We start from the raw sequence: 113,730 nt of genomic DNA, 5'->3' as shown, positions 1-113,730 counted from the left end.
ACACACACACACACACACACACACACACACACACACACACACACACACATATATATATAAATACACATATATATACACATGCATACATACCCATATAATTATAATTAGCTGCCCATTTCTGAACATAAATATAAGCAAATCCACCCATTCACCCAATAGTGTTTATATCAGGCCTCTAAAGGCTGCTAAACCCCTTCCTCTTTGTACCTTGTGAAAATCCTGTTTTTATATTTGTTTTTAAACCGGTTAATGTTTGGATGTTGATGTGGTTAACTGAAACAGAATCTCAAACACGGGATATATGTCCATATGAAAGAAGTATAGACCCTTATTCAGACCCGGATTAACTCAGGGTTAACCCAGGGTGACCACACTTGAAGTGCCCCCTCCTCCCACATTTTACAGTAAAAAAAAGGGGAATTTACTATGATTATAAAGACCGTAGATTTACATGAAAGTATTGCTGAAGTACATGCTCAACAACACTCACCACAGATAGACATGAGTCTACAAACGCCATCCTACACTGATGCTCCAATCAGAATGAAACTCACATGCCAATGTAACACCACATGTTAATTATCATCATTTCCATCATTTATGGCCTGTCTGAGGACGACATGCAAAACTATTACAGCATATGACTAAACAATCAAACAGGCCTACTGAATGAGCTGATGTGAAGGTAGGGAACAGCAGCACATTGATAAAATAGCAATGTGTAGGCTGTTAGATGCAAGGTTGTTAAAGGGGACCTATTATGGCATTTAATGTCTATTTTAATAAGGCCTTGAATGTCTTAAAAACAAGCTTTTGATTTTTTTTCTACATAAATTAGAAATTCAGCCTCTGGGCCATGTCTTTATCTTTACCGTTTCTAACCTCATTCTCTATGAGGGATTCTGAGAGGGCGGGGCTATGATAATGAGGCTCTGTGCTTATTGGCTGCCTGAATGACGTGTAGCAGGGGAGGGAACAAAGCCTCGCTCCGGCAGAAGAGCAGCCGGCTGCGTACACTATTAAGGCTGATTTATGGTTCCGCGTTACACCAACGCGGAGCCTACGGCGTAGGGTACACGGCAACGCACACCGTACGTTGCGCGTCGCTGCGTACCCTACGCCGTAGGCTCTGCGTCGATTTAACGCGGAACCATAAATCAGGCTTTGAACCGTGTCCCATGCGATGCGAGCGAGCGTCAGCGACAAAATCAATTCCATTGCTTTATTTTCTATTGGACTGTCCTAACTGGCCGCAGCGACGCAGCGCAGTGTTTTGAGCTGAACATTTGTCGGACGCCCTGCTTCTATTTTCTTCCTGTCGCTCACGTTGAAAGCCGGTTGAAAGCGCTGTAGGAAACAGTCATGGACGAGGAACGGCTGATCCAGTTAGTTGAAATGAGAAGTTATCTCAATGATTCCTCCTCATTTCACTACCACAACCTCAAAGTGGCAGCTGCTGGAGGGAGATGGACAGAGAGCGTCCGATTACACGCAGTGCTACGCGATAGTTGGACGCTTGGATGCAGTTACACGGTTTTATAGTTGTGGGCGTGGTTTCACGCAGCGGAGGCCAAACCTCTGCTTCTGTCGTGACGTCACGACAGGAGCAGAATCTGAACAGCTCGTAGCACTGCAGAATTTGGTTGCTTTGCTCCTTCTCTGAGTTGGCGGACTGAGGGGAGACCACTTTATATATGTTAAAGCAAGAAAAAAACCTGTTTTTCATAATAGGTCCCCTTTAAGTAGTTAAGCACTCACTCAAACACAATTCTTTTTATTTTATTATTATTATTTTTATGTATTTTTATTATATCATTGGTTACTGCTGTACCTGTTTGCTCCTCTTCCAGCAAATATAGAGAGAAAATAACAAGATATGACATATTTGGTCCAGTTAGTCATTTGATTTGGTGCCCCCTCATTGGCTGGGGCCCCGGGGCGCTCGCCCGCTTCAGTAAATGGATAATCCGGCCTAGCCCTTATAGAAGTAAACTGATATTTTTAATACCCACAAAAGAACCAATTTCATTATCTATTCTAATGTATTATCTTATGCAAAATTCTGTATTCACAACCAGAAATTTGCTGGATCACCTCAATGTTTCTGTTCTGTGCAATGCAACTCTTTTTTTGCTGGATGATAAGAAAATAAGACCTTTTTTTTCTTGAAACCCTTAAAAATATTTTGAACTTTAGCTATGGCTCTTCTTCTGTGTAATGTTTTTATAAAGCTTCTGTCACACCTTTGTTTAATGTTTTTCATATTCCATGTATTTTTCCTTGCTATGCTGCTGTTTAACTACTATTTGCTTGTAAACTGCATAAGTTCATTAAAAATGCAATCAATTAAATGCCATAACATGCAATTCATACAGTCCCTATGTTCAAGCTGGCAACAAATATGTGTAAAATGTTAAATGATATGCCTAGACTGAATGTATTACCACATAAAAATAAATTCAAATTACATTTAAAAAATCCACTGTACTGCAAAAGGCAACAATGTCAGGAATAGAGGTGATGAAGGTGCAGAAGTTTAAATACTTGCAGTTCAGAAGAATGAGCATGGAAAAAGAGGTAAAGAAGAGAGTGCAGGCAGGGTGGAGTGGGTGGAGAAGAGCGGCTGTAGTGCTTGAAGACGAGAAGTAAGAATAAACAAAAAGATAGTGAGACCAGCACATCTAAATAGCTTGACATAGCAGGCCAAACCGAGCCAACTTTATTTATAAAGCACTTTAATAACAGCAGCCACTCATTGCTGAACACAGGAAAAAAAATGCATTATAATAAAATAAAAAATATATATATTAAGTAAATAAAAGTGCCAGAGAGAAATAAAAGCACAAGTAAAATAAAAACACAAATAAAACATGAAAAAAAATGTCTTTGGGTTTGACATGCATGGAAATGATTAAAATCATTCAAGCACATCAGAGGAAGAACCAGAGTTAAAGAGGCTGGATTGACGGGGTCTGGACATACATATAGAGGTGGAATAGGGAACACATTGAAAGAAAGCCAGAGATGGAGCTGCCTGGCAGGAAAAAGACGGGAAGGTCAAAAAGGATGTGGTGACAGAGGATCTGCAGTTGGCTGCCGTGACAGAGGACGACTTATAAGAGAGAGTGAGATTAAAATAGATTAAAACAGCCCCTGTGGCAACGCTTAAAGGAAAAAAACTTTAAAGGGAAAAAGACTACAAAACATCTGGCAAAACATCAACCAACTAATTAGGTTAATTGCCTTCGGGTCAGTGTAGGTCTGGGCATAAAAAGAGCAACCCAGGGACGTTTTTAAAAGTGAACTTTGAAGTTTTCTTCTTCCCACCCCCTTTCCAGTGTTAACAAATTAATTTGTATTTTGAACCTGCACCTGATAAACCTGATAAAGGTATTTGTTTAATTTTCTGTTGCACGCAGGTCACTTATTTTATGTTGTATTGCTCGAAATAAATAGGAATTGAATTGAAAAGTAAATATGACTGAGGTTTCATCACTGTGTGAGAGAACATTGTAGAAACAAACAAACAAAAAACACAGAAGATAATTATTTTTGCAGAACTTGCTGTGATATTCAGGTCCTCAGCTGGTTAGTTTTGTGGAAATAGCTGAAGCGGCTCCAGAGACACTTCTCGTCAGCCACCAGTCACACCCTGCAAAGGAACATAAAACTGTCCCTGTGTCTGCAAATGCAGAGTAAAACTCATTAAAGAAACACTACCACTGTTTCCAGGCAAATGTGTCTATAAAAAAGAAAAAACAGAGAACCTGATAAATCACAACCTGAAATGGTTGGTGGGGATTATTGCATTACTGCAACCGATGCTGCAGTTTAATGATGTTTTCCTGCAGGGAAGCCCACCGGGACCAAACCCACCACAGTGTGTGCAGACTGTAAAAGCATGGCTTAGTGGTGAAAGAGTCTGGGTACTAAAACCATCACGTCGCCAGTTTAGCAGCCAGGCGCAAATCTTCTTAGTTAACAGTCAAAAGGTGTGTCTTACCTCAAACATCATGAAACAAAAATGCAACAAAAGAGGGTGTAAAGTACTAAACAGCTGAAATACAAAGTCAAACAAGGAAGAAAAAATATTCAACATTCAAAACAACAGCAACTGGTCTCCGAACTGCGGACATCAAGCTAAAAATGAGAATCTATTTGATTTTTAATTCCTTTTTTATTTAGATATGGTTTAAATTACTTTCAAAACACATAATCACACTTTTCTGGAGACATGGTTGTGTAATTATTGCACAAATATCCTCTACAGATGTTATTGATATTTTTTTTTTACTCACTTCACTTTTCTTAACATAACCACAACATTATTTATCTGTCCTAACTTCAGCTGTGAACACATATCTGCACAGTGCAAAAAAAAGAGGCAACACAAAAAGGATGAAGTTTTCTTGTGTTTATTTATTTGATGTTATTGGCGTGGTAAGAAACAAGCAGCCACTTACAGATTCAACAGGTTCATCGTCTGACACAACAATAATCTACAAACACACACAACCACTGAGCAGTCACAGTGCCTTCAATAAAAGAAGAAAAAACTGTCCAACAATAAAATAACAATATTGTAAATAATCCTAAAAAAAAAAAAAGTACAGCACCAGTTTTTAATGAGCCTGTGGCTTTCAGGGGAGACGTTTCTTCTCTTCTCATCTCCATGTGGTGCTTTTCATGCATTGATGACAGTGCAGCGAGACTGATTCCCATTGGCACACTTACTCTTTCAACAAAAAAGACACAAAAACCAACATCCTCGGTATATAGAGTGCCTGGACACAAAGATGTGATCATTTATAAATACAATACTAGTAGGCAGGAATGAGACATCACTGGGAGGCGCGAGGATCAGTGGTTTTTCTTGAGCCTGTGCAGCTCAATCTTCCTGCTCAGCAGAGACACACTGATGTAACGACAATCCAACTTCACTTTCCTACAAATGAAAAGCTTCGCCTGCTTTCTCATGGTTGTTTTCAGTTTACTCTATCTGTAATCCAAGGGTTTGTTTGTCAAATATATGTACAGGCAGTTCATTTCGTGTTAAGTTAATCAGAGAATGAGCTGCCAGTTGTAGAAAAATGTAGTTTCAGGGACATTTATTCCCAGATGAAAGAGTTCCACTGCTGTCAGGCAGCTTTTTCATGAGATAATCCAATGTTTGTGTGTCATGAAATTCAGACTAGAAGCTTCTTTGCTCTAAAATGAAGAGTCTTGTCTGGAGGAGCAGGCTGTTTAAAGTTCCTGCTGAAACCTTCAGCTTGTGTCGAACTTTATTTATCTGATGTATCTGTCAACACTGATATTAATTGTATAATTTTACAAAAAGCCTGTTTGAGCAGAGAGAAAGGCTTAATAGGTGGGACTAAATGCATGTCAAGTTTATACTTTTCGTCCATGTTTCCTTACCCCTCCAGTAATATTCCCGCGTGTGCTCTTGAACTGTCTTGGTTTTGTATACTCGGCAAGATAAAGCCACTGGAATGACGACAACATCAACCCAGGCGGTGCACATTTCTACACCTCTACTCTCCCGTGGTGCTTTAGGTGAAGGTGACCGGGTGTTCCTTAGTGGACGTCAAAGGCAGTGAAAGTATGAGGATGAGCGGGATCTAGTGTGACTCTGTTTACGGAGTGGAATTGTAAGATTGCACAGTGTTGGGAGCAGTCGGATTTCATCACCACACGGCACGGTTGGTCCATCGGAAACAAAAACACTGTCAGAGAAACCCGCGGTGCAGCAGGAAGCCGGGCGGAGTGGACGGTTTCAATCACAAAACGAATCCACACACATCTTCATATAAGTCTAAAGCTATGGTGACTACAGTGAACGTTGGTGTGCGAGAGGTTTGAAATATACGTCACTAAATCCAATTTTACTGTTATTTTTTTTTTTTTAAGTCGATGTCACTTCAGTTAAAACCAGCAAAAACTGGACTGGTTTTGATTTTTCACAGGTTAAGTTTGTTTCTCTTCACAAGATGTAAGCAGGGTGATGATGAGCGCATTTTATTCATGTTAGCAAAATTATCTTGAATTTATTTTGAAATTTACAGATAGCCCTTCACTGTCATCATGTCATTGAAGACACCACTCCAATTAAACCACAAATTAGATTTGTAAAAGACACTTTGGCAAACCACTCATCAGACTCAGGTCATCACCAATCACAGCAACATATGATTTAATTTATTTTCCCCCTTTTAATCCTGTGGTTGAAAATCAGTGCAGTTTTCCTGGTTGCTCAGAAACATACAAAACAAAGAGGCCTGGACGGTTGGGGCTACAGCGCCGGTGATTACCAGATGCCACTGGAGCGGCCGCCGGGAGGGGCCAGGATCCGGGCGGAGGATCTCTTCGGGATGTGGTCGTCCACTTGAGACCCTGAGAGCAAAAACACAGTAAATCCAGTCAAATGCAGTTTAACTAGTGCTGTCAGGCGATTAAAAAAAACAACCTAATTAATTACATGATTTATAATTAATTAATCTAATCGCATTTTAATCTCATATCTGCTAAAGGTCCCCAAAGAAAGAAGTTGAATTCTAGGACATTGCAAAATTGCAGTGCATGACTAATCAATTGAATACACTAAGAAGAGATTTGAAATCCACATTTTTATTGGTGAAGTGTGTTTCATAAATGAAATTCAAAAGAAAAAGATGAAGCACATCAGCAAACCAATGAGGCCAGGTGCATTATTCAAAAATGCAATGCAAATACAGTTAAATAAAATTCATAAAATAAGGCTGAGTCTCAAATAGGCACTTAAGCAGACTCTCATATGGAGGTATTATGCACACACAAATAATATTGTAACAATAATACCCCATACTTTCAATTAAAAATTAAAACTAAAGCTGACTCAATACAGCGATTCAAGTACTAGTAGCTGTAACGTTTACAGTGGAACTTGTCCGGACATGTTTAGCGTTTAAATGGTAATTCAGGCTGGAGCAGCTCCGGTGATAGGAAAATTATTTTTTACAAAATGTACAAATCACCGCGTTCTTGTTGTTAGTCCCGTCTTCTTTCTTTTTACACATAAACTTGCCGTTCAAAGGCCCTAACAAAGATTTGCTGAGTCGCTCCCCTGAGTCGTCCAGGTCTGTCACTGCTTTGTTAGTCTGACTAGCAGCAGGAGGGAAGTGACCTGCCACTGCCCAGTGGCCTACGGGTCCCACAATGGGCCAAATTTAAAATACTTGCGCATTTTGACACTCATAATTAATTGCGTTAATTTTCATAACGCGTTAATTAGCAGTGTAATTAATTAATCTAATTAACGCGCTAAACTGACAGCCCTAATTTTAAGTAACAAAATCGTGGAGGTTAGGACTTCTCAAGGAGGATACCTGAGAGGCTGAAGGAGGACTCGTGCAGGTCTCGGATCCCCTGCTGCCGAGGGCAGGCTTTGGTCGGGGACTCCCCATCGATGGGGCCCAGACCGAGCTCCTTCTTCATCGTGTTGGTGACTTTGGCTACATCACCGGAGTAGGGATCCCTGTCAACCCCTTTGTAACCCTGAGTCTAAAACAGACAGAAGGGGACAAGAGCAGTAAAGAATTAAGACTTATTGACACAGTTGATTAAAATCTATTGACTTTTATAACAGTTTCTGAACCAATTTCATCCTAATTGCCAACAAATTTTCAAAGGAAGGAGGTCTGCTAGTCCGTCACAGCAGGTCTGAGAAATTATGTATCATAGTCTTGATGATTAAACATCAGCATTCAGGATGTACTGCATTTTTATATGCTCATGCAAATGTAATATTATTTTTCTACTGCTGCAATGTTTCACTGGTTTATCATTTCGAAAAATGTAATAAAATTAAAGACCAAACTGTCTGCAGTTCCTAGCTTGGGGCATTGAGTTATCTATACAATAGATAACATAAGCTGCAACTAGAGACAACGTCCCAGTTACACGAGTAGAAAATGGTTCAAATTATGTGATCTACTATCTACCACTATTATGTATTATTTTACTCTACCACCCTGCTAGTGGTGAAGGAGAATAATGCATTTTGGCTTCCATATATCCAATCTAAGTCCCATGCTGTCTTTGGTTATACTTCAAGATAGGATAAGAACATTTTACTTGTTTTACTTATTTACTTTACTACACTGAGTGGTCTCTCCAGTTCCCAAACTATTCAATTATTTGCAAACCCTTGAGCTTTTTCTTATTTACACATCAGAAAAGGTTTCAAAAATGTCTAGAATCTAGAGACAGGATTTCCTATTACAGTTTAATTAATCGAGTTTACAATAAACAATTTTATTCTGTGAATAGAAAATCTTAGTACTTTAACAGTTTGATTTAAGCCAAAAAAAAAAAAAAAAAAAAAAAAAACAACCCAAAAAACTCATACAATTAAAAATAGATGACTTGTGTGAAGTATACTGCGCAATCCTCTATGGAGGGTCCCAAAACCAAAACACGGCCGTGCAGAGGATGAAGCTGAAGCTTTTACAGTCAGCAGCAGCAGAAAAACCGTGTCAGCGTGCAAACAAAGCACAAGTATTAAATCCTTTATGCAGACTGTCAGAGCAGTGGAGGTGGACACAACATGATGGGTGTGTTTGCAGGAGCCGACTGCCAGCTGACTCAGCAAAGGACAGAACACGACTTGCTGTCCTACCAGACCCGGTGTTCTGTCCATCCATGCTACCCGTCGAGAACTGCTACTTTGTGGTTCTGCGCACGGCCGATTTTCAAGGTTTGATTGCCACGCCCATAATTTTATGCATCCCCTCAGTCCACGCTGCAGTTACCGGTGAGTAACATCCTTAAAATCCCTAAGAAGATATATATTTATACAAGCCAGCAGAAATCATTGTAGATGCTTCCCGTGCCCTGAAAGCATTAAGTGACGGGAGCATTATTTGATAGGATGTTACTGGACTATAAAATTATGCTACCTCTGAAATATTGATTTAAAATGGATAATATGGGATGCTGAGTATTTGATTCTTCAAAATACACTACCCATGACATGAATTGCATTACACTTTGTGAACATTATACGATAAAAAGAAAAGGTCATTAAGAACACATTCTTATTTACAATGACGGCCTGGCAAGCGACAAGGACCATTTTGGGGGAAAAGGACGTGGTGTAGGGAGTAAAAGTAAAACAGTAAAATTGTAGCTCTGCAAAAGTTAGAAACCCATTAGGTAGCATTTTTTGATAGGGTAGCAAAAATTGACAGATAGACGCTATCGGTTTACAGGACTGTCTCATAAAATTAGAATATTGTGATTTTCTGTAATGCAATTACAAAAACAAAAATGTCATACATTCTGGATTCATTACAAATCAACTGAAATATTGCAAGCCTTTTATTATTTTAATATTACTGATCATGGCTTACAGCTTAAAAAAACTCAAATATCCTATCTCAAAAAATTAGAATATTCTGTGAATCTTAATCTTAAACTGTAAGCCATAATCAGCAATATTAAAATAATAAAAGGCTTGCAATATTTCAGTTGATTTGTAATGAATCCAGAATGTATGACATTTTTTTTTTTTTTTTTTTTTAAATTGCATTACAGAAAATAAATAACTTTATCACAATATTCTAATTTTCTGAGACAGTCCTGGGCATGCGGCGGTAGCATTTTTCGACGGAGCAGCAGAAATCGACAGAACACCGGTTCAGTATAATTGTATTCAGTCTTTAAACACTGCTCAGAAGAAGGAAACACGTGAATTCACCTTCTCTCGCTGGACCATCTTCTTATAGAGGAAGTCTGGGAAAGTGCGCTGTGGGTAGAACTTCCCGGACCCTTCAGCACACATGAACACACCGTTCTCACACACCAAACGTCCTCGGCTGATGGTGACCAGGGGAACACCGTGACAGCGCATCCCCTCGTACAGGTTGAAGTCCCCACCCTGCACCTGAGTGCTCACAGAAATCGTCCTGCACACAGAAAAAAAAATAAAAAAATAAATCAATGCACCTTTTTGAACTTGATCTTGTGTGAATAAGCTTTAAGTTCAGACAGAGGTTTGTACTAAAGGGCTGCGTTGGGATTGTCCCACCGCAATTTTTCAAATTGTCTATTTGTATGTGCCATGTGGTGCAAAGTTTTTGATAAAACTAAGTAATATTTAAATGTATTGTGTTGTGTTGTTTATCTGTGATTTCATTATCATGTTTCTTATCCAGGTCTCTCTTAGAAAAGAGACCGTAACCTCAATCACATAATTGATGCGCGAAAGGCGAAAAAGCTTGTGCGATGATGACAATGATGGATTTGCTTCTAACTTTCTGTCAGGTGACTTATGAACTGTCAATTATCCATCAAGCTCTGCAATGATCATGTTAACATTAAATCAGATAGATTGGTCCAGGACATTTCTCTTGCGGGACGGGAGAATACACTAAATCAATGCATCTCTATTATTGTGCATGAATTCTCAGAGTTTTGCGGATGCGGGCGGGAGTGGTCAGAAATTCAGCGGGAGCGGGAAGAAGAAAACAGACCCGTGCAGGGCTCTACTGTGCACCTTGTTGCATCGGGGTCCCAGACCACCACATCAGCGTCAGCTCCGGGGATGATGCGGCCTTTGCGTGGATACAGATTGAAGATCTTTGCAGCATTGGAGCTGGTCACAGACACAAAACGGTTCTCATCCATTTTTCCTGTAACCTGCAAATGTGAGGTATAATGATGACTTTGACACTGGAATTTTGTCATTAGACAAATTGTAGCTGTTTGTTTTAGGAAATGTACATTTGAACATTTCTGAATCTGCAACAGAGTCTGAAGCGATCAATATAGTCGCTCCTATATTCACTGTCCCTACAATGAATGCTCAATGCAAACAAAGTTAGCTGCAGTTTTGTGTGAACATCGTGTGCACGTACCACTCCCCTCTCCCACATGACACTCATCCTGTCCTGGACTCCAGCCACTCCATGAGGAATCTTGGTGAAGTCCTCTTTGCCCAGAGCTCTCTGCTTGGTGCTAAACGGGCGGTGCTCTGACGCCACAACACTCAGAGTATCACTGGAAAAACAAGAATACATGTTCCCTTTAGCTTTAATCTGAAATACTCATCAGACTTTGACCAACTGTTTGATCTAAGTAGGTTATTCAAGGAGCACTGTTTAAGAACAAATAGTACAGGGTGCTGATGTGAGTACAGCACACATACTTTCCCAGCAGGCCCATAAGGTAGCTGGGTGTGTTTGGGTCCAGGCGGAGAGGAGGGACGACCACGTGGGCAGCAGCATGAGCCCAGTCCTGGTGGTAATATTGCATCCCAGTGAGCACTGCGTGGGCCACACTGGTCTCAGCATGGACCACCTTACCTGAGCAGACCAAAAGTGAAGGCAGTTATTATTATTCTTTGTGTCAACAATCACTCTAATTAGATTTTCTTTTACCCACCTTGCATCTTAGCAGCAGCGACCATGTCTCCAGCAGACATACTGGACACATTCACAAGGTAGATGGGGCAGTGGGCCTGCGCGCACATGGAAATTCAGTCATTCAATCATTAACAAGAACCACACAGAGACAAAGCATTAAAATGTGGTTGTTTTTTTGTTGTTTTTTTTACCCTGTTTGCGATGGTGATGGCCCTGTGAGTAGCTTCCGACTCAAGCTGCAGTCAACAAAATAATCACAAAATGGCAAGGTTGGTGATAGTCAGCTTCATCCTTACGGAAATTATACACACACACACACACACACACACATCACCTACTGCCACTTAATCAGGAATATTGGTAATTTTGGCATTAACATATCGAACATCTTCAATTAAGTTAACATAGCTCTTACACAGATATATATATATATAGATTTTTTTTAGTTTTTTTTCCTTCTTTCCCTTATAAATATAAAAAGTCACGTTCCATTACAGTCCTAAATGTGTACTAGTCTGTGCATATCGATAAAATATATGTGCATATCGATAAATATATGTGCAATGATGCGCTTGCTGATTGAAGCGCAGACACAAGGTGCTCTGATCCTGACGGTGGAGTTGGAACAAACTGTCACACAATGTCGAGAGAACGAGACAGATTCAGGAAATTTCCATCAGGGAATGAAAAAAGAAAAAAACTAAAGAAAATGGAAGAGTTTAATGTCTCTCTGAAAGGCTTGTTTGATAAATTTGTTACAAAAATCACCGATCCGACCGGGTCTCAAGCAGACGCGGGGCCCCGCGTCGAGGCAGGCCAGATGATGATGAGGCAGGGGAAGGTATTCAGTATTTTGCTAATTGGAGAGTTAAAATTGCGCATATAGACACCCGATCCGACCCGAAAAACACAAAAATTTCGAAAAACCCAGGCCATTTCGCACAGGGCCACGCAAATCTCCCAGACGGCTCTGTATATATATATATATATATATATGTATATATATATATATATATATATGTATATATATATATATATATATATATATATGTATATATATATATATATATATATATATATAAACAGTGGGGCAAAAAAGCATTTAGTCAGATGCCAGTTGTGCAAGTTCTCCCACTTAAAAAGATGATAGAGGCCTGTAATTTTCATCACACTTCAACTATGAGGGACAAAATGGGGGGAAAGAATCCAGAAAATCACAATGTAGGATTTTTACTGAATTAATTGGTAAATTCCTGGGTAAAATAACTATTTGTCACTTACAAACAAGCAAGATTTCTGTCTTTCAGTTTTAAGACCTGTAACTTCTTCTTTAAGAGGCTCCTCTGTCCTCCACTCGTTACCTGTATTAATGGCACCTGTTTTACCTCGTTATCAGTATAAAAGACACCTGTTTTAACTGGTTATCAGTATAAAAGACACCTGTCCACAACCTCAAACAGTCACACTCCAAACTCCACTATGGCCAAGACCAAAGAGCTGCCAAAGGACATGAGGAACTAAATTGTAGACCTGCACCAGGCTGGGAAGACTGCAATAGGTGAGCGGCTTGGTGTGAAGAAATCATCTGTATTTTATTGAGATTAACTTTTGTTATCGACCAAATACTTAGTTTGCAAATACATTCTTTAAAAATCAGACTGACGATGTGATTTTCTGGATTTGTTTTTTCATTTTGTCCCTCATAGTTGAAGTTACCTATGATGAAAATGACAGGCCTCTCTCATCTTTTTAAGTGTTGTCTGACTAAATACTTTTTTGCCGTGTGTGTGTGTGTGTGTGTGTGTGTGTGTGTATGTATATATATATATATATATATATATATATACCTGTACTATGATGATTTAGCATTAAATAAAGTAATTTCCTTTTCAGACATTTCCCCCTCTAATTATCCCTCTTCTGTTCATTCTTTCAACAGAATAATATCCACATTATGAATCAAGTGATCTGCTGTAAAATTACTTCTTCTGGTCGACTGATCTCTATTCCTTCAGGCCCACTGATGCCCAGATCCAGAGCCTCTTTGGCACCCTAAAACACAAACATATCTTGAGTTCAGTTTACATGTTTCTCAGCGACTTTACTTTTATTACAGTGGGAGGTTTTTAGGAGCATTTGTCATATTTTAACACAGCTGATTGTATCTTATTGAAGTGCACCTCAGCCACCAGCTCTCCGTTCTCAGCGTGGACACGTGCGATGGCTCCGATGTCCTTGCAGGTCTGCAGGGTCTGATACAGCTCTGAATCCCGCAGCATCATCATATCTTTGTAGGCCATGAACATCTGGAAGGAGTTGACACCGTGCTCCCTCACCAGGGTCTCCATCTCATTGTGTACCTGTTCAAAGGTAAGAAATCACACCAAGGGTCTGTGATATTATTTGGAACAAAGCCTTAAGTTAATATGGCAAAAGAAGCTATGGAAATGCATGTGTCAAAGAGAAGTTGTGTATATAAAGTATACACCATGTGTATGGATATAGTCAGTACTCGAGTTGAGGGAGGATGGCATCCCCCCTTGAAATAAAAACGGTCAAAATCATCCCCCCTATAAAACTGCCATCCCTCCTTTCCATCCCTTATGTCATTTCATCAATGAATGTGGTTTTACTGCTATTTCAACATTTAGAGTCATCACCAGAAAAATAACACCAGAAAAATAACTTATTTGACAATTTTCACCTGTTTCAAGTAAATTTTCACTTGAAATAAGTAGGAAAATCAGCCAGTGGGACAAGATTTATCTTCTTATTACAAGCAAAAAAATCTGGTTCCACTGGCAGATTTTTCTACTTATTTTAAGTGAAAATCTACTTGAAACAGGTGAAAATTGTTGTATTTTCCAGTGATGAGTGTTGTTTTAAGTGTAATGAGATTTTTTTTACTAAAATGAGACATTTTAACTAGAAATAAGACAAATATTCTTGTTAAGATTTTGAGTTTTTGCAGTGATCCATTTTGCTTATCCTGTGAAGGACAGAGGCATATTGATAAGTTCAGAAAACTGTTTTTTATTGTTGTGTTTTGATGTATTTGATGTAAGCCCAGTGGATATTTAAAGCTTACAGAAGGCTGCATTTAACTGCTGCTATGTCATTCCTGCAGTATTTCTGCAGGTGTTTTGGTCAGTGCTATTATTTGTAATATATTATATTATTTGTAATCAGCACAAATTATCTGTCCCCATATGATAAAATCCACCATCCCCCTGATTTTTTTTTTTTTTTACACAACTTGAGTACTGGGTATAAGTGAGCATATGTTTGATATATGGGCCATTTTTACTATCTTCATATTTTCTCTTATATATTTTAAAACTAATGTCAAATGGTTCTCTTATTAAGTGTCCTGTGTATAAAATATGTTTAATAGGGTAGATTTATCAGTGAAAGCAGGCAGATGCTGCACAGGTTTACTGACATTGTATAAAAAACACTAAATCCAGGCAAGGCTCTTAATCAGCATTAAAAGTTAATCACTGCTAAATTGGGCCGTGCTCCACCTCCGGTAAAATTGTCAGGCAATCTTTTTGAGTAATCCGGCTAAGAAACAGACGAGCAAACTGACACGTTCATAGAGATCCAGTTCCTTTGCAATGACGAATAGATAACATTAACGCAAAAAAAAAACCCTTTCTAATTTGTCATCCTTCACTGAATTATTATGAAATAAAAGAGTCAGTTGACACTTTGATTAGTCGGTTGACAAGAAATAAATTTACCACAATTTGGATAATTCAATTCAATACCTAAGAGGACTCCTTTCTTGAAATGTAAACTGATTATTTTTGAGTTTAGGAAATAGCATTTGTAAACATTAGCCTGGGGTGTAGCAACATGATGCAGGCATCATGTCATATCTAAAATTGACTAATAGGCTTTACACAGACTTAATGAGCGTTATATTCACTGTAATGAGATTTGTCAAAAGTGAAAAAAACTCTTAGATGCAGCTAAAGATACATCATATCATGGTATTCAGGGAATGTTAAGAGCTATTAGATTACAGCCATCCAGCATTTTGGCTTTAAGTATTTTACTTTGTGTAATAAGATGTGGCACACGCACACAGCGAGCAGATACAGCGCACACATTAAGGCCGAAAGGCTGAATAAGACACATGGACTCACAGAATCTGCCTAATGTGCCCACTGAGCATGTATATTAACCCAGTTCCTGTGAGGTGTAATCTAGGTCAATACACATTTCACCCATTTATGGAAAAGGTTTGGCTGCTTTACTGATTATTCTGCAAGAACAATGTTTCCACAGTTTCCATTCCCCCTACTGGGTCTTACCTTTGGTCCCCACCAGGTCACCCCGACATGCAGAGCGTAGTCGCAGCACGCCTTGGCGTCGGCCAGAGCCCGGCACTTCTCGTAGGCGTCCACCAGGGAGCAGTGCTGCTCCGGCAGGGCCAGAGCCATCACCATGGTGGTGCCACCCATCAGAGCAGCCTAGGTGGGTGGGAGGGCACAAGTGATGAGTTACAGGAAGGAAGAGGGAAGGAGGTAGAGAGAAGGGGGGATGCAGGGTAGCAGAAAGGCAGAATGATTGGAAAACAGGACAACGGTTCCCCTGTAAAGCACACAGACTGTATTTGTTTGGTGACAATGGACCTTCCTGATGTGCTGATCTCTCATCATCATCAAATGGTCTTTTATTCACTGACTGTACAGACATTTCACCCTGGTTAAAAATCACAGCTTGTAACTACAGCTTAATGCTGTTTTCAGTGTATATATTTTATATCACTGTAAACTATATATCAGAATTATTTTAAAATGAATGAGAAATGATGCATTATAACTTTCTATAATTACTTCCCAAGGAACTCCAGAACAACCTAACTTAATTACTTTTTTGTAGAGAGTCACCACAGAGGCAAAACTGTACGTGTTCAAGAGGAGACATAAAGAACAAGTGAAGGATATCAGGGATTAATCTCAATATTAAGTGAAAGGGTTGTTCTGAACGACAAGAAGAAAAGGAAAGCAAAAGACTAGAAAAATGAGAATGTGAAGGTAGCTGTGTATCCAACTTGCCTGACTGATTAATTTTGGGTAACCATAACAACAGCTACAACTCAGCCATGCCTGTCAGATGTCCCTCCCTTTTCTTCCTCCTCCTCATCTCTCTATCTGCAACTGACAGTCAACAATTTAATATCCTCTGCTATCGTCCAGCAGGGAGATTACAGTGAGGAACGATGAAAATATAGAAAGAATATCATATTTAGAAGCGGAAATGAACAGAGTTGGAAAACATCCTTCTGGTTATATGAATTGTTCATACACAACAGAGACGTACCCATTGTTCAGCCATTGGCAATTCAGATGAATTATAATGCTAATAATAATTTAAAACATGCAAATGTCACTAATGAAATCATATTAAATCGCATTTTTTCTTTTTTAGTCCGAACCTGGATGTTAATCTTACTAAAATGTGACTAAATGCAAACGTGTGTGGACGTGTGTGATGGATCCACCAGACTCCAGACGGGGGCGGGGACATCTGTTTTTAAGTGGCAGCTGTTTGACAGCGAACTACTAGGTTTCCATCACCATAGAAACAAGTGTGAATGATTTGCAGAGTCAGCTGTATCGGCCTATGCATATGTATGCACGAAGAGCGTCATCGATCACTGTCACTGCCTGTAAGTGTGTGTGTGAACACACGTTACCTTTTCACGAGATGTGTTGAAGTGAATGAGAAGAATGAAAATATGGTATCAACAAATATTTACAGCATCAGACATATTTTCAGATAATTAATTAATTTTTTGATTAATTTCCTGCTTCCTCGTGTAGGCTATTAAACTAATTTCCATATCATATCAAATCATTACTTTTCCTTGTCATATGATAAGGACGACAGAGATGAAATTACGCTGGATATTCTGGAGCTAAAACAGGAGTGATGGTTTTGTTAATATTTGGATTCTGAGAAGAACAAACTGTAATTGTTTAATTTATCAGGACAGTATAATAACAAAACACTTAATGAAATAATACATCATTAAACCCATATAGCACTAATTACTGAGAGCAAATCTGAATATGAAGCTAATTGTTGTATGTAAATCCCCCAAACTACAGGCCTTTATAGACATAGTGTAACATATGGTGCATTAATGGCCTTGTCAATCTTTTAAAGCAATGACATTTAGTCACTCAGACATTGTTACTTAATTAATATTCCTCTGGGCTATTCAGACATGTCTGGGAAAGTCACCCGGATCACATCATATTTGCCATTTACAACAGATTGATCAATCTGAAGACTTTATGAAGTCACATCTTTCTCACAATTAAATGTCAAGTCACCATAAAATTACAATTATTGTGCCAAAAGTGCAGTGGTTAAGAAAACATGTACCAGATGAAAATATCATTCCCTGTTAAAGCTTGATCAAAAGTCATGAAGGTGATGGTATTATTACGCTACACTAACAGTGTATTTGCTACCAACTTCAGGAAAATGTGAAGTCTGTTTCATCTGAGGACCCTATTTACACTGTTACTTTGTTTTTTTCAGATCATACACTTCAGACAAAACCTTATAAAAATCCTTCTGGAGTTACGGTTTCTCTCAGTATCACGTTGTCATGAAATATTCAGTCGAAGAATAAACTTAATTTGCTGCTCACAGTTTTTTCTGATGACTCTTTCTAGGACACTAAAAAAAAAACTAAACATATAAGATAAAACTTTATCCTGCACCAAACTATTGTCTTGCATGACAATCCTGCTGTTTGAAAAGCAGTGTTATTTACTAATTCAATAACACTATCAGTTGGATTAATCTGGACAGCTGCTCATCAGCTAGATCAACACAAATGCTAAATGTTTGCCTAGGAGGTGAAAGCCATGTTTAAATGCTACTAGGTCTGACCTCGTCAAATTATACCTGCAAAAATGTACAGAGCAGAACCAGAATGATTGATCGATCGGTTAAGACCTGCCTCTTAAAGACAGTGAAGCCAATGGTCCACAGGGACCTGAACTCGGACATCTGTACATTTCTGCTCCAATACTGGAGCTTAGAAACACTGGAAGATCCTGAACACTGATCTGTTTTATGGAGTTTATGCCCCCAATTTTTTTTAAAACCCTATGTCTAAGATAATATTGATTCCAGGTATCTTGAGAGGACGAGTAATTCAATTTCCTAAATCCAAACAATGTCTGCTCTGAATTAAGCTGCTTAACATCCAGGAGATCAACAAGGGTGTCTAAATTTGATCAAAGCAACAATGCTTTTAACTCTGCTAAATTTACCAAAAGTTATCAGGACATGGACTGAATCAGTCTACAAATGTCAAAAACCAAACCAAAGTTTATTTTCTAATTGTGATAACAGCTGGGTTTTTAAATTTCTAACTTATAAATCAAAGTAAAAAGAGAAATGAATGGAAGCACTTTGGCTTCTTTAAAACTGAAAGGAGAAATGACCCGTGCTTATCCAAGTGTTTTGGAAACAAAACACACGTGAGAAACCATATTTCATAAGCAAAAAACAACTAGTTTGGTTATTGCCGACCAGAGAAACATCAAGGCACGTCAACCCTTCTTACTAATTTAAAAAAGGCAAGACAATCAAAATTATTGCTACTTTTATTGCCAACAATCTGTGTCGGCATTTAGTCGTTCACACTATGCTGCTCACTTCTGAACCCAAGAGACAACATCTCACCTTGAAGATATTTTACTATCACTGAGACCCCCACAACATCAATGTCAGAATCATTGCAGGAAGCAGGTACAGATCTGCATTCTGCTGTAGTCACTATGATTTTGTATAAAAGTGGTTTATTTCTCTCTTTTTGGGTTTTTTCAATATCGAGGTAAATCTTAAAAAAAAAATTATGTTGCTGCTGCCAACTAAATTAATCTTGGATCGTTACATTTATCTTACCTTAAAAGTAAGAATACAATCCTATAGAAGAAGAAAAAAGTGTATGTGTGCGGCTGCATAGATAATCATCACATTGAAGTGTTCTGAACTGTAATCTAACCATACGGTGTGAGTTAATCCAGGTCCTTTTGACACATTGGCCATGTTCACTGGCACTAGAAGGACGCGCTGATGATCCCTGCCTCAACTCTCCTGCTGTGCATTCACAAAGATCTTAGGAAGACACAATAATCCTTCCCTAGTGTGGAAAAGCATCACAGCGTTCTGCTATCTAAAGACCTGCCTTCGCTCTACTTCACCATCAACTGTCAGTAAAATGGCCCTTGTATATCCACCCACTGGCTGCTTTGTTGAATTATTTTGCATTTTTTGTGCATGTGCTGGCATTTCAACAAAAAATAAAGCGGAAAAACTTGACTTAAATAGCAAAATGGAATTATTCACCATATATTCGATGACTTCACTGTATCAGAGGCATGTAAGGGGTGTGAAAACTCAGGTGTTGGGAGTGAGAGATGAGTGGTGTGAGAAGATGAAAGGGTCTCTGTTAGACCCTGGGAGAGGCCAGATTACCGCTGCAGCTCTCTGATCAGCCTCACTCACACGTGTCGTTACGACCAAACACCTCACCTTCTTTCATCCCCTCCTCCTTCTCTTTCTCCTCATCCCGTGTCTCTTCAGCCTCCAGAGATATTACATTGATCCCTGCAGGGTCTGTTGGGATGGATTATTCTTTGGACATGTCAGTCCTATATTGGTGCTTTATGAAAACAAATCAGATAAGACCCAGCCAGTCTGTCAGTTCCTATATGATGATGGATGTACATGATCAGAGGTTAGAGAGCAAGGACAGGAGGACAGGAAAGGATGACTGTTGAAGACAGCATTTAAAAAAAAATATGAAATCTATTTCCTGCATGAGACACGCTGGCATACATCAGAAGTTCAACATCCCCTGACAGTCACACTCACTCACAACTGTAAGACTCACTAACTTCACCAGGAACCGTCATCATGAAGATACATTAACCCAATTAAAACACAGCTCTCGGCCAGACTGTCAATTAACACATCCTCAACACGAGCTGCTGATGTACCAGGCAAACGATGCCCCAGTCCATGCAGCTTAAGGTGCTAATTTAATTGCAGCACTGTAATCGCCAAACTGGATATATATGAAATTATTCATTATTCTTTGAATTGTTTGAATTTATCGACACAGTACATTCAGCTGACATTAACACATGTCTGAAACGTACACACCAACACCAATATGCATCAACAAAACTGTTAATCTATTTTAATTATTTGAATTAACTACATCTCTTTGTATGTGTGTGTCTTCAGGAAAGTCCAAATGGTGTCCTGCTTTAACAGTTTGGACCGGCTGTAGTAAAGGACAGACTTCCAACCAAGTGACTTGGTATTGGCTGGGCCTTGACAATCAAAAATACAACCTTTATCATAGACGTATGTCTAAATTGAGGATATTTGCTTTGGAGAAAAAATATCTTTCAATTGGGTCAAATTTCAACAGATTCAACAGACATTTGCAATTTATACGTGATCATTATACACAGGGCTGCACATAATTATTTTGGTCTGGTGCTCAGAGGAGCCCCTGGATATGTGACTTGGGGCTCCAAAAACGCGGTGACCCGTCTCGCCGGATCGATAAAAGAGGGATGCAGGAATAAGTTATAGGCAAAACGATATTTATTCACTTATAAAGATGGATTAACAAATGATGGTGCGTGTTAATCTGTAGAGTCAGTATAAAAGTTACAGTTTTTATCGGCCAGATTGGGATGCTCATGGCATATTTTGCACCTAGGGTTGCCAACTTTCAGAAATAGAAATAAAGGACGCCCCGATTTCAGCAGCGCAGGAGCCAAAAAAAAGCCCCAAAACTTCTAAGCTGCATAAAAATGTGTTTATTTTATATGAAAAAACATGTTCTTTAATAGCATTGAACTTGCATGACTGTACAGACAGCCAACCATATAGCAGCTGAAATAGCCTCCTATGCTCTGTATGTCCACATCAGCCAAGGTGAAGAATATGGTGTAAAAGTTAACTTATTTCAATAATTCAACTAGAATTTGGTGTAAAAGTTAACTTATTTCATTAATTCAACTACAATATGGTGTAAAAGTTAATTTATTTCAATAATTCTACTAGAATATGGTGTAAAAGTTAATTTATTTCAATAATTCAACTTAAAAGGTGAAACTAATATATTACCTAGTCTTATTACATGCAAAGCAAGATATGTTGAACCTTTTATTTGTTATAATCTTGATGATGGAATTGTTTATTGATTTCATAAAATATTCTCTAATTTATTTTTTATTTGGGGTTTTCATAAACTGTGAGCCATAATCAGAGAGCAGCGTCTTGCTGGTGCAGGCACGCTGCTGCTGCACGCAGTGACGGACACTGGCTGATTTATGGTTCCGCGTTGCACCAACGCAGAGCTTACGGGGTAGGATACGCGGGAGAGCGAACGTATGGTCCGCGTCGCCGCGTAACATCATGCAGCCACTTCTCGGCGAACACATGTTTTCTGTTCGGGTAGTGGTTTAGTTTGGCATATCTTTGTAGTTGGTGGTGGTGGAACGCCAAAATAATTACTTAATGGCGCTTGCTTCTTGGACATTTTGACGAGACGTGACGGGGTTTGTTCAGTAAAGCTGATCCTTACCTCTTTTCCTCCCCATCCACCGCCGCAACGAGCATGGAGGGGGAGTAAGGACGCGCTGTGATTGGCCAGTACAAACTTTGAGTGGGAGTTCTGGGGAAAAGCTCTCCCAATAGATTTTTTAATATTAGTATTCTGGTCTGGCCACAACCAATAATATGAGCCCCAGCTGTTGGTACGCAAAAGCGCTTCGCAGCACAAGATTGACAGCGCACTGTGGATTTTGACGGCGCATGCAAACTTATGTTTGCATGCGCCGTCAAAATCCACTTATGTGCAGCCCTGATTATACGTGATGGTAAACAACACAAAGACGTGATTAACTAGAATTCCATGTTTAAATAGCTTGACAGGACTGGTTTTAGCGTTAAATAGTATTGACAACAATGCTTTATCAACTTATAGAGTGCATTTATTACTGAACCCAGCCCCGACTAAACCAACTTGGGTATTTTGGTGTTTATATCATTAAAAAAGTAAAAAGTAGACGAGCACGTATAGCTTTGACACAAGATGTTGAATGTTGTAACCCACTAATAGCTCGATCTCAAGAGCTTCAGTTCGGTTCGACTACAGCCCGGCTAAGGTGTATACATGGCTTTTAAAAATTCGATACCGGTCAGATTAAGGCAACAATTCGACTTTCTGTTAGTGCATGAAAATGTACTGAGTACAAAGAGATCATTTGCATCCACAAGCCTTGTTCCTACACAACCCACTACTCGACACAGTTATATAAATTGTCCTCCCACTGCAGGTCAGTGTTACAGGGATGAGGGGGGGGGGTGAAGCAGAGAAACAGTAGGGATGCAAGAGAGGAGGCTCGTGGGGAAACGGGAATAGGGGTCAGACTTTTATAAAGGAGTGGGTGCGAGGGGGAGGACGCAGGGAGAAATAGTTTTGCCGTTCATCAAGACTGCTGTTGCTATGGTAACACAGCCAGCATAGGGACAACACAATGCCACTATGGCTATGTGTGCACATGCTCTCCAGACAGGCAGAAATTTCATTCCAAGAGTGGGGGTTAGTTGCCATGACAGCAAAGGCATTGCATAGGACATGGCAACCGGGAGTGGGCGGTGGGAGGCTGGGGGGTGTTCTGGCATACAGATGATTCAATCTTCCTTTAATTCCTCCCAACACATTTCAATTGGCATGAATTGAACTTAAGCTTCATTTCACTAAGCTACAGTGCAGCAGTCCCTGCAGCTGCAATAACGTTGTGTTGCTATGTAATTTGCTACAAGGTCTGTTAGCGTACGTATTCCCAATGTGTCACTAAGAGAAGATGCTACAGGGCCTTCAGATCTCTGACTGCTGACTGCTTTGCCGAGCCAGAGGCTTAATATTTCACTAAACGGACAGAAAGAAAACATGTCAAACTGGGAGGAACATAAAATGACAAATGGTGCCTCCCTTATGCACTTAAGGGAATGAACAATGGGTCAAGCTACTTGTAAAGAGTCTCTTTTTTGTTTGTTTTAAGGATAATAAACACAATACCTCTTCTTTTATGGTGCTCATAAGTACAATTATTGTGACATTTTACTATAAAACTGTGCTTGAAGGACCTCCATTGACTAAAGAAACATAACACAAAGGGGATAAAAGCATCTTCCAAGAAAAAAAAATGCAGCAATCCAAATACATCTCCTGAATATAATGTGTCCTAATCATTGAATCACTCTCTCTTCTCAGTTTCAGAGAATGGGTGGAAAACTGCAGAGCATTAGCTGTAAATGGACTAACTGTAAATGTATATTTGTTGAAAGAGAAACTACTAACAGCTGTTTGCTCTGAAGGACCAGTGCAAGAACATGTGTGGACATACGTCTGGATGAAGCAATGAACTCAAAGCAGCGCTGAATACGTGCCTGTAGTCAACCCGGAGCGACTAAGAGGGAAAGTTTGAGTGTGACAGCTGTCTCCGGACTCTAAATATGTTTAATCTCAGGCATGCCGGATGAGCGCGCTCACAGCAAAGCCATGTGTGCATGAGTGTACCTTGGTCCCGCTGTAGAAGTCATCCTGGATGTTGGCGTTCATAAATGTGTCCTGCATGTGGACACTGGTGTCGATTCCACCTGGAATCACCAGCTTCCCAGAAGCATCGATCACCTTAGCCCCACCTGGGATCATCAGCTCCTTTCCAACCTGACACACAAGGCAAGAACAAATACATTAACCAAGTTTACTTAGAGGGACTACAGCACACAAACGATGCACACCAGTATTTGGGTCAACATTATTTTATCATAGTTATTGCATAAATAAAACAAACACGTTTTCTGAGACCTAATAAAGCAGCCAGAATCGTTGCTACAGTGAGTTTTAAGGCAACTTTTTGTAACAGCCTAAAATATCTCAGCAATCTGACTGTCGAGTCATTTTGTAGATGTTCATGGTCCTTGGAGGATGAATCCAATTACTTTGGTGAAACTGTAAGGTATATATTGTACCTCCCTCCTTTACTTTACTACTAATATCAGTCTGGGAGAGAAATGTTTCTCTTATTGCGCACTGCTACATCTTTGTTCTTCACTTCGTTCATTATTCACCTCCGGTGAATGACTGACAAATAAATAAAAATGACATGTGTAAAAATTTTATTTTTCCACCTCAATTGATTTGTGAAATAGAGCTAATTTTATTCAACAGAGCTTGTCATAATACATACACACATAAAACAAATAATCTATTTTATTCAAGCGTTCCCGTTTTTCATGACAGCTCGATAGTTTCAAACATATTTGCAGAGAAGATACTTATGAGGAGTTTACAAAAAAATATGTCAGGAAACGTTAGCGCAAAGGGGCTAAAAACATTTTCCAAGAATGCACGACTCACCACTTCCTGGTAACAGCATAATCCTTCTTATTTTTACGGACACCTATTTAGAGCGACGTATTACTTTTCTTTCTATTATAGTGTATTTAAAAACACAATAACACGTACATAGTCTAGAGCAGGGGTCGGCAACCCAAAATGTTGAAAGAGCCATATTGGACCAAAAACACAAAAAACAAATATGTCTGGAGCCGCAAAAAATGAAAAGTCTTGTATAAGCCTTAGAATGAAGACAACACGTGCTGCATGTTTCTATATTAGTTAGAACTGGGAGAAGATTTTTTTTTTCATTATGCACTTTGAGAAAAAAGTCGAAATGTCAAGAAAAAAGTCGAAGTGTCGAGAATAAAGTCGAAATGTCAAGATTAATGTTGAAGTACAATCTTGAGAAAAATGTCGAAATGTCGAGAAAAAAAGTTAAAATTTTGAGAAAAAAGGCAAAATGTCGAGATTAAGGAGGAAAGGAAAAGGGAAGCAAAAAAGAGAAAAAAAAGGAAAAAATTAAGAAAAAAAGGAAAAAAAGAGAAAAAAGGAAAAAAAGACCAAAAAAAGAGAAAAAAGGGAGAAAAAAAGGAAAAAAAGAAGAAAAAAAAGGAAAAAAAGGTCAAACATTGCCGACCCCCGGTCCAGAGCCACGCGGTGGTGATCAACAGTGCACACGCACATGTAAGCCTGCTCTACCTGCTGTATGATGCCGTTCTCGATGTAGACGTCGGCCTCCTGGGTGAAGTCATCGTTGACCACCTTCCCTCCCTTGATGAGGATACGCATGGATCCCGCGTTAGCAGCCATTTTCCTTCAAGAAAAAAAAAAAGGTTTTTAACAAATATTACCATACAACGCATTAATACAAAATTTGTGAGAAATGTTACATGGACATGTGTCACTTTACCAAGAGTCATCTTTGTCACCGAGACAAATCAAAACTAGTCAGAGAGAGAAAACTGTTGTAGCCTTGATCATCAGATGCAGTGAAGCCAAACATAACTGACAGAGAGTAAAACAGGAGAAAAACATGAGTTTGATCAAGAAAAAAAAAACAACCTCGATGCAGGAAACCACTGGATTGTCGTCCTACAACAAATCTAACACCACCGCCCAACAAGCTTCATGCAAGATGGTTATTGTCACCCAGATTTCAGACAAAACAAATTTTCCTCACTTACTGGTACAATCCTGTCCCTGCTGCTCAGAGCTCAAATTAATATAATTTCAACCCACGTTTGCATTTTGTGTTGAGTTAAATGCTGCAGTCTGCTCTCTATTTTTATTTTGGGAGACAGAAAATTTCCACCAAGCTTTAACTCTGCCAGCTTGTTCAATAAGCATTAAGCAGCAAAACTAGATTTGAACAAAAAAAACAGAGGTTATCTCAAATGTAAAGTGCACATTATCAATGAAAGACTATTGGAAAAGGAAGATAACTCAACTTTCTAGTAATTAAAAACTGCTTTTGTATCATGTAAAGCAACTGTATATCATAATGAATAAAAATGGTCAACTGTTGCCTAATAGTTGACCATTTTACATAACTAACTACATAACTATATAACCACAACATGTTGATTGCCATTAATAGAGCTGATTAAGAAACTGTGAGCAAATATGTAATAATCCTGTTTCAGATGTTCTTGTGAGAATCTGCTGCTTTTCTTCAGTTAACTTAATATTGTTGAGACAAAAGAACTGAACACACTGTTTTATTAGAAATGATTTATGTATGTATTGTTGTCATTACAATCTCTTTTTTAAGTGGATATATGCAGGTATGTGTATATGTGCTTATACATGCACATATACGTGTACATTGTTGCTTGTATCTATTTCTATATGCATGTGTGTATATTTTTATTTACACATATGCACTAATACTGCTAATAACATTAATATATGGACCACAAAGGTATGTTACACTATAATTATAATTTGTTTAGATGAAAACTTTATAGGTGTCTGTATATAAATCACATGAAATAGATATACACAAATAAAGGTATGTAGATGGTAAAATAAAAAGTTACGGTCATGAAAATATATACTAGTTTACTTGGGACTGCACAATATTTAACATTGATGTATACAGACAGTTGTTAAAAAAAGGCATCATTTATGTTTTTGTTTTTTTACTTTGATCATTTATAAACCTGCTAATTGAGTAAAAGGTATTACTCTTGGTTGCAGAGCTGCTTTCCAAATCAAAGTGAATTTTAATGATTTCACAAACACATTAATTAACATCAAATCCAGCTTTTCTGCTGTATGAGCAGTTTTCGGAGCGAAAGGCTGATGATCATTATGTGGATAACGATAACCTCTGGCTATGATAATCAGGGGTCACATACACATTAGCCGTTAGTTGTTTTGTACGTTCATTTTCAACATTATTCGTATTCTAGACTAAAGAAATGTTTTGTAGCAGCTATCACTGGTGGTCTGAAACATGTTAGCTCCACTTCCAGACTCCTATAGTATATAAAAGGCAGTTTAGGCATATGGTAAAGCGTTACGTGCTTTAACCTAAGAGGATCAACAAACTAAGAGGCTCCTCTGCAAACATTTCCCTGTGTGTACGTGTGTATTCTGCATGGATGGCTGTATGCAATGTGTTTGATGGAGGGACACAATGGCCTCTCAGTCACACAGAATCTGCTCACAGAGATGGAGGAGAATGGAAAGAGGAAGGAGAGGAGAAAAGACGGGAAGACAGGAGAAGAGTGCGTGGAGAGAATAATGAGGAGAGGAAATATTTGGAGCCAAAACTTTGTCACTCATTCACATGAGGCCAAATGTTATTCAAATAATTTAATAGATAAAGATAAAGAGAACAGAAAATTATTAAAAAAAAAAAGATATGGTGGGAAGATTTTGTGATTCAAATAAAAACATGACATTTTAGTCCTCCTGTTGGCAAACTTATTACATAAAAACAAAAAGCTACTCCTGTAAAGACTAAAAATATGTGACTATTAACTGCTGTGTGACTTGTGGCTCAGCCTCAATCACTGAAAATAAATAATTTCAAATGGGGTCAGACTCCAGTTGACCTTAGAGAAGACCGGGGACATAAAAAGGAATGGAAAACTGATAGAGAACTGAGGAAAGAGAGAGGGAAAGAAATGGAGATGCCCAACGAATGAAATGAATGTGTTGATGCAGAGATGGAGAATAAAGTGGTTGTGGTAAACATGGCGGTGGAGGGGTGCCTAATATGGAAAGCAGTGCCCTAGAGGCCTGGCAGCAGAATAAAAGATGGTTTCCCTGGAGATGTGAAGAGCTTTCAGTCTGCACACACACGCGCGCGCACACGCGCGCGCACACGCGCGCGCACACACGCGCGCGCACACACACACACACACACACACACACACACACACACACACACACACACACACACACACACACACACACACACACACACACACACACACACACACACACTAGAGAGCACCAAAAGTGACTTGCCATTTCACCTTTAGTGATTTAGAGTCATTTTCAAAAGCTCTTTTCACCAGCGGCCACTTTGAACCGGGGCAGAAAGACCAACATCCTCGACATCCTCTCCATCATCTACATCCTCAACATTCACCTTTGATAATCCACACAGACCCGACAGAAGCGTCCCAGTCCGTGCATAAACAGGATTGAATGGGGAAACACTAAGTGCTGCTGAACTGATAGTCGCGTCGGTCGCTGTAATAGTTTACAGTTAAAGGTTTAGTATAGTTGAGTTTTTCCAGTAGCGACTGGTTGTCACTACACCTCCAAACATCAGACACCGTCAGCTGTTAACACTTCAGCATGCCAGCGTCACATAGTCAATGATGTGACAGTCAGCTGATTAATAATAGAGGTTTAGTCCAGCTCGCCACCTGCCACAGACATGAACACCTCGTTGGCTTTGTGGCTCTTTTTGCTGGTGATGTTTCAACCATGACCCCCACACTTCCCCTCTGCTCTTAAACACAGGACACCAACAAGCACCAAAGGTCCCATCAGTCCTGACATTTTAAAAAGATGCTTTAGATGGGTGGCATACTTCTGCAAAAAAAGGGTATAAAAGTTTTAAAGATATGGGGCGTTGCCCCTCTGACTCCTTGAAGTGTTTCGGTCCACGCTGCCCAGCAGCAGTGACTTGGAAGATCGAGCCAATGTTCATCCACCAGTTCACAAGTTTAATTAATTAAAAGTTAAATCAATTAAAGCTGCAAGCAGCGATGAACGGGCCCTCGCGCGTGCAATTTTCACCAATAAAGGTCAAGGACTCAAAAATAAGTGCAATGGCACCACCCATGACTCTTTATGTCAAACCATTCAAAAGTTATGGCAGAAAATAGGGACCATCAAATATCGACCAATCAGAAGAAGGGGCGGGGCTAATTTGCACCAATTATGTTCAAGGACTCAAAACCGAGTCCGATGACACCACCCACAAGTCTTTATGTCAAACCATTCAAAAGTTATGGCAGAAAGTAGGAACTATCAAATATGGACCAATCAGATGAAGGGGGGGGCACGCTTTTTGGCGTCTATCGTCGCCACGGTAACGCTTTTGAAAGAGAAAAGTAATGCGCATCGTTGCAGGATGGAGACGCACATTTTGATGTATAACACACCTGGGTGCACGTTACGGTTCGGGCCGCATTAGAGGCCGAAGAAATGGCATAAATTGCGCCAAAATTACACAATTAATTCAAAATGGCCGACTTCCTGTTCGGTTTCGGCCATGGCGCCAAGAGACTTTTCTTTAAGTTGCGACATGATACAGGTGTGTACCGCTTTTCGTTCATGTACGTCAAACCGTATTGTGGGGCTTGAGGCACGAAGTTTTCTAGGGGGCGCTGTTGAGCCGTTAGGCCACGCCCATTAATGCAAACCAATAAATATCAAATTTTTCGCCAGGCCTGGCTTGCGTGCAAACTTTGGTGACTTTTGGGGCAAGTTTAGGGGGGCAAAAAGGCCCTCATTTCGTCAGAAGAAAAACGAGGATAAAAACAAAAACAATTCCTACAGATACAATAGGGCCTTCGCACAGTGCTCGGGCCCTAATAACTTGTCACCAAGCAGCAGTTTCCTTCTGGGTGCATCATTCACTTCCAAAACAATCTCCCCTCACTTACCAATCTTGTGCAGGCTCGGTAAATGAGGGGAGATACGTGGTTATGAAACAAAAGGGAAACAGTGACATTGAAAAACAGAGTAAAGTGAACTGAAAGAAAATATGTCCACATCAAAGTCTGGTCCCTATAGCTCATATTTAAAGGCTGTTGTCACAGTTTTTCCAATCGGCTCCGGCCAAACCCACCCAGATGACTGACTGCATGTGTGTGGGACTGGGAACGCTGACTAAACAGACCGCTGTCACCGGACACTGCAGGCTTTGTACGCTTGTGAGGACTGTAAGCCCGAGAAAATTAAATTCAACTTATATAATTGACAATCCTGACAGCGACACCCATCAAGCTCACGAAGTCCCGCAGTCACAGAGCTGAGCTTTAGAAACTGGAGAAACATAAACTCTCCAAATACTGTTTTATTTCCCTTCAATATTTAAAATGAGAATATTATTGGATAAAATAACTACAGTATTTGTTTCACTTTACAAGCAGAGGATTAAACAAACAGACTCTCGCCCTTCATTTTCAGCAAGCTAATAACACATTTTGTATCAAATTATAATCTAATCAGCAACGACACAGTTCTCTCTCCACTAGTTCTCGTTAACCGTCTTCAGGCTCCATAATCAGTTACATTTCTTTAAATTATCTCCTATACAAACACAGCAGATCAGAGTAAAAAAATATTCATCTTTTCCCAAATTTATTGCAGATTTACAACATGAAATATTACCTGTCAAAGTTAGCATCTCTATGGTTTTACTGCACATTCACAGTTGCTGCAGTGACAGTCACAACAAACAGGCAGGGAGGACAGGGAGGGGTCCGCACACATGTCCACATGGACCCTCACATCATCTGAAGATGACATTACCATCCCTTTCACCCCGAGTGGACTCTAAGATTCTTGCTGATGCAGACGGAGGGGCATCACTGGCTTCGGGAGACGGTGCACAACATTCCCAAAGCTGTACTTTCTGTGAACAGCGAGCATTCATACCCAGTAGCTCCGATCCAGACATACAGACCATGCTTATCCTACACTACATTTAGATTTTTGCTTGATGGTCTGGGGGAAATGATTTGAGACAACATTTCAGCCTGAATGACTGTCGAGTGTAACAAACCCTAGAGAACAAAGAGATGCTGCGATGTGACATGATGCTCTGGGAGGGTTAAGATGCAGCCACTGGCCTGGATTAGCACATGTTTTTAAGAATGGCCTCATATGTCCCAAGCACCTACAGTACATTAACAAAATCCATTTTTCCTTCGTCACTCTAAAGCGTGGTACTTGTCCTTCCATGTTTATGTGGGTGAGAAAGGTCTATATTGCCAGACAGAGATGAGCTTTCACTCCCAGTAGTCTCACTACTTGCCTCAATATCAGACACATCTATTTCAGCCTTCATCAGAGCAATGGGTGTGTGTGTGTGTGTGTGTGTGTGTGTGTGTGTGTGTGTGTGTGTTTGCTTTCTGCTGAGTCATTGCAGGTATAACAGACAGAAACATACAGACACACAGTTACACACCATGCAGCATTTCTCATGCACCCATGGACCAGCTGCTTTATACACACACACACACAGTCTGTCAGTAGCACGCAAACCCCTCATAAACACAATTGAACATGCAAACACACACAGTGAGACACGCCCTAACTGTTCCCCCTGCAGTATTTTAAAGGGGTGTTAATCAATGATTAACGAGGAGCAGGAGGCAGAGTTAGTTCAGTGCCACGAAGTCGCATTAATGCAATCTTACAAAGATTCAGACCAACATGGTTAAACCAAGGAAAACTCTCACAGAATCCTACCAAAAAAAGCACACTAATACTGAAGAAAGCATTTTGAGAAAAATATGCTTATTAAAAATAGGAGCGAATGAAACTAATTAAATAAATGCACATATTTGCCCTCATCAACACTGTAAGAGCTGAGTTCCTACTAAGTGAGAGTTAATATTGCTCTAAAGGAGTCATTTTCACAAAACACACTAGTTTACTGTTTACTGATACCTAGTACATTTGAAATGGTCCACACATTGAAGGAATATGTAGTTAAAAAGAGAAAAAAAATCAAATTTAACATTAAAAAGAGTCGGATCTCAGATTAGTAGCTGAAGAGCATACTCCCAGGAAAAGTGTGCAGGTTTAGAAACAGTTCAAATTTGACATAGTAGCTGCTGACATCCTCAGATGTCCGCTTCTGGTGCAGGATACATGCGTGCAAATACTAGTCTGAGTGTGTGTGTGTGTGTGTGTGTGTGTGTGTGTGTGTGTGTGTGTGTGTGTGTGTGTGTGTGTGTGTGTGTGTGTGTGTGTGTGTGTGTGTGTGTGTGTGTGTGTGTGTATGCTGCAAGTGAGAAGTAAGGAGGAGACAGCTGCTGACTCCTGCTTGATCTGGATAGTAATCGTCGTGGTGATGCACGGTGTGCAGTATATTCGAGCGTGTGCGAGCCAGAGTGTGAACAGGAGATCTATTTAAAAAGCCAGAACAAACATGCATCAGACAAAATTTGCAGCCGCTTGAAGATAAGAATAGACATTAAAAACACACTGGTGCACGGAGAGGGCGAGGTTGTGGGTGCTGCTGGAGGTTCATGGATGAATAGGCCATCAGCGAATCACACTCACATAAGCAACATACATGAACAAATGCGACTGCACAACTAAGTAGGACATCAGTCTGAGGATTAGGGACATTTTCCCTCTTTACTCACACGTGAATCACATTGTAATTATATGATATTGTTACAGATGGGCACGTTCTCCTATATTTTTTTTATTATTAAGTACTATATTTTAATTGTCACTGCAATTTTTCAGTCTAACATTTCTAGTCTGACCTTTTTATGGCCTCCTATATAGAAACAGATGTTAATATCAACTTCTCATGATATGGGAGGGCATCTTGTGACAATATACACTGTCCTCAGAGGATAAACACTTTTAATTTCATTCACACCTGGATGCTTTCCTTATTGCATCAACATCTGGACAGGCATCACATGCTTCGCCTTCCAGCAGTAATAATCCTGATGTGCAACTATACTGAATGCTCCACTTCACATGTTAATAAAAAAATACACAGTTTTGTGAAAAATAACCCTTTAATTCTATTGTTTTATGATTATGACAGAATTTAAAACAATCAGCCAGGTTAAGGAACTGATTTGACTGCAGAGTACGCTGTCATACAGAGGAGTTGGAGAACGACTCATTGACTGCAAGGTACCCAGATCATCCTCCCTCCATCACCATGCTTGATAGTTGGTATGAGCTGTTTGTGCTGGTGTGGAGTATTTGGTTTCTCATGAGTGTATTATGGCCAAACATGTTTATTTTATTTGTCCACAGTCCCAGGAGTGATTTCTATAGAAGCAACTTTGCGAACCTTGGCTGTGGTGTCATGTTATTTTAAAACACGAGAAGATTCCTCCTGGCAGTTCTCCCAAATAAGCCATGCCTGCTCAGTTTTCTTTAAATTGTATTGTTGACTATTTTAAGATTTAACATGCTAACTCAGGGCTGTATTATATGAAATATAGCTCTGTAATTTATCAGAGCAATCTATGGTCTAATTTGAGGTGACAGTCTTCAATGTTTTCCACTTGTGAATAGTCTTTCTCACTGTAGAGCGATGAACTCTAAATTGTTTAGAAATGACATTATCACCTTTCTTCTACTGATGGGCAGCAATAATTGTTTTTTCTCTAAGATTATTGCTGGTGTTTACCCTTATGCATTAGCGCACCCACAAATGCTCCTGATCAGAAGACCAGATTGTCTCAGACTTGCTGATGATTAAAATTTCAAGCGTATTTGACAAGCAGCACTTGGCTGCTTGCGGTAAGGGTGCACTTAGTTTCTCAGACACTGCTTCTACATTTTGACAACTCAGTAATGGCACAATGCAATATTTTACTGAATTTGTTTGTACTCACCTGATGTTGTATGTATCTACTATGAAGACCAGATGAGGACCAGACAATTGTAATTATCCTGTGATATGTAAAACATTAGAGCTTCAAGAACATACTTTATTCACATTTCTAGATCTACTAATTTAGGACTGAGATCACACCAAGACTATACCCACGACAAAGATGCCCTCAATACCTTAAAAGCAATTGCAGACAAATGTAATTATATTGTCAGATAATTTATCAATAATCATTATTAAAACCTGTTTTTACGTGGGATAAACTCTCAGGAGGTTCTCAGACTATTTTAGTGGACAAACAAATTAGAGTCACAATTAAAGCAACCTTTCTGCATGTTTTGATGCTAACACAAGAAGAGCAGGCTGAAGTTGGTTTTCTCCAGACACTCCAGCCTCCTCCCAGAGTCCAAATACATGCATGTCAGGTCGATTTGTGATCCGGCGTTGTCCGTGGCAGTGAGTGTGAGCTGCATTGTCTTTCGTGGGCCTGTGATGGACCTGTTCACCTGAACAAAAGCCTGTCAAGGGCTACCTTGTTTCATCATGATCCTTTCAAATACATGCAATTCATTATGCTGCATCTGAAGGATCCCCTCAAAGCCCTCCTGGAGGCCCACAAACCAAGTGTGGGTATTTTTTTGAATCACAAAACCAGACAAAAAAGCCAAAACCTCAGGGATCTACGACTTGCTCACATTTAGAACAACAGCCATAAAAATCACCATGGACTGCACACACCCACCTGGACTGTAGTCTCGTTCAAATGAATGGGCTCAACCCAACCCATCATCATCATCATCATCATCATCATCATCGTGACACAATATATTTGTCAGAAAAGATAATAATCTGAAGACTTATATAACAGATAATGCGCAATCATTAAAAAAGGGGAAAAAAGCCCAATCACATCTCTTTCTTGTTGTGTCGCAGACAGGCCCACGAATCTATTTTAACACTGTCAACGTTGGTTTCTAAACATATTCACGTTAAATTAATTCATTTTTATGCGCTGTCAAGGAGATGGCTGGCAGAAATTAATTCCAAATTGAATATAATATATTAAAACCGCCATTATATAACTATTATTTGAAAAAATAAGCACCAGGAATCTAAAAATGTAATGTTTTATACCAAATGGAAGCTTAATGACAACAAATACCCTGACGTTATTGACCTTAAACCACGTTTAAAACACGATTTAATTGATATTAAGAATATTGAAGGTGAATTAAGTTGTTGTCCAAAACGGATAATGAATAAAACCAACGTAGCTGCGTTATTATGTGTGAGTTATGTGGCTCTCACCGTCAGTCGTGCAGATTCCGACAGCCTGCTCTGTCTGCGTCCCCGGCAGCACTGACGGCTAGACAGCTGGCGCAGCCCGAGCCGCAGATGCTCCTCGGCCGGCGCTGCCGCCGCAGCCAATCACAGCCCGCCCTGCCCGGGCATCGGAACAACACCGACCAATCACAGAGCAGATGTGTCTGTCAAAGGGGCTCTTGTCACAGACATATATATACGTAGAAGCCCCATGGAGCTGCTGCGATACGTCAACGACGCCGCCATATTGGATGTGGCAAGACTGCACTGTAAACTAATACAAGTAAATGGACATATTTTACATTTTTCAAGTAGCAAAATAACATATTGGAACCATTTTTCAGATTTTTTCAGTTATTTTATTGTCTGAAAAATGGTTCAAATGTTATTTTATTGTCTGAATAATTGTGCAAATATGTTATTTTGATGATAAAAATTATATTTCTCTATTTTGCTTATGTTTTTGAGGGGGCATATATATTGTTTTTCGGCACTACCTTGTTCTCTATAGTTCTATAGTTCTATAGTTCTCTATAACATGAATCCTATGTGGGATCAATAAAGTTCTTATTTTTGCCATCTGAGAAAATTAAATACATTATATTTGGTGCCTAACTGTTTCCCAAGTATAATAGTGCGTGTGTGAATGAATAAATGAGACATAAAACGTACATTTCTTTGTAGAAAGGCGCTTTATTAAAATAAGTCCATTTACTTGTATTAGTTTACAGCGCAGTCTTGCCACATCCAATATGGCGGCGGCGTTGCCGTATCGCAGCAGCGGGCAAAACCACTCGATGCGGCGTCTACGTATAGACGAATCCGGCGACCGGTTTGTGTGCGCTGCCATCTTGCGGCGGCGCCATTGCTGCGGTGGCAGGTGTCAATCGGCCACCGCAGCGCTGTTATTGTAACCTGACGCTCTACAGCATCATTATAGCTGGATTGATGATGTTAGACAGTGGCCTTCCATAAATAATGAAGGTATCTTAAATTAATGCTGATGTTAATTTATAAATAATGATTTGTTTGAGCGATAAGCAGGAAAGAATAGAGGAATAGGGAGATAAGGGAGTGTATGATTAAACACTGTAATATAGCTCTCTCCACCTCCTCTCCTTACGAGGCACGTCTGCACAATTAAATATTACCTGTTTATGTTTTGTTTTATTTTAGGTATCCAAGAATATTTTATTGATCGCCTGGCGTCCGATGACGAAAAAAAACGCAATTACAGGTCTCTAATTGAAGGGCAGAACTATCTCAGCTCCGGATGATACAGAATACATACATACATAACCCCAATCTGCAGATAAAACTAGTTTGTTGAGGAAAAAATATTAACTCTATTTGTAGCTGCAGAAGAAAAAAATAATATCACGAGGAAAACAAAAATATTGCTCATGTCTCGGAGCCTCTTCAGCATAAAAAAAAAGAAAAGAGAAGTAAGAGTAATAAAAAAGATGTACTGTATGTTGTACTATTATACTAATTTATTGAAACACATGGCGAGTCAAACATCTACCAAAGCAGCTGTCAAACACTAAACAAGGTAGTAAGACGTGGGTTGTGCAGAACTGCGGCAGTAAATCCTCATCGGAGCTCCACTAGTAGTGATTTCATATGGATCAAACCGTTAATAATCATTATTTTCTCCATATACCGCTCCCTGGCTTCCTTGTTTAAGGTATCCAGGTAAATTCCAGTTCCTTTCCAGCAGTTTAACATCTTTTTTTTGCGTTCCGTCTGTTCACTTGGTGAAACAGAAAAGTGGTTTTGACAGTCCGTCCCGTCTTCATTCACTATCAAAACAAATGCACGTGACGGGACAGGAGTTTTCCGATGATACAAATACATTAAGAGAGCCTGGCAGGGAGCGGAGTAATAGATCCATACGTATATATGTCTATGGGCTGGAGCGGAGGAGCGGAGCCGCCACCGCAGTAATGGCGGCCCGCTCGACTTCCGGGTTTCGCCGGATTCGTCTATAGATGTCTATGGGCTCTTGTTACTCAGAAGAAAGGGGCGTGTCTCTTCAGCCTCCCGGAGAAGTGCTGCATTCAAGACCGTTTGAAATACACACATTTAAGACAATCACGAAACAAATATTTTTGCACCAAGCACCAACCAACCAATTATTTATAGAGACAAATGAGCTTAAATTCAATGAACTGGTGGACTTCAAAACTGCACAGATTATGTTCAAAATCAACAATAACATGCTGCCAGACTGTATTCAAAATATGTTCAATTTAAGACAAAGCCATTACAACCTCAGAGGGGAGAGCAGGAAATCAACAATCAGAACCAACACCAAACTGAGATGCTACAGTGGCAGCGGTGGATGTTGGAATAAATTAGATAGGGATTTGAAATTATGTAGAACCTTAACCTTATTTAAAAAAAACATTGAAAAGAAGGATGATTTCTTTATATCAAATGAATGAGTGGTGATGCTTGCTATGTTGAGTTGAGTATTTATTTAATTAGTGATTTGATTTGATTTTTTAAGGATGAAGGTAACATGTAGACTGCACCTTTATTTTTAATTTAATTTTTTTTATTTCTTGAGGAATTTTTGTTATCCCCATGGAGGCAATTGGTTTTACTGTCAGTCTTTTCTCTTACTTCTTGCTTTCATCTCATTACTTTGATTAATCTTTTTGAGGGTAGGCAAATAATAAGCTTTGCTTCAGCCTACACCTTTTTCGGTCTAGATGGTATTTGTATATTGGAAATTTTTTGTAATGTTTTCTTTGAACAGTGTATTCGTTTTCTTGTTGTCATTTTTATTCTTTTTTTTTTTGTGATGTCAAGACCGAAATAAACTAAACTAAACTAAACTGAAATATAGGGATAAAAGCACTTGAACGCAACAATATGACTGCGTACACAGGGGTCTCCTCCTACGTCTCCTGCTGTGCTGCATATTTAGAAATAGTGTTTAACAGGAGTAGATCTAACTGGCAGCTATATTGAACTACTCATATTTAAAAAAAAAAAACAACAACATAAACGCTGTTTTTGCTGAAGCAAAATGGACATCATAATTATAATAATGTCCATGTCCATTATGTCCATTACCTTCTGGTATTGTTGTCCTTACCATTGCTGGTATTTATTATAAATATAAGTTAACGGTGTATTATAAATATAAGTTAATGGTTAACTGTCACCCGTGGTGACAATATACATTGTTCCTGGATTTGCACGCATTGTGGTTGTGAAATACATCTGCATTTCATGGCCACGATGTGTTTAAATTTAGGTGAGGTGAACTGTAGAATAATTTTTATTATAATTTGATATAGGTCTTTTGTTCATTGTTTTGGTTTAAATGTTGAGACAGGAGGAAACCTTAAAAAAAATCTGTCAAGTTGTTAATGAGAAACAGGGGTGGGATTAAATACGTTTTTTTCTTCCCACTCCCTTTCGAGTGTTAACGAATTAATTTGTATTTTGAACCTGCACCTGATAAACCAGATAAAGGTGTTTGTTTAATTTTTTGTTGCACGCAGGTCACTTATGTTTTGATGTATTGCTCAAAATAAATATTAATTGAATTGAATAATAATAATTATTTATTCTGTGATTTCATCTATCTTTAGACTTGTGTCACTGACACTTACACAGGATGAATGAAGACTCATCATTGTGGTGGCTAAGTTAAATATGGTGTGTATATGGCTGTATTTATGGTACAGTTTGGGAGTTTGTGAAAACAAACTTCATTAGGTTTCAATAAGCTGACAAACCGTGACTTTCAAAACTTTAATCTAACTACCTACTGAGTTTAACATCAGCAAAGGTTTTGCAAACATCAGTGGGGATGAACTGCTGAGGTTTGGACTGGCTGGGTCACATGGTCTGAAGGCTGTCAAAACAATCCATGGGTTTCATTCAGTTTGGACTTTGTTGATGGTCCCTAAATGACACCGGGGGATCTGAATGGCTGTCATATATCCATCTAAAAGTGACTTCACTGGAGGTTTGGCCCCTGAAGCTCCTCCTCTGAGCTCTGCTTGGATTTCTCCTCGACCCCTCCGGTAGAAACAGAAAGTGTGGATTTGTAGAATTCACCTGTGTTTCATTTCAGATGAGAAGGTGCAGCACGACCACGGCCCACAACGGTGCTCCTGTACATGGTGGATTGGATGTTTCTTAACATTTAACATATTGATGTGCAGAGATATCTGTCCCATCCTGAAAGACAGCTCTGACAGCTGAAGAACATGTGAGGAAGAAGCCGCTGCAGGTGGACCTGATCCTTGGTAAGAACACCAACCCAGCTCCACCAGGAGCTGATCACAGGATCAATCAGTTACTTGTTTTTCCTGCTTCACCTCCCATCTTTTCTAGGTTTAGATACCCTGGGTGTCGGCTTCGTCTAAGTAGTCAGAAAGAAAGGAAAGCTGCCTGGAGCCACCGTGTCTGTGACATACTGGGGACAAATGAGTCGCAACTACCGTAAAACAAATAAATAGGACATTAAAGAGAAACAAAAAAAGCACTAACTGAACTTGGAAAAGTTACCACACAGATATGTGACACAGAATCACAAGAAACAGTCCTTTTTTTATTCACGGTTCATTTCTTACATTGTTCAAGTACAAAGTTAAAATGCCTTTTTTAATTAGTTCATATTCATACAAGAGTAAAATAATAATAGTGTCTTTTCATTACTACGACAAACTTAAATACAGTCATTGTAAAGACAAACTTGATTTATGCTTCTAACAATATATTTTTCTTATTTTCAGATAAAGTTTTAGCACCTTTTGAAACACCACCAAGTCCTCCTTTTCCTAAAAGCTCCTCTTTCATTTAGTCCATGAGACGAGTGTTTGCGTGCGCCACAGCATCGTATGTGTAGGTGTTGCATGTGTCTCTGCGTGTGAGCGGTGTTCGCTCTGAGTGTCAACAGTAGTGTTTTGTGTTTGTCTGAAAGTGTATGTGTTGAGAACAGCGCGTCAAATCAGCCTAAAAGCTGTCGATAGGCAAACAGAAACATCATCACCGTGTCACCCATCATTTAGAAATATTGACTATTTTCCTCATGCTTTTGTGCTGCTGCACTCTCAGACCGATGCGAGTTGAAATAACACTGCTGGAAAATAAAAATCTGCTGCACACTACAGCATTTGTGCTGAAGCGCAGCCTGTTCTGCTTTTGCAGCTTCTCTCCGGGGCCTGACAGGAGTTCCCAACATATATAGTCTTATTATTCGGTTAAAATCAAATTGCTAAAAAAAAAACCCCACAGAGGATATTAAAAGTCTCTTTTAATCTTTCACACGTCAACCAGGATTCATATTTTTAATGTGTAATGTTGGCATGGTAACATTTACTAATTAGTACAAAAAAGAAATTAGTACAAGGGGAATATATTACAAGAATTACATCATGGATTTGAGTGTCTGACAAATTTGAAAGTGATGGTGGATCGCCAAAGGTATCTGAAACCCACAGAGTAAAGCATCCGAGTGATCATAAACCAAAATAAAAGTATTATTTTGGAGTCAAGTTTTACTAAATTGAGCACACAAGATACAACGAGTTTACATTTTAGTTGTTTCCTTTGCTGATTTTAAGGGAAACATACAGCATATAGTTTATATGTGACAGATATTCCCGAGCTTACAAATCATATATTCATGGGCGTTCATGTTTGATACAATTGAATTCAGTTTATTTGTATAGCAACAATTCATAATGAAATTTACTTTGGGGTACTTAAAAGGAGCTGATTGTTATATGAGAGTGTAGTCTTTTATCAGCGTAAACTGCTGATCTACTGCGTGGACTCAGTAAAAGAAATCAAATTTAATGTGCAAAAATGAATTAAAACATTGAAAAGAAATAATCAAAATGTGTGAACAACAACTGAAACATGCTAACAAACTGTGTATCCTGCATTCATTGATGTTTGGATACACACAATGCTTAAATTCTTGGGTTTTGTCAGTCATTTTGGTCAAATTAAAGGTGAAATGAATGCTTAATTTGAGTGGAAAAGAAAACAGACAAAAAATAAAACAAAGAAACACTCATGGTATTAGTCTTGCCACCTTTCTCTGACCTTTTCAGGATAAATTCAAATTCAGAGCCGAGCTATTTTTGGCAATGGTTTGAATATTCACGTTTAATTAGTTTTGTGGATCAGCTTTGCTGCACAAAACAATATTAGGTCTGAGCGATGATTTATTCACCCATGATTTGATGGCCTGGAGAGAACCAGATGAGAACCGTGAGGTTTTATTCATGAACACTGTTGTTTCTGGTTCTTATTGTCCATTAAGAAAGCTAAATAAATATCAACGTAGAGTGATGATAAATCTTGTAAATTTGCAGACCTTTAGTGACACATTTATTGTAGAGGTAGACTTAAATGCTTCGGTGGAGACTCTAACATAACAACCCTGCCAAATCCTCTGAAGCCAAAGTGTAAAACCTTTTCGCTCCACCCCCACCTACTTCTACACTATTAGTTGTGCAAGAAATAATATATAATGAAATAAAATTTTAAAAACAAAACAAAAAAACCCATAAAATGAAATGAATCAAAACTCATGGTGCTCCAGTGGTTATTGAGATGTTTAAGTCTAGATCAAAACTGTTATATCTTACATCTACAACATCTTATCACCCAGATTTTGTTTTGATGAGTTTCCATCCACGCAAATTTACGTCTGTGCTCTTTCTGAGATATGAGACGCAATTTGGGAACCATTTGGTTTGGGAACAGCAAAAAAAAATAGCAAATTCTGTCTCAGCTGTGGTTTATTCCAACTCATCTCTGGTCTGAGAACTTCATGCAGCTCATCATTTCCACGACTTCTTCTAGCATTCTTGGGCGCAATAGAACAAGTCACTATACTAACTGTAATATATGCTTTCTCTAGCCTCTCTTTCTCCCCTCTGTAGGCTGAGACTGAACTGAACTGAGCACCAACCTGTAACAGTACACACACACGATAACAGATTATTATTTTAATTATTATTACCATATTATTATTATCATTACTCCCTAATCTAACATGGAATCAGAGGTTACACTGACTGACTGACATGCAGCACCTGGGGGTGGTGATGGGGTTGTTTGAGGGGGATTCAGCTGGACAGGGGTGTTGGAGAGAGGAGAGGGGGGTTGGGAGCACCAAGCATCGCGGGGTGGTGATGTCACACCCAGCAGCGCCGTGGGAAGCCTGATGGCAACAGGCGGCCAGCAAAGAACACAGTGTGTGTGCGTGTGTGTGCTGATGGCATGTTCTGGAGTGGCGCAGTCGTTAGAATCAGAGAAGCGTGAAAGTCTGCGCTGCGTTTACAGCAGATGAGTGTGTCTGTATATGCGACCTGCGATAGCACTGTAAAAAAGAGCCGTTTAAAAAGCACCTGAAGGTTGGTTGTATAAACGGAGAGTAAACATGATGGAAAAAACACCTGGAACCTGCTGGTTTACTGTCGGCCTGAGAGGCCGTTTGTGTTTGTTTGTATTACAGAGGGTCTGTGTCGGCGTAGACCACGCGTGTCCAGTCGTTAGCTGGTATCTGAGGAAGGTTAAAGGATCGGAAGGCTTGCTGGAATAGATGGTCATCTGCGGACCACAAGCACCAGACTGAAATATTTTCTCAGAAGACAGCCCTGTGTAAATAACCCCCTCTTCACTACAGGGATACTACATCGTCACCTGGTTTGCTCGCTTTCTTCTTACTCAGAGACGAGCGGCGGCTGAGTTTATCCCAGCATGTGTTCAGCAGAACACGGGAGAAACACTCAGCACAGGTTGTTAAGTTGTACCTGTGTTATTTAAGAAGAGAGTTGTTATTTAGACTGGGCCGTTTCTGTAGGAAGCAGAAAACCAGCATAGTGTTTAGACTACAGGCCTGCTCAAGTTTCGGTGGACGTCACTGCAGCGTGATAACTGAAGCACAATCAGCCCCCTCCCGGAGAGGCGGCTGATTTGTATTTTATTTAATACCAGAGCACCGGAGCTTAGGCACAAGAGAACGTAGACCGTTAGAGGAGGATTCTTTAAATGCTGCCATGGTAAATATTGTGACCTCCTTTAAAGTTAAATGTTTCCCAGAGGCTGTGCTGCTCTGCAAGCAGGAATAAGACGCCGGATGAGTTAAACCCGACTGGTTGGGACCAATCATAAAACCCCTTTGCCTGCTAAATGCAGAGACGAGTATGTGTAAAGAAACAAGTGGTATAAACAAAAACATCATTGTTTATCGTCACAAAAGAAATATACTAATACCAATTCAATGTATATAGTGTAACATAAGAGTGCCCTCTAACAGTAGACCCATTATTAACAGCAGAATGAAATTAAACGTTAACATACTTTTGTATACTGTAGATACAGATCATTTATGTAAAAGCTATTTGCATATAAATAATGTGTAATAACTGTCATCTCATTGCCATATTTTATCTTAAATAGTTAAGTGGTAAAACATCTAAGTACTTCGTACTTAATTTATCTGAAAAATAACCATTATTTAAATGGCGTTAGTATGCAGTGTTTCCTCCGTATAGTTAGCATAGCAAAAGCCACCAAGAAATAATCAGAGCGCTATTATTTATCATTCAAATCTGTTTGGCAGTAACAGGTAACACTGAATGTGTGTTTTACTCCAGTAGGAGTGGGCGGCCTCACCTTGCAAAAACATTTCTCACTCAGTGGAGGGAGCTTTAAATGCTGAGAATGCAGAAGGCAGTAGATATAAGAAGTTTTCTTGTCCTTTTTGTTAGATTCTACACATATTCATCTTTGTCTAAAGCTATTTATATCGTCTTTAGATGCATATTTGCTTTCTTTCACCTTACTCTTATTCATTGTTCTTTACTAAGAACTACATGTACATTGGTGTGCATACTTACAAACTTGTAAAAAAACGGGAGTTGTCAATGTGTATAAATCAAAACCTGTGTTTTAGTAGTTTGGTTTAATCTCGCCTGCTAGAACCAGAGCAGCCCCTCCTTTAAGAAACAATATTAAAACCTGATTAAGTTACAGTTGCGCTAAAATGTTTTGTCTTTCTGGACACTCACAATGAAACACACATTATTTTAAGTTAAGAATTCACTTCTCTTGGCCGTTAACTGTTTGTTATTGTCTGGTTTAAATCTGTTAGGGGCCAAAAAAAAAAGAATAAAAACAACCAAAAAACTGCAGTGACTGAAACAACCGGAGACCAATGAGTCTCCAAGAGCACCTAAGACTGTAAAAGTGTTGTATTCAAGTGGCACCATTTGAACTTTAGCACAACCAACCAGCACCACAAGCATCAACTGGTAAATGTGTGTTTTTTTGGATGCATTCATGACCTTTGCACTGCTGTGCAGCAGTAGGACTGTCATATCAATACAGTTACAATTCAGACTGATTCACCGGTGTGTTGATGCTTTCAGAGACATATTAAAAACAGAAAATCAGGGCATCTATGTTACTCTAGCGCCCCCTGGAGGTTTGAACTCCAGCTGATACGACACAGTAAAGCCAGAAGACATCAATTTCAAGGTTGGACAGGAAGTGTGTGTATGAAGATTTATACAACAATAACCCTGCACCTGCGCATGTGTATAAATCAGCAAAGTAGCACCAGGGGACTAAGGTCAGCCAGTGGTCTACCGGGGATCTGGGAAAGCAGTCTTTTACAGTGTATGTGTGTCTGCGTCCGGTCTATGTCATACTATACCAGCCAACCTTCATGTACTAGCTGTATACTGTTTGTAGTCATCACTGGGTGTGTGTGTGTGTGTGTGTGTGAGAGAGAGAGAGAGTTGGTGTGTGACTAGTTGCAGGCGAAGTACTCCTTGAGCGGGGCGAAGAGGTGCCTGATGACTGGGACACTCCAAGACCGTCCCAGCAGCCTTTGCCTGGCCAGACGACTCATGTTGGACACGTCGGTGTAGTGGACGGGGAAACCAAACACCCTGAAACACACACATATGTCATTATTCTACACCTGCAGTGTAGTTAGTCGTGTTTCATGAAATATACATAGCACTTTTTTACCTCACATGAGTAAAAACACTGAAATTCACCAATATCTAGATCTGTGGGGATTGATTTTGTTGCTACTTACTGAAGGATAATGAGAGACACTGAACAAGATTCAAATATTTATTTGTTGTCAATTCATCACATGTGCAGAACATACAAAAAGATTCAAAATGCCGTTTCGCTCTCACCGAGTCTTCAATGCCATGCAAATATAACATAGAATGAATTAAACTTAAAATAAAAAAACAATCATAATAAAATTTTAATAAAATAAAACAGAAGCAAAAGAGAAGGTCTAGAAATTCATTCATTCATTCATTATCTTACCCGCTTTATCCCTTGCGGGGTCACGGGGGTCTGCTGGAGTCTATCCCAGCTCATTTTAGGTGAGAGGCAGGGGTTACACCCTGGACAGGTCACCAGTCCATCACAGGGCCACATATAGACACACAAACCATGCTCACAATCACACTCACGCTCACACCTACGGGCAATTTTAGAATCATCAATTAACCTAATATGCATGTTTTTGGACTGTGGGAGGAAGCCGGAGTACCCGGAGAAAACCCACGCAAGCACGGTCTAGAAATGATGAATAAAAAACTCTTGTATAGTCAGTGATGGTGGTACAGTACAATAAAAATGAGATGTACAGGACTATCTCAGAAAATTAGAATATTGTGATAAAGTCCTTTATTTTCTGTAATGCAAAAATGTCATACATTCTGGATTCATTACAAATCAACTGAAATATTGCAAGCCTTTTATTATTCTAATATTGCTAATCATGGCTTACAGCTTAAGAAAACTCAAATATCCTATCTCAAAAAATTTGAAAATATTCTGGGAATCTTAATCTTAAACTGTAAACCATAATCAACAATATTAAAATAATAAAAGGCTTGCAATATTTCAGTTGATTTGTAATGAATCCAGAATGTATGACATTTTTGTTTTTTTAATTGCATTACAGAAAATAAAGAACTTTATCACAATATTCTAATTTTCTGAGACAGTCCTGTACATGGACAGTAGTGCAGATGGTTACAGTAAATAAAGCTTAAAAAGATAGTCAGCAGCAGACGATGATGTAATATAACAGGGTGTGGATGCTATGAGTCTGTGTACAAAACAACAGAGGTGGAAAGAGGGGGACAGCATCCTGCCGGCCCGGTGTATAAAGCTGTTTATGATGATATTGTTGGCTGTATTCATTATGGGTTGCAGAGCTTTCAGCAGGAAGGGCTGCAGCCTCCGTGCTACACAGGGATGCAACCAGTGATGACACTTTCAATATTTTGCTGGCTAAAAGGAGGACACGACGGGAGTTGGGACTCGTGCTCTCCTCAGTTACAGAGGAAGTAGAGGTGTGTTTGGTCCAGTGTTGTTGTTGGTCCAGGAGAGGTCCTCAGAGATGTGGAACTGCACAGTGGTACCACTGACGGTCAGTGAGGGCTGATGTCAGGTCTCCTGCTGACATCCACGACCATTTCTTTGATCTTCACCACATTGAAGAAGAGATTGTTCTCTTTACACCACCGGACCAGTTGGCTCACATCACGCCTGTAATCGGCTTCATCATCGTTGACTATGAGGCAAACCATTGTTCATAAACGTGACAATGTAGTTGGTGTAGGCTGGGACTCAGTGGTGGGTCAGCGGTGTGAAGAACAGCGGGCTGAGCACACAGCTCTGCGGGGCCCCTGAGGTCGGTGCTGCTGCTGACCTGTACGTTTAGTGGCCTCCCTGTTAGAAAGTCCAGCCCCTGATTACAGAGAGTTTTGAGTCCCAAGCCAAACTTCACACACACACAGCCTGCTCCCCCAGGGGAGGGGTTGTCTTCCGTGTTGTTGTGTTGTTTTTTGCTTTAACACTCCAAAGAAGACTTTTAAAGGTGTTTAGCAGAGAATTGTCACTATTTCAAGTCCAGGATGGGTTTTTGTCGTTTGTGAGGGTTTAGATGCCCCGCCAAAGACTCTGTCCAGATGTCTTCTTGCTGTATTGAAGTGTTGCTTCCTTGATTCCACAGGGCGGGTTGGCTCTTGCCTGCTAGGCCTACGGTACATGGACAGCCCTAAAGTCTGCATCACAAGTGCTCAAGAGCCGGAGAACCTCTTCTGTCAGCCGTGGCTTCATCTCAAACACAGGTAGTCTTGCAATGAGCGACATCCCTGTAGTTAATTTCATGGAAAATTGATGATACGATGGTGGATAGAGATGCTTCAGTCTCAGGAAAAAATTTCTTGCTTAAAATCTTGTCAAAAATGCCACCATTTCACTATAGCAGTTTAGCCAGTTGTCCAAAAGTTAGAGGAATTCAACAAGGAGGGTAGAACATACATTTCCATTTATGCTGATGATATGCCGCTGTATATACATTGTATTCCTTTCCCAAGCCTTCTGCTTCAAATTTTAGCAGAATATCTGGATACAAGGACAACTTGGAGAGAGTGAACTTGAGCCTATCACTTATTCTGACAGACTTGGGTAAATCTTGGCAACCTGTCTTTTTCCATTTTAATTATTTTTTGCTCTCATCATTAAAATGATTATAAATATGCTTTTCATCCGCCTTGTGTGCACGTGTTAAACTGAAAGAAACACATTTCTGAATATATGAATATATTGGTGCTTTTCCACTAGTACCTACTCAGCCCAGCTCGGCTCGCATCGACTCCGTTTGGTTCTTTCCCACTAGGGGTCTAACGTGCTGAGTAGATACTTTTCTGTAGCTACTCTGTCGAGGTTCTAAGCAGCTGAGTTTAGCCGTATCTGACGTCATCACGCTACAGGCCACCGATTGGTCGGGGGGTTGGCCAGTCAGATGTCTGGGTCAGGATGTGGATCCACATCCACATGGATATCAGTTGAATAGCGACTCTGACAGCAGCTTTTATTAATTTTATTCGACAAGCAATAGCAGCGCAAAGGTTTGTCCTGTGGTCCAACTCTGAGGTGCAGATGTTCATAAACCTGGTAGCTGAGGAGAGAATTAAAAAGGGATCTAAACGGGTGATAAGGAACGACAAGATCCACCAGGAGCTCTGTCTCTTCATAGCTGCTCGCGGCTCCAGCTGACTTTTCAGCAGCGCTGAGACAAGCTAAAAAAAATAAAGCATCAGCGCTTGAAGCTTCTCGCACTCTCTTTTATTAACTTGATATCCAACACAAGTCACAGATCCAGCAGCACATCTATCATTTCCTCCATGTTCTACATCTTTAGTGTTGTTGTCTTCTTCGTTTGTGTCACACAATCAAATACGTCACAGCAGCTTCTCTACAACCTCCTACTTCTGCTCCAGGTGCTGGATTGTTATGGAAAAGAAACTAGGCCAAGTTGAGTGGAGCTGAGTTGGTACTAGTGGGAAAAGTGCCATATGTGTCCACAGTGATGTCTCTGTGGGTGCTAGTTTACGGAGTAACCTGTGTATGGATGAAGGGCTGGGCAGTCTATTTCCTTTTATGACTGTCCCTGTTTATGTTAATTGTGAAAACTAATAAAAGGAAACGTTGAACGCCTCAATTCCCACTTGCTGCCTCCACAGTTTCAGTGAGAAATGCACCAACAAGCCTCTCATGAGGTCAATGGCAGAATTGAGCATAATCATTTAAATGTATTTAGTTTGGCAGCCCACTCACATCCAGAAAGAAATGCTGGATTGTCGTTTGTCATCCTGCCATCTGAAGTATACACTTCTGATTGGTCCTTACCCAGTATAAAGTTCCAAGTACACCAGTTCAAACATAAGGCTCCAGAAACGTAGAAATGGCTAGTTTGTATGGTAGATTTTATGAGGGACAATATCCATCAATAATTAAACTTCTTCCAACTACTACGTTCAGAACCAACTAAATACTAAACCCAATAAAGTACCGCATTTTCTGGACTATAAGCTGCACCTGCATATAAGCCGCATCCGCTCTATTTAAAAAAAAAGATATGCAGGCCGCAGATATTTATGTTGTTAGATTAAATATTTACTACATTTACAGAATCATTTTGAACTGTAAATGATGTACATGTTTGTACCTAAATAGATCATTTCCTAACAGTGTCTTTTAACACGGCAGCAACTTTGATGATTAAAACGGGACAGAACCAAGAGAAAATAACCACTATTTATTTATCTGTTTGAAATCTGCTTCTACCTACTTCTATCTGCTAAAGAAGAAGTAGCGTATTCTTTTTTTATTTATTTTGTCTTAGTTTTGATCAGGGGTGGAAAGTAACGAATTACATTTACTCACGTTACTGTAATTGAGTACTTTTTATGAGTAATTTGTAATTTTCTAAGTAGTTTTTGAAATATGTAATTTTTACTTTTACTTGAGTACATTTTGAACCAAGTATTTTACTTCGCTACATTTGAATCCCCTCACGTTACTGAGTACAACATTTATGGTGAAAAAATTAAATGCGGGTGGAAACCCCTGTGTCCCAGAAATGAACGTGAAAGTGCGCCTTGCCTTCTGCGCGCTCTGTTGGATCTGTTGGATCTACGCGTTTGAAGATGGATGTTGCTGTGGAGGAGGAAGGGCCCGACGAAAATTCAAATTCTGGAGCGGAAAGCCACAAAAACCCTTGGCCAAATTTGGAAGACTTATTCGCGTTCAAACGCACAAAAGGCAACAACATTATAATGCAGTGTAAAATATGCCTGCCCGGCAGAACGGAGCTTTCAGCATTCAAGACATCAACATCTAATTTACGAAAGCATGTGGTGGTAAGTGAGCGCATGTGTTTTTGTTTCTTACATCCCAAACGGTTTATCTGTTGTTTGGTTTTAAAATCCCAGATAACACAGTGCTGCCAACTTTCCCAGAAACGTAGGTGTGAGATTTGGCGAGGGCGGGTGGGCTGTTTCATTAATTATTTATTAATTTCATTAAATTAATTTTTCGCACTCCATCAAAACATGACCAGAAGTCTTTTTCATCACCTGGTAACGTCACAACTTCGTTGATCATTGTGGCGCATAACGGGGCATATCACAGACGTCATGCTCATAAACCGCTGCTTCACCAGCTGACCGAGAGGTCCGACCGAGTTAATGAGAACCGAGCCGCGGCTTCACAAAGCTCAGCCAGCCGCTGTAGCATGACTGGTAGCTGTTAGCACAGAGCTTCTGTGAGCTAAGATGCTTTCACCACACGTGAAAATGATCCGTCGTTTGAGTTTTCACTCAGGTCCAAACAGTTGATCAGTGAGTGTCACGTTGTCATGGCAACTGACCGGAAAAGAGGCGTTTCTCAGATAAGGAGAGAGAGAGAGAGAGCCCTAATAAGGCTACACCAGAGAGCAAAAAACTTTGAAAATCAGCTGCTGCTGAAATTAAACAAGAGCTTTTCCAGTCCAAAGTTGTAGATTGTGGGCAGTATTGTGGGATCTTGTGGGCATTTTATTTTGGTTTATTGTGAATAGCAGGATCCTGCGGGCATTGGGCACTTTATTTTGTGTTTGAATACTTCGATTCTGGTTTTAGTGTTGTCGGTTGGACAATATGACGGAACATAGTTTGCACTTTACAGTACAGGTTGAGACTGTCCTTTTTGTCCTGTTCTGCAGAAGTAAGATAATCATGTTACTGAGCTCAGCTGAGCTTTTACAAGTGTGGATGTAATATGCCTCAAAGTTGATTAAAACAACTTGTGCTGGATTTGATTTGTGACTCATCCTTTTTTTGCATTAAATAACTGAAAGTAACTTTTACTCAAATTACATTTTAAATGAAGTACTTTTGTACTTTTACTCGAGTACATTTTTAGATGAGTACTTTTACTTTTACTTTGAGTAGAATTTAAGCAAAGTAAAGATACTTTTACTCAATTACAATTTTTCAGTACTTTTTCCACCTCTGGTTTTGATTTTAATTCCGGTTAGAGCACCCCGAGCGGTGGAAGAAAAATCCACAGAATAGCTGCACCTTTGTATAAGCGGCATGGTTGAAAACCTATGAAAAAAGTAGCGGCTTATGGTCCAGAAAATACAGTAGTTCTTAAATGTTTTAAGTCCCGTTTTAATGACAAAAAGGGAGTTTTTAAGTATGTTTACCTGCAGTCTTTGTGTTGTGAAAAATATTTCATTAATTGCAACATACAGGGAGTTAATAAAAACTTTCTAGAAAATAAAAAGCATAAATGTGTCAAGTGGTCTGAAAGGAAACTACAGCTCTTTACCATTCTCACCTCAGTTTAAAAGCTTCATCTATTTTGTGACCAACCAAATGGCAAAAAAGTGCAAAAAAGACATTGTGTGTTTTGGGACTAGTTTGTCCTTCATCTGTGGATAATTGAGTAATTCAGTGAAGGTAGTGTGCAGAAATGAAACCAGACATTAAAAACAACAACACCAATACACACATGCACAGAAACACCACTGTACCTTTCCATCTCAGTACACCAGAGGATGTCCTCCTTGTTGTCCATGTAGACTGGAAAATGCTCGTCTTTCCCCTGCTTCACAGAGTTGGAGCGTGTCGTTATCGTACGCAACTTCTCAAACTGGAATTATCATCCAGAACCAAACACACCCAAACACAAACAGATACAAACACATGCATTCTTTTTTAATCGCACAACTATTCTCCTTCAGTACAACAGTTTCCTATAAATCTAAAGAATTCACTAAAAGTAGTCGCAAGCAAAGTAAAAATTACACCTGCAGCAGCACAAAAATGGGATAAAAAAATCAAATGAGGTAGAAAAGTTTTAAAACAACAATCTATGAATGAAAAAAACAATTATATTACAGGATCCTTTATCTATTTATTCTTTATTCAACTGCTTGTAACAGAATAGGTCTCTAAACAACCATTGTAAACACATATGCACTCAGCCAAACACATGCACAAACAGGGAAATACCTTGGCTGTGCGGCCGTGCTCCAGACAGTCTTGTAGGTCCAACCTGTCATTTGTCATCGGTGTCAAAGGTCTGCAGTAAACAATGAGGTGAAGAAAGACGAGACACTTTATTTGAAGTTGCATTTCTAAACAGCTCAAATGAGAGCAGCACGCTGACCCTCCTATCCAGGCTTTTGGTTTGTATGCTTCACCTGGACATGCCTGGCAGGTTTCCCCAGAAATACCGAGCCCGGTGGGCAGCAGAGACCTCCTTAGCGTCGATCATTACTGGGTTGCACTGAGGAGGAAAAGGGAGGGTTATTTTAGCAGTAACCTGGATTCTCCAAAGACACAGCATCCTGTCGTGTCTACTACTCCAGAGGGATTGCACATTAGTAAACCATACATTTACCAATGTCTTCATAAACCTAACATCATGAGACACCTAACTTTAACATAATCTTTTTGGAAAGGATCAGTCTTCCAGACAGTAAGCAGATGCAATGTGTAGAGAAAAAAGGAAATGAGTATACATTAATTATGCTTTATGTCAGATTTCCTTCAACAACAATGCTGCACTTCCTCATAATGTGGTTACTAACTTTACACTGTTTACACTGTTGCATCTCCACGGTGAATATGGAGCCAAACACATCAAACTTCATGACTAAAGCTTTGTTCATACAAAGGCACAAAGAAGCTATAAACTTTGCAAGTTCAAAGAAAATGACCCTACAGATGTAAAAAAGGAAATAAAATAAATATTTGGATCATAAAAGGAACACCAAATGCATATTGGGCATATCACCAGCGATCATTTTGAGCCAGAAAATCAAAATGATCGTCATTATGTTAAATTCTATCATCAGTTTTCAGGCTTAAATTGCTCCAAGGATGTTAGTATGAATGTTTTATCAAAGCATGGTTCCTCAAGTCCAGTCCTGGAGGGTCAGTGCCCTGTAAGTGTGAGATGTTTCTCTGCTCTGAAGTCTGTTAAGGACCCATTCATTAGAAGGAGTACCAGACTTGAGGAAAACTGGTCTAAGGACAGTGTGAAATCTGCACGTTCTCACAGCAAATTCTTGAGATCAGGGGCATTGCAGTTGGATTTCTATAAACCCACTCAAACTGGACTGTGTAAACTTCACATCAGTCACACATTTTTACATCAGTTGGCAGGAAAACCCGAAATATTCTTAAAGAGTGTTTCTGTGTGTGTTTGAATGTCAGTGTGAGCTGTATCCTCTGAGTGAGATTACGGTACCTCTAAAAAGCGAGAAATGTCACGTTTGTCGCTGACTCCCATAGCGACCACGTTCTCAAACAGCCAGAAGAACGGCCGCTCGTCGCCGGGTTTTGGCCGGGCTTCATGCAGCAGACGATAAAATTCGAAAAATAACCGTCCAGTTCCCTCTGTGGGAAAATGGATAAAGTTTAGTCTCTGTATTTCATTTCACCCCGAGACTATTCTTAAAAAAAAAAAAAAAAATCTATTCATTAAACTTATTTGCAACAGAATTATAATCTTATAAGACCTTTTATAATCCTACCATAAAGGCCTTTCCTAGCAGGGTTCACTATGGAGAGGTCGTTGCAGGGGCTTCCTCCGATCACCAGGTCAAATGGTCCCCACTCGTCAATCTGACACAGGAAACAAAACACTAAGTAAAATCTGCAGGTAGGAAAAGTCTTGTGAAACATATTAAAGCCATTACTTGACATGTTGGTCACGGCAGATGGAGCCAACGGGAGAATCCTTCACTTACATGTTTGCGGGTTACGTTGCGTACGTCTCCCACGTACATGATGCGTCCCTGGTGTCGAACCATGCCGACGGTGATAGAGTCTTCGCAAACTTCAGATGCCACGTACTTGTCCACCTGGAGGCCCAGATCTTTCAGCACCAGCAGGCCTGAACAGAACACACACACAAACACTTAGATCCTTTTCTTAAACCTATGGTGTTTACAGCTTGATGTGAAGAACGCTTTCCTTCTGTTCTTAAGGCCAGAGACACTTCTTCAAATGTATTAGTTACTTCCATGCAGCCATGTGCATACGTACCTGTGGCAATGCCGTCAAATAAGGAGAGGACTCGGATCGGCTGCCTCTTCTCCGCTGAAACTGGAGAGTACAACTTAGCTGGCTCCTGAGTGACAAAAGAAAGAAAATATTAAACTTTACTGTGAAAAAATAGCAGATTAGTACAATAAACACAGTTTATTTATGAAGATGATCTATTCTTTCAGGGAAAAAGTTTCTAGAATAAGTTAATATGCCTTTTTTTGATGTGTATTAACCTCGTGGCTAATTAAGAGCTGACTACACTGCAAAAACTCATTTCCTAGAAAGTAAAAAAAAAGCCTTGTTCCAAGAAGACTAGAAGACTGTTTCAGATTAATTTGCTCATTTTAAGAATTCTAGCCAAGAAAATTTTTCTTGCTCCATAGGCAAAGATTTTGTTGCCTAAAATAAGACAATTTCAACTAAATGTAAGGAATATTAGGCTTAATTCTAGAGGGGCTGTTTTTGCACTGTATCTCTTAAACCAACGTGACCCGTCTGCAGATATTAATTCTTACTCTCTTCTTGAAACGATATCAGTATTTTAAAAAATTACGTCCATCTATCACCACGTAAACTTGATATGAATTTTTCTATGAATGTTGTTATGAGATAAATCTAACTCTCGAAGTATTAACAGTGTTTCAGTCCAGTTTGGTTCAAATCAATAATTGTATTTATTTAAATTAAATATAGTCATAAGTTGACTAAGTAATAAAATATGCAGGTGTTGACGCTCATCATCATGCAAACCATTAACAGTTGCATGTGTTTTTTCTAAGTGAAAAGAAGTAAAATTTCACTCCTTATTCCATTAAATCAAGACTGATAACAACAGAAGTTCTGGTTGACATTGACGTTTGTGCCGACCGTTGCGTGGAGCGCAGTTCTGAAGTTAAGTAAAGGCATCTGTCACTCTGGTGCCGTTTATGCGTCAGTTCGTTTTTTATTACAGAAAGACAACTTTACAACGCGTTTGGGATGGGACCTCAAAAGACCCAGCGATGGAGGATTTGGACGACATTAAAAAGTCACTGGACCTCCTGTCAGGGGAGGTTTCTGCTGTCAGGCTCCAGCAGAAAACCATCTTGACCTGGTTGAGAAGGTTAGATTACTGAAACTCCAGAAAGCCAAATAGGACGAGCGCCTGTAAAAAATTATCCACGGCAGATACACTAAACGGCCGTGAAATAAGAGAAACACAAACTGGAAAAATGGTGGCGAGATTTTGGCCAGCCGGCTACAAACTTTCCAAATGGAAAAATAAAGCTAGGACTAGAAAAATCATTTGAAAACCTCACCTCTGATGTATGAAAAAGAAAAGGTTAAGGTGCTGCTGATTTATCAGCTGTGAAACTCCTAATTACAATTCCTCACCCGCCTCCAAAGCTCTTTATTAAAGAGCAATATTTTTAGGAAGTAGTTATAAAAACAAATGTTCAATCTTTATCTATCTTATTTTATTTTAACTTAAACAGCTACACCTAAAGCTGTTAAAGCTCTATAATGAACTCTAAATGAACTTAAGGTAACTTAAGGTCATTTTAACTCTGATCATCTTCAACAGTTGAGGTGTTATTGTATTAGAGTTCAGGATTTACAAATTCTTGCTCGTGGTTATTGGCAAAGAAGTGCTGTAGTCTGCAGGGCCAGTCGTCTCGTCGCCGCAGTGATCCGTAGGTGTTCTTGGGTCCGCACATGTAGCAGTTCCAGGGATCTTCTTTGATGGCGATCGCCGCTGAGCCGGCTCCCACCAACAGGTCCACACACTCCACACAGAAGCACCTGCAGAAACACACACACACACACCAGTGTCTCCTGTAAACATCCCTTCACTCATTGACATGGATTTTTCACCTGTTGGGGTAATGATGTAAATAAAACAGTTGTCTGTGAGCTTTAGTCCAGTTTGTTTTCAAGCTGGAAACCTGCAGTTTGGAGCTTTTTTTTCCTGTTTTTTTTTCTGACCAGAAAGTTAGTTTGATGTTCCCCTTAACCAACTCCTGCTTGTTGCACCTGTGTCCAGGTTATTTCTGTGCCTTAAATGTTGCTGTTTCTTACCTCCAAGAGGTCAAGCCAGAGACTAAACCCCCTTACCATGCCACAGTGTCAGCACTCACTTGTCACTTCAGGCCGCAGTAATCCAATAAATTCAGTCCACTACACCAACCACAGCGAGGAATTTTCTTAGGTACCTTTGACAAGTATATCTGTTCCTCTCCTCATGCTGTTCTTCATCCTCTCTGTCTGTTCTCCCTTTTCCTGCTCTGCCCGGCTGGTCTTCAGCAGGAGCCCCCCCCCTCCCTTATGATCCAGGTCCTGGTCCAGGTTTCTTCCCTCTTTCAGGGAGTTTTTCCTGCCACTGTTTGGCTTAAGGTTTTTCTCCTGCTAGGGGAGTTTTTACCTGCCATTGTTTCTTTAATAATGGCTTGGGGGTCATGTACTGGGTCTCTGGAAAGATCCTAGAGATAACTTGTATTATAATAGACCCTAAATAAATGCTCTGTAATAACCTTACCTGCTAGAAAAATACTGAAAATAAACTTTTTTTATTGGCTGAAACTGCTTTAACACCACACAAGGTATTTTGTGATGCAAATTAATAATTTTCTGACTCATATATTCCTGTGATACTGGATTTTAGGGCCAACGTTAGTATTAGTATTCGTTTTTATGCAGAGAAGAAAATCAGATATGGATATATCAAGGAATATATTCATGTTGGTCATTTTTAATGTTTCCGCCTTAAGTTTATTGCCACATTTGATCTTTGCTGTGTTTGCATAAATCCACTGTGTACTCTGTATTTAGATAAGTAAATCTGTTCCACGTGAGCTGAATGACTCGGTAACCTGAAGTAGAAAACCAAAAATCTGTTTTTGACATTTATGGGTAAATTCGTTTTTTCACAGGAGAAATCCCAAACCCAAACCAAGAGCCAAGCGTGTACGCAGCACTGACCTGCAGCAGTTGTTGTTGCCACACATGAGCACTTCCCTCCCTCCACAGCAGATGGTGCAGTAGGACTGATAGCCATCGTCGTCGTACTGGTAGGCGCACTCCAGGAACGAGTTCTGTCAAGGAACAGCAGGAGTGAGAGTGTGTGTGTTTTTCCACCATTATGAAATCCAGGTTTGCGTTTACATGTCTGTGAAATATCTCACATCAACAGTTTTTATCTAAAATAACTAACGCAGTAGGTGTGGAATAAGTGAACTTCTTAAGGGAGCATGGATGAGGTTTTAACTGTCCCTTCATAGTGAGAACGTTCCCAGTGGGAATCCTGGCTCAGACCCGTCTCTGTGGAGTTTACAAATCATCTTGGTGCCTCAGTGGGTTTTCTGCAGGCACTTTAGCAGTTAAGTTGATTGTTAACTCTAACTTGTCCGTAGGTGTGAGAGTGCCTGTTCCTTGATCTCATTTGTACCTCTCTGGTCCTGTGATTATCTGGAGACCTGTCTGGGATTAACTCAGCCCCTCAGTGACAGCTCTGACATGCACCCGGCGCAGGAAAAGGTGGGTTTAGAAGATGGACAGATGGAAGTGATCACTACAGTAAATTTGAAAGTGTGAGAAGCTGAGACTCTGTTTAAGTATAAAAGAAGCCTGGGTCTGTTACTAGGCAGTAGGGAGTGTAAACCTACATTAGGGATCAAAACAACATTAATCAAAGCAGTTTTGAGTGAGAACAGAAGCATAATAGCAATTTATATTAGTACTTGGGGCAATCGACCTACTTAAAACGATGCCATTTTAAGCCTCTGACAAGACTCAAAAATGTAATTTCACTCATGTGATATTGGGATAGGGTTTCCACAGACAAGGGGAAGTCATTTTTATTTTGTAAGTGAATGGAAAGTGCATAAAAAAACGAATGTACAGCCAGTGCCGTGCCGCCACCCTGTTATCAGTCTGTACTTATCGGCTACTGAATGTCGTGCAAACTACTGTCAGTAGATGCGAAAGGAAGAGAGTTTATAGCCTCTGTGTTTATAGAACTAGATCAGTATTCAGATATGTACAACATCACAGGCAAACGTCAACATGCTCACAGTCCACTGCATTAATGAAGTCAAGTCTTGTGTGAAACGTTGCTGCCAGAGGAAGTTGCTGCAGCCATGAGGGAAGAAGTTACAGTGAAAGTGCAGCGTTGAGTGTAGCAGAAACGGCAGCCGGTTTTCCAGAGTGCCAGTATCCAGACAAGCCATCTGAATTTGATGCCCCCTTGTATGTATTTGAGCAAGGATACACAGACGCTTGGTAGTAGACTTGTACGGATTTATAACAAGGTGGTAGCGACCACAGATGTCAGATAAGGCACTGACTGTAAGAGCAGTAAATTCTTCTTGACTATATTTGACAGGAATCTATTTACCTTTATCCAATAACTGTGTAAAAGTAACAGGAAACTGATTTATCATCATGATACAGCTACTAAGAATACAAAAGCAATCAGTGATAAAAGGTTTCTTACTTTGCAGCCCTGGCACATTGCTCCTAGGAAGAGAGGATGCTCCAGAGAGACGTTGAGACTTCCACAGGAGATGCAAATATCTGAGCAAACAGACGGATAATGCAAACATGTTAAATCTGCAACATACATCAGTTTGTTTGACTCCTTTATTGTATTTAATTAGTAATTCCTGAAATGTTGCTGTTCATTGAATGAACACCTAACATATTTCTGAGATGTGCTGATTTTAAAACCTCTCTCTATATTTTACAACTCCAATCTACCGCAGCAGGAAATTACAGAATGCACAACAAACACATCGGTCAAAACAGCAGAAATCTGAATGACTGATTCAGTTCTACTTGAGGGGGAATGACTCACATTATTTGACAAACAATGTTTAGAACTGACACTTAATTGTAGCTCTGAATCTTTTAATTATACTCTATTGGTCACACTTACTTGTAATAACCCAATTATACAATAATAAAAGTGTCATAATAAAATAGACTTTAACATATTTGTTGAAGGAGGGAACACATTAACCAGATGATTGGTTTATAGTCAGACAATTCCTTTTTTAATGAAGGTTTAAATCTAATATTTTTAACCCTTTTGGAGGGATATTTTCTCATCCTTTGAGCAACAAACTCTTGGAAAAAAAAAGATTATTACCAGAATAAATAAAAACGAACTTTATTTTAAACTTAGCCTAGGAGATGATTAAACATTTTCAGATGATTTTACCTTCAATATTCTTGGTCTTCTTTTTGACCTCTTGTATAAGTCTCTCTGGAAAAAAACAAAACACGAGGAACGTTATTACTCAAAAAATGTCATTATTACCACATGTCACACAGGTTATCAGAATGTCTGTGAAAGATGTACACTGCTCCAAAAAATTAAAGGAATACTTTGAAAACACATCAGATTTCAATGGTGAAAAATAAAATGTTGGATGTCTATACTGATATGGACAGTTTAATGTCTCAGGAACAAAAGGATGCCACATCTTTTGACGGAAATAAAGGTTTTCAGCCTACAGAGGGCTCAGTATATAGACACCCCAAAACTCAAAGTGAAAAAATTATGTGGCAGGCTCGTCCATTTTGCTTAAATTCAATTTCTGCAACTCAAAATTCTTTTCAATATCTTGTGTGGCCCCCACGTGCTTGTCTGCATGCTTAACAACGTCGCGGCATGCTCCTAATGAGACGACGGATGGTGTCTTGTGGGAAGTCCTCCCAGATCTGTCTAAGGGCATCAGTGAGCTCCTGTAAAGTCTGAGGAGAAACCTGGCGGCGTCTGATGAACCGAAACATTATGTCCCAGAGGAGTTCTATCGGGTTTAGATCAGGTGATCGTGAGGGCTGTTCAATTGTGTCAATTCCTTCATCCTCCAGATTCTGTCTGCATACTCTTGCCACATGAGGCCGGGCATTGTCGTGGATCAGGAGGAACCAGGACCTCCTGCACCAGCATAGGGTCTGACCACGGGTGCAAGGATTTCATCCCGATACCTAATGGCAGTCAGACTGCCGTTCTCTAAACTGTAGAGGTCTGTTCATCCCTCCATGGAAACGCCTCCCCAGACCATCACTGACCCACCAACGAACCGGTCATGCTGAATGATGTTGCAGGCAGCATAGCGCTCTCCCTGGCTTCTCCAGACCCTTTCACGTCTGGTGCTCTCATCTGTGAAAAGCACAGGGCGCCAGTGGCCACTTGCCAAGTCTGGTGTTCTATGGCAAATGCCAAATCGAGCTCCACGGTGCTGAGCAGTGAGCACAGGGCACTACAGGACGTCGTGCCCTGAGGCCGCCCTCGTGAAGTCTGTTTCTGACGGTTTGGGCAGAGACATTCACACCAGTAGCTGCTGGAGGTCATTCTGTCGGCTCGGGCAGCTCAACCTGTTCTTCCTTGCACAAAGCAGCAGATATCGGTCCTGCTGATGGGATGAGGGCTGTCTACAGCCCTGTCCAGCTCTCCTAGAGTAACTGCCCATCTCCTGGAATCTCCTCCATGCTTTGGAGATACTGTACTGGGAGACACATCAAATCTTCTTGCAACAGCACGCATGGATGTGCCATCCTGAAGGAGTTGGACAATCAGTGCAACTTCAGGAGGGTTAAGAAATCGCCTCATGCTCCCAGTCGTGATAATGACTCTAGCTAAAGCCAACACTTGTGGAAAACAGTTAGAAAATATCAAGAGGGAGGAACTTGAAATGGCCTCCACCTGCAAAACCAGTCCTGTTTTGGAGGCCGTCTCGTTGTTGACCCTCTAGTGCAACTGTTGTTAATTCCATCAACACTAATGCAGCTGAAACTGATTAACAACCCGCTCTGCCACGTACCTGACCAAAACCTTATCAGAAAAGTGCAGTTGAATTCATGCCATACCCTGATAAAAAACTGTTCCTTTAATTTTTTGAGCAGTGTATTTATTTATGTATCCTTATTTTATTCAAGTGTGAATATTCTGGTGTTTGCATACTATGGTTTGCTTTAGTGTGAGGACACGGTCTAAAAAAACAGCAGCTTTTGCTGAAACGTCTGTTTACCTCTGGTCCCTTCATCGATCACCTCTCTTATCTTTCCTTTTTCTGCCGTGTTCTTGCGCGGTTTCTTTGCAGGTGGAGGTGTATACGCTGCCTCTGGCTCTGTCCACATCTCTCGGTACACCTCCTTGTATGGATTCTTTTCCCCTGTGGGGGGGAAAAAAAAGATCTTTTTTTTTTGCACATTTCCTTTTCCTTCAGAAGTTACTAATCATTGAGATGTTCCTTAAAACATTCAAACCAGTATACTGCTAAGTTTCTTCAAGTTTATATAAATCACCTTTCTCCTTGCTCTTTCTTACTCTGGATAGTCTTTTGAGTGAAAGAAATGCTAACGTGATCTATTCAAGGCCACCATTCTCTCTCATGATAAGTGATTTATTTGCTTCAAATTCTCTGCCAGAAATGCGTGCGTCTTCTTTGCAGTCACACGCTGGGCTATTTTGTGTCAAAATGTCAAATATAATTTCATAAAGTATGTCTAGTATTTTTGTGCAACTCTCAGCCTGAGAAGTCCTTTGAATTTGCAATAAAATGTATAATTTGACCTTTTTTATTTTTGTGCAGTCTCCAAATGCCATTTTTCAAACCAAAAGCACGTTTTTTAGAGAGAAAGTCTCTTGGTAATCTTCCCAAACAAAACGTCTCATCGCAGTCTCTCTCCCTTTTTTTTTTTTTTTTACATTCGCTCAGAGCATTGTATGGTTTGACTAAATGTTTTAAAAGCTAAGAGCCAAAATAATTCGTATAATTTAGAATGTGTAATATTAAGGTGATCTCTGTCATACACAGCAAAGAATCTAGTTAAAGTTCTTGTATCTCTTCGTTGTAATTAGCCATCCTGGTATCTCCAGACAACTTATCAGAGGAAACTGCTCATCTGTACGATCCTATCATATCAAAACTGCCTGGATGAAGCAGGCTACAAATCCTTTTTGGGCTATTTGGATTCTAAGACACGTGAACTATCAGAATCCTCCCGTTCCCAGCCTGATGAGCATCCCTAAGATGCACACGGCTGCTCACCCTCTGTGGGGTCCAGAGATTGTGGCCCGTTGGGCAGGAAGCCGGTCATGGCCCACTCGATCATCGGTGTGGTATCGCGTTCCATGGCCTCGGGATCCTCGCTCGCATTGCAGGGAGGAGCTGTCGTCCCTGCCCGTTTGCCGGCCGCCTTTCCATAAAATAAACAAAGAATTATAGTCCGTAACCAAGAAAGGCAACTTTGGCTTTATTGTTTCCCACATAAAAGTAAAAAGATTTGAAATAATAATATAAATATGGCCATTTTAGTAATACAATAGCTGTAACAAAAAGCAGTGTGTTTGTGTGTGTGTGTACTGCTGTTTTTTGTATCACTTAAAAAATCGTGCACATTTTAACTGGAAAAACACAACCCACAAATTATAGATTTCACTGTGTGACTGACATGTTACCACTCACTAAATGTGGGCAGAGTTTGAAATAAACACACCTCCACAAATGCCAAAAAGTACCAACTGGAATCAGTGTAAATTGGTAGATCGTGTTACGTAAGATAAGAATGGCCTTGGAGTTAATTTAAATACCAAAAAAAAAAGCCTTCACTTTACAGGCCAATAAAGATTTTGAGTCAGAGCCACAGAGTCTCTGATGTTGAAGAATGTTGAGTAACTTCACCGGGAGGATTATTACCTTCAGAGCCTCGTAGATGGCTTTCCGGTACATGAACTGTTTGTTGTACGTTGGCTGGTGGTAGGCAGATGAGAAAGAGGTCAGGGGCATTAGCTTCTCCACGCAAACCTGCAAAACAAAACACAAAACCCACAGTTCATGTGAGGAAAGAGCAGCCCTGAACACCCCTCTTAATGATGACTCAGTAGCAAAGTCTAAACATGATTTCTCTTAATTAATGGAATCATGAATAATTAATCGAATAAAACTTTGAAGTCCAAAAAGGAAAAAAAAAAGAAAGAAAAAGAAAGATCATCCCATATCAAATCCAAGTTTATGAATTTGTTCACTTGTTTCAATCTTGATGTGTTAAGGCGGTTTATTCAACTTTTTTAGAAATCTGTATCAGGCTGATAAAACTACAGATACTCACCACGGAGAATTTGCCGTCACCAAACCACTTCACCCAACGAGTCCCGTCTGCAGCCCGACTCCGGCCGCTCATCCACCAGGAAACGATCTCGCCGGGCCACCAAGAGAAACCTCGCAGCTTCCCAAACACCAGCGTCCCGATGCCGAAGGACCGGCCATCCTGTCACAACGCACAGACAACACGGCGCCACTCAGACCAGCAAAATCAACCAATCTCACCTTTGCTCGTTGGCATTATTTTCCATTTTTCTACTGACATTGTTATTCACAAGAATGCACCGCTGAATGCCATACCTGGTACTCAATCTCGCTGTGCGTGGCCTGGTCTCCCCTGGCAACGGGCTCCGGCGTCACAGCTACTGTCGGAGAGGCGGGATCTGTGTGTTGTTGAGAAGGTGGAGGAGCTGGACTCGCTGGCTCCTCCTCTTTATGAAAGTCAGCCTCTGATAGGTCGTCCATTATGCTTATCTCCGCTTCTCGGTACGCCCGCCGTTCAGCCTGTAAGGGAAGAACACCGTGAACTCATGAGCACGATAGAAGATACAATGTTATCATTGACATTTTAGGGGTGTTTGTTTAACCCACAGCACAAGCTGCAGTGTAGGCCTCCTGTAAAAATAATTTTAATATTAAGTATTTAAAGTGATAATACGTTTAAACCAAGTTAAAAAGAGCAGCACCTTTGTGCAGCCCGCTCTCAAAAGAAGTAGCATAATACACTGTGTTTTATATTCAGCGCTGGAGAAAAAACAACCTTTAACATAATCCCACTATTTCAGTATTTGTGGACCCAATTGGAGCACATTTTCAAGCACCTACAGCAAAACTCCTACACGCACACACTCATATTGTGGTTTCCCATTGTACGTTGGTGCTGATATGATTAGATAACTGATTACTCATTCAAACATTTGTAATAGCTTTGTCACCAGCTCACTTTACACAGAGGCAGACAATGGCACACACTATGAAAATCATATTCTTTTGAATTTCTACTAAGTATGGTGTAAGGATGCTTTTTAAGGGGAGAAGAGACCACATCATAGAGAACCCTGAAGAACCAGTGGAGGTAACTACCGTATCAGCTGCTGTACCAGTGCATGCCCTGCATAAGCATCTGTCACGGCGTTATCTTCTTCTTTTTGTCTACATCATTAACAGTTAAATTATTACACTATTCTTTCCAGAGATACTTTAATCTGGGTCTTTGAGGCTGATCTAGAGACCACTCTAGATCAAGGCCTAAGTGACCCAGGCGGTGGTGAACGTGCGGTAATTGTTGTGAACAGGAAGTGAGTGGAGAACGGGAGCTACAGGGAGGAGGTTTTGGTCCAGGAAGGAGAGAGAGCGAGAGAAGACAAAGTGCAGGCTAGTAAATTAGATCATATAATACATTTGGAGAAAAGACAGAAAGAAAGTGCTGTAATCTGAGATCTGAGAAAAGGCAGAAGACAGGCGATAGGAGGTCATTTAAAAATATAACATTAAAAATATGCTATTTATTCAGTCTTGTATTCAGACTGAGGCTAAAGACTCTGCAGTGTTATAAGATCGAATGCACTTGAAGGATCTTTTTAGGATATGCAGTTTGCAGAGAGTCTAATGAAAATTTAAAGCACATAAAACTTTTCATTTATCATTGTTTTTATATTTTTATGGCAGCGCAAACTCCTTTTTTTTTTTGCAATTTTTAGCCCTTTGGCTCCCTCAATAGGCCTGGAGGTTAAGTAACTTTTACAGCAATGTTTAAGATGTTTAAGAACAGATGAAAAAGAGGCCTTTCTCATCTGTTCTTCTGTAATCCTTTTCTTGAGGCAGTCGCCTCTGCCAGGATGTCCACCGTAGCTCAGAGGTGTTTTGGCTTCTTTGGCTGCTTTTTGTTGATAATAGAGACAACGCTTTATAAAAGTTAGGAAATATTCCTTCAAATGAGGAACCTTTGCTCTGCATTATGTATTTTTTTGTTTGGGCTGCTGGGAAACTGTCACTTGTGACTAGAGTTGATATTTAGGCGAAGGATATTTTTGTGTGCAGATCTTCTAACTTGCTAAGTGATCAGAAATGTAAGCAAAGCAGCTGCATAACAGTAATAGTGCCACATATGAATCATGCATCTGTTAACATATAAACTCCAATAATGGAGTCATCAGCATATTCTTAGGCCCCATTGTAGATCTGCTTTTCCCCAGTAAACATTTGAGTTTTAAAACATCAAACTTCACACAAGTATTGGACGTGAATTCATTTAATCTGATCTTATTCATTAAATCAGTCACAGCTGAAAGCTCAAGTTAGCTAAATCAGTTTAACATGCCATTGGATGGCTTTTATATCTGAAATGCTTTTGAGGACGTTCATGATGTCGGTTTTAAATTAATATTTCTCACAAGCAGTTATTTCAGTTTCAGCTGCAGGAGTGAGGCAGAAAATGTGAGCTAAGCAAGAATTTCATGCACTGTAGCGCAATGTACAGTGCAGCTCACTCGTATGCAGCAGACATTCAAGGGAATTTATTGTGGGATTTGAACCTGTACCCAGGCAGAGCCTGATCAAACAAGTCAGCAGATCAAACCCACAAGACGACGCAGGCATAGTTGAAAGCTGAGCTCTCGGCATAGAAAAAGGAAGCAGCATTAAATATAATCATGAGCTCACTGGTTACTACAGCACACAAATCCCACTGTGGCCCAGATGTCCGATCCCATGACTCAATTTCAACATTTTCATGAAAAAAATTCTAAAAGAAAAAAAAAAATCCCTTTTCACGCTCGAAATAACATTTGGATTTCACTCCAGCAGGAAGTCATATTGTAACTGCGAATGTCTCAAACAAGACCTTAAAATACACTCTTCCACTACAAAGTAAAGCGTAACAGGCGAAGCAGAGGGCGGTCCGATAGCATTCATTCAACTTGAAGAAATCGTAAAAGTGAATGTTTTGGGCTGTGACAGCGTTCTCCTCAGTTTGACTCTGGGGTGAAAAGGTCACTTCTCTTTGCTCCTGTTGATCTCTGACCTCATAAAATCAGCCGTTACATGTGTAACGGGCTGATGTGGAGGTAAACACACACACACACAAACACACACACACACACACACACACACACACACACGCATTGTAAGGTAATCTCCATATGTTGTCACTGTTCTAAAAGATCTGAGTAAAAAAAAGTTTTACTTTAAAGCACAGGTTTCCTGTACACTTTTTTACTTCTTCAAATGCCTGCCAAATGCCTGCTGACATTCCTGTGATCTAATTATTATATGATGATTGATCGTTCAGATGCCTCCGGCTTCCTCTCATCAGTGCCATCAATGGCTGAAATAACAGTGTGTGTCAATGCACAGCTTTGCGTTTTATTTGTTCTCACACAGATTAGGTGTTGTTATTGTAACCCCCCTCAATACAAAATATTACCTTATATAAAAGTTTTTCTTTTCACCTTGTGAAAAGTCTGCAAGGTTTTAAAGCCAGGCCAAGCTCTGCTTCTGAACTGTCTGGGAATTTTTGCAAGTAATTCAAGTATTTCTTCCTCAATTTTTTACATCAACATGTCGGACATTTGTGTAATCCCTGTGGCTAGTTTGTCACGCCTCCAACAGAGAAATGAGCTGCAGACATTTGCACGGTCATTGTTGACCAGCCAGCTGACCAGTTAGGGCAGAGACTTGCAGAAGGTAGCAAGTACTACAACAATAATGTGTTCAACTCTTGCCATTGTAATCATACGCGTAATATAGAATCATTATTGCAAAGTAGATACTCTGAAGTGTTACTTAAGCCTTACTCAGGTACTAACCGGTATGTAAAGTGTTACTTTCCCATAATAAGTAATATATACACAGGCACTATAATTTAGAGGGCACTCTTCGGGTTTCTTTCTGCACATTTCTTGAGATAAAGTTTGTAAATATGCTATTAATTCACTTTTCAGGGATACACGTTTCATCTCTTCTAATAAATATTGCTGTGAAAGAAGCGTGGCCATTTTAGTCAGCATTTGGACCATACAATTAGGTGACGAGGACCAGATTTGTGTTGCTAAGAGAAATCAGGCATAGTCCTGCTTAGTGCATGAAACTGCGTTTGTTGCCTGGCAACAGAAGGTGGTTGAACGCTCCATCAGCGAGCGTTTTCCTGCTTCCAGGAATAAAGATGAGTCACAGGTGACAAGATGAAGGTGCATTAATTGCCTTGAGTTACTGTGATTTAACCTGTTTCAATAAAACAGCAGTCCTCAAGAAAACACAAAAGGAAGCATTACTTCCTGGTGAGTGTATTTATACCGTAGTAAACAAAAAAATATGACTTCAACAAATAAATAGGTTCCCAATTACTCCAAGTTTCTCTTGCTTTAAAACTAGAAACCAGACCTGGTGTCAATTTGCACTTTATTTACTGTTATTTTCCTTTCATGGTGAATAACTGCTACATCGTTTTATTTCATTTTCTGCTCATTCCAAAAGTAAAATACATTTGTCCTTTTTTTTAACAAAAAAATCTAATTTTACTCTATTTAACTGGCGTTGAATATCATTTTAGGATATTATCCAATGTAATTACGTGTGCAAATCTGTAATTAGCCTCTAGTGTTAACTCATTCATCTTTTCTAATGAGCTTTTCCATCCTTCTCAGATCCCAGCCCAGCTCTGGCTTCTACAGCAGCTTGGAAATGGGCTGGTTGGCTGGTGAGAAATCTTAAAAAGATTTCTACAAGACTTTCTATCACAAGTTGGTCTTTTGTTTGGGGATTTTGGTAATTGCATGGAAGGAAAGTACAAAACAAAAAGAAGTAGGCCTCTCGCCCTTTTCTGTGTGTCACATCCCAAGCATTTCACTCAGGGACCTCTGAAGTCGGAGACGTTCATGCGTTTATGCAAATGTTTGTTTGTTATACGTACAATATGTTATGAAAATCAGTTTTCCTACTTTTACACTGGCTTGTGCAACATCTCTTTAAGTTGCTGAAATGTGTGACGGCATGGCGACGGTGAGATTTAAACATTTAAACTGGAAGACTTTTACTCTTCTGAGCCATGTTTACTTAAACAACTCTTTGGTCCCTGAGCAGAATGTGACCAGTTCAGTTTTATAAACGCTGGCTCTCATCCTAACAAAAAGGTTCTTCTAAACTTTTTTTTATGTATAAGCAAAAAACTGTTCCCACCAAATAGTTCAGTGAGTGTATTGTAGTATTTGCTCTAAATACACTCGGGAATACTTGATAGAATTTTTTTTTTCTTATGCTACCAGATGCTGATAGGTCAAAAAGTCTTTTAATGATAAGGACTAATAAAAGGAGGAAGGGGGCAGAATAAGTGAGAGCAATGTTGTAAGTTACAACTTTGAACTTTGACAACCCCACAGCCCAGGCGGTATTTTCACTCCTAAGGCCACCCCCTTGACCTCTGACCCTCAACCCATGACTTAACCATTGTGCTGTCTCTTAAACTCCACCCTCTCTACGAGCATGACTGACCCTGACCCCCACGTGAACCTTATATTGCTAAATAAAAGGAAAAAAAATAAAGAAAAAGTTAATGACTACAATTAAAAGAGCAGAAAAACCTTCCTCACATTGTTAGTAGGCAAGACAACACGTGATTGTTCTCTCCGTATCATGGACTGCCGCCGTGGGACCTGCTAAAGAAGGGTTATCACTTTTCCCAGGACGTATTTTGTAATGAAATTAACAGAACAACATGAGTCTGATGGCTGTTTACAGAAAATAACTTAAATGTTTAACCTAACATAACCTAATTGGTGACTTGAAGCCACTTTCCATTTACTAAAATACTACAGTAAGTGCCAATCGCATGTCCGTTTGGCCAGTATCCAAAATACTTGACATCTGATAGTAACATTATAGTTGGTGATTTACTAATGTGACTTATTCTAAGATGCAAATTCCTCTCTAGTGGGCAGAAAGGTGACTAACACTTTATCTGGTTCATGACCATTTGCATTTTGTTCCAGTGACCCAAATGATGTGGAGTCCAAGCAACTAAAAAAGGTTTCAAGAAATGTTTCAAAAGGAGTAAAGCAAAAGAAAAATATAAAAAAAGGGGTCAAGATTAATTAGTCGCTGTAATCCTTCTTTAATGCAAAAAATAAAAATAAAACAAAACTCTTAGAGAGCAGTGTTTGGCTCAAACAGACATTAAAGGTTCACTGGAAAGAGCCTTAAATGCAGCCCTCATTTGTCCTGTGTCATAGACTAATCCATTTGTGAGAGTTATTCAGGCAGGCAGGCCAAGTGGGGGAGCTGTGGGAGGTCAATGGTTAACATGGAAGGAAATCGTCCACATGCCCTTCTACACAATGAAAACGTGGGGCAGGTTTTACAACCAGACATCACCATTTTCCTCCCAAACAAATGCAAAACCAAAATTCAAACCAAACTTTCTTCCATGACTTAATTCCCTGCATTTCCCATTTGTACAAACATGCAGCTTAATACAGTTAAAAATCAAAAATGATTGAAAACAAATTTCCCATGGGCAAACTTGGCAATAATCAAGGTTACATTAATCCCTGTCTTAAATTAAAACTTGAAGTCAAACTTATTCAGGCATTTATATACAAACTTACATGATCTAAAAAACATGCACATTTGAAAAGCAAAAAAAGAAAGATATAATCACTTACAGGCGGGACATGGCAGCTCTGCAACTGTAAACTTTCCTCTCTGGCTCTCTTCCTCTCTGTCATTTTCTTCATCTGTCTCTGTCTCACCTCCTCCTTCCCTACTTTTCCCTTTCTGTGCGTCTCCTCGACTACACTCGCCCTCCAGCCTGCTCGGCCCTCTCTGCTGATTGGCCCGCACTGAAGTGAGTGTGATTTACTGGGTCCGGCACCCAACAGATGTTTAGGTGAACACATGCACACACATGCACAGTGGAGTGGAGTGGGGCAGACCAAAGACTTTGAGAGTGATGAAACACGCACAAATGTAGCATGGCTGTCAAACTAAAAGTTGTTTTCTTGCAATAGCAGAAACTGTGGAACTGAGTCCAAGGAAAACTTGTGCTAAAAGTTGCACAAACTTATTCTGACAGGCTCTAGGGGGCAAAAGAACTACACAACAGGGGGATTTTCTTACATAGTACCAGCTGCTTAAATTACAAAGATATTATTACATGATGAACATATTAACCCTTGGTATTCATATTCTTTCACTATAAAAGATTAAGTGCTTGTAACTGTTGCAGGCTAGCTCTGAAAGGAAGGTGCAACACAAATGATAAGGTATGACAGGTTTACAGCAATATCAGTCTTGTATTCCACACAGAACGCTGAAACAACCAGCAATGATCGGTTGCACGGTAGTTCTTCATAACTACTTTTAATTTGTTGTGCGATACGAATGACAAGCTACAAGAAGAAAAAGAAATAGAAAAGCCAGTTCAAAGTAGTTGGACTTCACAGCGAAAGCAAGGGGGAGAAGCTACAGTACTTGGTGTGTTTTTGTTTATGGTGTAAAGATGGCCAACCTCATGTTTATGTCTTACCTAAACACGTTATACTCAGTTTCTTGCAATTCATTTGCAGTGTCTCGTCAAAAATAACAGACAACACAAATTGCGAGTCTCCAATGTTTTTCTGGAAAGCAGCTTTGCAAATTTTGCCCCAAAACAACAGGGCATTTTTTTTACCACTTTAAAATTAAAGTCTGATGCAGTTAAAACCAATAAAACAGGCAATACAGCAGAATCAGAAATGAGCACTGGGTTGGGCTGACACTGGATTGGTACAGACTGCTGACTGCTTTGCTGAGCTTTGTAGCAGGACTGATGAGGAAGTGATAATGGTCAGCCATTATGAGAATTGTTAAAGAAAAGAAGGGGACACACTTTTGTGTACATATAAAACATAACACCCCTCCAATAGTACTTAGTTTGGCCTTGGAGTTTGTTAGATGCCAGATTTATATATATATATATATTTTATTTTTTACAGTCATGCAACAATAGCAACAGCCTAGCGAAGGTACCCGGATTCCTCCACGCATCAGGATCCTGGATACTGACCGGGGCGTTTACAGCTGGCTGCAGTTCAAATGACTGACAGACCAATTTCACACATGCACATGCAAGTAGAAACCTGGAACTAGTTAACCTTTGTCTCCGTAACAGATTTCCCTCCCTCTCGCTTGTTCTGTCAGACAAATACACATTCTCTCTGTTTTTCTCTCCCCCCTCACCCCTTCACTCTGTCAATAATCTTTTCTCAGCCGCACATCTTAGTTAAGCGTCTCGCTTGATCTCCCATCTGCTTCTGTCCTGCCTCTATTCTCCTCCTGTCTTCAGTCCTTTTAGTTTTCCTCTATTCATCTGACTCGGCCTTTCATTTCTTTCACATTCTTAGTCACATTTATGGTTGCTCGTACTTTGGTGGTATTACATTTTGTCATGCATCTTTTTTGTCACTCTTTTTCTTCATTTTTCTTCTTGAATGGGCATTTATCCGAGCTGTAACTGATGAATATTTTAAAAATTCACATAAAAACTAACAATGAATGAATAATATATTAATAATAAAATATAATAATATAAAAATAAAATAATTATAATGAAATCAATAACAAAAATATCAGATTTTGTATTTTCATACTAAAAGTAAGGTTTTGAATACGCTGCCCTTGTCTAGTTCAATGTCTTATATACATTTGCTACTGATTTAGCTACTTTTACACTCCCTGTACATTTTTACATTATTTTTATTCAGTATATTTTTTATTGAACATTCCTTTTTCTCTTTACAACATTTTTCTCCCAGTTTTTTTTAAATAAACTGAAGCTATGACACACAACACATGCAAAGCATTTATCACTTTACTGTTTCGAGTCGATCCAGTGATAACATGAACTTAGTCACACAGGAAGTCACACTTGTTCTACCTTTCTGGAGCTTTTTTTCCACCCTCCATCTGTCACATCTACATGCACCAGAGTGAATCTGAGGGCCAGCTGCTATTAGTTTGACCAACTGAGCGTGGAACTGAGTGTTCAGTTTCTGAGCTTTACTTGAGAACGGAAAGTTTTTTGTTTGGTTTTCTTCTTTTAAATCATCCGTTTTATCTCTTCAAACATATGTAGATCTGCTTATGGCTACATCTTAGGGATTTTTTTGTTATATTCAAACATATTTAAGGCTCCGAAACTCTCGTGTCACGTCTTACAGATTGTAAGATAGTGTCCATCAAACACAGAAGGCTTGAGAACAACTTCAAACAAGACACGGAGGAAACAGCAGCAACTTGTGGTTTTTGCCCGGGGCCTAACAGCCTCCAGCTCTTCCCCTCATAAAACTTGTGCATTTTTTTTTTTTAAATTCTCACAAACTCTAACATTTCTCTGTGTCAGTCTCCCTGGATCACTTTGTCTCTCCCTCTCATGACCACACACACATCCCATCTCTTTCAGTCATTCTCTCTTTCTTCAGTCGTCCTCATGTACACACACATGCGTGCATCTTCTCTCTTTTACCATCTGTTACGGGAGCAACAAGTAGTACAGCATTTCCTTATATATTAAATTATGTCCTGAGCCCAGACGTGACAGGCCTCAACACTGGACTCACACATGATTGCGAAAAATGATTATTTTTTCACTGTTTATGATCACATAAACACACTGTCAAATCAGAGATTATTTGGCAACTTGAGGACAAATGCTGTAAAAACTCTGGCAGTTTGTCACGTTTTCAGCTGACATGACAAACTCGTTATTGAGCATTTAATCATTTACACATTTATCAGGGCAACCTGGAAGTTGAAGTTTAGCATCTGCTCTCTTTTGACTGTTTTCTTCTCCAACAATCCCTAAAGTAAACATCTGTTTCTTTATCTAAACAAACTTTTTTTTTTTGCCTTGTAGTTGGATTTTGTAATTTTTTCCCCTCTAATCTTTTTGGAAGTTATGAAGACTTAACTATACAGAAATATACAGTTTAAAAATACACGGAAACATGGAAGATTTGAAGGAAACTGTAATCTGCTGATTTATAGAACAATTTGACAATGCTTTTGCTATAAATATTTAAATATTAACTTTAATCAACTCAACTGAAGGTTTTCAAATATGCCGCATCCTGAAAACCCCCTTTTTTTGCTTTTCTAGTTTGTAGACAATGTAGTTGACTGCGCCATCTGTCACAGTTGGCCCACTTTAGCAGTGGACTGTGGAGCAGTGATTAAAAATAGAAATTATGACTCGCTGTAAAAATTCATTTTACTAAGGGCAGTACATTATAATTGACTAAGCATCATTACGTTAATATTTGTATTCTAATCAGAGTCTAATCAGCCCTGTGTCATGTGCAAACTCCACTATAAGTCAGAGCACATTGCCATGTCGGCTTCATTAGCGACTGTCAACAAAGCTGTAGAAAAGTTGTAATATGTTACTGAAAGTAATGATAGAATGGCTGAAATGTTAAGATTTGACAAGGTGGAAATAATTAAAACCCCAATAATAAAAGGGGTTTGATGATTGGCTAGGTGGACCTGCCTGATGAGCTGTGGAAATGCATTAGATAAAACGGGGAACCCCGTGTTTGTGTGCACAGTAGCTCCCTTGCACTGTAGATAAGCTTGTCAAAAGTCGACCAGCGATATAAAATGTTTTAGATTAACAAATAATGCAGGAGTAGGCCTGTGTTGAAAAAAATCGATTTCCCAATTCTAAATCGATTCTCATATTAATTCCAAAAAATCGATTCATATGTTTAAAGATCGATTTTTTTATTTTTTTTAAATTTATTTATGTTTTTTTTTTTTCATCATTACATTACAACTTTTGGTTATTTTTTTGTTTATCCCCAAAAAAGGAATGTTTTGTTGGACACGAGAATAACTGGTGTCATGTTTTTGCCTTTAAATATGTTTAAAGGTATGAAAACATTAAAGTGTTAGGTTATAATTGCATAAATTGTCTATATTTCATTACTTTATATACTTTCTTGGGGTTACATTTGCAAAAAATGATAAAAACCAAATGCTCAAAAATTAAAAACCAAAATAGACCGAAAATGGAACAAATAAAAACAGAATGTGGGAAAAAATAAAACCGATTTCATCCGTCTCTGTTTGCTGCCCTGGATCTGTTTGGTAATTCTGCCCCACATGATGTTTCTGAAAGCAGTTCTATCAGCATTCTGGGAGCTGATTGGTCCTTACAGCATCATTAGCTGCCAATACTTGCTGTTGAATCTCAATATAATACTAGTAGTAATATTTTGCATAACTACAGTCATATAATTCATGCAACAACTCAAAAAACTGTTTTAATAACACTAAACCAAATCAATATCGGAATCGAATCGAATTGGATCGAATCAAATCTTGATAATCGATTCTGAATCTTAAGAATCGGAATCGAATCGATTCTTGACATTTGAATCGATCCCCAGCCCTATGCAGGAGAGAACCTTAGAGCTATAGATAGAGAAAACACTGTTTTCACTTTCTTTGGGAAAGCGTAACGAACACCACTGAGGAAGAATACCCATGAAATGAAAGAACACAGTTCATCCACCAAAAGCATATTTGTGGAGGGGAAGTCCACTACCCTCCAGTGTCAACAAACAAACTCTTCAGAGTAAAGGAGGAACGAGCTCTGCAAACAGGGTGTGTGATGTGTGGTGAAAGCTGAGCGAAAACTGAAAGTTAAATTAGATGATGACAGGCTGAATGCTAACAAAAACCTTCAAAGTTCTGACCCAATTGAGAAATGCAGTACCGGTACGTGGATCCAACCCGAGGAACAGTTTCCAACAAACATGAGAAAGCAAGGTAAAAGAGCCAAAACCAAAGAAAAGGACAAGAAAGGGATCTCAAACTGTTATGTCAAATGTTCAGTGAAATGTAATCTTAAATTCATTGTGAAGTGTTTCTTTACGCAGTCCAAACCGAAAAAGTTTTGACACTTTTTAGTAAAACACATCATGCAATTGAGAACCAGTTTCACGACAGAAACTGCATAATTATCTGTTGATATACAGGAGGCCTCCAGTAACACCAACGGTATCATCAAAAAAACATCAGTAATATCTGATTCATCTTATTTATAATCAGTTTATAAAATGTCTACAACACATTTTGAAGTAGTTAGATGTCGTGATAAAGACAAAAAGGGAAAAGAAAAAAGAAATTAACACAGACCTTTTCAGTCTTTGGGTCCTGCGGGCATTATTCCTAAAACTAAATCCCCCGAGGCTGATTATCTCATAAAGCAAAAGCAAAATTAGTGGATACACTCACCATGAAATATTCAAGGTTTTATTAAAATTTGAATATGTAATTCAGAAACATGAAAAGTCAGGAGGATATCTACTGAATGCAAAGCCACTGTTTATTGCTTTAAGACCATCAAAAGGTAAGGGATGCAGTCAGGGCTGGACTGGGACAAAAAATCGGCCCGGGCATTTTGAGCCTAGACCGGCCCACCAGGTATTGATGGAAAGAAAATGAAGCCTATGAATGAAAACAAACGTTCTTGTGACACCGCTTGTACACTGTCTTGTTGGTGTGTATGTTCTTGTCTAATAAACCTAAACCTACACCATCCCCCCCAGTCCCGTTATAGATGTACTTAGTACTGTTTCTGAGTAGACCAGCAAACTTGTATGGCAAGCCCTGTTTAACATTTAATAGCTAGACTGGATATGTGTTGCAGATATCTGTAATTCAATTGTTCCTAGTCAAAAAGAACATTTCAGATATCTACAATGATATATTAACCCATTTTAAACAGGGGGAACGCATTCTGACAGCGTGAAATACTGCTGTCAGAATGCGTTCCCCCTCTGTTTATCATGAAGGGATGCTCACACATCTTTCAAATTCATACTGCTGACTTCTTTCACCACCACAGATAAGTCCTGTGATTTTCAGGCTGGGGGGGGGCTCTCGCGCGTGAGCGTAGCGAGCGCGCGCGAAATTTTTTGGGTTTTTCGGGTCGGATCGGGTGTCTATATGCGCAATTTTAACTCTCACATTAGCAAAATACTGGATACCTTCCCCTGCCTCATCATCATTTGGCTTGCCTCGACGCGGGGCCCCACGGCTGCTTGAGACCCGGTTGGATCGGTGATTTTTGTAACAAATTTATCAAACGAGCCTTTCAGAGAGGCATTAAACTCTTCCATTTTCTTTAGTTTTTTTTCTTTTTTCATCCCCTGATGGAAATTTCCTGATTGTGTCTCGTTCTCTCGACATTGTGTGACAGTTTGTTCCAACTTCACCCGTCTGGATCAGAGCACCTTGTGTCTGCGCTTGGTTTGACGCAGTTGTACTGAACAACAGACACGCGCATCATTGCACATATATTTATTGATATGCACAGACTAGTACACATTTAGGTCTGTAATGGAACGTGACTGTTGATATTTATAAGGGAAAAAACGAAAAAAAATTTGAAAAAAAAAAAGAATTTGAAAAAAAAAAAAAAAAAAAAAACGGCCCAGGGTGCGAGGCCCCTTGGGCCGCGAGGCCCCTTGGGGCGGGAGGCCCCCTGGGGCGCGAGACTTCAGCCCATATCCAATCTAACTCATCATAACCAATCGGCCAGTGGTACCAGTTGTTGTCAGGTAAAAAACAAAATCAAATGGCCCGATGGGCCTGCCCGGGCCAAAAAAAATAAAAAAATCGGCCAGCCCAAAATCGGGCCGGGCCAAAAAAAAAAAAAAAAAAAAAAAATTTTTTTTTTTTTTTTTTTTTTTTTTTTTTTTTTTTTGGGCCGGCCCGGCCCAAAATCACCATCGGCCCACCGGGCAAATGCCCGGTATGCCCGATGGCCAGTCCACCCCTGGATGCAGTGACTGGTTACCACAGCTTCACCTGAACCAGCTGACTGGGAAAATTCAATCATAACCCCCCCCAGTTTGCATCCCCCTGTTGAAAATGTCTGAGGAAGCAAACAAAGATTTAAGAGGCTAAATTTTACTACCCGGCATCAGCCGGCAGCATACTGTATGCTATTGTTCATTGGCATGAGCAATGAAAAAAGTTAAACAATGAAGAGGGAAATCTTGGAATTCCTGGCACTGAATGAAAAGCTGTTTTCTGTTGAAAAAAAATGAGGTTTCATAAATTCAATATATCACCTGAACCCTAAATACTTAATAAAGAGCAGGAGATTGTTCTCAGATTTCCAGGACCTTTCAATCTTGTTTCACATCTCACTCAACCATTTGACAGTGAATTCCAATGCAGCAATCCGTTTTACAACAGACATTTGGACATCTGATTCCAGATTGATGTGCACGTTAGGTCTGACGGCTCTGTTTTTACTACCTAGTGGAGATGGTGCACCTATTTTTGTCTGCAAAAGTGGCATTTCATTTAAAGTTTGTGAATGATACTTTTCTCCTGTTTGCTGATACAGTTTTTTAAATCTTGATAGGAAAAAAAAAAGAGAAACATTAAAGGCAAAAGGAATACACATATAATACCCTTTCTGTTAGATTTTATACAAATACCTCTGTGAGAGGGAGAGAGAAAGAAGACCCTGTCACTTGGTGCACTTTTGGAAAATATGTTATTTATGGATAATGGACGGTAAATGGAAACAACAGATCAGACCTTTAAAAAAAGGAATCGACTAAGACCATGATGCATCTGCAGTGTTTTATGTCTATGGGAATACTCCTTTCGACTAGCAAAAACATGTGGAATAGATTATTTGAAAGTTGAATATGCGCATCATCTAGGTTCCAGGCTCCGAAAAGAAACATTAAGTTTAAAAAAAGCAAGAAAAAGGGAGTGACTTTAATAATGTCTTTCATAGGGAAACAAACATTCAGAACCTAGAGGTGGGAGGAGGTGGAGGTGCAGCAGCACCAGCAGCAGGTGAGGGCATGCAGAGCGTTTTCTCCATCAAATTTTAAACAGCAAAATAAATAAAAAAAATCAGGAATTTATATGGTTTCTCTCATTTTATTTAACAAAATAAGAATCAAACAGAAACAATACATATTGAGGTTGCATGTCTGGCATATGAAATGAAACTTTCACGTACCAGGTATGAAAGTGAACACTTGTCATACTGCCGAGCATGCAGATCAGAGTCATGTGGAGGGACCTCCCCTTCATTTGACTACTCAGCACTGAACACAACAAGCCAAATGTAACTTCAACTGTAATCTGGCCTCTTTGTAGAGGGAAAGCCACCAATCTACAAAACCTTAAATGCTTTCAAATCCTATACAGGATTCAATGTCACCAAATTAAAAAGTTATTATCCATCTGAGGAGATTTTCCTTCCAAATGAATCAGATTATTTGGAGGAATTGTATTTATTTTATCCTGACCGGCTTCCCAAGTAGTGGTGAAGCTATATGGTATATTCACACAGACAGAGACTTGTTTGCCTCCCACCTCCATCTTCCAGCGGCTGAGCCATTCTTCTCTTTGCCTCCTGCTGATGTAGTACGGATCTCCAGCCTGAAAAGTCACTCTGCGGACCGGCCTCCTCCGGAGCCTCCCAGTCTCAACCTGCACACACATCCACACACAAACATACCAGCATTTAGCTTCATTTTTGATCGCAAGAGAGTAAACACAAGTATCAAAGCTCATTTTTGTTCCCCCTCACCTCTCTAGGGGAGTCGCAGTTTCTGTCGTCTGACTCGTCTGCAGGAGAGGAAACGTTACAGAGAATAGGTCATTTGTGAAGATTTAACAAGATGTTTAATGAGGAGAGAAAGTCATGTTTTCACCACTCTGCTTTTCAAGCAATCAACATTCTTCTAGTCTGATGTGAAGTGTTAATTAATAAAGCTTCTAAGTCAACTGTGATAATGGTTTGAACTTGAATGACTGCATTGAGTCTATACCTTTATTCTTCTCGTTTTGCTCTAGTTTCCGACGCCCACGCTTCTTGCGAGGGGAGGGTGAAGGCTGCGACTCCTCGGGCAGAGTTGGGGGGGCCTTTGCACAGGGGTCAGAGGTTGCCAACTCCTGGGGAACAGACAAGAGCAAAGTCTAGGTCTGAGAAAACTAGTCTAGAGCATTTAAAGGTCAGCACACTCACAATAATCCAGTAACACACCTGCATAGTGTTTATACACGCATAAAGTGCACGTAGTCAAAGAGCTGCAGCAATGCTGCACATGCCTACCAGTCTACCCTTGTTAGTGCAATTCAGAGCAGGTATGTCCAGCAGAGAGTGTCTGCATAGGATCAGTGCCATAAACAGCCCCAACTCCCATTAGCACACACTCAAACACACACACACCCATGGGATACGGTGGGGTGGGGGAGGTGGGGGCTGGCACTGATGTTATTAACAGCATTAATGATTAACAAGCACATGTGGGGAAACATGTTCAATGATTTTAACTGCTAAATTTAGTGCACTACGTAAAATCCGCTTGAAATCAGTCGCACTGTTTGGAAAGTCAACTAAGATTTTTTTCAAATAAAAGTTTGGTGATTGCTCTGATGACGATATGTTGCTGGTTTAATTATGCTTATCCATTACATGACTTGCATCAGTGATGCTAAGCTGTCTCTCTAAGCCCTAAAACACCAGCAGGGTTTTTATGAGCGTGTGCTGCGAATGGGTTTTGTAGTCAGGCAGTTAAAAAAAGAAAACGTGGAGCGCAGAGGCGACTTCTCAAGCTCAAAGGCTAGGCTAACGCTAGCTCCAGCTAACAAGCCCACAAAAGCCGTAATGAGCAGCTGAGGAGCCTGTAAAAGCCAGAGTACAGAAAAGGTGACTAAAAGGCCCTCGGGACAGACTGCAAATGACACCTGCACGCTTTTTGCACAGACACTCAAACAGAAACGATGTTCAATACAGAGGTGCATTTTTTTTTTTGTTTGTTTGGTGGTTTAAAATCATAGAGTGCCTAAATTGTTCCACATAAAAGCAAAAAGTATAATGGTTTGCATTATTGTGTCCTGTTTCCTTTCACTTTATTGTGCACAAGCACATACTACAGGTAGCACATACCAGGCTACTTCTTTCCTGCTGAATCAACCAGACTCTGAACGTTAAGGCTCCACCGAGCACTAAAAGCCAGATGTAGTTTTACAACTCAAGTGTACATACAGAGGACAGGAAACAGACATTTAATATGTTTTTACTGACAGTAAAGAGTTCCGAACCCTGGCTGTGATAATCCAGAAACAGTTTTTTTCTAAATAATAATAATTAAAAAAAAGAACCATACCTATAAATCAAATCAGATTAGAATTAACTTAAAATCAAAAGGAGCAAGAGATCTGTGAACAGATATTAGGGGAAAAAAACAGTTGAATTAAAAAGGAACAACCTGACTGAAAAATACATCATAATAAAACTTATTTCTGATTTTAGCATTTAATTTAAAAACACAAAACATTCAGACAACATAAATGAAAGCAATCAATCAAAATCCACGTGGGTCAAGTGGTAGAATCAGAGTAAAACTTGTAAAAACTATGTAAAATTAAATTTGTTGTCTTTAAAATATCTATACATCCTACAATACATTAACCTAGAGTTTTAATAGTGTCCATAAAATAATCATGGGATGTGTATCCCACACGACGCTACTCTAAAATAAAAAAAGAGTGAAGTGGTGTCTATCTTGTCAACATGCAGGATCACCACATTGCCCTGACACGGTCGCATGGATTAGCAATTACTGATTTAAACAAACAAACAAAAAAAAGATATTAAAGCTGCATTAAGCAATTTCCTACAGCTAACTTTTAAGCAAACAACTGACTACTTACACATTCAGCAGAAACACGGGAATCTGGATTTGCAGTCATCTTTTTGGCCACATGTTGAATGTGAATTCACTTCAGGCCTGGTTTGGTCCACATACTCCAGAAAAAATATCTGGGTGTCTTTGGATTGCTATGAATTTGACGATCTTCGGCCACTTCGCCTCCCCGTCACGCTAAACAGGAACAATAAAGCCAGCTTCGCTTTTGTGAGGGCACGTGCGCATTGGTTGATTTTCATTTGGGGCGGGAAACCAACACTATGTTAGAAATAAAACCAAAACTACATGGCTTTAGACTGCATACTTCAGACTCTAATGTTGATGCACATTACAGGAAGTCTTTTGATTCAGTAATGCCACGACAGGATATTGCTTAATGCAGCTTAAGTTCAAAGATTGTGACAGAAAAGACCACAGAAGATTACCCACAGAGAAGCCTATGGTGCAGAAACTGTTAAACACATTTTAGCAGCAGACTTCCCCTGACAAGTTATCATAATTCACACACAAACAAAGACAACTTGCCCTCATCACAAGGTTCGTGCTGTTTCACCTTTTTTTAACAACTCTGAAATACGTTTCCTCTTCTAGGGTCTACTTCTGCTTTGATCTTAACTAGCAGAAAGTGCAGAAAGTAGCTGATGTTCATTTCCATCTAGGAGACTCTAATCTGAGTTGTATCTAAAATATAGTAATCTAGTTTGACCAGAGATGTGAGGGATAAAATAGGATCTAGCAAGACGGTAAAACTATAGAGAACCAAAAATAATGAAATACACATAGTATAATAGTATAATACAAACTCCCTAAAGAAAATCATTCCAAGATTATTATGCCTTCAGCTACAGATATGCAACTGTTGTGTAAATTGGTAATTATACCATTGCAAACACATCCTTGGTCATGGGATAGACATTTGCAGTTTGGGACATTTCATAAACAAGAACAATATTTTCACTTTTCGGTATTTTCTGTCTTCATTTTTCTGTAGTTATTAGACTAGTTATTAGTAGTAATGACTGTGTCTGCCAACATGCTGGAGTTTCCCTGAGCAAGACCCTGAACCCTCGTTTGCCTTTAATGCACTAATCAGTTTGTTGTGTGTACGGTATCTAGATGCAGTAGACAAATACGTCTCTCTGCAGACCAATGTGTATGAATGTGGTAAACAAGAGGAGAAAAGCACTATGTAAATACTGTAAATACAGCGCATTTACTTGCCTTTACTTTCAGATGCTTTTCATGAAGATGGTCTTATCCACTGAAAAAGGTATTTGATTATTCTTAAAGAGCACGAGTAGGATGTGACAAGGGTTCGTGTATATGTATACATATACACATATATATACATATATATATATATATATATATATATATATATATATATATATATATATATATATATGTGTATATGTATACATATATATATATCTATATATATATATACACACAGGTATATATATATGTGTGTGTATGCATTTCTATATTTGTTTTTTGTTTGTCCATACATTTTTATAAAATGTTTAACAGTCCAAAGGTTTTTTATAATTTGCATCTGTCTTCTTTAAGAAACTGGAAGGAACAAATGTTACCACTAACAAAAAAAACAAAAACATTCATAAATGTACTTAAAACATATTTAGACAGCTAGTTTATTAATGGATTAACTGCTTTTGCTCCATTCTCTGTTATTGTGAGCACCCTATGTACTGTACGTTAATTATCATCTGGGTAGAAACCAAGAAGCCATCAAGTCTGAGACAGAAAACCATGTGAAAAGCATTTTTAGGTACACATGTTATTGCATTTACTATATTACCTCCTTTTAATAAACATGCTGTTGGTCTTTTTTAATTAATCCCAAGATTAAGTGTATAAGAAGCCTAAAAATGGAATGAGGTATGCTTGTCCAATCTGGTAATAAATTAAGCTGTAAAGGGTCACCGTCTTTAGGATTATGGACACGTCTGACTCAAAAAAGAAAAAGAGAAGAAAAAAACCCAACAAAGATTGACACAGTTGAAAATTAATCATATGGTTTAAAAACCATCACAATTACAAGCATCTTTCTGTGTTATGTAATAAAGTATATCTCGCAAAATGATCATAAAAAGAGTCACATTTAAAACTGAATAATGACATCATGAGGAGAAGTGCATAAGTATTTTATTGGACCGCATTAGTTTTTAACTGCTAGAGATCCACCTAATCAATTGGAAAAAACTATAAATTGTCCATAATATTTGAAAGGAAAAAGGAAAATATCTAAAAACAGAGAAAAGATTTGAGCATCGTGGATTCAATTTTCTTGTCAATCAATCTTAACTAGTAATGAAAAATACTAATAAATAAGAGTAAGATAAATGTTTTAATATTTTTATTTAAAAACTTTGAGTTGAAATGGTCACTATACTTTGGCAGCTATATCAGAAAACATGCTAAATTACTTATTTTACAATTTCCAACTTTCAAACACACTTATATCAAACTAAAACACTGACTGAGTACCCATTTAGGGTCTGGTAGCTGTAAAAACACAATGTCTTTCTAGTTTTTTAGTACACTAGACTAGATTACAGCTCATAATAAACAGAAGGTTACCAAATTATCTTTGATCTTTGATCTCAGTCCTTGATTTACTTAATATGAAATCACACAATATTTACTATTATCCATAATAGCTAAGAAAACACAAAGTAAGTGTAGGATCTTTGCAGAGATGGCCACTGTTTTGAAGTAATCCAATTTCTTAAATAACCTTAATTTACATCACATATAAAGTCAATTTAATCTGTGTAGTTTGCAACATTGCCAATAGCATTTGAATTAAATGAGACCTAAATACATAAAATACATAAATAGTTTTTGGCAATTAAAAGAGAGTTAACTTTTATCCACCATTCACAAGTCTTGATATTATTTGTTCAAACAATACAACCACAATTTTTCCACAATGTCTCTAGTGGCTTCCCGGGGGAGCCAGGACCCTACGTCATTTTTTGGACGTAGGGTCAGGAAATCCATAAAAAAGGAGCATGAACCCAACATTTCTCAAAGAAAATCCTGTAATGGAAATGTATCTATTTAAAAAAATACTGCCAAATATCCCAAAAACCTTTTGGCGATGTTTCATGAGATGGTTTTACACAAATGTTGATAATCCAGTTTAGTGCAAAAGTGCAATGGAAACACTTTTTTCTCATTTGCACATCTATGGCAGTGCTGGATTTAACATAGCCGGTCAGTCTAAAGTCACCAAAATCTAATTTCCAGCTGTTTTTGGTCTCCTTAATATAATGTAGTTGTGCTATAACACTACTTAATTATTATGCACTACTGCATTACATAAGGGCTTTGCCGCTGAACAATCATCATCTGCTGCCTTCATCATCTGTTGACTATTTTTCAACAGCGGTAGCAACAATCACAATAATTTGTCAAAGACTAAATATGTTTTTGTTTTCATCTTCTTCAAAGTTTAGATCTTATTTTTTGTTGTTTTGAAGACAAGACTCCCAGGAGGAGATACTGAGAGTTACACTCATAAAAAGAAAAACACTGTTTACACGAAACGTGACTAATGGATGCTAATTTTGGCCCTAAAAGTCTTGTATAGAGTCTGGAATTGACTGCAAGTTTCCGTCATCATTATTGACAGCGTTCATGTTTCAGGACAAAAGTAAGTCTTTTTATAGTCACATGTTTTCTGTACCGTACACATATTTTTGATTGCATGATTAAATCAGTAAGAATGGATCCAAAATACCCCAGTATGATATATGTTTTAAACTCACAGAGGTTGTTTAAATATGACAGTTGCATAGTTTTGGTTGATTACACCGTGATGTAGCAGTTCTTGCATCTGGCCCGGCAAGGTTCTGGGGACAGCATAGCACCAGTTTTGTTGGCACCGAGTCGGTGCTTTCCTAGTAGCTGGCGGTTGAAAAGCAAAAAACCGGTGCTAAGTCTGGCATTAGCACTGAACGCACTGGAATCACTTTGGTCGAGAAACCGTATATGTCCTTTTTGGCACAAAATGAAACCAAACTGGGATAAATACATTCCAAAAACAATCAAAACTTTTTCCTGGCCCTACTTAGCTAAAATTAGACCTAGAACGTCTCAATTACTCTTGTTAGACTTAATAAGGATTAAATCAAGATTTTAGGGTTAAGATTTCATTATTTCTATCAGCATAAAATAACAACCAAATGAGCTTTTGCAATGAAAGGAATTGGATTAAGGTTACATATGGCTTCAGTCATACTGTATCTGAAACTCTTCCGTGTTTGAGTGTTTGAGTTGAGGCTACAAGCTCAGCTCACACTCAAACGTACTTAATAACCCACCAGCTGCTCCACACATGGTTCCAGTAGGGGAGAGAAATGGAGGAGAAACAAGGCAGGAAATAGGAAAAGGCCGACACATATCTTATCTTGGAACTAAATCCAAGCCGGGGCCTGGAGAAAAAAAGGAAAATGGATGGAGGTGCAAAATGATCCATGAAACCAACATTATTACTGTATTTATGTGGGTGGAGGCGCATGTATTTGAATGTGCTGTTTCTTGTGATTAGCGGAGAGCAAGTGAGTTAAGGGGAGAAAAGAAGGAGAACGGCCTCCGCAGCTAGTGTCACTTACAGCTCCACCCTGAAGCTCCACACAATGACTCTATTCCTGGATAGAGATCAATGTGTGTGTGTGTGTGTGTGTGTGTGTGTGTGTGTGTGTGTGTGTGTGTGTGTGTGTGTGTGTGTGTGTGTGTGTGTGTGTGTGTGTGTGTGTGTGTGTGTGTGTGTGTGTGAATCTTTAACATTTGCCAGATAGCTTTACTGCTTTACAAATATTCTAATGTGTAATGCTTCACATGTAAATTTTACATGCACACGAGTATTTCTTTTCACACACATCCACATGCACAAATGCTGCCTTATGTGTGCTACATGTGTGCTACATGTGTGACAGGACCCGCACTAATCCTGCCCACCTTGTCAGAGCTCAGACATCAAAGCATAATCAGACCTGCTCTCCTGCACACATCAATGCCCACACACACACGCAGACACAAAGAAAACACACACTCTCCCAGTAATTTACCCGGTACTCCTACTGTGTGGCACTATTTGATCAGCTATATTGACTCGCTGCTTCTGCCGCAGAATTCAGTCAGCACAAAGACACAAAAGCGCAATGTGAGCTGCGAGGAGGATGAACGGTGAGAGAAATAGAGATGAAAAGAGCTGCCAAAGACCTGAAGACAGAGATAGTAAAGAAATACACCCCACAGTGTCATCTCAGGAATAATACAGCCCTGAGATGCACTCACAGCTTATTGCTGCTGGACAGATGATGACTGGAAGGATTTACCACCATTGAGCAGGGAACAACAGCCCCCATACGCGCAAATGTTGTTCATACTACATGCATAATTTAATAGAAGGAACATTTACCACAATCAGAGAACAATTTCACAATATTTTAATATTTACCCCTACTAATCTGATTTTTATGTTAAAGTCAATATACATACACAAGGTTTACTTGCTTGGGTAAAATATACAAACTAGGCACATTTCATCACCAAAGAGAGACAAACAAGATTTAACATTACATTTAAGATGTTCCTGTACTATAAAGTACCAAAAGTACTTGCAATTCCCTTGATCCCTTATTAAATAAATTATACCCTTGTCAATAAGTACAGCATTTATAGAATGGAAAAAGAATATCAACATAAATGTTAAGAAATTAATTGTACTGCATCAAACTGATTCAATTTGTTTTTTTAAACGAGCCACCAAATGCATTCATTCATTGGCTGTTTTAATTAGTTTTCTGAGGGCTCTGAATGGAGTACCGGTATTTCATGTTGTTTTGACCGAATACTGCCTGCATGCACTTTCCCCGCCCTAATCATAAACTGTATAAAACAATGGATGTAGCATGATGATTACGAATGAGGAAGTGATAACGGTTAGCCATTGGCTACGCGGACTGTCAGTCATATTAGAAATAAATGTAATGCTTTATATCAATTCTCCTCGTGTGGTACAACCCCACCCCCCTCAGAGTGGTCATGGGTGTCAAATCAAACAATTGAGAACAAAATGTTTTTTTGATCCAGACTGTAAATATATTTATTTCTGCTCTAAAGTTGGACATTTTAACATGGGGGTCAATGGAGATTGACTTGCTTTTGCAGCCAGACTCTGACGGCCAGTCAAGGAACTGCAACGAATCTTAATTTTGCACAAGACTCAACACAGAAGTTAGTTTGTTGGTGCCTGACCCTAATAAAATCCCTTTGAATGGCCCTCTTATAAGAAGAAGTGTTTTTGGTGTGATCATTAATATTTAAGTAGGCTCAGCACTGATTGGTTGTCGGCATTGTGAATAAGCTGCGCACTTTTTACAGAGTAAAAATGTTGATGGCAGTGGGTCACGATTGGCTGCTCGGTGCTGGATTTCTTTGCAGATCCTTTCCTCTGCTGCAATGCACCGTGACCGGGTCCAGGTTGGCCAGGTTGGGTCTGGGAGCGAAGGTGGCTCGTGGCCTTACAGCGCTCCCCTGCCCAGACTTCAAGCCTCCGGGGGATGTGCACAAGGCTCCTTGTGCACTTTTCTCCATCTGTCCGAGGGACAGGATCCCCCTCGTCGCTGGTGTGACTGTGGACCCTGGCCCACCTGTGTCGCACCCTTAGCTTCATTGTACTCTGCATTATATCAATAAAACTGATTCTGATGTGTAGAATACGGGGAACCTGTTGTATACAAACATCAGCCAGGCCCTTTACAATTCAGTTCTTTCTGAAGATTGTGGAATGTCAACTGTGCTGCAATGTCCGAGTCAGATTGTCCTGAGGTCAGCAGAAAGTGGGCTGGTGTTCACGAAGTTTGGAGACGTATCCAAACAAGTTGACGTAATGTGTTTCGTTATGCTGCAGGTTTTTGGATTAGCTCAATTTACAGCTGAATATTTAGATTGTGAAATTTGCAGACGAAGGAAGCGAAAACAGCATTTGACTTTCAAGGCATGCTCATCTGACTTGCCGAACTATAGACACTTATATAGTGGTGTTCTGTAACATTTCCGTTAAAGTGGACCACCAAAGGTCATTGACCTTTACATACTGACCCGAGGAAGAATCCCGCAAACGTGTGTCCTTATGTACACAAAACCGGCATTTGGAACTGAAGTGTGCCTCAACTAGTGTGCGTAAAAACAAGACGTAAGGGATCAATCACGTTCATCGCTTTCATATTACCCTATTTTGCGGACCATTAGGCGCACCGCATTATAAGGTGCAACATCAATGATCGGGTCTATTTTCATACAGTCAGGTAAGTCAAACTTTATTCAGCTGATTCATCATTTTGAATATTGTTCAGTTGTAACCAATACAGAAAAACACTTTTACATTTTAAATAATTTGTCTTCCAAGAATCCACCAATGAAACGTGGCAGAGGTAAGTGTTGTACTACGTCCTGTTCTGTGATTGGTTCATCGATGCCAGCGATAGCAGTAACCTGAAGTTAGTGTGAGGTTGGAACAACGTTGTATTTCAACATTTGATCATCATTGGATTATGATACAGATTTGAAAATTGTGTTTGTGCTAAAAACCTAACGTTGGCTTGACGTCTAACTTTAGTAAGGGTACATTGATTAGATGGTGGATGATGGTTGTTGGCCAGCACTACATAATTAGTTATCCAACTTTGTCTGACATTGCAACCCGTAATAAACTGACTTTAATGTGTCAGCTGAATAATCCAACAATCAATCAAACAGAGCGGCTTCGTCGCTACCAGAGTCGCACTAAAACATTTTGAAAGATTTTTGAGCGCAGTGTACCACATAGCACAACAAAATTCATACATAAGGTGTCCTGGATTATGAGGCGCACTGTGATTTTTGAGAAAATTTAAGGATTTTAAATGCGCCTTTTAGTGTGCGAAAATACGGTTTAAAAAAACATAGGGGAAGAGAAGATACTGTAAGCGTTCTACATATTGTTACGGTCCTTTTAACAGGAGTGTGTGTAAGCAATTACACACGCAATTGCGCAAGAGAAGGCGGGTGGACAAGAGAGCGAGTGTGCAGCCCAAAGAGGTGGAGAAGTTGACCAGGAAGGTTTGAACAGTGTAACTAGACAGATTTAGCTGCATGTAGAGCATCAGTAAAGTAAATAAAAGCACTTCGGCTCCTCCAGTTGGAAGTGTCCGGGTCTTCCTCACCAGCTGCTATTTCATTTGTGAGCGGGTTCTAACTACTAGCGCTGCTCGTCCCTGGAGCAAAGTGACTATGGTCAGCACACGAACAACATGATCAGAATCATAAAAATTGTTAAATTCTCGCACTTCACACTCGGTTACAGAATGGTGGGATGACCCTTACACACCTTGGGAGGTGGAAAAAAGAGGTGATCAAATTTTATGCCTTTCCGGAAAGCGGCTCTTACATACAGGAGGAAATGTTCCTCAAAGAAGTGCCAGTATGTAAGCACCCAATCTTTATTTAACTATGCCAAGGTAAACCTGGTTTTACATTCAATGGGACCTTTAAAATAAATCCTATTGTATTCAATGTAACGAGATATGATATATGATATTCATTTTTAAAAAAGGCGAGTCTCTATATCTTATAATGTGGAGAATGTGTGTGTGTGTGTGTGTGTGTGTGTGTGTGTATATACATATATATATGCCTTTAAAAGATAAAATGACTCTTATCTTATTCCTCTCCACAACTCCTGCACTGCTCAGTATTTTCAAAGTCATATCAGCTTCTCAGCAGTTCACTCAAACCTGAACCCCCCATAACCTGCTTTACTTGACAATTTTCCACATGACAAATCCCAAAGATACTTTCAACTTCTTTTTTGCTGTGACTTTAAGTGACAAGTGGAAAATGCGGGGGTTGGAGCCATGCTCATGAGTGATAAAGATGAGGGCACGATGTTATCGCTACATGTGTGGGGGGGAAAGTTTGTTCGGTGACTGCAACCACTGAAGACATCGGGGAAATCCCGTTCTTAAACAAACTTCTGGCAAAGATAAAGCATCTTGAGACATAAGAGATACAAAAGCAACACACACAAGCTCAGAAGCCACATGCAAATTGGTGCCTCGCATCATCTGTAAGGTCGTAAAAGAATTAATTTATGCAGAGCATGCCATCAGATGTTTGAGCATATGTCTGTAATATGTGGAAAATAACTGAATCAACTGTGGTTGACACTCCACAGATCACAGGTACGAATGCATACTGAGGCCTGGAAACACTTAAATATTTTTCATATCATAGACAAGGGTATTTTATTAGGTTGAATAGGTCATCAATCACTTGGCTGTATTTAACGTAGAAGATGCTGATGACAGGCTTTAATTACAGTACTCACAGGAAGCAGCTGTTTGCGTTTCCGGCTAGGACGACCAACTCTTCGCTTGTTATGAGGGCTCGCTGGCGTCCCCTCCTCTGGACTGTCCTGGTCTGCTCCATCTTCACTCTGGACGGACACAAAGAAGCCACATCAAATAGTGAGCAGTGAATGTATGGATCCAGAACAGCTCTCAGCACTGAGCTCGTATAAACAACAAAGATTCGAGGCATTACAAACATTCATTACAAATGATGAATTGCAGCTAATGATTTGTTTGTGCTCGAGTTTTCAGTATTCACTCCGGAGGGGCTGTGTTGAGTTAGCGTCTGAAAAGAATGATTTTCACAGAAAGGTTGCACGGTTATTTATCTCCAGAGAAAAAAAGGCATAGATGCAGCTGTGATAGCTGTTGTAGACAACTCGGATGTTGTGTAACATTGGCGGAAGGAGATAATTGAGAAGGAAGAGATTCTCCATTTGTGTCAACTTATTTTGAATAACACAGGACGACATTATCGTGACATATGAAATTCAAAACTACATTATTCTTTATAGGGTGGAAATAAATGCTTCCTGTCCAATTCTGATCCATAAAGAAAAACACACGAAAACTAGTTAAACAGAAGAATGAGGTCTTATAAAAGTTGCTGTTTCATTTATCAGCGTAGACTCAAGAAACAATCTGTTTATATCCCATGCTAAATATTTTAACTGAAAGGTAATCAGGTTCATGTTTTGTAACAAGAAATAATCTCTACTAGTGTTTGTTCGGTAAAGGCTCCTGTTAATCGACAGATCAGCTTGTTTGTGGCTCCACATTAATTTGTGTACTTTGGTCAAATCTGATCGCTCATTGTTTCTGTGTTTGTAAATCGGCACACTTCTCTCCCCTACGGGAGCAGATGTTTATGATTTACAACCTTCTTTGTCTGGTTTCATATAGAACTTATTAGTACAAATTTAAACTGAGTCTGAATTTACTTTCACATCTGTTTCTTTGCAGACAGTGTGAACCCAGGCTACTTCATGTTTTTTCTCGTCAATGGCCGGGTTTCCCAGATCCGACCCTTCTTAAGGATTTAAGAAGGCTCTTAAGTAGGGTTCAACTAAGAAGGGGCCCTAAGATACGGGTGTTTCCCAGATTACTTCTTAACACCGTTCTTAGGACCGCTCTTAAGATCGCTCTTTAAAGGAGCTGTCCACCACCGCGGTTCTGAAACTAAATCAATCGATGCCAGGCAAATCGATCACCGATCACTATCATTGCATTTTCACGCAGCACTGCTACCTAATGCATTAATTCCCTGCTGCTAGTGCGTTATGTGTATTATAATGAAAAACTAACATGATAAATATACTTTAATGACCCTTTTTCATGATGAAAACAAGACTGCAACTAAATAAGAAGTAGTCTTGGTAAGAGAATAATGAGGAAATGTATTGTTTTTTTAAATGTGAAAGATGGACGAAAGAACAAATTAACTTAACGATCACTATATAGGACCACATTGTATCCTCCTGACTAGTAAAACAGTATCCTTTAACTCAAAAAAATATTCTAAAGTTTATTTAGCTGCTTGACCTTTTTCACTATTAAAGGAGCTTGAGGCTCCTTTTAAGAAATGAGACTCTCTAGCGCCACCCTTCACCACGACGGCCGCTGGGGGTACTGCAGCCAACAGTGAAGCCGACACAGGAGAACGGGGAGAACATACATGCAGCGTCATGTGATGTCACATCCGCAGCCCAGCGCGGGAAATTCGGGACCGAATTGCAGCACATTTTGCAGCACACAGCCTGTTCAAGGCAAAGGAGAGATACACTAGAGGGCTCATTCTTTTGGGTTTGGAACGCTTCATCTGACATTATTACTAGAAAACTTGAAATGTATACAATCAACGTTTCATCAACGTTGTATTTGCAAATGTTTGGAGACACACAGCGGGTGTGTGGAGACACGCAGCGCTGCTCCTCAATGCACTAATTCCCAAACACGTAGCTGTCATGGGTGTCCCCCGGCCACCTGGCAACGATGTCCGTTATCAGGTAATCGTGGTCCACCACCACCTGATGGCAGAAAAGTGCTTCCTCCCAATCCAGCACGGGTCCACCAAGGAGGGATTGAGGATGGGGATCAAGGTGCCATCCACTACACCAATCACCCGGGGGATCCCAGCCATGGCGTGGAATCCTTGGTGGACCTGGTAGATCTCCTCCCTTGCGCTGGGCATCTTGATGTGCGCTCGGGCATGGCGGATCGGTGTCACGGCTGCCACACTCCGTGACACACACATAATGCACAGGCAGCAGGGAATTAGTGCGTTAGGTAGCAGTGCTGCATGTGAAAATGCGCTGATAGTGATCGGTGATCGATTTGCCTGGCATCGATTGATTTGGTTTCAGAACCGCGGTGGTGGACAGCTCCTCCAAAGAGCTTCTAAAAGAGCGAAACTAAAGAGCGGTCCTGAGAACGGTGTTAAGAAGTCATCTGGGAAACACCCTTATCTTAGGGCCCCTTCTTAGTTGAAACCTTCTTTGGAACCTTCTTAAATCCTTAAGAGAGGTCGGATCTGGGAAACCCGGCCATTATCTATTTGAAAGGAAATGCTGTTTGTGTGAGAAGAAAACATGATGTATGTAAGGTTGATACGGAGTAATAAGTATTGATATGTTAATCTTTTGTATGTTACTTTCCATATAATCCCAAATAATTCTGATTTGGAATTTTAAATCTGGTCTAAAGTCTCTCTGTTGTAGCTTATATAAAGAGCCTCAGAAACTTTCAACGTAAATAAATACATTTCAGTAGTTCTCAGCTCACAGTACAGAAGAGGTGGTGTCATACAGCTGTCTGGTAAACTGTCAGAGGTGTCATTTTACAGTGACATAATGGAACAAAAATAGCTGTATGTGCATGTGTGTTGAGTAGAGGGGAAGAGTGGATGGTCCCGCTATGATGATGAGCTGAAATGAACTTTGTGTCTCTTTTATCTTTGAATGTGTTAGGCAATGAAAAATGATGTAGTCATCTGACGTTGTGAATACAACTCTTTGTATAATTCCTTGCTAAGTTGTCATGAGCCTGATTTTATCTGCGATGTTAAACTTCCCTTAATAAGATCCAAAACAAGACTTAAAATGATTTTCATGAGCAGGTCTTCTCTCGGACGTAGTCTATTTGACTTAATGACTATGCAGAGAGCATGGCTCAATCATTGTTGGATGTGCTAGATGGAGACTTTGGCCTTCCAACCGCAGACAAACAAAAGAAACATCAGATTATGGATGCTGAGACTTGGCTCTTGTAAACAGAAAACAGATGGCAACATGAAACTGTTTCGCTCTGATTACAACTAAATGAAATAAAGCAATAATAAAAGGAAGAAGTACAAGAGGCGCACCTGATCTTCTTGCTTTAAAATGTTTGTTTCAAGACAGGGAACCATAAACCATCTGTTGATATTAGTTCAGATTAAAAAACAGGATCAAGACTTTGCTGGGAGATACTGTAAATGAGGCAATACTAGATACTGCTGAGGCTGTGTGACTAAATCAATGAAGTTTGTGACAAACTAATTTTATATAATGGCATGCAGTAAATGAGACCGTGTTAACAAAAATTGATCACATCAAGATGATGCTTTATTCTTCTAATGACGCTGATCTTGGAGTATATGATTAAATAGAATTAAGCATAAATCATAGACAAGTTTATGACTTTTAAATCAATGTCACTACCCAACTATTTGCAAGCCAATGGTTGGTTTTCTTTCGTTATATTGACACAATCACAGACGACTAAACAGTACATGCAAAAGAGCTTAAATGACATGGCCAATTCCCTATTTGATTGTCCAGCCAGTGTGCAGTCATTCACAACCAGAGCAGAGTCTTCCTCTCCTCCGAAACTGCTGCTGGATTATTTTAAAGGCGACCCTCTCCCTGAAATTTGGTGGATTCAACCAAAACTAAATCCCCAGGTTCTATTTTTACAACTACTTTGGGAAGTTGAGTGTGCTGAGGAGCGTTGAGGGTGAGCAATGTTTTTATTAGGCCCAAGAGGTCACCTGAAATAAAAAAATAATACAAGCAGCATCTGCTGCATCTTAAGCAATCCAAATCTAAATAGAGCTTCGTCTGTAAGAAATAATGTGCGTTAACTTTATGTGTGCTTCAGTTTGAGAGGGAGGCTGACGTTTTGCAGCTGCAATGGCTTTTATTACAGACTTTCTTATTCAGATTTGAGCACTCAACAAGTGCCTTGCTGCGTCTGGCAGAAATTAAGCCACTGACACTGAACTGTATTACTAGCAGGATAGCAGGATGGGGTACCAGTTCTTAAGTGTCTGTTTGCACTTTGCTCCGTTTGGACTTTTTTACTGCCACAAATATGGACGCAGCCACGTAGAATGGCTGTTTGCTTCAACCAATTAATTGCGAGGTCTCTACAGGTTTAATACTAACTTCAGGAAAAACCTTTTCTCTGTTTTATTCATTTATTTATTTTAAATCAAATATAGCTTCTTACTTTGCTGCAATAATTACATTGGCCGGGTTTCCCAGATCCAACCTCTCTTAAGGATTTAAGAGAGGTTCAAAGAAGGTTTGAACTAAGAGAGAACCCTAAGATACGGGTGTTTCCCAGATGACTTCTTAACACCGTTCTTTAGTTTCGCTCTTTCAGAAGCTCTTTGGAGCAGCTGTCCGGTTCTGAAACCAAATGAATCGATGCCAGGCAAATCGATCACCGATCACTATCAGCGCATTTTCACACGCAGCACTGCTCCCTAACGCACTAATTCCCTGCTGCCTGTGCGTTATAATGAAAAATTAAGATGATAAATATAATTCAATGACCCTTTTTCATCCAAACGGTGCGTTACTCCGTTATTTCTGGCTACAGTGAGGCTTTTTTTCCCCACACGCAGAAACCGGGAGGAAACGTGGTGGGCGTGTGTGTGTGTTCAAAAACATGAGCCAAGAGAAGGCGAGTTTCGCAAATCGCAACGTGGAATTACAGCAATCCCTGGTTTTTCGCAGGGGTTATGTTCCAAAAAGAACCCGTGATAAGTGAAATTCTTTTTACAATTATAGAGGGCTTCAGATTGCAGAGATCATCCCCGCCTCGCACGTATTCCTGCTCTTCTGATGCTGCTGCATCCCGCAGGTGGGTTTTTTCAAGAGAAGAAAATAGTTATGGGTCGTTGTCTTCGCTCTTTTTTCTTCTGGGCAAAAAGATTCTTTAATATAAACCGACACCATTGATTATATTTGAGACTGTAATGAACGATTCATCAAAGGATCCCGTTGATCAGCTGCTGCTTCCCTGTCATCACATAGATGCGCTCGGGCGCGGCGCAGGAGGATCGGTGTCCCGGCTGCCTGGACAGCGCGGTCCGACAGCAGTCCAGGGGACTGAAGTGCTGACGCACGAATGCGTTCATAAAAACAGTTCTGCTTCGCGCACGGTGACGCGGTTGAGCCAAATCATCAAATAAATGATATTCATGATGATCGTTTTATTTGTGCGTAATGCATAAAGCATATACAGGAACACACTTGTTATTCCTTATTTTTCTTTTTTTTCCTCCCCTTTGCTGTCACCAATAAATGCTAAACTATATAAATCTAAAGTATAAAATAGATCAAAACTTGTGCGGGGTGCATTGTTTTAATATCTCATTGCTTGGTGTGATATTGATTTGCCTGACGCGGCTGGATCTGTGAGTCTTTGTTCACTAAGATGGTTGTAAAGACTGGGTCAGCAGCATCTTTCATTTCCTTCTTAATGAAAGAGATACTTAAGCTAAGAGCGACTCTGGGAAACGCGATTTTCTTTCACAGGCTCCTTAAGAAGGTTTGAAAGAAGTCTTTCACTGTTAAGAACTACTTAACTGATCTGGGAAACCCGGCCATTGTGGTTTCTTCTTTGTGAGGCTCATTTTTGTCAAGTCTACTCTCCTTTACTTCTTCCTAAGTGGAAAAACACTCAAACAAGTTTTGTTTCAGTTTTTCTCTGGTCAGGAATACAAACATCTGTTTTTTTATTTAACTTCTCCGCTGCCATCATGCGTGTCACTCAAAGTAGTGTGCTGCCTGTTGCCCGGTTTGTGTTTTCATTTCAGTCTCCCGTCACTGCTGGACCCGAATCACGGTGATAATGGAACGGTTGCTACGGTGCTGAAACTGCTTGGCAACTGTCTCCGGCAGGGTCGCCGCACTCCTTCACAATCTGATGCCACTTCCTTAAAAATAAGCTTAGCAACCAGCTAAAATAAGTAATGGCTTTGTGCCCGTCTGCCTGGTTTGCTGCCCATATGCCTGTCACATTACCACAATACAGCTGAAATTGATTAGGTGCTATAAGTGATCTAATTAAAAAAAAAAAACAAGTGTAACACATACTGACAGAACTAGAAAACCACTTAACCATGTCTTATAAAAATATGTCAACTCTCAGAAAAGCCCACTCTCAACATTTTGTCCATATATCTTGGGTTTATTTCTGTCTCCCGGAAGGCTATTTTAGGCTGCTGCAGTTGCTAAGCAACCAGACTGCAAGCCAGGCAGGCAGAGGAGGATCCCATCAGCAGCAGACAGCTTGTCCTCTTTCTTTTTTCCCCATCCCTGTGTCCTGCTCTCGATCTCTCCCCTCCTTTCTTTCCTGTGTGCTCGTTTCCTACATCTCCCCTCTCATCCGCCTTCTCCATTTCAATCTGAATCCACTATTCACCTCACATTTAAATCAGATTTGGCCTTCATATGTACTCATTACATTGAAACGTAGGACTTGAGTGATTTTCTTTATTCTTTTCCTACACTCGCGCAGCATTGAGCTCTATATTCTACACATTTACATGGACAACTTACATCTACAGTTACAGGATATAACTTACTGACAAGACAGCCATAATATGATGCTTTGCTTTTCCAAATTCTCCTGTCTATCATTGGGGTTGTAGCATCTTATTACCGAGCCATCTCGTTCTTAAGCCCTTTTCCTCCTGTGGGGTGAAGCTTATCTCAGCCACCATCAGGTGGGAGCTGGAGTATGTTGGACAGTGACAGCTGTCAGTGACATTATTTAAAACTGTGCTTTCTGGGCTGCCCGGTGGCACAGTGGGTTAAGCAAGTGGCTAATATACTGAGGCTACAGTCCTCCTGCAGTGGTCGCAGGTTCCAATCCTGGCCTGCGCACCTTTCCTGCATGTCATCCCCATTCTCTCTCTCTACCCCCTTCCTGTCTGCAACTTGAATAAAGGGCCACTAGAGCCCAAAAAAATCTTTAAAAAAACCTTGCTATCCACTCAAAAGTTTATCTTAAATGCTGACAGCCTGATAAGTGTTGCTTTTTATTTGCCATTCATGTGGTGTGCAATCTAGAAATATAAAACGGAATTGAAACTTTTTTCTCACTCTCAATCAGCTACATTTTGTGAAACATTACTTATAAAGTTGATTCCACTGGGATTACTTATCCTTGAAAGATCAGACGAGAGGTTTTAACGTATGTTCCAACCATCTTTTAACACTTAGTATGATTTATGAGTGGCTTCTTTTGAAGCATATTGCAGCATTAAAGGTTTACATATCGCAGTTAAATCCAAAGCAAGCACAAGTCGCTTTAACACGGAACAATAATCCACTGTATTGGTGATATAAAAAGATGACCTTATATGTGATGTACTGTATTTATTTAAGGGTGTTGGTCAAAACAAGCACAGTATTTCAGCATTGCCAAGCCATATAACCATGTAACTACGTCTTACATCTATTGAAGATAGGTATCTGATTCATTTAAAGAAATGCCTTGGGTTTGAGTATAGCTGTGTTTTTCTTGAATGAATGTTTTAATTTAAGACTAATTCTTAGTTGTTAAGGTGTTCAAATTTCAGCATCTTGACATCTCTTTTGTACTTCTAAAATTGAATTTTGCTTAAGATTATTCAAAAACATGACTCACTGAATGTTATTCCTTACTTTTTTCATTTATAAATAGATAAATAAATAAATATTTGCTCCCTCTGTTCTTTTTAAAAATATACCAACCACAAAGATCCAGACATTTGGCTTAAAAACATAGATATGATCTGAACTATGAGGTATGACATCCGTTCCAGCCGTATCGTGAAGTGTTGAAAACTACATTTTATTCGCTAAAACAGAAAAGCTGAAAATCGTGCAGCACATAAGTACAAACAGACATTTAAGAGTGAAATTTTAAAGCTGCTTTCACAGCCAGTGTTGTATAAACTCCTTTATAGGTCTCCTAAGTATTTTGTTAGTTCGCAAATTTTGATGTACCACTATAATTATTTCACAAGCTCAGACACTTCCTTTGTCTAATCCCACAGATGTGTATTTCTATTTTCAGCATTTGAATAGTAACTCCAGTCATCTGGCAATGATTATCAATGGTATCAACTCTTACGCCTCAATCTCCTCATCTTCCTCTCTGTTTTCAAACCCTGTTGCTTCTTCTGATTCCTCCCTGTTTTTTTTTTTGTTTTTTTTAACTCTTTGAGCAAGACAGTTTGACCTTAGAGAGTTAAAAAGAACAGCTCTATAAGAGGAAGCTTTGTTTTGGCTTCGTGCCACCGTGGGAGTGTGGACGTAAGCGAGTCAAACGGGTCTCTATATAGCGTTGTTACAGAAAGAAGTTCAAACATCACACAGATTTACGAGGATCGCCCGGTGCCCTGGGGCACATATGAAAGGAGTCATTTTTCACCTGTCTGGCTTGTGCTAACACATGTGTGTGAGTGTGCGTGCTTAAAAACAAAAATAGACGGTTTGAGACTGAAACACGTCTCCTGCATGTGGTCAAACCCAGTGTGAGGAATGCACAGTGGTGTATAAGGAATATAAATGCATAACTGCAAGTTCAATTATTGCAAACCCAGTCTGACGTCCGAGGTTTTTATGGGTTAGCTAAACATTTATTTATTTTTTTTAAACTTAACTGTGAATTATAAAGCTAAATGACAGATGTAGTAAAAGTCCAGGATCCCAAAAGAAGACAACAGTTTATCCACATCAATATGTGACGGTGGAAACTGTTATGATAAATGCAACTGTTGCACTGGAAGATGCATTTGTATATGTGTATTTCCAGTTTGACTTAAATGCAGTTTTAAAGTCAAGACATTATTGGTTGCAACAATTTTATTTACATGCTGTTTGCATCAAAGTTAATGCAAAAAAAACAAATGAGTGTAAAATTTGAGAGGTGCAATGATTTAACTCAGTCCCTAATACACCAATAAGTTTATGCAACGTCTACTTAAACTATAAATATTGTTTAGAAATTGATTCCAATTTTTAGATCAGTAATTTAACACTGACATGGACTGATTGTCAAAACGTCAACTTGTTTCAGTTTTATGGTGTTTAAGCCACTGGAATGATGATAAAATAAGCAGACATTTTTGCAGTTTAGTTGTAATAAATCAATAATAATCAAATTATGTCATACATTTATGCGTGGACCGTAAATGAATTGATTACATCTGCAATAAAGTATTAAAATACATTTAATGATATGTTCCAATTAACACATTTAATTTAATCTCATTTTATTATTCAACATATTAATTACTTACTGAATTTCTCAGTGGAGTCATGAAAAATGTACAGTATGTTCAAAAGGCCTTAGATTACTTTCCTTAGTGAGAAAGTTGTTTTCACAGACTGCAGATTTGACTTCAAACCCCTTCAGGGCGTACGTCACTATGACGCATCACATCTAGCTGGAGGCGAGACAGGGGGAGCCTGAGTGAAAATATGAATATTCACCGCTGTTTAGTAGCTCTATAAAAGTTTTAAGATGTTGTCTTGTTGTGTTGTTGGGTGTCAGAATGATAGAAATACCACAAATGGGTCAAAATTTTAATTCTATCACATATCACCCATAACTCGCTGTCAACCAAAAATTAATATCAGGTACGTTTAAAAAAATGCATCTACTGTTCTGTGTGTAACATAGCATGTGGTGGTTATCGTGCCCATCCAATCAGAAACTGGATCAATAAAAAGGGTAAAGATTAAATCATCCTTCCACTGAGTGAATGGTTACGGGTCGAATAGGCTATTTCTTTTAGTAACACTCAGGTGATTAAGTAAACCTACGTACCCAAACTACTGTAGGTCACTGGTGCGAGTTTTAAAGGTATTTTTATCATCCATAAAGTTCTAAACTAGGCAATTAAGGATTGCTAATGCTACAGCCAGGTTACAGCGGATGCTCGGCCCACCAGGATATGTCATACTGTTTACTAACAAGAAAAATGTCTATCTAAAGATAGAAACCCACGTAATATTTTAGATTTTTTTAACTTTTTTTTTCATGATTAAGCATTTAATGTTTCCACTTTTTAAGTCTTGGATGTGATAAATAGGCAGTTTTAGCCTCCTGACTGTAAAATCACCCCGAGTACAGTTTTATTTTTGTCTAATTTGCATGTTTTATCCGTGTTGTAATACTAGTTAAATTAAATTTTACATTCTGTTGATGCATATATAGAGAATTATAGGTAATACAGATACTAGATGTACCTATGTTGCTTGTGTCCTGTAGCGTCATCATAAGACACTGAAACGGTAAAATGACGGTAACATCCCATCTTACCACATCATTGGAGATTTCGTTCTCTGGCGTCTGAGGTGGCTCAGCGGCAGCAGGACTGTTGGACGGCATGGCAGGGAGCGCCGCTGATCAACCAAGTTCAGAGAGTACAAAAAGAAACAAAAAAAGAAAAAAAACAACACGCAGAAAATCAAAACATGGGAAAGGCCATCTGAAGCACCAGGTGCAGCTTCATTCAGTCTCTGGGCTGGTTGGACGCTCACGCTCACTCAGTCCTCACCCTCTCCTGGGAGAAAAACAAGAAAACACACCCCCCACAACATGAGAAAACACAGCACCGTAACAGGAAATATGTCAATTGAGTGAAAAACAAAAAACATCTCAGTATGTGACTTCTGGTTTCATTTTGCATATTCTCACATTGTTCAGTCGATATCTTACTCAGCGTTTCACACACATGTACACAGGTTAAAACACACCCCATCATCCCCAGGGTCAAGGCTGGGCAACAGGTGTGTGTGTCTGTATGGATTATATTTAATGGATGGGATTCCTGGACTAGCAGAGCATAACATATTAAATTCCTTATCTGTGACTGATCTTCAGTCACAGATACACACACACGTGCACAAGTGTCCTCTGAGGAATGTGACAGAATCAGGGTAGCTGTCGACATGACCGTCAGAGGGATTGATGTGCTTGGATAATACTGTCCTGTTTTATTTGACAAAATGGCTGCATTCAGCAGACCAAAATCTGAGTTTTGCATTCAAATATGACACAGGTCAGACTATTTGGGCAGAACAAAGTCATAGTTTAATTAGGTAAGGGTTGCAAATGACTCTGGTTTTTATTAAACAGAGGACACTGCAAATGGACAAGAGTCATTAGAGGAATTGAGGAGACGTGCAGCAAAATCTCTGGGTGTCAGCTACAAAAATGTACCACAATCAGTAACTGTTTGAGCTACTGTATGAATGGAGCCATCACAGTAAATATAAAATCATCCAAGATATCCACAAAACATCAAAAATAACAAGTGTTATTTTAATGTGCTTGTTTCTTTTTACATTCAAACATCCCGGGGTATTCAGTTTCCACTGACATAAAACGTATTTCCTCACAAACAAGAAGCCGTACCAAGGAAATGATTCTGTATTCATTCGATTAACCATGAAGCTGATGCGTGTGTTTTAGTGGCGCTTGTGCAGACGAGTGGAGTGCCACTCCAAGGGAACTGCTCAGCAGAGAGCCGTCGACGTGTGACCTTGTAAGTACTTGAGCTCATATTGGCTCTCATTTCATCATCCTCTGGTCCCGTCACTCTCATCAACGTTTTTTTGTTAAAAGGAAGCTTATTAATGACCGTATTAAAGCAGCGGGTGCACAAAGGAAAGAGGACACAGTCACAGATTTGTTGCTAGAGAACACGTTGTTCGGGTAAAATCCTTATTTCATAAACACTTGGTTTGAAGCTCTCTCAAAGCTTTTGTTTACACACATTTTGACAGATTGCTGACAACTAAGAGTGTTAACCGTGTCTTTACCAGCATGCTTTGACAGGTAAATGTCCAACGACTGGCTGCTAAAAACAGGTCATCTCACAGTTTGAGTCTTTTTCCTCAAGATGAAGAAGCAGAAAGCTCTTTTTACTTCTCTTTACAAACTGCCAATAAGGTACTCAGGTTTTAAGGGGGCAAGCAAAAGGCAGCACTCTGGTTCATTTAAATCCCAAGGCACAGTTCCTCCTGAGAGATTAAAACATGGATTACAATCGTGAATGCTGGGGTGTATAACAGGACTCATCACATTCTGTTTCACGTTACTCTAACATGAAGCACAACTTTAATCCAAAATCAGCCATGTCTTTGACAACAGAGGGATCTTGTTCCATTAATGTCGCAGAACCTTACATGTGTATTGTTTTTAATATAATATAACATGGGAATAGAACAGCGGCCCTCTCTTATTTTTCCGTGCATACCTGTGACATCAAGAAGTCCCACTATGCAGGGTTGGGCTGCTTGGAAGCTTTGGGGTAAAAATGTGGCTGTGAGGCTCTTTAAGGCTGGTACCTCCTTCTTTGTTTGTGTAAGTTTCTTGTTACCTCTGACTTCCCATTAGGTGCAGAACACACTCCAAACTACACATGGCAGCTCTGTAATATCTAACTAAAGACCAAGGAGGGACTACCAGCTCTCCCTCTGGACCTGGATTTAGATGATATTTTGCTAATAACCTGCATTAAGGTCAAACTTCAACAGAGCCTTTAAAGTTTATGTTGTCCTTGTATATGCTCAAAATGGGACGCATAAATTAGATTAAGTGGATTTACTATAACCAGAGCTCAGCTGCCTACGTCTGCGAGCTACTCTGAGCGTGATGACGATTTAAACTCACAGATCTTGAAGCATGAAAGCTCTGTAATGCTTTCATGTATGCAAATGAAAACTAGAGCTCAGCAGTGATTTGAACACGTACAGTATGTCACTCCTTGTGCTGTAGCCTTACATCATCTACTGTACAGGCAACCCGGCACTGAGCCAGGACTACCAGCAAAACGACAGGGGTGGAAACTTTGCAGAAATGGGTGTACAGCATCCACCCCAGCAGTCCTGGGAATCCCGAGCTCCAGGCCGCAGGCCAGATAACTCCTCAAAGTTTGGAGTATTTGCAGACGTATGTGCTCCTATAACAAGTCAATATAACACTGATTTAAATGGTTCTGGTCTTCATGCCAGCAATGGTTTAAATTAAAGCATAATCAAGAGGCCCAGGCAGAAGCCTGTACTGGTGGGAGGAGAAATAGTTGCGCAGGAAAAAAAAACAAAAAAAACCTCCAGGGATTTGTCAAGGTAATGAGAGCTAGGCAGTGACAAGACACGGAAGTAGGCAACTTTTTTTTCACAATAAAAGCATGAAGTAGGACATTCTTGATCGCTTAACTGGAGCAAGTTTCCATGTTTCCTCTCAACCCTCTGACTGTAACATGACTTACATCCTGGTGTCAATTGGTTTAAATAAGTAAACTGTTAATGTTCTCTAAAACGAATCTGGAATTATGCAATTAGTATTTTAAATAAAACAATGGCACATAACTTTTCTATTGATTTTTTTTTTTTTCAATTCTTAAACATTGGTTGAAGCTGTGCCCTAACTACATCTTCTGCATCATCTAGAGAGTGAAAAAGATCATTAAGAATATAAGCTGGTATTTTGGAAATACTGAGGTCATGAGTTCAGGTCTTTAACTACAACACATCACACATTACTCTAAGGTTTTGAGCAAAATAAAGCCTCCCCGTGCATGTGCCAAAGCTTTGTCCACACAGCAAAAATCAAAACTCTGTTGAAAACACTAAAAAATAAAACAAACACATGATTTTTTGATATTTTTTTTTCAAAAATGTGCAATGAACAAAAATTTCCAATGCTATTATCCCCACCAAATAAAAATCTGAATTAAATGTACACCCAACACGCATTAATTGATATACACTCAAATAATAGAAACAGACCAGCTGATTCTGGTAATAAATATAAAGTTGGCAGGTAATAGAGTGGATTTTAACATTTTAATTATTACTTTTAAGGCTCTTTTGGGGCTAGCTCCTGATTACATAGCTGACCTCCTGACCTCATACGAGCCTGAACGCACCCTGAGGTCCTCTGGTGGGTCATTCCTGGCCATTCCTTGGTCTAACTTAAAGACCAAGGGTGACCGGGCCTTTTCTGTTTTAGCCCCTCGCTGATGGAATGACCTGCCGGAGGAGATCAGGGAGCTAACACACTGTCTTCTTTTAAGTCACTTTTAAAAACTCACTATTTTAGACTTGCGTTTAACTGACTGTATTAATTGTCTGTTTTTATTATCTCTCAATTGTGTCTTATCTTACGGAGCCCCTCTGGTGACATTTGAAAAAAATAAAATAACTCATGGCCACGAGTTAATATCTCGTAGCCACGAGATAATTAATGCGTGGTCACGAGTTATTAATGCGTGGCCACGCATTATTTTATTTTTTTCAAATGTCACATGTTATTACTACACTCGCCATGACAATACTCTTGCTCTTTAATATAAATAGACTATAATTACCGTTATTAATGATGAATAACCATCCCACCAAGGAAGTTGCATCCACGCAGTCCAGAAAGCAGGTTATAATGCCATCCACGAGTAAAATGATGCATGGGCACGAGATAATCAATGCGTGGCCACGAAATATTAACTCGTGGCTACGAGTTATTAATATGTGGCCATGCATTATTTTATTTTTTTCAAATGTCACCAGAGGGGCTCCATATTATCTTAATATTGTACTAATTGTTTGTTTCCTGTTTTTAATTGCATGTTTTTAATTGTATTTATTGGACTTTGTGACTTGTTTTTGAAAAGCGCTTTATAAATAAAGGTGTTATTATTATTATTATTATTATTATTATTATTATTATTATTATTATTATTATTATTATTATTATTGTTATTATTATTATTATTAATAGTACTTTCGTTTTTCTTATTTTTTTCCAAATAACAGTGAAATAACCAGCTCCATCCCTTGGGCTATAGTGTTAACTTTTATTTTCTAGTGTGTCCTGACAGGGCTGTTTCTCTGCACCTTCGCCGGAACAGCAGCTTTATGACGGTGAATATTGGGAGCGACCTCAGGCGGCCTTTACAAACACAACCTTTAATAACCAGGTACAATCACGTGTCGGTGCGTGGCGGCGACCAGCGTTAAGTGGGTCAGGTTTTAATAAAAAAAAAAGCCCCGGTCCCGGCTGCCTGCGCGCTTCAGACCCGATGCACCCGTTAACCTCGGCGAGGCGCGCTCCCGCGCCGGCCGGGCCGCGGGAGCGCGCGCTGATGTGTCTGTCTGCATCTGCTGGACGGAGCGGAGCGCCGCGGGAGCGGACGGTGCTCGCCGCTCCGCTGCTTATGTAACAGTCGTCGGGCCGGCCGGCCGGGGTGGCCGGGGTCTGTTTTCTCCGCTAAAATAAATCTCCAAGTTCACACCCCCCCCCCCCCCCCCCCCACTCCCCCCCGGTTTACGCGCACATCATCTGCTAAACCCGCCGCTTTGACTCCGCAGCCCCCCCAGCGAGCTCTCCGGGAGATGACCGTCGCTAAGTTAACCTGCGTTAATGCGAGCGTTAATGTCATGTTTATATTTACCGTGTCGTTCGTCCCTCAGGCGGCCGGACCCTGACGGTCCGCTCTCTCTCTCTCTCTCCTGCGTTCACGCGCTGCCTCTCTCTCCCTCCTCCCTCTCTCTCCCCTCCCCGCTCTACCGGGGCTTCTACCTCACTCTCTAGGCTGATTATTGGTTCTGCGTTAAAGCGACGGCGTAGGGTACGCGGCGACGCACACCGCTCTGCGTTGGTGTGACGCGGAACCATAAATCAGCCTTCTCCCTCTCTCTCTCTCGCCGTCCTGCGCACGAGCCGCGGAGCCCTGCGCACGTTTTTCCGCGCGGTCCTAAAGTCTTTCACGACCGACCGAACCGCGCTCAGGTCTGTGAGTTCAGGGTCGAGACAGGACCAGAGGTGTCAAGTATTCACATTCATTACTCAGGTAGAAGTATAGATACTAGAGTTTAAAAATACTCCTGTAGAAGTTGAAGTATCAACTCAAGTTTTTTACTCAAGTAAAAGTATAAAAGTACTGGTTTCAAAACTACTTAAAGTATAAAAGTAAAAGTAAGGGGGAAAAAAGCCATTGAAAATGAATGCATCTTAGTATAATGCAAATATATTAAAGAACCATATATGTGTACTATTGAGCATTAACATGTGTTTCAGAGAGCAGGAGATATGATGACTAGTTGCCTATAAGTATTGTAATGGTGCAAAAAGTCAAACTTCAGAGGCATGTTATCATTTATCCTAACCTTTATTGGAATGTACATCCAAGTTTAGTTGCAGGAATCTGAGGGAACGGATGTAAGAACAAAACTGGACAAGAACATCTGAAACAACCACAACCAAATTCACACTATCCGGATGGAGCAATTTAACTGGATAGTTTTCTTTTAAAGGCCGAAATGAAATAGAGTAACGAGGCTGTTTTTAAAATGTAAGGAGTAAAAAGTACAGATAATTGCGTGAAAATGTAAGGAGTAAAAGTAAAAAGTCGTCTGAAAAATAATTACTCCAGTGAAGTATAGATAACCAAAATTTCTACTTAAGTAAGGTAACGAAGTATTTGTACTTTGTTACTTGACACCTCTGGACAGGACGACGACCAAGTTCACAGATCATATTGAAAACTTGGATGCTTCCTAACAAGTTTTTAATCACAAATAAGGTTAAGGAGGTCTTACAAAATCATACATAAATATTATCCTGCTAGCCATTACATGCACAAATTTAAAAAGGACATTAATACGAATTGTTCCTTCTGTAATTTACATCCAGAAACAGTTGTTCATTTATTCTGGCTTTGCTCTCATTCGAAAAAACTATGGGCAGATATTAGCACATTTATTATTGACTCTTTCACTATAGATTTTAATTTACATTGGGAAAATGTTGTTTTTGGTTTCCATTGTTTCCCTAAGAAAGAAGGAAAATGTTACTTTTTGATAAATCTGTTTTTATTTCTTGACAAATTTCATATTCATAAGAGTAAATTTTCAAAGAAAACCCCTTGCTTTTATGTTTTCCAGAAAGAAATGGAACTTTACTTAAAACTAATCACTAAATCAACAAATGAAAAGGCTATTAAAACCGTAGACTTGTGTAATATGTATAATCTTCTTGAATAACGAACATCACCCCTGGCACATGTTCTGTATTCTATTTGTTCCTGTATACTTTTCTGTGATAATTCTTTTAAATAAAGTTTTTAAAAAAAGGACGATGATCAAGTTAAAGTCCTCTCCGTCAAGCCTGATTTATGGTTCTGCGTTAAATCGACGCAGAGCCTGCGCCGTACCCTACGCCGTAGGATACGCGTTGGTGTAACGCGGAACCATAAATCAGCCTTCAGTTTGAGATGGCACTGTTGACGCACCAACACAGACGATAACCTTTTTATGGCTTGTGGCAAAATATGGATTTTGTTTATTTATTTTGCTTATAAGGAACATCTACGGGAGCGTATTGAATTCACTTGAGAAAAAAAAAATCTGCTCTGTTTTTCTGAATTAACCTCACCTCACAACTTGCAAGAAGCTGTCATTGGAAGCAATGGAAGCAAACATGTTCCGCCTGCCCAGTTTCCAGTTTTATTTTGCTTTTGGTTTGAAACATTGGGAGATACTCTTGTCTTTAAGTTATATAGATGGTATTGTTATTAGTTTGTCGACTTTGCCAAGGCACCTCAGGACTTTGCAGTTGTTCAGACGGAGAGCTGGACATTTTTCTTTTTTCATTAAAACTTTTCTCAGAATTCTGATAATTATAATTCAGAAAAACAGAGCAGAATTATTTTTGTCATTAAAATTTTTCTCGGAATTCTGAGATAATTATAATTCAGAAAAATAGAGCAGATGTTTTTCTTCATTAAAACTTTTCTCGGAATTCTGAGATAATTATCTCGTTAATTCAGTACACAATTTGACACAATTTTCCGGTTTTAAAGAGTACACAAGTATTTTATCTTTCCATTTACTCCAACCATGGTCTGGCTCCAAAAGCAAGTCAATCCCCATCGACTCACATCTTAAAATGTCCAATTTAAGAGCAGAAATAAACATATTTACAGCCTGGTCAGACCCGGATTAACTCAGTGTGGTTCCCCAGCGTGACCACACTTGAAGTGCCCCCTCTTCCCACATTTTACGGTAAAAAAAGGGAAATGTACTATGGGTATAAAGACCATAGATTTACATGAAAGTATTGCTGAAGTACATGCTCATCACTCACCACAGATAGACATGAGTCTACAAACGCCATCCTACACTGATGCTCCAATCAGAATGAAACTCACATGCCAATGTAACACCACATGTTAATTATCATCATTTCCATAATAAATGGCCTGTCTGAGGACTACATACATTATTATTATTTTCAAGTATTTTTATTATATCATTGGCTGCTGTACCTGTTTGCTCTTCTTCCAGCAAATATAGAGAGAGAATAACAAGATATGACATACTGTATATGGTCCAATTAGTCATTGGCTGGGCCCCTGGGCGCTCGCCTGGTTCACTATATGGATAATCCGGCCTAGAGCCTGGTTCAAAAAGTTGTTTTTGGTCTCAGTTATTTCATTTCACACCCATGGCAACTCTGAGGGGCATGAATTTTTTTGTACCACACCAGGGAAGTTTACATAAAGCAATACATTTATTTCAGCAGCTCAGGTAATGGCTATCCATTATCACTTTTGATTTCACTGCTGAGAACATTTTAAATTGTATTTTCTGCTGTAAACGTCTGGCAGCAGCTCTGGAGTTAGTTTGTCAGAGTTCTGCTGGTCAGCAAAGCTAAATGACTGACAGGAAGTGGGCCTGTCCCTGTCTGCTGTCAGAGCCCCCCCTGAGAAGAAAAATGGGGTTTAAAACGGCTCTTCAGAAACCAATGGGCCACGTTACCTAAAGCTTCTTCCATGGTTCTTTTAAAGCCTATGTTTCAGAGCGGTGGGACGTTGGGTGCAGATGGAGATGGGGAGGCTGGGTAATCCATTGTAACTGAAACACTTTTAGGTACATCAGTTCACACCTGGTGTTAAAGTTTATCTGGAGTGGCCACTAGTTACATCATGTCTCCTTAGTTCTCAAACACCACCATCGAGGGAAGCGAATCATATGATTTTGGGCAATTACATGTCTCATATCTTCCCGAGTCACATTAATAGCTGTATTTCAGGAGACTTTCTAAAGGCAGAGCACAGACCAACAAGCACACCAGCTCAGGTCTCCACTCAACAAACAACTTGCCATTGAGGCTTGATTATCAGGAGGTTGTGTATTTCTGCATTACTATGTGTTCAAACTCTTTTACTTTAGATGTGTACTTCTTTTATTTTATAAGCTCTATTGACAATATTTTCAAGTTGCAGTAAATTAATCATTGGACCACATTTAACTTTAGGTCAACCTACTCAAATTTGTCACCACAACAGTAAAAAAAATTAATTGTAATCTTGTCAATTTACAGTATCTGTTGACAGTTACAGTATATCTTCATATTATTTTAACAGCTTTCTAAATGCATTACCAGTTTTTACAAGAGCTTGTGTTTATAAATCTCCACAAGATAAGATCTTAAAGGTTTTGGTAACAAAACAGCAGCACACAGGTAATTATTTGTGTTCAAATATAATACCAAGCTGCATCTAGGAATTTCCAGATGCACCAAGTATGTTTTATTTTGGATTAAATGTCCCCCCCCACCTCTGTGAGACAAGTTTCACATAGTGCTTTTTTCTTCTCACTCTTCTCTCTTCACGTAAAACACACATGTGAATTAAGCACAGTCACCGCTTTTCTTGTTTGGCAAGTTCCTTTCTTCTAGTCTGTACTTGTTGCTTATGTATCATTGCCAAAACTAAGCACATTCGCCCACAGAGTGATGAAGAAAAAGTAGCCCAAGTATCTGTTGCTTCCAGATTAGATTAAAGTAATTATCACCAGAGATTTCAAAAGTTCCCTCAATAAAAAAAAAAAAAAAAAAAAAAAAAATCGAGCTGATCCAAAAAGCTGCTGTGAGACTTGTGATGGGAATTAGCAGGAGGGTTCATTCAACAATTCATTCTTTCACCTTCCTCACACTCACCTCAGTCCTGTTCACGGTGATCAGACACAGGAATCACCAGGTCAGTGATAGGTTTCTGGATTATGGTCGAGGTGCCGAGAGTCCAAGACGTGAGAACATTCAAATTCCACCCATGAAAGGCCTCGATTGGGACCTGAACCGTTTGAATTATAAATGGGTCGAAGTAGACTGTATTTAGACTTTCCTTTTGACTTATTTTCTTCGTTAAGTGCCCTGAGCTGACTTCTCTTGTGGGCCGGCCCAATGTAAATAAACTTTTCCACGGGTCCCTCAGCAGCAGAGGTTTGGGTCTGCCACGACAAGTTGAAACCTGCCGTCTAACGGCTGTGGACATTTTATTCTCATAGGCCCTGAAGGCAAATGGAGAAATCACATTTCATCCCGTCTGTTCTTAGCATGTCGTTTCATGCAGGCGAGCTAAATGCAGGCGACCCGGTGAAAGTGTTATTTCGACATGCTGGCAATTTAAAAACAATGAAAAAAAAAGGAAGGAAAAAGCCACAAACGTGAACTTTGGTGTTTAATGTGTGTTCACGCGCACTCTTCCTGTCCACTCACGGTAGCTGATGTGACTGCATGAGACGCTTCTTTAAACATTTTTGCCTCAAGACATTGTGAGATGTAATTATCTCTTTTCCTTCCCTAAAGAATTTCTTTTGTTTATGTTGAAACAGTTTAAAAAGGAAGAACTGAAGCTCATTTTATGAATGAATTCTGTAAAGAACGTTCCTCCAGTCAAAAAAGACTGTGTGCTTGAGCTCTGGAGACGTCAACAAGTTTCTATCTTTTACCCTGTTTTATTATTTTAGAAAGATTTTCAGACCCCCTCATTCTGTACAGCATATATTAATTATTCAGACCTCCAAAAAACACAACATACAATGCTTTTAAATGAACATTTAATGAGTTAACACAGAAAATAGTTGGAAATGTTCACCTCATTGACTTTTGCTTGGGTTTTCAGATGCCGTGCACTTTTGTTTTGTCCTGACAAGAGCTGATTTACACTCCATTAGATCAGCTTAAACCAAGCTTGACCTGCGGGGAGAGAAAGCTGCACTGATCTTCGACACGGGGTCACAACTGCACTGGGTGGGAGAGTGGGAGGTGGGAGTGGGGGGTTATTTACGGCAGCCTCCGAGGTCACAAATGAGGGACGGCCTCAATGAGCTTTGTTCAGACAATGGTGTCAAACTCCAGCGTAGCCACTCGCACAGCTGATGACCTCCGAAGGAAGCTCATGGGAAACCCGGGAAGTGCTCGTAAACACTGATGAAGGCGCTGACGTTTTCAAATCGGAATATTGATGACTAAGGCCCCGTCCCAATTCTCCCCCTCGCCCTCATTTTCTTCACTACCCCTAAATTTTGCGCGTTCCCGTGAGGGTAGTGGTGTCCCAATCCCTCTTTTCACCTAGGGGGAGGGGGCATATCGAGGGCAAGGGGCTGAAAATAATCCCTTCACATCGAGTGATTTCAGATGCTGACTTCGCGAGCGAGGGGGTATAAAAATTTCCCAGAATGCTTTTCGTCGTCATTTGCGGACTGAATCCAAAAAAAAAAACATGGCGGACATTTCTTAGTGAATAAATCAATATTTTGAGTTAGTTTCTGCATAAAAATGTGTTTTGATTACATTTCTAGCGACAAATATATATTTTACTTTCATAATATTCACTCAGTGAATGTACATAATCCCTTTTTTGTCCGTTGTTCGCGAAGAATCGCGCCGGAGTAAATGCTGTTAGGTTACGCCGTAGGCTACGTAAGCTACGCCGTAGGTTCTGCGTCGATTTGACTCACCGACCGAGGGCAAACATCATTTGCAGGCTCGTCTCCGATTGTGACCAAGGGAGCAAGCATTTTTTTGTGGGAAATAGAGAGAAATAATCCTGTGACTCGTCAGATTTGTTTTGGATGTTTCTGATATAATAGTTTTCAGAAACCACAAAGCTGTTATCTGGGAAATTTACACACTTTCAGATAAAGCTGAAGTGAAGATAGCGGAGCTGTTTTATGGTTCTGCGTTAAATCGACGCAGAGCCTACAGCGTAGGTTATGCGGCGACGCGCGCCGTACGCCGTACCCTACACCGTAGGCTCTGCATCGATTTAACGCGGACCCATAAACTCCGGAGCCGGCAGGCAGAAATCTCTAAATTTTCGGATTTTCAAGTTTCTTAACAGGCGTAGCTACAACTGTTAGATTTCATCTATTAAACCAACATCTTCCTAAATGATTTATTTCAGCCAGCGTAATTCTCAACAGAGCTGCAGGTTTCTCCCCGGGACGACGGAGCAGCTTGACCCGGCGATCACGTCTGTCCCCCCGGCTGTGAGCTGCTGCTGCTCGTCGGGGCCAGCGGCTCTTCTCATCTCCGAAAACGTCGAGTCAAATTTCTTAACAGGCGTTATTTGGATAAACTGAGCCCAGGTTGGGGATCTTAAAGGTTACTTTTACGCCTGAAAAAATATTAAAACTTAATAAAGTGGCATATTAACAGCGCTACAGCTGAAATTAAAACAGCTTTTGGCTCTCTGCTTCCTGATCAGGTTAGGGATGAAAACGAGGGGTAGGGGGAGAATTGGGACAGGCACCTGGGCCAAGTGCCCTAAAATCTCCCCCTTCTTTTTTAGGGGGTAGGGAAGAAAAGAAGGGCGAGTGAAGAAAAGAAGGGCGAGTGAAGAAAAGTAGGGGGAGAATTGAAATTGGGCCAAACATGAGTTTGTTTGCTGCGTTAAATTAGATACTTTTAGAAACTTTCTTGGTCAGATTACAGCTCATACTGTACCAAGCTCACTTTCCCGTCATACTCGGAAAGGTTAAATGTTAAAACTTTTAAATGGTAGAATATAAATACAAGATAACCTTTGGTTATACCGAAGTAGATTGAGTGATATGTACTTTTAGTTTTTTTTTTCTAAACCATGTGTATATATTTACTTTTCTTACCAGCCTTCTCTCAAATCACACAAGCCCCCTGTTCAGGTTTTAAACATCCGAATGTCAGACAAAGTAGCCACAC

At 39.6% G+C, this 113,730-nt stretch overlaps 2 protein-coding genes across 7 annotated transcripts; both read right to left on the bottom strand.

Moving 5' to 3' along the window:
* Positions 1–4,405: 4,405 nt before the first annotated feature.
* On the bottom strand, positions 4,406–35,363 carry LOC133464430 (dihydropyrimidinase-related protein 5-like). Its single transcript, XM_061746406.1, has 14 exons — positions 35,258–35,363; positions 25,573–25,687; positions 24,049–24,198; positions 15,722–15,880; positions 13,583–13,762; positions 13,386–13,454; positions 11,594–11,638; positions 11,422–11,497; positions 11,186–11,342; positions 10,896–11,037; positions 10,535–10,677; positions 9,737–9,944; positions 7,365–7,539; positions 4,406–6,393 (listed from the first exon to the last, which is right to left on the bottom strand). The coding sequence occupies exons 2-14, from the start codon at positions 25,681–25,683 to the stop codon at positions 6,308–6,310; spliced, it is 1,701 nt and encodes a 566-aa protein (XP_061602390.1). The 5' UTR covers positions 25,684–25,687; positions 35,258–35,363; the 3' UTR covers positions 4,406–6,307.
* Positions 35,364–40,536: 5,173 nt separating this feature from the next.
* Positions 40,537–106,247, bottom strand: LOC133464704 (DNA (cytosine-5)-methyltransferase 3A-like). Of its 6 annotated transcripts, none has more exons than XM_061746837.1 (23): positions 106,157–106,247; positions 101,020–101,263; positions 90,411–90,518; positions 79,127–79,250; positions 78,886–78,923; positions 78,669–78,785; positions 63,582–63,785; positions 63,289–63,447; positions 62,877–62,984; positions 62,229–62,376; positions 61,206–61,349; positions 59,390–59,434; positions 58,664–58,743; positions 57,151–57,263; positions 55,791–55,974; positions 54,190–54,274; positions 53,892–54,037; positions 53,676–53,766; positions 53,390–53,538; positions 52,338–52,423; positions 52,147–52,216; positions 51,666–51,784; positions 40,537–45,213 (listed from the first exon to the last, which is right to left on the bottom strand). In XM_061746837.1, exons 2-23 carry the CDS (start codon positions 101,086–101,088, stop codon positions 45,072–45,074), a joined length of 2,529 nt encoding a protein of 842 aa, XP_061602821.1. In that variant the 5' UTR covers positions 101,089–101,263; positions 106,157–106,247; the 3' UTR covers positions 40,537–45,071. The 6 variants fall into 6 exon arrangements, with proteins under 6 accessions (XP_061602821.1, XP_061602822.1, XP_061602823.1 ...); XM_061746838.1 differs by having other exon boundaries at positions 51,666–51,739; XM_061746839.1 differs by having other exon boundaries at positions 51,666–51,736.
* Positions 106,248–113,730: the final 7,483 nt, after the last annotated feature.

This window comes from Cololabis saira, chromosome 18, assembly GCF_033807715.1.
Source record: "Cololabis saira isolate AMF1-May2022 chromosome 18, fColSai1.1, whole genome shotgun sequence".
In the NCBI taxonomy this organism is placed as follows: domain Eukaryota; kingdom Metazoa; phylum Chordata; class Actinopteri; order Beloniformes; family Belonidae; genus Cololabis; species Cololabis saira.
Note: the sequence above shows the minus strand (reverse complement) of the source record. Positions and strands in the feature narration are given on the sequence as shown.

Bases quoted from the DNA above. Each gene is read 5' to 3' on its own strand.
- LOC133464430 (XM_061746406.1), bottom strand. From the start codon at position 25,683: ATGGCTGCTAACGCGGGATCCATGCGTATCCTCATCAAGGGAGGGAAG. The intron at 13,763-15,721 runs GTAAGACCCAGT...ACCTTTGAACAG, and splicing joins TGACCTGGTGGGGACCAAAG to GTACACAATGAGATGGAGAC. The intron at 9,945-10,534 runs GTGCACAGTAGA...TTCTGTGTGCAG, and splicing joins TGGGACCCCGATGCAACAAG to GACGATTTCTGTGAGCACTC.
- LOC133464704 (XM_061746837.1), bottom strand. From the start codon at position 101,088: ATGCCGTCCAACAGTCCTGCTGCCGCTGAGCCACCTCAGACGCCAGAG. The intron at 57,264-58,663 runs GTAAGAAACCTT...GTTCCTTGACAG, and splicing joins CAATGTGCCAGGGCTGCAAA to AACTCGTTCCTGGAGTGCGC. The intron at 54,038-54,189 runs GTACGTATGCAC...TGTTCTGTTCAG, and splicing joins ATTTGACGGCATTGCCACAG to GCCTGCTGGTGCTGAAAGAT.